At 36.8% G+C, this 144,179-nt stretch overlaps 2 long non-coding RNA genes across 2 annotated transcripts; one reads left to right on the forward strand and one right to left on the reverse strand.

The window, feature by feature from the left end:
- Positions 1-27,028: 27,028 nt before the first annotated feature.
- LOC125179904 (uncharacterized) lies at positions 27,029-66,223 on the forward strand. Its single transcript, XR_010830974.1, has 3 exons — positions 27,029-28,035; positions 63,851-63,946; positions 66,110-66,223. It is a non-coding gene; the product is annotated as an uncharacterized lncRNA (long non-coding RNA).
- Positions 66,224-69,771: 3,548 nt separating this feature from the next.
- LOC106035609 (uncharacterized) lies at positions 69,772-74,481 on the reverse strand. Its single transcript, XR_001206879.3, has 3 exons — positions 73,981-74,481; positions 73,292-73,361; positions 69,772-70,555 (listed from the first exon to the last, which is right to left on the reverse strand). It is a non-coding gene; the product is annotated as an uncharacterized lncRNA (long non-coding RNA).
- Positions 74,482-144,179: the final 69,698 nt, after the last annotated feature.

A 144,179-nucleotide genomic window follows, 5' to 3' on the forward strand; every position in this document is an offset into this window, starting at 1 on the left:
ATAGTTCCAGAAAGTCTCTTTACAGTAAAAGAGAGGAAGGCAGCATCTCATCTCTGCTGTGTTAAACTCAGCAAAAGGAGGGAGCTTGATGTGGCTCCAGCTAAAGCACTGCAGCTTCTTCTGAAGAAAGCAGTTGCTCTTGTTCCAACAGCTACATGCTTCCTACACAGGGAGGCTTTTAAAGCAGAGAGAAAGGAACAACACCTTCCCTTTTCTCCTTATTTCTCAGCCAATTATCTCACTTGCACCCATTTTAACAATTAGACCCAGGTGCCTTTTGGTGGTTTTTACAGGGCCCATACTCTTCATCACAAGGCAAAAAAGAATTTTTCTTAACAACAAGGACAGACTGTTTTTCCTCATTTCTTCTCTCAAGCAGAAGTCTTTACTAGCAGACTTTAAACATCACGATGGACTGTGCCTGGGCACTAGAACTGGAACCCACTGCAGTAACTGAATCTTCCCTGTCAAACTATTGGTCTGTAATAACTAGCATCCTTCTAAACATCTCTTGGGTTTGCTTTGGGAGTGATCGCTGGCAGAGGACCATTCCTAAAAGAAAGTTTTTTGTTGGATCCCTATTTGAAAATATGAACACAAACAGTTCTATACAACTCCAGTGCCAGAGAACAGTTGAAAGTCTGTTTAACTCAGATTGACATGGTATAGGCATTTTGTTGGTGTCTTAGTCCTCCTTTTCCAATTTATTAAAAGATTCAACTGTTTGCACACCTAATGCTTCCAGGAGTGTAACAGAAAATACATTAAAGATGATAAAACTCTTATGTATGAAGCTGTGCATTGTTACTTAAATATCCCAATTAGAGGTCACAACTGGATTTATATAACAAAACACTGTAGAGTAGTACTGGTGCAGAGCCTAGCACTGTTATAGAATGAGTAGATTATTTTCAGTGGCAATAATGAAGGCTATAAAAGCAGACCTGACAGAAAATAGTCATTTATATGGTATAAAATTAGCTGACGGAACCCATCATCACAAGTCTTTATTAAGACATTTTGCTCAGAACATTTCAAACAGGATTAGGATGAATAAATAACCAACGGGAACTAAACCAGACTTTGTAAAAATGTTTATAGGCTGCAAGCCACCATATAGTTAATAAACAAGACTATAAATAGTCCCTAAGGGCTTCTTACATCATGTGCTCCTGAAGGTTTACAATTGACAAGAGCATGAAGTGAACTAGAAAGAGACATGAACTCCTAAATTCTAAAAACTTCCAAGACATTCTTTTGAACTTTTGAAATTTGATTCTCCTACAATATTAGAAGGATAAAAAGACATTTTTGTAATATCTAGTGAGAAAACTTGTGGAAGGCGAGGAAATACCTAATTCAGTTTCGGTTGCAACGACTAAGTAGGTGAGAGGTAAACAACAAAGGGAAGAAGGTGATGTCCAAATGCAAATCCATAAAGAGATTGTAAACACATTTATTTTGGCCCATACCACTCATATCCTCTGAGACTTCAGTTCATCTGAAAATAATTTAGTGAAGCACTGTATGCTGTGATTAAATATTGATTACCAATAGTAAATACTGTATTCTAAAATTAAGGACTAATTTAAATATAAAACTCTTTGAATTTTTTTTACTAAGTAGAAAATTATTTAAATAATTTATTGAATATTTTCAAAGTATTGTGAAGAAAAATGATTACAGAATCATAGAATGCATTGGGCTGGAAGGACCTTAAAGATCTCCTACTTCCAACCCGTCTGCCGTGGGCAGGGACACCTCCCACCAGACCAGGTTGCTTGAAACCCCATCCAGCCTGGTCTTGAACACCTCCAGGGATGGGGCATCCACAGCTTCTCTGGGCAACCTGTTCTAGTGCCTCACCATGCTCATAGTAAAGAATTTGTTCGTTATATCTAAACTAAACCTACCCTCTTTTTGTTAAAATAGTTACCCCTTGTTCTACCACTACAAACCCTGATAGAGAGTCTCTTAGCATCTTTTCTGTAGGTCCCCTTTAAATGCTGGAAGGCTGCCCTAAGGTCTCCCCAGAGCCTTCTCTAATCCAAGCTGAACAACCCCAACTCTCTCATTCTGTCTTCATAGGAGAGGTGCTCCAGCCCTTTAATCCTTTTCATAGCCTCACTCTGGACTCGTTGTAATATGTCCATGTCCTTCTTGTGCTGGGGGCCCCAGAGCTGAACACAGCACCCCAGGTAGGCTCTCACAAGAGCTGAGCAGAGGGGGAGAATCACCTCTCTCGCCCTGCTGGTCACACTGCTTTTGATGCGGCCCTGGGTCCGGTTGGCTTTCTGGGCTGCAAGCACACATTGCCGGTTCCTGTTAAGGTTCTCATCAACCAACACCCCCAGGTCCTTCTCATTAGAGCTGCTCTCAATGCATTCTCTGCCCAGCCTGTACTTGTGCTTGGGATTGCCCCGACTCAGGTGCAGGACCTCCTTATAATCTGGAGGCAAATATTTAAAAGCAGAACATTTTTTTTTTTGACATGATTGCAGATGCATTTTTCTTTTTACTAATTTTCAATTTAAAGATGACAATTTAATCAATCAGGAAAAAAAAAAGAAAAAATCATAATTAACTGAATCTGGAAGGCTTTTATTTTTTATTTTTTATTCCCCAAAACTAAAAGACTAGCAAAATGTTCAACTCATAGAAAAAGGGAATATGAAACAGATGGAAGAGGACTCAAAATACATGTCTTCCTTTCTTTCTTGTTAATTTCACCTCTTTTCATGTAAATTTCCAATGATTTACATTGCCATTTCTTTTTGTATTTTTTTTTCATTTTTTTTTTCTGCTTTTCTGTTTATTGTCTTGTTCTGTCTGTTGCAGTCCGTTTTTGTTCTCACTGATCCTCACATAACTATTGCTCATCTTACTCCCATTCTGAATCTCTCTCTCTCTCTCTCTCTCTCTTTCTCTTTTCCCATTCCCAATTCTTCCCACTTTCCTTATGCAGAAAAAGTTTATTAGTGACTCCGAGATTTTCTTACTTGGAGAGGTAAGACAGCTGGACTGAGTCTTAGAGACTGATGTTTCTTCTGAGCAATTCTGGACAGACCAACTTGACACAGTGAGATACTCATGGGTTAAGAGAGAAGGCAGTATCTCAGTCTAATGAGAAGATTTCTACTTGCAGAACAGATGGCAGGTATAAGTGAGCTTTCTTACTCCCATTTATGAAGTCCTGAGTGGAAATATGCAACAATTTTTTCTCTTGCTGCTTAGAGAAACATTAAAAGCGATGCGGCAGTGTAGTAAAATGTTGTCCAATATATGTATTATTTCTCTTCTGTAATATATTCATCATACCAGTTCCTAAGAGCTGATGAAATTACAGTTCTAAGAGATAGAATTACAGAATAAATATTAATATTATAATTAAAATTATAATGGATTATAAATGTATTCAGAGAAGTGCTCTAGAAAGTTAATTTCCACCATAACAGCTGGATTTAAACTGTCAGTACTTGTGTGAGATTTTTACTAACTATGATGGAAAATGATGCTTATCAATATAAGCACCATGGCACCAAGCCTGTCAGAGTTTAAGAAGTGTTTTGGACTGTACTCTTAGTCATAGTCTGTGGTCTTAGTCTTATGGTCTGAATTTTTGTGTAGACCTGTGTGGAGCCAGGAGTTGGACTCAATGATCCTTATGGGTCCCTTCCAACTCGATATATTCTATGATTAATATACATTTGAAACTGTACTTTCACCACATAATCTCAGAAACAGCCCCAAATAAATGAAGACAGACAAATATTTTCAACACATTACCAATACAATCTTTGCATTATATCGTCACTTTATAGAAGTTACTCCCCTTTCCAAGGGGAGTTTCTTGCCACTGTATGACCTTGGTTCAAATTCAGTATTACTTTTCCCACTACAGAGCTTTTGTAATGTTGACTATGGGTGATCCTTTCATGTAGGAATTGGGAAACCTCAAAGAATACAAGGTGTTGTCAAAACCAGAAATGTCTACATGTATACAATTTCAGAATATTTAGAATAATAAACAAATGCCAAAAAAAGATATTATCTGATTAAATGTGTTTCCATATTGTGTCATTAAAACATATAAAATTAAAGCTTACACATTTATTGCCAAATTTCTTCCTGTTAAGAATAAGCACACCACCCTCATGTTGAAACAATGAAATGTGACACCTCCAAACTATACCTTTATTAAGTTAAAAAACAAGCAAACAAACAAAAAACAACCAAACACGAAAAAAGGAACAACAAATATGTGTTTGTTTCAACAAATTTGTTTCATAAGCATCTATGCTATCAGCATGTCAAGTCAGGGGCTTATGTCAACAACAAAACTTCTGTAAATTTTGTATGAAGTACCCCAGGTGTGCAAAATACTGTACAAAAAAGATCATAAACACAGTCTCTGCCCCAAATAGACTTTCTAGACATGACACTGTATGATTAAAAGTGAGAAAGATGATACCAAATGTAGCTATGAAACGGAAATTATTTTTCCTTGTCATATTTCTTAAAATACCTTTAGTATAAATAAAATAATTGCTGGGAAGCCATGAGAAGACCAGTGCAGTGGATGTAGACTGCACGGTGGACAGAGCCACCGGGCCACTTTGGCAGAAGCTGTAACATTCAGGCACTCCAGAGATGTCTGTGCTGCCATCCTCCTCCTACGCTGGGCTGTACTCTTTAATACATCTCCCTGAAACTGAAGTCACTAATATTCTGCACTACACTTTACTCTTCTGCTAGATCTTGTTGGCCAACAGAGTGAGAGAGGCTTGAAGGGAAATCTAGTAAGTTCCCCCCCTGCTGTAAACGGCAGCATAGAAATAGCTGCATCTGCCATGGAGCTGCCCCAATGGTGTTTCAGTGTCTTTTCTCTTCCACACTGTTCCCACACTAGTTCTGTTTTCAAGGTCACTATGACATTTTTTACAGCAGTCACTCAAAGAAATAACACAGAAACTGGCTGCGGTTACAATGGCCACAGTAGCAATTTCAGTTGTTTAAAAGAGCTAAAATAACCAGAAAGTTCAATTGGTCAACAGCCTATTTATCTTGTGCTTCAGACATCATTTGAAGATAACATTTCCTGGAATTGATGCATATCTGTATATGGGCTGAATGCAAGAGAGACCTCGTGATTTTTGTAATAGGGCAATCAGCTAAGCGCTACACTCGTATCTGATCTGCTATCTTAGACATCAAATTAAGAGTTAAGAAATTTTTAAGAGGCAGATTTAAAGTATTTTACAGAATAAAAGAAGTTGTTTTTCTCATTTATTTATTACTCTCCAAAATCTTATGAATTAAAAAGCTGATATTCTATTCCTTGCCATTCATGAAACTTTAGTTATTAAGGATTTTTCCCTATGGCTTTACACTGTGGAGGGTTTCTACATGAGTAGTATTTAGTCACATGTAGATTTGAATATCATTAATAAAGCTCTGTATTTTGTCCCCCAAAGCTGATTCAAGACTGCACAGAAGCTAGTTATTCTAGGGCAAAATGATGAAAAAGTGTGCACACTACAAATACTACTGTGGCACTATTTTAGATTCCCTTTATACTGTTGTGAATGACTTAATGAAGTGCAAAGAAAGAGGGCATCATTAACAAAATGGGAAATAGGTTTCCCCACCTGTAAAATGGAGATAATCATTCTCACTTTTCCTGAAGAGTATTAATAGCTACTAGAAAAATGTGCTCTGGTTTTATAATTATTACTGTTACAAGACTAGCAAAATGAAATGATTTATAATATGCTTTTAAATGGATATCCAGATGATGGAACAAATACGTTTTAGGGCTGTCTGAGCACAGTTTGAACACTAATTAACTGGATTAGAATCTGATTTAATTAAATTCTCTTTGTATGAAGAAAAAAAATCTTTTGGATGAAGAATGCTCTATTCTTTTATTTATTTATTTATTTAGTAATTTTTATTTACCAGTTAAGCAAAACTGAAAAAAAGGAATAATGAATTCAAACTTAGAATGCTTGTGGGAGGAATATATTAAAGTTAAATTAAATTGGTCTCTGGACCAATTCAAACCTTAAAAATAAGGTCATCTAGGTCTGTTACCTAGATATAATCTGAGCTGTGACTGGTTTTGTGGATATACCCACACAGAGACAAGAGAGGACTCTTTAGTCTAGATTGCTGTCAATCTATTTTATAAACATGTTTTTCATTCAGTTGCTAATTGGGAATAAAGAGGAAGATTTTTGAGCAGAATAAAGACTCCATTTCAGTAAAACAGATTATAGGATTTTTCCTGTACTGGGAAAGATTAAAGCATCTATTCATTAATTTTTACACAATAAAATCCTTGTAGATCTACCTTGATGGTGCAGGTAATAGAGATGTATTTACTTGGCCTGTGCTTCAATTCAGCCACCATTGAGAGCACTTTGGCCTTGGAAGCTGCATAACCATGGCATCATGATGATATGCCCAAATTAGTAACCCTGGGAGAGGCTCCAGAGTGGCTCTGATGTACTTACACATATATACACATATGCATATGCACACACGCACCCATGACCATGGCCTGATTTCTTAATTACTTTGGGATTTTGAACAATAATCTTTAAATGGGTTTTTATTTTGTACTTTCCTCATGCAGAACAAAAAATGAGATCGTGAAGCGTATGATATAAAGAATTACAAAGGCATTTGGAAGTTCTGTTTTTACCATATAAGACGTGTGATTTACAGTATTCTAATCATAAAGTGTGTTTTGAAATTACAGAAGACTTTAATGGGAGATGAGAGAAATTGAAGCAAAAATGAAACTGCAAAAATACACTTCTTTTCTTAGTTTAGTTAATTTCCCAGTGTGTTTGAATTATATTGTAGTGTTTGAATCTATGTTGCTTTTGTGAATGTTATGTATTAATTCACATCAGAGTTATTTGTGTAATTGCATTTACTGGCTTTGTAGCAAATTGCATTTGGAGCCAGCTAGTGATTAAAATATAGTTCCTCAAAAGTACTGTTCATTAAGCTTAGTAAATATTCTAGACCTGTGTTGACTTCAGCTGATTAACTAGTGACGTGTATCACAGAAGAAAGAACTTTTATTTGAAACCACTTATAGAATATTCAGCTTGTGGCATGCAGTTTACCACAGTGCATACTTCCCAAAGAATCACCCATTATAATATTAAAAAAAAAAAAAGCATGAATAATGATAAAAAAATCTTGTCTATCTGTAAAGCAGACATTTCGCTTGCTTATTCAAAAATATAGTATTCTGAACATGACCATTTGTGTTACGGTGCCCTTTCACAGTATGTTCTTGTTTATAGACAACCAAGCATTGCCGAGTTTACTATCTCATAGACATATTGAATTAAGTGGAAACTCTGGAATTAGAAACATTTCTGCAATAGAAGGAAGAGGGACAGGGTGACAGTGACCCTTCAAAAGGAAGAATATGACACTTAGCATTCTAAGGGCCCCAGCTGCAAAACTGATGGCCTGATTTTCAGATCATTCTCACAAATGAGTTTTCTTTTGTTAGAGTCCATGTGATTGTGGAGCTCTGATTTACCAACATGACCATGGCTGACAGCTGAAGGCGATTCTGTTGGACGTGGTCTTCTGAAGAGTTTCATCATACTCAAGACAAGAAAGAAGGGTCCTCCAGGAGAGCTGGTGTTACGCAGCGGTCAGGACAAGCAGGCTGGCTCAGTGCAACTACTGGCCATAGTGAACTTCTGCTTCTCAAAGTTTTCTTGAACTTCTCAAAGGCTACATCTGCATTAGTAAATGAAGAGTGCTTGAGAACAGCCCTGGATAAGAAGGCCAAGTGGAGTGGGATAGTCTGCACCCCTGCAGCTAAATGCCTCCAAGGTGCCTCCTGGGAACTGCTCTGGGAAAGCTCTGCCTCTTGAGCTGCACCCAGGATCTATTCAGGAAACTGTTAGTTGGCAAAAAAGAAGCATGCCAAAGACAACTCAACCAATTTATTAGTGCATGTAATTGTGTTCCTGTGCCTGGGAAAGGTTCTAGGCTTTAGCTGAACCCACTAGTGTAGGCACAGCCTACTTTCACAGTAAAAGTGCTGTTCCAAGAGCTAGCAAGTAGACAAAGGAGATGATTTTGCTCAATTTATGTACCTGTAACTCAAATACACAGTAGATCACAGGAATGTGTAATTAAGTTTTTGCAAACAGTGTTTTTCATGGGGTTGCTTTCTGCAAATGTGATTCACTTCTGATTCAAAAGAAATGTAACCATACTTACTGAGCCAGTGGATGCGAGCTAATAAATTCTGCTTATGAGGAGGAAAGTCTTTAAATCATACAGATTATGAGGTAAAGAGCATTACAGCAATGCATGTGTTGATACTCATGGCAAAGTTTTGGTCCCTCTAAAGCCATTTTAACTCCAGTAGAGGTAGGGTTTGGCCCTGCTGCAACTCGTAATTAAGCCTCTAATCTTCTAATGAAGGAGATTAAAGACAAAGGCTTTTATACAAAGATTTTTTTTTTTTTTGTGACTACAGTTTCCTGCTGTGAGGGTTTTGCAATTTAATTTAAGCATGAACTACTTCAACCCTTGCTGAAATAGCAGCTTGACTGCAGTTTAGCTCTAGGATCCCTGCAGACAAGGCTCCCAGGAGAAAAGGCCTGCCTGAAATATCTTGAGGAAAGATTAAAAGCTTCAGTAATGTTCCATTAAACCTTGCTGCTTTTAAAATAAATGGACACTTCATTGCTATAAGACATTTTACCTGTAGACATTCATTTGGTGTCTCATGTTTTTAAATGACTTTGCCCCTATTTTGCAGTCAAACCTTAAGATATTACAGGAAAGAAGGATTAAGGAGAAATACGTATAATGACTGGTAAGATCAGTAATGATAGGCAGAATGAGTCAAGCTCAAATTTTAATTTCATGTGAAGCTTGGTGTGGTTTCAGAATGTTGTTGTTGTTGCTTGGTAGTAGCAATTCATTAAAATAATTAAATGTGGCCTAGAAACTAAAAACATCCCACCTATGTCTCTTTGAGATGGTCAGATTAAAGTGTGTGGGTTTTTTAATAAGCACAAATGGATATGTGCTAAGTATTTTAATGGAAACCTGAAACCACACACCATTTCCCTGCCCATATGTTTTATAAACAAAATATTAAAACTTGGAACATATCTAAAACTCTCAGATCTTTATATCTAACCTGACTTCTCTATTAAGTGAATTTAGGTGAACGAACAATTTTAACTTCAGAACTAAATTTACTGCTGTAACCTTCAATTTCACCAATATTTGTGTTAATTATTAGTGTTGTGGTAGCAGATGTGGGCCCTGCTAAGTAATTAGTATATCATTGTTTCAGACAGTGTGCACCTGTATAAGAAGGGGTGCAGGCATTATTTCATAAAAAGTAAAAGTATGCTGCCTTCATGTTTTTAGTAATATGTTAAAGAAATTGGAAGTTCCACTTCATCTGTTGCTCTGAAGCTTTGGGCTCGGTAGAGCCTGATGCTCAGAAACAGGGATGATCAAAGTACAAACACAACTGGGGTTGTGTAGGAGGATACAATATCCACCTGTATCACTGACTGTGCAGCTCTCTTACAAGGCTTATTTCTGTATATTTGAGCCACTCCTTTAACATTCAGGAGTAATTTTTCCATTCTCTATTTTTGCTTTTCTAAAGGCAGCAGTCACCTATTTTTAAAATTTCAAGTAATGAATGTTGGGAAATGGGCAATATAATTCTGAAAGCACCGGGTTCCTGTGACCATTTTCAAAAAATCATCAGAAATTATTTCCAAAATCTTATCCAGCATTCCATAAGGTCTTGTCCTCATCGTGGCAGTCTTGTATCTATGAACCATTAGTTCCAGTGGAAAGGAGCTGCTACAGAAAGCAGTAGTCATGGACAGAGAGGTGATCTCACAGATGGTAAAGGTCAGTCCCATGATAAGAGCCCAATTAGCTGGGATGACAGCGTGCATTTGCCCATTTTTAATGGGGAGTCAGTGCAGAGATTGGAGCCATGCTGTGATATGCTCATGGTGGCCTCAGCTGGTGGGCAGCTGCATTTGTATCAGATGGAGATTTCTAAGGAATGCATGTTTTCTTTCCTGGTTATGTTGCAGTAGTCCAGCACAGGAATCAAGTACATGGGCATTCACATCAGCCAAACTGCTTCTAAGTCTGCCCTGGCAGAGAGCTCTGGTCAGATCACAAGCAGAAAAGCATGGTGTATTTGGATATCCAGGCACAAATTGACTTAAAAGGCTTTTAGGAGATGCCCCTAATATAAAGGGGCATTGTACAAAATATAGCAGGTGATTTCTGCTTTGTGGATATTCCCATTACAAGTCCAGATGCTGACTAGGCACTGAGAATCCTGAGATGGCTCTGCACCCGTGTGATAGGAAAGCTGCTGTCCTCAGTTGGGGACAGGCTGGTACTCGTTGTTAAGGCAGAGGAGTATTTTTGTTCTTAAGAAGAATCTGCCCCTCAGATATGTGATAAAAATTAAGAAATGATGACTGATCTGACAAAATCTTCATAGCCCTAGCTGATGGACTCACTGGGCTCTGTGGATAGATGCTGTGTTTGACAACGTAACATAAACTCTAATATATATATGACTTTTTTTTTTTTTGACCAGGGATATAGAGTGGACTCATATTGACCTTCTGAAAGTTAGCCTTTCATTCAGCCTTTCAGTTTGCTGTGTTTTTTTTTCTCCTAAAACTAAGACAAAATTTCAGAAGTGAAAATATTCATGAGAGCCGTTTAGAAATATAGAAGAATTCAGATCAAATGAGTTGTGATTGAATAGTCTTCACAATTGTTGTAGCAGGAAAACTTAATACAGAGTTGCCATGGTGACTGGTTCTTTGGCCACTGATTTACCACATTAAAGCCTTTTAGCTCAGCAATGTGCTATTTGCAGATGATGCCATACATGATATTAACAAGTGGGTTGCCTCCATTAAGAGGGAAATATCTCTAAAATTACAGCACTTCTCTTTAAAGCAGAGAGATGCAAAGCTCATTGAAGTTATTTAAATAATCAGTGATCTGCATGATATTATTTCATGGAAATATTGTGTTCGTATAGTATTGAAACATGCTTATTGCATCAAAACTTAGTCAGACATCACAGTCAGTGCTATGAAAATGTAAGCAAGTTTGAATGGAGGCTAGCAAGATGAAAATCTGGCAAACTGACCTTCTTCCAGGTGAACTTCTCTGCTCAGTTCTAGGGTGATTTGAACTTCATTCCAGGTGGCCTTATTCAAACTAATTCTTCATTAGAGCACTTGGCTAACACATAATAAGTCTTTTTACATTCCTCAGTGGGAGATATCATGGTGCCTTGTCCTGTATTTTTTCTCTATATCCTCTTTCAGGGGTGCTTTGAATACCAGGTTTAAAATAAACCAGAAAGAGACCAGTTTCTTTCCCTTCACAAAAGATTTATATTGATTACTGTTTAATGAAATATTGTTTTTATAAATTGCATGCTCTATTTTTACCATGTGACCATTGCACACTGTTCTGTAGCATAGTTTTAATGGAATAAAAGGAAGCACACTAAACAGGAATGCAGAAATTAAGTAGAGGTAAGCCACTTAATAGCAGTGCCTGTAATGAATTTCCTAACTAACTGGCCCACTTCATAACCTGATAACATGGACAAGGACTTAGCTAGAAAGACTCCTGATCAGGCAATGGGCTGAAACAAAACAAGAGGCAAAGTTGCAGCTATTAAAACCCTTCTGGCCAGACAAGGGCCTGGGGCACTCCCTGTGAAGGCTAATTTGCCAGCTAAGTCAATATATCATTCCTGTGAAGGCTAAAATATGGCCTTCCTCAGTCCACCAGTACTGTTTCAAATGCAGCCCAAATACCAAAAAGATTCTTAGATTTTTACAAGAATTTAGTGCGAGGCTTTCTGAAGAACAGCTATCAGTCATGAAGGTGACCCAGAGAGGCCAGAGCCCACAGTCCATGGTAGAAAGGTTGGTGAAGGTCCTGAAAGCACTGCTAGCTGGCTGGATCAGAATGTACTGTCATCGTAGTATGGCACTATTGCTTAGGTATCTTGTACTGGTCATTCCTGCTAGAGTGTAAAAAACATCACACTTGATTTTACTTTTTATGAAGAAATATTTATTCTCCATGCAGAAGTCAGGTCTCCAAATGCTACTCCACTATTGTGATATTCTTAGAAATGCTCTGTAGTTTCTGGCACAGATTTGGGTTCAAGCGTTTGGGGAGGCATCTCAGAATCCATAAGAGATTGATATATATACCAGAATCCATAGATTTTGAGAATTTGATGTTAAGAGGACAAAATTCACAATGCAGTAAATGCTCCAGCTATATGAGCTTGTTTGGGCAGTTATTTTTTTAAGGTTATGTTTGGCACAAGAGAGCTCTGGGTTAAGGATTTGTATCAATATGTTTGGAATTTCTCCACAGAAGGACATAATCTTCCCTTTCTGGGTGTGATATGCTTCAGCTCACCCCTCTTCCCACTATGCAGAGTACAAGGAGCTAATTTTAATTTTTATTTTCTGTTTTTATCTGCAATTCATTTTAAACCCAGTAAAATGTATAAATAAATCAAAATGTTCCTTTGGGTTTGTCCTACATTGCACCAATTTGTCAGAAAATGACATGTTGCTGAAGCAAAACAAGAATGGGAGTCTGAGACTCATTGCCATGCATGAAGACTAACAAATTAGTAATGTGAGACACCTATATTCAAATGCAGAAGTTAAGGATGATCTGGGGTATAAAATTTGGATACTAAATAATCATATTGCATCTATGTTATTCAAGGAATGTGAGAAATGTAATTTTTCCAAAAAAGGTTATTTGACTATGGTTTGTTTTTGAAAAAAGCTAGACTTTCAAAATTTTTAAACATGGCAAAAAACAGGAGTGTCACCTTATACTTCTGTCAATTGTATTGCTATACTGATTTTTATTTTCCTAGTTACATCAGGTTTCTCTGCAAATCCCTGAAATTTGCCTTTGCCTATTTAATATAAATGCAATTTGGATATGCAGGAATATATAATTTAGTTCTGCAGGAGTGTATTCCCAGTACACAAAATATGTTGGGCCTCAAAATATTGAGAAGTGATCATTTTTTCCATAGAGATCCTGCTCTTCTGCTCTTCTTCCAAAAAACAAACAAACAAAAAAACCAAACACAAAAAACACCACACAACCACACACACACAAAAAAAATGGCACTTTACTGATAATGTGGGAGAAAAAGAGCAACGAAGCAAAGAAATAGAATTTTGTCTTTAATATAGTGTTTGTTTCTTATCTGGTCTGCAATTTTCATAAGGAATACTCTCATACTCAATTAAATATTACTGCCTTAGACACAATTTCTTAAAAAGATACAACTTTCCTTATTTTTTAGTATCTTTGGAATATTTCCCAAAGCCTGCTGAATCAGTAGGAATACAAGGATTACAGTAACACATGGAGATAAATGAAGTCCCTGGTAGTAATTTGGCATGGATCTGCATGGGAAAAATGCCTGGGTAGTGTATGAACAAGGAAGGCTCAAAAGCAATGTATTGCTGCTGCTGTGGCCACTGCCAGGGGTCTGCCTCTGTGCAGGTGGTGGCTGCAACATCACCCTAGGCATCCTGATGGCCTTGGGCAAAGGGAGGTTTGTCCTACTGCTCAACATGTCCGTACTATTCAGCTGGGACCTCTGTAACCCAAGGGATCTCAGTAATCCCGGGAGGTGCTGAGCAGCTGGCAGGACAGGTACCTCCATCTTCAGGCCCAAGGAACTGTTGAACCCTTCAACAGGGAAGATCAAAACACTCAGACGGTATGAAAGAAATTATTCAGCTGCCTAAGAAAAAAGGCAACCTTGAATGATTAAGAACTGTGTGTGTGAGAGAGGGAGAGAGAGAGATATTAATAATCACATGACTGAGCATAGTATCCAATACAATACATAATTCATGAACTCGCAGAAAAGAATGATTCACCTCTCCTTAGAAAATAATTAAGAAAGATGCCTGGTGACGCTAAGAATACACTGAAGTCCATCATTCTGAAAGAGAGGTAAAAAATCTCTGCATTTGTATTCTACTAAAGCATTCCAAAATTCTTTGAAATGAAGGGCAATGAAACACATTTCAAGCAACTGTCAGTCTCCAATATCAGAAGATAAGTTCCCAAAAAATCTTAAATGACATAAGAAACAAAAGTAAGTCATGCAACAATCCACAAATCAGACAAGAAAAAAATACCCCCCCTCTTTTTTTTTTTTCCCAGGAAATAAAGCTTATAGTTTTTGTTTTTCAAAACAAGCTGAAGAGGTTCAGTCTCTTGTCAGGAACAGTTGGCCAGTGCTGTGTTCCTAGTAATGATTGTTTCTCCTCTTCCCAGAAGGACAGGAAACGTGTTTCCTTATCAGGTTATGAAACAATACTGGAAAATTTGCAATTGTAATTAACGATGGCTGAGGTCAGTAGTTCAGTAATGTGAAAAGCTAAATTTGAGAGGTGTTGGAAGCATTTTGCAATGCACTTGCCCCAAAATATTTTCATTTTCTTCTGTGCCAAAACAAATTCATTTGAGAAAAGTCTCTCCCAGTTTATATGCTGAATGAAATACACAATTTGGAAGTATTAGGGGTGAAACACAATGTTTTTGTTATTAGCCAAAACATTTATGTCCTGAATTTCAATGTAATCCATCAACTATTTCAGAAAGCAAAGCATAAAAATGTGATGCCCTGCTCTTTGCAAGAGCCAAGCAAAAGAGAATCACGAATGAGTCTGAACCACCCAGTGCTTGGAGAAGGGTCTTCACCTACCTTAACAGTAGACTACGTCTACCCATGGAAATTTTGTGACATTTTGCATCTACTCTGAATTGCAAAATCTCAAGGAGATGTGCAGCCATTCTCAGCCTGAGCATTTTAAGGGGAACCATGCTGGGAGTGCAGTAGTCACCCACTTAGACAAGGTTTTGAAATGTGCCTTTAAAGGCAACAGAGATAATTGATAAAAATACTAAAATAACACGGGGGGATGGGGGGGGCGGGCAGGGCTATCCTACCATGGGCATGTCTCCTTGCAGCTCTGGATACACACCAAATGGCTACAGAACTTGAGAACTTGCAGGTAATCATCTCTTTTCTCATGAAATAGCATCACAGGGAACAAAAGATTAAATGCAGTGAGTTCTTCGGGTAAGAGGGAGGAAAATTTACTTGCATGAAATTAAAATTTCCCTGGGATTTTTTTCCTAGTATATTTTTTTTCTAATAAGCTTGTTTGTGTGAGTTTGTATTTGCATTATTATTATTTCACAATAAAAGTTGAAATTTGGTTACAACACTCACCTAGTTTATTCTGTATGATAGTAGATTAAATAACTGCTTCATTATGAAAAAACAAATGAATGCTCCCTTACTGGTATTATGTAGGTAAGATAAATAGGTGCATATAGGTAATATCTGCAGAAGAATTGTATATGTGCTGTAGAGAAGGTGCTTTTCCTTCAAATATGTTGTTAATGAGAGGCATCAAACATATGATGTTTGCCTTGCTAAGCATTGCTTGTCAAGAAAGAAAAGGTTACTAAATATTCACACATGCTCTAGCCTAGCTGTGTGAATACCCAGAGGTCAAGACTGTTGCCTTAACAAAAGAGCACATCTCTTGTGAAGAGCAAAGACCAGCTCTAGTATTGCTGTATTTCCTCCTGATAATGGTAATTACTTTGCTTTGTCTGCTTTGCATTGCTTTTTCTGAATTTAACTAGATGAAAGCCTTCAGCCAGTAATGATAGCCAGCTCTCCTTTGGATCCCTGCCAGCAACCTATAATTAAAGTGTTTTCTTGTGAGAGGACCACTGTATAGTACCTATTGTGCATTATGTCCTTGGAACTTGACTGCAGTAATTGAAAAAAATCTCCAATTCGTACCTCTTTCTGTAGCCAGCCACCTCATGGGACTGTCACAAGTGAAATTTTATAACTGCATTTTATGAGAATGTGAAAATGGACATAATAAAATATCTTAAAGTGACTTAGGCTAACTAGAAGGAAGGGACTGGTTCCAGAAGAGAAGTGTTCGCACATGGGATTACCAGGAGTGCCTTCTGATCTTGGGCACACACACAACATTTAGCTTTTGAGTTTTCTGGCATAGACAAGATGGTAAAGTTCAAGTCTTTTTCATTATGTAAGTTAATATCGGTGAGCAGAAGGATTTCATAGTGGTTTCAGTCTTTTGAGAAGTTGCTGTATGTGCTCATCTCCTTCAAGCAGATGGGATTTTATTTTATTTTGTTTTGTTTTGTTTTGTTGTTTATTTGTTTAGTAAAAGCCAGAAGGAAATGGTAAAGCTGGAAAGATTTCTATGGCTGACAGTTGTGGTGTGTTGGGTTTAGATGATCTCTATGTTCTGTCAAATATGTCTGTGTGATAAGATATGTATGTGTGATAAGATGTACCCAAAATTCAAGAACCAACCAGCAGTTAAGAGGAACAATCATTATTTGTCTTTAGTTGGAAGAGAACCAGTACAGGTACACAGGCTATGATAAAAGGAAAGCATTAAGACTGCAAATAAGAAAGTTGCCTTTTACGTTAATTCCTAACAATCTTACTGTAGGTAAAATTTATTTTGGATGGATGAAATAATACCGTTTGTATTGTTTAAGGGTAAAAGGATTGGTTTACACTGCTTGTCTGAAAGGAATACCTGGATGAATGAACAGTCAGACCTTGCTGAAAATTTTCTAAGTAGGGATTGTAACTTCATTGTTGTTATTATTCTATATTTTATCATTTATTATTATTATTATATTACTTAGAAAGTTTTGGTAGGTCTGAGTGTTCACTAAATTGTTCAGGTCAGGGGCCAACAATATCCATAGAATATTGCTCCACACAGTATGGCTCAGTAGAGATGTAGCTGAAATTAATTGCTACTGAAGCAGAAAGTACTAAGTATTCATGTCTTAGTTCTTTTCCAAATGAAAGCAGGGAAATTTGATAGAGTCTCTGTTTAAAATCCTAAGGCTTTTTTTTTCTTTTTTTTCTTTTTCTTTTCCTTATTTAAAGAAAGAAACTAAAAGCAAATCTATCAAATTACAGGATGTTTGCTTCAGAGCTGTGTACTTTATTTTTGTGTTATCTCAGCCAGACATCTGTGGTAAGACAGGTTAAACACCTTGCTCTTGGTGGCTTTCTAATCATCAGTTTTGCATGAAAGACACTTCAGAGGTGCAAAGTCAGACCATGTTTCTAGAACTATAAGGAAACAGAAATTCCTTTTTCAATGAGAAGTATTCAGAAGCTTTCTACAGATTTTCTGAAGCGAGCAGAGAGTTTTGGAAGAGCAACATAAACTCTGAGGATCTCTTACTCACATGGAAGCTGCTTTGACAGAGAATTGATTATTCTCTTGAGTAAATCAGGATTCCAAGTGTCATTGTGCTGGCAAAGTTTATTTATATATAGGATCTGCCAACATCCCATTTCTTTCCAGAAACAATGCCAAATAATCATAAATGATGGCAGAACACTTCAGTTTGGAGAAAAAAAAAAAGAAAAAAGTATCAGTGAAATTAGTTTAAGAACTATTTAGTTAAAATCTGCTGTTTAATCCTCAGTAGGGTGTTGTGCATTCCAGATTACATGGTGATCTAAGGAATCATTAAAGCCAATAGTCTAGTTCCTTTGCCCAGAGGAAAAATGGGTTCAGAAAACAAGCAACTTGGAAGACAAGCTGGAACAGAAAGACATTATGGAGTAGGTTTAAAAAACAAAACAAAACACAAAACAGCAAAAACTTCAGTTGTTTATACAACTCAGAGTACATTATGAACTTATTCCTTCCATGTACCAAAACATATGGTAGATAACCTTCATGGGTGGCTAGAATTCTTGGACATATGAGGTCTCAAAGATCAGTAAATTTAGTTTTACAACAGAGATTTTTCCTAGAGATTCTCACTTTTTGCCCATTACTGATTCTGCAAGGTCAGCCTTCAAGATGCCACGAGGAGATGAGCTCACTGTCTTCACTTCCAATGCTCTGTCCAAATCACACATCAAGCTGCTGCCAAACATAAGCAGGTCTGTAATAACACTGCTGCACAGGCAGGACTGGGAGACAGGCTGACTCTCTAGGCTGCTTCAAGTATGGATATTCTTTTTCTTACCAAGGTAATTTCCTCTTCATTATTACTGGTACAGTGGGAAAGAAGACCAAGAGACATTCTCCCTCAGTTGTAGATGAGTGCAGTGGGAATAGAGGATCTCTCCCAGCTTTTAAAGACTAAAAGATGGTGTTTAGGTACCTTTCCCCTTGGCTAATGGAATACAAACCAGAGTGAAATATTTTGGAGTCCAACATGTGTTTCCTATGGATGTAGTGCCTGCTTGTAAAACTGGAGCTAGGCAGAGAGATTCAGTGAATAATTTATTCCTCTTTTTTTTTTTTTTCCCAAGCAAGTATTCACCTCTTCAGTCTCACCAGTTTTTTTTTTCTTTTTCCCTTGTACTAAGTCATTATACTTATTTAGTATTTTAACCAGCTGCTTATAAATTTCTGTTATAGTTACCAATTCTATGCTTCTATATTACAACTAATTATATTGTATATCACAGCATATAAATAGCTGGAGGATGTTTCAGACAACTTTTGTGTGATCTTTTTTTCTATTTACTAACTGTGCTTGGACACCTTTCTTATCCTATTTCTTTTTCTTTGTTTATTTTACAGTTCATTTAACTGACTATATTTCTTCCTATTTTCCACAATGAAATACACTTCTGAATATTTAAGTAGGTTTTGTCTTGAGTAAAAAAATCCATATAACTTCCTTTCTACTAGACATCAGCACAAAGATTTCTTTAACACAGAAATATTAATGATATATGAGTTAAAGTAAGTTTGGAAGTCCAAGATTTCCTCTGGAGATCACTATTTCAAAATTTTTTCAAAGTCCATATCACCGATCCAATGGAATTTGGAATTGAAGTTTGTAATTTCTTTGATTTTAACATTTAACTGAAAGTAGTACAGGAATGAAAGAACATTTGCAAAATGTAATTTTGATCCAATTCCAACGAGAACATCCTGCTTTGCTACAGATGTGCTTTAGTACCAATTGATTATTGCTTTAGCAGAAAAGCTATTTAGAAGTGTTCCAAGATACAAAACTGACACTACAACACAAATTGTATGGCATTGAGCTATATTGTGTTTTCTCTTCGTTTATCTTGCTGAAATTAAATATGTCCAGAAGGAGTGATACAGCTTCAGTGAATCTTATGCTAATGCTTTCCCAGAAAATGTTTTCTTTTTTTCCCTAAATTATTGATTGAGCTATTAGAGGTCTGAGATAAAAATTTAATTAGTTGTTAGAGGCTTCACAAAGTATGACCTGCTGAAACATACGAATGGAATTGAAAGAGAGCCATCTGACTACAGGAATTGCAGCCAACAGAACAGAACCCTTATGGGGCAGAAAGTTAACATCTGTTGCGGATTTCTAGTGTTTTGGGCAAAGTGATTTTTAGTTGAAATCTGACTGATGTTTTTTAGCTGTCTGTGTTATGAAGAATAATAAAATGTATAAGATGTTGTCTTGAATCATGTGCACTGTCATGTTGAACTGTTAATTTCATATTGGAGTGTCCTTGTCTCCACAATCTAAAACTCATCAGTCTAACAGCATGTATTATGTAAAACAGTACCCGTTGTTTTCTGTTACTGAGATTTTTATTTCTGGATGCTTTTTTTCTCTGTATTCTATAGCTTTTTGCTCGAGATAGGGAGAGGAAAGTGGGCTGGAGTTGTGAAAGCAACAGAAGATACTTATGTGCCTGTCTGTCACTAAAAACCATTCCTGTAATATACTTAAAATAGAAAAAAAAAATCATTTCCTGCTTTATGTGAATTCAAATGACAGTGAGGCTCAATAATTCACGATCTGTCTTCTTGCCTGCCTACTTAGACAGAAACATATCTTTGTCCTACCCTATTTAAGTTTCTCATAGTTGCACTATGTGCACCCATCTCAGACTGTAGCACTGTTCTGATGATTTCATTTCAGGATAAAACCTTGGACTTAATTGAATATATTATCAATATAATTGTTTCAGGAAAAGTGACTTTCAGCAGATGGGAAAATAACAGTATTAACAATTATCATGATTTTATTGTAGGATTTGCAAAGTTTAGGAAGGTTTATCAAGTCTGATATGATGTCATATCCAAAATATCCAGCACTTCTTAACATTGTCATTGGGATTTAAACTTTTCTCATGGAGCACAGGAATTCCAAAAAAACCCAGTGAAAATCCAAAAGCACAGAACTCCATGTAATAATAAGGTTTATGGTAAGCAAGTAAGTGTTTATGTGACACTTCAAGCAAGGGGGATTGGAGCTGCTCTTCTCCAGACAGATAAAGGTAGGTGTGGATAAAAATAAAGCAATCTTCACTAATGATGCTATAGTCTTCTGCTTTTGTCTTCAGTGAGGTTCAGGTTAGCTGACAAAACACAGGACACCAAAGAACAAGGGCAGCTGACATTGGTTAAGTAAACAGAAAGCTGGGGAAAAGTCTTGTTGAATGAAACAGAAAGACTCAAGAAGAAGAAAGAGTAAGGAATCAGACCAAGGTGGCACCAACGGTTCAGAAAAAAACAGCATGCCATAGCAATAGGGCTGGCTGAATTACAGGCTTTATAGTTCACAGATATATATAGATAGATATAGATATAGATATATTCTTTTTAATTTGGCTTAGTGTCAAATTGGAACAAATCCATTCTTTTTTTTTTTTTTCTTTTTTCTTTTTTAAGAAAAATTTCTTCAGAAAACAAAAATTCCAGGAAAATGTTTTGGAAACACTAACATACTGTGTTTCCAAAACCACACATTTCCCTCTGACCCTGCAGCTGCTCAATGGAACTGGCGTTCATGGAAGAGCTTTGTAAGAAGGCGAGGTCTGCAGCGTGGCTTCAGGCTTTGAAATTTTGGGTCAGCCACCATGGGCAGGCAACAAATAATAGGTTTAAAGTGAACTGTAAGAGGTTTTAGATGAGAATTTATGTTAAAGATACTTTTCTTATTTTTTATGTGTATTTTTATATGTTTTAAAATAGCTATCCATTATAGTATCCATTTACAAATACCTAAATATCCAAACAGTATCCATTTACATTAAATGGCGTACACATATATAGATATATATGTGTAAATTTATCTATTCATCAGTAATAGTTTGTCTAGAAGGTTGTGGATTTGCCTATAGAAATTTTGCGTGTGGCTTTTGACTTTTTCACATCTTTGCATAACAATTCTGAGCATAATAACAGCTGACTTGCTCTTGTTATTTTGCTTTTCAGAAACCACCCAATGTTTACAATATATAGACTGAAAAAAATTAAAGTAGATGACACTCTGCATTCTCTTCCATTCATATTTCTTGTGATTTTTTTTTTTTTATTTCCTGGGAGATGTCAACAAGACCTAGAATGGTAAAGGTTAATTTTTTGTAACATTCCCTAATCCCATTTTTTTTTTTTTTTGCTTCAGTCTTTCTCTGAATACTTCTTTTCCCCAAAAATTTGGCTTCTCAAATCCACTGTATGATTATGCTTTTAAGATCCAGGCACTGAAACAACAGGTTTTTTTTTTTTTTTTTTTTTTGGTGTGTGTGTGTGTCATAGCAACTAAGCAACACAGTTTAAATTAAGGAAATTTAAGTCTTCAATACTCACAGTTTTGTGATTTACTTGTACATTCAAAATAAAGAATAATAACATTAAAAAAGTTCTCCAACAACTTGCAAAGAGAGAGTTTAAAATAACAAAGAAATTGCAGTCTGCTGGTGGACAATAACATGCACCAAAACTATGAATAGCACAAATCAATTGCTTGCAATGAATCACTCACTCAGATTAACAGTGAAAGATATAGAGAGTGAAAGGTATGAAAGAAATGGGAAACATACAGAAATTAAAGAAAATATAGAAGGCCCAGATTTTTTTTGGCTAGGCATATACAGGACTCTTAGAAACATTGGCAGGTGTATTTTTGATTAAAAATTTTAGTGAGATTCTCTGTATGAAAAAAGTAACTGATTGTCTTTTACTTTAGCTAGCAAAAGTCTTGTTGCACGGGACATTTTCAGTTTTTAGCTGATCACTGTTTTGCAAACATCAGCAAATAAGTCTTCAATACTCACTCACTCAATAAGTTTGTGAGTCCTTCTCACAAACAGAGAAGGACTGGTGGGAGATGTGGTGGTTGGAAGCTGTCTTGGGCAGAGTGACCACGAAATGGTAGAGTTCTCTATTCTTGGCGAGGCCAGGAAGGGGACCAGTAAAACTGCTGTATTGGACTTCTGGAGGGCTGACTTTGAGCTGCTCAGGACGCTGGTTGGCCGAGTCCCTTGGGAGGCGGTTCTGAAGGGCAGAGGAGTCCAGGAAGGCTGGGCGCTCCTCAAGAAGGAAATCGTGATGGCACAGGAGCGGTCCGTCCCCACGTGCCCAAAGACGAGCTGGTGTGGAAGAAGACCGGCCTGGCTCAACAGAGAGTTGCGGCTTGTGCTTAGCAGAAAAAAGAGGGTTTATAATCTTTGGAAAAAAGGGCGGGCCACTGAGGAGGACTACAAGGATGTAGCGAGACTGTGCAGGGAGAAAATTAGAAAGGCCAAAGCTCATCTGGAGCTCAACCTGGCTACTGCCGTTAAAGACAACAAAAAATCCTTTTACAAATATATCAATGCGAAACGGAGGACTAAGGAGAATCTCCGTCCTTTACTGGATGTGAGGGGAAACCTAGTTACTAAGGATGAGGAAAAGGCTGAGGTGCTTAATGCCGCCTTTGCCTCAGTCTTTAGCGGCAATACCGGTTGTTCTCTGGATACCCAGTGCCCTGAGCTGGTGGAAGGGGATGGGGAGCAGGATGTGGCCTTCGCTATCCATGAGGAAATGGTTGGCGACCTGCTACGGAGCTTGGATGTGCGCAAGTCGATGGGGCCGGATGGGATGCACCCAAGGGTACTGAAAGGACTGGCGGAGGAGCTGGCCGAGCCGCTTTCCATCATTTATCGGCAGTCCTGGCTATCGGGGGAGGTCCCAGTTGACTGGCGGCTAGCCAATGTGACACCCATCTATAAGAAGGGCCGGAGGGCAGACCCGGGGAACTATAGGCCTGTCAGTTTGACCTCAGTGCCAGGAAAGCTCATGGAGCAGATTATCTTGAGGGTCATCACGCGGCACTTGCAGGGCAAGCAGGCGATCAGGCCCAGTCAGCATGGGTTTATGAAAGGCAGGTCCTGCTTGACGAACCTGATCTCCTTCTATGACAAAGTGACGCGCTTGGTGGATGAGGGAAAGGCTGTGGATGTGGTTTACCTTGACCTCAGTAAGGCTTTTGACACCGTTTTCCACAACATTCTCCTCAAGAAACTGGCTTCTCAGGCCTTGGACTGGCGTACGCTTCGCTGGGTTAGAAACTGGCTGGATGGCCGGGCCCAGAGAGTTGTGGTGAATGGAGTCAAATCTGGTTGGAGGCCGGTCACTAGTGGTGTCCCCCAGGGCTTGGTACTGGGGCCGGTCCTCTTTAATATCTTTATCGATGATCTGGATGAGGGCGTCCAGTGCACCCTCAGTAAGTTTGCAGATGACACCAAGCTAAGTGCGTGTGTCGATCTGCTCGAGGGCAGGAAGGCGCTGCAGGAGGATCTGGATAGGCTGGAGCGATGGGCTGAGGTCAACTGTATGAAGTTCAACAAGGCCAAGTGCCGGGTCCTGCACCTGGGGCGCAACAACCCCAAGCAGAGCTACAGGCTGGGAGATGAGTGGCTGGAAAGCTGCCTGGCCGAGAAGGACCTGGGAGTATTGGTTGATAGTCGGCTGAATATGAGCCAGCAGTGTGCCCAGGTGGCCAAGAAGGCCAACAGCATCCTGGCCTGTATAAGAAGCAGTGTGGCCAGCAGGTCTAGGGAAGTGATTGTGCCCCTGTACTCGGCTCTGGTGAGGCCGCACCTTGAGTACTGTGTTCAGTTTTGGGCCCCTTGCTACAGGAAGGACATGGACGTGCTCGAGCGAGTCCAGAGAAGGGCGACCAAGCTGGTGAGGGGTCTGGAGAACAAGTCTTATGAGGAGCGGCTGAGGGAGCTGGGCTTGTTCAGCCTGGAGAAGAGGAGGCTCAGGGGCGACCTTATCGCTCTCTACAGTTACCTTAAAGGAGGCTGTAGAGAGGTGGGGGTTGGTCTGTTCTCCTACGTGCCTGGTGACAGGACGAGGGGGAATGGGCGAAAGTTGCGACAGGGGAGTTTTAGGTTGGATGTTAGGAAGTACTTCTTTACCGAAAGGGTTATTAAGCATTGGAACGGGCTGCCCAGGGAGGTGGTGGAGTCACCATCCCTGGAGGTCTTTAAAAGACGTTTAGATGTAGAGCTTAGCGATATGGTTTAGTGGAGTACTTAGTGTTAGGTCGGAGGTTGGACTCGATGATCTTGAGGTCTCTTCCAATCTAGAAATCTGTGATACTGTGTGATACTGTGAAATACTTTCACCTTATGTACAGATCGTTCACTGTGATTTGAATTCTGAGCAGTTAAAATGATTGGGAATCCAAAGATGTTAAAATTCTGACATAAGTTGACATATTTAGGAAAGTTTTCCTAGTTTTGTTGATGTTTTCTGTAAATAATAGGGTTCTTTATTAGTATTTCATTGATTAGGTTAGGTAACTGAAATGTTACATATCAGCTTTTCCAATTACTTAGCTGTATAAGCTCCTGAAAATGACTGAACAATGATGTCTTTGCTGGTAATGGAGACCTAAATGCAAATGAAAGGTGCTTTTCTGCTTTCTCTGAGATTGGCTTGAGTATTTTTGTAATTAAGCTACTAAGACATGAATAAAAAGTTACTACATTTTGGTATTTTCAAAATATTTAAAGGCACAACTGCACTCACATTCAGTATGCTTTCATTTAGGTATTTGTGGATGATTTTGTATTAGAAGAACTCAGTTTAATAGAAACTTAATAGATTTTAAACATTCTCATAAATTTCTCAGTAGAGTAATTACACTAGTACACATACATGTTTCCTCTCCCATTTTGAAAAATTTGGAAACAGTATTTGTAAATGTGTCATTTTCAATTTTTTTATTATTATTATTTTTAACAATTCTTTCTCACAGCTTGAATAAGTTTGGTTTACTGTTTGAAATCTGTGCTTTTTTCCTAAGTTATGGGACTACTCAAGAGTCAGAGTCACAAGTTATTTCCTTAGATTCCTTAGATATACGTAGATTTTATAGCAACCTTGTGATGAATTTGGAGGAAGAAAAGAACACTTTTCTTACGTATGTTTTTGAATGCATCCAATAAGAATTTGCTTTTCTTGAGCATTCATACTGAGAATTCATGAACATTTTTTAAAGTAAAATCATAAGAAATTAAAATGTATTTGAGACAAATTAGGTACAATGCCAAGCAAAAGATTTCCTTGCCTTTTGCAGCAAGTCAGTAACATACTTAGGAGCAGAATTCTGGCATCTTAACATCTTTAACCCAAATTTAAATGGAGTTTAAATTAATAGCTAATGTTAACTACCAAATATAACAGTAATAAGAGAATTTAAATGAGCAGATGTGAATCATAAGCATTCTTGTATTTCTGTGCATATCTAAGAAAAGATAAATATATATCAGGAACTTGAATACAGATTAGCTTTCAGGATTTGATTCTACTTTAACTTGCCTTGATATTCACTTTTAAATAGGTGAGACCTCTCTATTATAGGAATTCACTACAGCCCTAAGATCTACGAACTCTTCCACAACTCACTTTGCTGTGTATTCTGAGATTTTGTACTTGTTCTGCAGTTGGCCCTTTGCAATTTTTGCTTATCTGTGAAAAATGAAATGTAAAACTGAACAGTTAATCTTGCATAAATATTTATAGATAATAAAAATGGCATGTAATTTGATACTTTTCTTAATTTAAAGAAAAACATTTGGTGAAATCTCAGTTATATTAATTGCAAAAACTTGGCAGAGTTCCCATTTTTAAAGGTGTCAGTTTGCAGTTGCATTGTAATATAATCTTATCCAAACTCTGTGTAATCTGTTCCAAGGTAAGGGAGATGAAGGAAGAGAAAAAAAGAAAGGGAAAAATGCGTATGCAATCATCAGCTAATACAGGCATGCAAGAGAGAATATTTTTAGTTTTAAATGCATTCTGTTATATTTGGAGATATTTAGTTTGAAATAAATTTTTGGAGTGCACAACATGTAAAGACATGATATGAAAGAGAAATCTTTTTCAAGACCTTCATTTTCAGTGGTTGCCCTTTCTACAGTTTCACCCTTATTGTTCTCACAAGTCTCTTGATAGTATTTACTGTAAAAAATGGATTTATGAGAATGCATTCAGGGAATTTTAGTTGGGCTATTTTACCCTCATATCCCCAAATATTTGTAGAGGAAAAACCTCATTAAAAAAGCTACAGCAGTGAAAAAAAAAAAAAAAGAGATTTTTTTTCCTGCGTGTAGGAAAAGAAATTTTGCAAAGACTTTAATACACTTTGTTATGGAGTGGAAGACTGAGACCTAAAACATGTTCAGGACACTCAAGTACTGTATTCAGGATATGCATTCTATCCAATCCCACATTTCTTCCTAACTAATCCTATTCAGCCAATTCCCACTTAGAATTTATCCTTCAGAAGATACAAATTGTTTCTTTTTTTTACTTGAAGGAGTTGTTTAAGTTGTTCTGTTTTGGCTGCACTAGCATTTGAGGAAAGAACCATGGTAAGTGTGACTATAGGATTCTTCAGGTCTCATGGGAAAGACTTCAACTTGCTTTGAATCCTTTGTAGCTGGGCTGAACAATAGTAGTGTTCAAGCATGTTATTTTTAAAATACCATGCACATAAAATAAACTGATCATACTGCAGTTATACACATTGTTACCATATGTGTGTTGTATAAGCACAATGAAAATCATCTAGTAGGGAGAAAAATATTGCTATATAATGCAATGGGAAAATAAAAATCAAAGGCAATGTAATTTACAACTTGGTTAATGGATGGTAAAAGTAATGAAGTTTTCTTCAGAAGAACTTGCAAGACAACACTGAATGGGGAAAACTAAATAAATCTGAAGAATATAATTCAGGAAAAAAAGTGAAACTCACAGAAGTCCTAGTTCTTGTGACATCATTCAACAAGATAAAGGCTATTCTATGCATACTATTGATGTGTTCTGTAAGCTGTTGCTACATCTCTCTCAGGTTATAACCCTTGTAGCACAGTGACCTGAACTGTTCCAGTCACAGTGTCTCTTTGTGATAATAATTTAGTAGTGATTTCAGGAATATAGTGATTTCATACACAGTCTGCAGTTAGACTAGCATCTTCTTCAGGACCCAGAGAAGTTATGGTTCTTCCTGTTGTTTTTGTAGGCTTGGTGAGATGCAGAAAACATCTAGGTCCCCTTCCCAAGCTGGAGTTCAGGATGAATGACTGTGACAGTGTATGTGAATGCAATCAGGTACGAAATCAGCAGTTTTAGGTTCTGATCGCCAGGAGAAAGAGGTAAAGAAAGAGAGAATGAAGTGGAACAAATTCAGAAAAGATTCAAATTTAAGTTAGAGATTATGAAAACAGGAGGTGCAAGAGAGGATGTAGGCTTGTTGAGTCTCAATTAAAACTTTCATCTCTGTCCCTCATCAATTTTTTGCTTCTCTGTCCTGGTGCTGGCAGTAGGGCATGTTCTTTCTCAACACAGTGTCAATGGTTCTTTCTGACTATCAGAATACTTGTGGTGTAACCAAGCAACCAGAAAATGTGTAATGGAAGACAGGCTCTGTTTGCAACATCCTGTTATGCTTCCTTCTCTGTCAGGTTTGCCGTTACTGGGCTGAGAAATACCTGATTCATTCCAGTGCTCATAACCTTAGGTATGGGACTGCAGCAGGATAACTTTGAGAGATGCAAGAAAGGTAGGAAGACAAAACAAGTAAGCAGGGTGAATAAAAACCAATGTGATTAGAAGATGAGTGTAGAGGTTGAGCTGTACTACACTTTGACATCAGTTTTATGTCTCTCCCACTCAACACAGATCCATGGCCTGGGACACAGTGATTAAAACCCAGGAGTCTTCAGCTGAACTAGAATCAGTCATCCTACTGAAAGAGCAATTTCTCATCACCACTAAAATTTGAAAAGGGATAGCATGGGCAGAATCATTATCTTAGTTTCCCTACTGTATTACAGAAATTGTTATTGTCATTCCTGGTTTACTTAGGCAACTTTTACATCCCCACATCCCAGACCTACTTGTGGGAGTAAGTTGGAGTCATATTCCTTTACCCGATAATGTACTCTTTTTTTTTTTTTTTTTTCTTTTCCCTTCTGGCTGTTGCCATGGAATCTGCCACTTTAGTTCTGTTATACTCAAACACCTGTTAATCCTCTGACCTTTTCTGCAGGCTTGATCCCTTGATCACCGTCAGTGTTGGCAGTGAAAGTACAGAAAGATCACAATATTCGTTGTTGCAAGGCCTGCAGGTTTCCACCCCCATACTTCTAATTATTTTGTGACTTTATATTGTTATAACATTGTCACTTAATTTTCCAGAGAGATGCTGCTGCCTTGTTAGATTAGGACAGATTTAAAGAAATCTCTTTAAACCTGATTCTCATTCCACAGAGAACCTTTTCTCTCTCTTTCTCAAATTTTTAAGGTTACCTTAATGAATGTCCTTTGTCCTTGAGTATTTAAATGTTTTTGGCTAGTGATTTTCAAAACTAAATTGACTTGGCACGCAGTAAGTCACTAAAGTAGCAATATGACTTTAGTCTCTGTTGTTGCTCATTCCTTTCTGATTCTTTTCCTCAAATATTGATGCCACTGATTGACCTGAATCAATTTCTCTTTGTTTTTTGTTGTGCTCCTAAGATAAATACAGCACAAGATTAAAACACTGACATACTGGAAAAACGACAAACAAACAAACAAACAAACAAAAAACCAGAACAGTTAAAAGTTAAAACATATTGTCTACAGGTTACCCTGCTTCTGTATCTTCCGTATGCTAAGTCAGTTTGAGACGTCATAATAGATTTTTTGCAGTCAATTGAGTAAATGAAGCTAAAGGTATTAATGTCTTTTTTTTTTTTTTTTTTTCTTACTACATCGTGTTAGGAAACCAATGCAGAGTGCCAGCTGTTGGGAGTAAGTTAATGTTGCACTGCAAGAGTAGCGTGTATCTTTAACTGCATTTGCTGGTAGTAAGAGCTGGTGGGAATTCTGGGATATTTAACAGATAAAAAGCCTCTTAGTTCTTTGGCTCAGTTTTCTTAGTTTTAGTTTTCAGGATGTCTTATCTGGGTGCTTGCACATTTTCAAATATTTGATTTTCTTTTAAGTGTAGTCTTAACTCAGAATTTCCTGGCATTGTCAAATAAACATGGGAAGCAACCTTCCATTTTCTGCAGAATGAGAAACAAAGCTGCATCTCAAATTTTATACTGCTTGGGCCAGTGGTCCTTCTTAAGATCAATAACGGCTCGGTAATCTTAATTAAAAATAATTCTATTTATGCTCTTTTGAATTTGTATTTCTCTGTACAGGTGTATAGCTTAGCAATACTAGCTCTAGTGCACCTGGAACGATACTATCTTAAAACAAATACTGAGCACTAACCTTCCTTTCCCTTCTCCACTCCTCCCAAACCTTCAGGTAGCTAGCAGCTGATGAATCTAGTTTCTAGGATACCAGTGAACCAGATGGTAACACACAAAAAAAGAAATAGAAAAACATGTTTTCCTCGCACTTTTAAAATAATGTTTTCATGTTGTTCGTCAGATAAGTTATGTATAACTTGTGCTAAAACCACATTTCATTCTAGGAAAAAGATGTTGTTTTTCAAAATGTCAGTAAAATACCTATGAGAGTTTTGAGATGTAAATTCCTAGCTGTTAAAATATGCTGTCATGCAATATAACAACATTTAATACATGCAACCATGTAATTATGCATAATAACTGGTGATCATCGTGTATGCTGATAGGAAGGATATGAGGGGGGTGGGGAGGCTGTTGTGTGTTCAGCTGGTCCTCTGCACCTGCAGAAAGCAGACAACTCTCCTCACTGTGGAGGAAACAAGATAATGACAGTATGATATTAAATGAAAACATTAATTCTTTGGAGTAAAATACAAGGAAGAAGTCTATCAATTAAGATGTGTTATTGTGAACATTGAAATTATGTTGCATGTCATCTTAAAGAAAGCTGAAAGATTAGTGGAATAAAATCCGTAATTCACTGTTTGCCACGTAGTTGCTAAATCTATTATTTCTACTTTGGAGAAGATTTACATCATCTATTTAAGCTTCTGTTTGTGATAAACTCTTTATATACATATTAAATTCTACTCGGGTACTGAAGTAAATAATGAAATCATCAGCCTGTGTGATCTAATATTTTAGCCTAAAAGAAAAACAAGGCACTATGAAAACATAATTGTACTAATACTGTGATTCACAGCAAGTGTTATTAGCTCAGGCATAGTCCTGCATTAATTTAGCTAAATGGTTTTTGGACGCGAGGTGGATTGCATCCAGCCAATTTGGAGTGTGGGTGGGGCTAGCCCACGGCTTTCTACATCCAACACACTAAGCTGTTCAGTTATTTATAAAAAGCAACTTAATGTGTTTGGGAAAGATTACATTCTGCCGAAATATTTGTGCTAACATTGGGATGTGGATACCTGCCATCTGGGGCTGATGAAAGAGGGCATAAACTACTCCCAGAGATAAAAAACATTTCTTTCAGAGAAGGAAGCACCCCATAATGCTGTAGCTCTCAAGAAACCAGTACATTACCAATATTTTCTCCATGACTTTCTGCAATAAATATCATTGGAAGGATCATTCTGCAATAAATATCATTGGGAACTATTCCTCTCACTAAACAAGATTTATCTATCTTTAAATTATTAATGATATTGTGTCACATCCTTTGTACTTTGAGTCTTGGACTAGGATCTTAAGCAAAGATGATTCAACAGTGCTAATGGGCAGGGTTCTTGTGGCATTTCAGAGGCCACTTCTGTTAGTTTCACAAGTAGAGCTGTCACGTACAGATATGAAGACGTAGAAGATACAAATAAGGGATGGAGCAAGCCAGCATTCCATCCTCATATTTAGGCTTCAGTCAGACGTGATGGTTAATCTCTTTTTAGTGGGAAACATCCTGGGGACATGGTGACAAATTAACTACTTTTCAGTTGTTAATTTGGCTTCCTTACGTACTGAAATTTTAAAAAGGGCAATGGACCCTACACTGTAGTACTGACAGCGGATAGTGCTAGCAAATTTTTCTATCTTTTTGTCATTGTTGGTATCAGCACTGTCACCTAATTGTCACAGTAGCTATCTGAACAGAGTCTTTGATTTCAGCATAGTATGATAAGAATGCAATGAACTTAAAAGCAAAGTTTAAATAAACACTTTGAAAGTAAGGTCAGAAGAAGTTGGCTTCAGACAAATACTGATATTGTAAGGTTAGATTGGTGTGGAGGGTCTTACTGCAGTTACTGTTTAACATTTAATCTGCTGAACATATATCAACAGGTGCATCAATAAGATAATTGCTTGTTTGCTGTTCAGCGCTTAGAACATTCCTGTAAATGCAGAATAGCCCAATGACAACCAATTAAATTGTGAGGATCTGAATCAGTAACTATGTGCAGAACCTCAGCAATGCAATCCTTACTCATTGTCATATTCTGGATTGTTGACATAGGTGCAGGAACACTGTACAAGAATGTTTTTTATTGAAGAGACAGCCCATCTGCTTCTAATAAAGAATATATTAATGATAATTAAATACAGTAGAATCAAGAGGGAGAACACAACTCATGTTCATATCATACTAGAAGAACATTACTATACAATTAACATTAATATGCAATAATCATTTTCACAAACTGACAATTCCAATCAGCACTGTAGAACTCTACAATTAAAGCATCAGTGTAATTAAGAGCAAAGCTTTCTGATAGCCCACATTACAAACAAATGACTATAAATTTGAATAATGTGCTCATCATGAAATTGGCCGTTAATCAGATCATAATCAGCGTTATAGTCAATCCCAAAAGAAGCGTGTTATCTGACTTAAGAACAAAACACCGCCTTTCAGCTAATCTACAGAGCAGATTATATGCAAGTATATATATTGTATCCTGGAGTCCTCATTTCCTGAGTCTCTGTTTTCCCCTGTCTATGATTCTGTGAGTTTTGTGTGCAGTTGAGGTAATGCGTGTCAAAACTGGGTAAATGGAAATGAGAAACTAGCCACTCAGGCACTCATCCATCCAAACAGAAAAAGAAAAAAAGAAAGTAAAGTACAAATAAAGGCTACTGATATTGTTAATTTCTTTCTCCTCAGTAAAGTAATTTTTGACTGTGCAGACTTTCATTAGAGTAAACAGAATTATTGGTAACATCAATTTCAAGCTCACTGTTAACAGAATATTTTCATAAATGCCTTGATAGTCTTAAGTGTAATGAATGAGTTCTCAGGCTGTATTATTTCTGAAAGGAGTGTGGACATGTTTGCCTACTTTTTCCTTGGCATTATCTTGAGCAGTTGTGTGATGAGTTGTATCAGTTTCTTGATCTCATTGCAAACTTCCCAGCAGAATGTTTTCATCTCAGAATCACTGCAGCTGAAACAAAGCAACAGGGTAGGGAAGCAATATGGGGTGAGGGTTTTAGAGCAGGTTCAGCAAACCTTGAAAGTCATTTGAGAGTTATTTTGATTTCTGCTAAATGCCTTTTTCTAAAGCATGAGCTTTTTGTAGAGACTGTATGTGATACATATCAAATGTACCGTATGTGAAGTTTAAAAATCATTATAAGTGAGAGGAATATACAGTATGACAAGACTTGGAGATAATTTATGGGAAAAGAGAAATATATTCTGATGATCTTTCTCTTTTATTATTATTTTTTTCCCTATTTAATTTAATTGTAGAAAATACTGATTTTTTTTTCTTTTTTTTTTTTTTTTCCCCTCCTTACTAGTTGTGTAATTTCAAGGCAATAAAAAGAAACATAATAAGAACATATGGAACATGGATTTTCAAAAAGAAACAGTTGGCAAAACCATGCCTCAGATTACTGTCAGAATATCAGCCTTTCGGCAAGCTTGGACTAGAACAGATGGGAAAAGTCAAAACTGGTAGTAGTTTTCCACGCTTAGCACAGGAGAGCAAGTTAACAGTCTAATTCATCTTTGGCATAAGATGATTTTTTCTTTAACGGTCTTTATGGCCAGGGTCTTTCTGTTCTCTGTAATACTGTACAAGGGCCAGAGAATTGCTATAGTGTATATATATATGCTAAGACCTATGGCCTCGACTATGAAGACTGAGGTAGGATATGAGTCTATCTGATGGTGGAGCACTGGGCTCCATTTCATTCACACTGCATGAAATGAAAGCAATATGATGAATAGGATGAATAGGAATAGGATGAATGACTGTGCCTTACTCCAGGACATGTTTCAACAGGGTGCCCAGCTTTGATGGGCTTCATTTTAATGACATGAATAATCCCTTTGATTTCAGTAGCTTTTCTTCTTAGGACCTCAGTGGGAATTTTCATACACTGAAATCTAAGCACATGTTTGAGTTACTTGGTGCTTGTGTCTTACTGGAATGGTGATGCACCTCTGTACTGAACTGACTTTATAGGCTCTCAGCACTTTGTAAATACAACTTAAATATATTTCACCTTAAAAAAGTGACACAAATATAGCTAATATCCTACCACAGTAGCTAGTGGACTAGGTTCTTGGCTCTTGGAACAGGAGAGAATCTGTTCACCACAAACATGAAAATGCTAAAAAAAAGGTGAGAGAAACAGTGCAGTTTTCTCATCTTTTCAGTGACTGTACCAAATTTTCAACAGAATGACAAGCTTTAGGCTGGTTTGCATGGCAGCTGTTCTATAAAACAAACTAACAAAAACCCCACAAACAACAACAAAAACAACACAAACAAACAAAAAGAAACTATGGAAATATTACTTCAGTGAATTGTGTATCTGTGTATCCTAGAGGATTGCAAGCCTCCAGTTACAAGCAGAGTATTACATATGAGACACAAACATCACTCGTTCTGTTTTCAAATTTAAAATATTGAAAGCATATCATCTCTCTGTTGCATGTCTTTAAGAGAGTAGCGTAAGAGAAGTGTGTGATGAGAGTTGTAGTTGATTGCCTTTGTAATGCCTTAGTATAGGATCAGTCCAAATGAGAAAATAACAGTAAATCTTGTAAAATATCACTTTGCAATTCAGTTTCTGATTGCTTGCATCCAAAACAACATTTAGGGAGGCAACTGGTAAGTTGCCATCTCAAAAGTAGATAGAACTTGTCTTTGAGGGACTACTGAAGATTTGACTGTCTTGCAAGGTTCCCGACATCCACTTCTGCAGTGATTTCAGTAGAAGTTTAGGATAGTGAATATATTGCCAAATTAGGTGTTGAACAAATGGAAGCCTTCCGGAATAGGGACAGATTTCAGAAAAGGGGATATTATGTTGTCAGTTGGCATGTTGATCTTAGAAGTTGCTCCCTTTTGAAGACAAGAAAGCTTTGGTTAACACAATTGCCTAGACTTTACCAGTTAGCCTTCTATGGTAGTCGGTTAGCAGTGATTGCTATTGTCACTAATACACATTGCAAACACCCTACTTATCCCAAATCAGCAAAAAGCAACAACATAAAATGCTTATAACATAATATGCTACAACACATATTTAATAGCATACATTTTTTCGAATAAAACTAATTGGTGTTATCCCTGTTTTCTGATATTCCCCAATTCCTTATATTTTAACCAAAAGTATATGCTTTTGAGATTAATATCTGTCTCCCACTGTCTGTCTATACGACACTTACTGCAAAAGAGTTTTTGTATCAGACCTTTGCTGGTGGTCGGCAGTAATCTGCCTGAAAATACCTCTGAGTGTTGCATGTCCTTGAGATGTAAGACTTGTCTGTGTTGTGGAAAGGTATTCAGTGCAAAGACTACTGAGCTAAATGAGAAAAATGATACATCCACACAGTTCATTGAAGTACCTCTCAGAACGGCCTATTAGCTTCAAAGAGTTGATCTAGTATCTGATTATAGCAATTAAAAGGCAGGAGATGAGTTGAGAAAGCTTGCCTTTTTCTTATTAGCTGGAGTGTGAGAAACCTGTGTTTCTCACCCTGAATCTAGATCCCTGGGCCAGGCAAAGATGGATCATTAAGAAATAAGCCTTTAGGGCTGTAACAAGTTATTAATAACAAGTTATTTTGAAGGCTAAAGACACAGCTGGTTGGACTATAAGGTTAGGGTTATAATATTACAAAAGCATTGATAAAGATACGTTTGACCAGTTGTGTTGGCACGGGAAGGCTGTCAGTGGATTCTTGCCTACCTGGAATCTCTGGAAATATATGTGATGTTACTAATGCTCCTATGAAATAATGATGGATACGTTGACATCATTCTTGTTATCACTTACATGATAGGAAGAGTGCCTGGAAACTGCTTTGCTAGAGTTTTTTTTTTTTTTTTTCCATTCATTTGAACTACTGTTTAAAAGATGTTTACAGTAAATTCTTTTAGAAAACTTTCTTTTTCTGTGCTCACAATGCTAATGAAAAAGAGAACTTACTTTCAAATGACCTCCACCACATATTTTCAAGATCATGCAAAGGAAACAAAATTAATCTACAAACAGATCTCTACTTTTCATTTCAGCTCATTGCAGTTTAATCAGCATGGACCATTTTGAAAGCAGCAGTATATTGCAACTAAACAAATGTTCTGTACTACAGCTTTGCATGCAGCTTTTCAAAATAGATTCACTTAAATGGAAACTATAAATAGGACACTCACAAATGAGAATGAAGATGAAACTACAGAAGCAAAACCTGTTATATGTTACTTTCCCATTTGACTCTTAAAGAATAGCTTTTCCAACGAATAGATCTTTTTCACAAATTTTGAAACATGAAGTCAAAAGCAATCAAGGTCATACACTAACTTTTTGAAAGATGTCCTTTACTTACTTTACAGTGTCCTGGAATTTATGTAGTTTGAAAGCCAGTCTTCCCTGGTACCTTTGCTTGATCTCTATCCTACTCTTCCTGAGATAGGCATTTTTCAAACTTTACAACATGCTTGGGTTTTATACCTACTTTTGTAAATTTTACACTTGGAAGGTAAGAATAACATTTACAATCCTTCAGTGATATACCATAATACAACATAATTATCTGAGTGAACATCTGAGGAAATAAAATCACTTTTATTGGAATAGCACTTCAATTGCATTAAATTTACATTTGAAAATTGAACTTTATGAATGCACATAGAAACTGAACAATTCAATTTGTTTTTATTTTGAATTATTTATCTATATATATTTGAATTTATTTCCCTTTTGAATTATTATTATTTTTTAAATATTGGAATCTTGTTAAATGTCTAAATATAGCTGCAAATAGATGCAGTAGATCTAAAGCTGTTGAGCTTTATTGGAACTTGGATCATGAAGCAAGAGTGTTTAGGATGAAAACCTGAAAATACTTAAGTAATATAGTTTAATTTTTATTACTACAGTACAGAAATGAGATTTCAACCAATGCATTGTTTCATATTTACACACAGGCCTTCTGGCTTGAGCCTTTTTACTATGGTTGTTGTTACAATGTTTTCAGACTTACATCAGGAGAAGGTATTTTTAGAAGAAAGAGGAACAATACTCTTGTACAAGAGGAGGTACAATACTCTTATTCGCTCTTCCCTTGGCAAAAGGAGTTGTTGTCTAATTAAATGATAATTTGTCTGAGCCAGAGATCTTTCATTTTATTTTCTATACCTGCATGAGAGTACTTAGAATGCCATATCAAAGGTGTAAGGTAGTTAATAAGAATTTCTTGACATGTTTCTATTTCTTCCCATGTTAACTGTGAGGACAGTTAGATTTGTTACAACTTCTAACCACTTCCCCCTTTAAGAACTTACGAAGCAATGCTAACTCTATACACCGTTTAGCTGCAACCACTGAATTTGAACTAGTAAAAAATATGGCAGTTCAATGAGTAACTTCTACATTCCCTCCATTTATGTTCTCTTCTCAAATGCGTGCAGAATCAGCAGGCATGCTGTGGTTGTTATGAATATTGTAGTGCAACGTGGAAAAATAAATAATATATTCTCTTCTTTCTCTGTCTTGCTCTGCTGCTTTGTCACACAGACCTCAAAATTTTCCTATCAGAATGATGCTGTATGGCCAATTATGATGCACTTCTTAGTAAATAAGAACAATTAGGGCTAGGTAAAAATTGCTTTATGTAGCCCTACACATCTTTCAGTGTAATTTCTACTAAGCAGATTGAATTTCAGGAATGCCATTTAGCAGGTAAATATTGAAAGATTTTACAAGGAATCTGTGATTTTGCAAACATGAATAGTCGTAATGTTATCCCAAAGAAATAAGGCCACTTGGCAATGTGTAAATTGAAGAAGGATCCTCAGAAGTTGATAGTTTTGTGAAACAACTAAGAATATTTTACATCATGCTCTTAGGAAGGATTCACACTTTATCTGAGCTTGACCTTGAAAACACAGTGTTTCAAACTGTTCCAGCATTTCTAAAAGACATACAAGGAAAACACAGATCAGTAAGAGACAAAATATGCTTCAATAACTAAGTTTCTAATGCCATGTTTATTTAATGTTTTACATTACATTTGGTTCTTTTGGGAACATTTTACTTAGTTTACTGTTCCACCACTATATAGACTTTTTTTTTTTTTTTTTAATTTATTTAACTAAGAAGCTCTCACAAAGTACCTGAGCAATGATTTGTTAAACGTTCCCAGAAAAATTAATTCTCAAACTATTTCAGTGCCTAATGTGTTGTTGCTGAAATGGAAGTATGAACTAATGGAATTATCTGATTTTATACCTCAAAGACAGAGTTGAGGTATGGAAAAAATCTAGTTTGCGTAGCTACTTAGACAATAGCAATGTTTTTTCCTTTTTTTTAAATTTATTTTTTTTATTTCCTTCAGAGTTTGAAGGTAAAAATAACCCTTTAAATTATGCTGGAAGCAACTGTTTGCACAAACTGTGGTTCATACCTTTATACTTTCAAATGACAGTTCAAACTCTTGCATTTTAACTCAGTTTCTTGTAGAACAAACTGAAATGAACAGATCTCAAAGGAAATGAAATATTAACAGAAAAAATAGATCTGTGCCAGATGATAACATATGCCACAGAACAGGTAAGTTAATAATTGACAAAAGAGTAATTTCTTTAACACACTGAATCATAGAGAGTGTACTGTTGTTAAAAGGGAAATGTTCTAGGTGTCAGGCAGTACTGTCAGATGACCTTGGTACTATTAATTTAAAAAATTAAATTAGATAGCTTTGTAACTAGAGTCCATTAGAGAGAATTTAATACTTGATGATGAACCCCAAGAATTTTTATTATTATTTTACTTTTTTTTTTTTTTATAGTGTTTTGCAAGTTGTAACAAGTTATTGTTATAATTTACTCTTTTGATGATCAATGAGGCAATGCTTGGAAAAAATGGGTTGAAAGCCAGTATCTATTTTTGGATATCTAAAAGATAAGGAATGAATTTTCTGTTCATAAAATGAGCTAACACAAGGTCTCAAAAACAGTACCATTAAACAGTTACAAAATGTATCTGGTCTTATGTTGATCCTACTAAAAGGTGTTACTTCCAGTTTTAATAAGAATCACCCATCTGGATGGATCCATTTCAAGTGTTATAGCATAATCATTTGCTAAAGAGCAGGCCTGAATTCTTTAGGCAATTTCTGTCATGTATATTTTTTCTTTTGCTCTACAGTAATCTAAAACATTAGATTTTCAGTATCAATGTTAGCTCAATAAAAGTCTTGAATGTCTAGTTTGTGTCTTAACAATGCTAGCTGTTGTTTGGTCATAACCTTTGCAATAAGAACTGCTAAAGGTATTATACTCTGTAGTGGTATGGGAAAAATTAATATACTAGTCAGTTAAAAAAAGAGAACTGTTTTTGCAACATCGCGTCCACCAACATCAACTGTTTGCCCCTTTCAATATCACAAGCAGTATTATCTATTTACCTTCACCAAGAAGGGCTCTTTTGTATGTAAATCCAATTTTGGATTGGCATTTAAGAATCTGTTTACTAATTTACTCTGAAAATCTCTGTATTTGTGCCTGGATTTAAGATCATGGCAGCCATACATGTAACCTAAAATGCAAACATTCTTGTAAGATCAATGAGACTCAAGTCTGTCCATGTAATTACAAAGGAAATAGGCAAAAAATGCTTTTTGTATGTGTATGTGAGAAATATCTTCGATGGGGACTGCAACAAGGATGACAACTGGCAATGAATAAATGGATTGGAACTCCTCATTATACCAGAGACAGAGCAGATTGTGGTCAAGCCAAATCTTAACTCTTTCTGTTTTAGTTCAGTTCGAACATTTTTCCTAAGTGGAAGAAATACTGAATGAATTTTGGGTTTATTGTCTTCTCCTGAATGCAGGGACTCAGTGGAATTATTAGATGTTTTTTTGGGCTGCGGCATCTGAGAAAAAGTTCTATACTTCACATTTTTATTATAGTGTTTACAAACAAACAAAACCAAGCGGGATTAGGAAAGATTTTAGCCCCTCTCTTTTAATATGTTGGTGACTGGAATAATGTAACTTTTGGTCTCTGACTTTTCTTTCAAATGACCTTTCTATCTATTAGATTTCTCTTAGCTGATTGAAGAATTACTGTAAGCAGTATGAATCCTTCATGACAAATGATTATTTTCCACGTTGGGATGAAATGAAAAATGCATTTTTTCATCTTATTTGACTGAGGAGCAAAGCAATTTATGTAATACAACATTCTTAGTAGCATTATGTCACCTGAAGTAATCCTAACAAATCAACGGTAGCCTTGATAGATCTATAGCACAAATAATAAAATTAATGATTTTTTTTTTGAGTTTTTGATTGATACTTAGTACCTGTGTGAAATGTTTGTTCTCTGAAATGTTATCTGCCCTTTGAGACTTGAGGAAAAGCATGTAATACAGGGCCATTCTCTAATGTCTGTAGAGATGATTGCCTAAAAGTAATTTTTACCTATCTTATTCTGTTGGTAACAAAAAAAAAAAAAAAAAAAAATCACCTTACAACCATTTCTATGCTATGGTTTTTAAGCATTTGTTAAAGCAGCACAAGATCTTTCAGTTGTATATAGTATTTCTTTAATTTGCTATTATAATATATAGCTATAGTATTGAAATATTTCTGCTTATTTAATTCCATCATATTCCTACAAATATATTAAGAATAGTTTTCATTAATGACTGAGAATGAGATAGCCATTAGACTGTGACTTACTGTCATGACTGGTACTGGTTCAAGAAAATGAGTAAAAGACTGGCTGGGTGCAGGAAATCTACATATGGGTTAATGAAACAGCTTCTACAAAGTAGAGTACAGGATAGTTAAAACAGTTTGACTGTCTACAATGGGGGAAAATCCTCAATGAGGTGAAATCAGAATTGTTTACATGGATCATATATTACCAGACAGCAAGAAAGGTAAATGATGGCTGATTAACTTTGCTTTAAACATGACTCCTGGATTATTCTATCCACTTTTGTTTGCAGCCACCTACCACTGCACCATGAGTTGGTGGGTACCTCTCTGTAAAAGGAAAGATACAGAGACTATAGCCTGTGATACTTTTAATGTCCATATTGTCAACTGACACCCAGCACAGATTGAGACTATCTGGCACTTATTTTCAATGATTTCAATATTTAAGATGATTCTGTGGTAGCCTGTTAGTTTGCCTGAAGATAAGAAAATGGGATCCAGTCAGCACTTTGAGGAAAAAATAGAGAAGAGCTGCAATGCAAATTCATTCTTTCAGGAGGAAGAGAGGGAAAAGAAAACAGGAGGTCACAAATCAGACCCGCCACCCAAAGCCAGGACTTTGACATTGTTCTGGCAGCAGGGACTGCTACATTTTGGGCTTTTTTCTTTTGTTTGTGTGCAGAGGATTCCTGTCTCCAGAGCTACATTTCAAAACTTTTCCATTGGCATGAAATTCATAGGATATTGGGGATTTTTACAACTAAAAAGTCACTCTGGTGTCAGGACACAGAGTACAACAACAGGATAAAATTGATCCGACCAGCTTCATGTGTACCCTGCCCATTTATCCAACATATGCCATTAAGCTCAAGCCTTTGCCCTTAGTCCTCACATGAGCTACATTTTTTGTCCAGTCCTGGACCTTTCTGATTCTGCTTTGACTTCCTGGATCAACCTTGGATTTGTCTTTATTGCTGTAAACTTTATTGGACTGTAGGTTGAATCTGGTTGTCATCAGTAGACATTCTCTGGTTTTGTTGTTTGTGTCCCGTGGGACTGTACACTCTGTCTCTGCCCTTGTCTGCCTTTCATGCGCTTGTAGCTCCTGCATCACCTTCAATCGTTGACCAGCTTGCTTTGTCACTGGAGGCATCTGAGCCCAAGCTGTGGTTCAGAACCACTTCTATTAAGACGAATTAATAGGTGATGATGACCAGACACATCCTTCCACAGGGGATTGAAGTGTCCAGGATTTGCTGCCTTGGAAGATCTGCTGCTTGCCTGGGCCCTAGATGTGGCATGTTGTAGAGAGAAAGCTGGGATGTTGTAGAGATACAGCATGGGAATCAAGCAGAAGGAATTAGATGCTGATGCGCAGAGCTGTGTCCTCAGTGGGATGACACAGATGGTGAGATAGCTCACTGGAACACAGCAGTGGAAGCACAGCCCTTTAGGAAGATGTGGTTCCTCACATCTCTCCCTTCAATCTCACCATTCACCCTTGTTTAATGGATGGAGGTTTACAAATTATGTAAAGAAGGTGTCTGAATGCATAGAACTTTTCTATGGAAAGGCCAGTCAAGAGTTTATGTGTCAGGATCACAGCAGAGATCATGATATTACAACAGATATCATTATCTCCAGATATCAAGTGAAGAGCAAGTGGATGAAACTTTGCTTAAATGACTGGAAAAAGCTATAGTTTTTGTAAGACCCTTCAGTAACCCTGATGCCTATTAGGAAAGTAAAACTGTCAGGTGTAAGCCATCCAGAAATTTCTTGGTGTGCATAGAGGACAATGGTTGATGGAGTTGCTTGACAAACTGAATAGGGGAGGCACTCTGCTAGACCCGCTAATCATCAGTCAGAAGAACCGATCAGGGATGTGATGACTGACAGCAGTCCAGCCAGCCACAGCCATGCGATGGTGGAATTTAAAGGAAGTGAGGAAGGTGGTCAGCTTAATAATGACCCTGGGCTGTAAGAAAGCAGACTTTGTCTTGTTCTGGAAACTAGAAGATATGTTCTCTTTGCCTAGGGGGGAGCAGGGGTCAGATAACTGCTGGGTTCCACGATGAATGGCTGATCTTCAAGGAAAACCTTCTGCAGTGTGCAGAAAGTGTCACCCCACCCTGGATGGGATGGAGTCTCCATCAGGAGACTCCTGATTAAACTCAAATTCAGAAAGGAGGATGGAAAAGGCAGTAGACGAAGGAAAAAAAAAAAAAAAAAGAAGGAATATATTTCTTGGACAGAGAGGGATGAAACTGTGAAAGTCAAACTCAGCTGGAGTTGAAATTGGTGAGGGATGTGGAGAGCAATAAGACAGGCTACTATAGGCACCACAGCAACAAATGGGAGACCAAGGAAAACAGGGACCCCTTGTGACAAAGGACATGGAAAAAAGCTGAAGTATTCTATGCTTTCTTGCATTGACTTTCAGGCCTCCCATATCCTTATGGTTAGTGACATACTACAGGAGAGTGAAGTACTACCCATGCTAGAGGAAAATCAAATTAGGGACCACTTCAGCAAATGGAAAAGAATGAGGCACAATACAAATTATTTACACCATGGAAAGTTCTAATTAGATATGAGGAAAAAAACTGTCATGTTGAGCTAGGTCAAACACTGGAGGAAGATACCTAGCATGGTTCTGAAATCTCCATCTTTTGGCACAACCAAAATTTGTCTGGACACTGCCCTGGGCAACCTGGTCAAACTGCAAAATTGGATCAATCTATGATACTGCATGGTCAGCTGAGGCCACATGCTGGATTTAGGAACTTTCTGTCTTATTCTGCTGTCATGCGGTTTGGAATAGCTGCTTGATTTTTCTCTGCTTGATACAAAAGAACTGATAGAAGAAAGAAACGAGGACAAGTGGTTTAGTGAGACTGGAAGCAGAGTCTATAATGAGAGTAAGTGAGAGAATCAATTAGCTGCCGGGGTGGGACCAGAGGCTGGAACAGTTTGGGGAAAAGACACAGTGGTGCACTCTTCTGATCTCCAGAGCATAATGTATTGGGTAAGGTGTCGGGAATAAGGAGGAACAATATGTGATCAAGTAATTAAAAATCTATTTTAATGCCTATCCAAAAGGGAGGTGAAATGATTTTTTCAGATGAATGTAATTCTGGAATGTCTAATTGTTTGCACAATGCTGTAGCTTTATTTTTCTTTTAACATACTTTGTGTGTGAGTCTCATTTGAAGTATTTTTCAGTATACAGAGAGGTTGGTTTAAATTATTTTTAATTTGAACTATGGCAGGGCTGGGTTAAGTGCCTGGTTTCATTTGATGGGAAGTAAAAGATAGTAAACAGCTCTAAATGAAATATACATTTTAGTGGAATTGCATTCCTGGTGGGGATTATTTCACGCTATACCATTCCCCTGAACTTTAAAAATAACATAAACAGAGAAACCACACAGTAAGGGAAATTTGCCCTTAAAAATAAGCAAAAAATCTTTCCTCAGCAGGCTTGCAAAAATGGTATTTAAAACCTCACTTCTTCCCCACTATTTTAAAGGCTAAAATACTGGGCACAGATCTGTTTCTGATCATTTATGAGCTAATTACTGCACTTTGTACTGAAATAGCTCTCTGGGATTAAAAATTCTGGTTGCAGCTGTGGAAAGAGAAAATCAGAATATTAATGAAGCAAAGATTTTTGTAATCTTGAGTATTTTTATTCATTTATTTTGTATTCTATCCTTTTTCAGTATAAACTGCAAGAGAAATATAGAACAACAAAAACAGAACTGTTATTTGATTTTTAAAAACCATTCATAGCAGAAAGAGGAGAAAGATATATAGTTTTTTGCACTTTAAATACAACTTCTACACCACCTTAATATCATTGGAATAACTGGGAGAAGATAATAAGTGGGGAACAGCATAATGGGACAAATGCACTGCAAAACTGAGACAAACTTTTCAAAAGGTATTTTGCCTTTTTAAGACTTAATGCAAATTAAGACAATTAATTGTAATGATATCCAATGAATTTAATCCATTTCTTTTTCTTGCAAAGTATTTATTGGGCCAGCACTTGTGCCTATAATCTCTGGACATCTTCTTTTTATATTGTTTTGTTATGTGTCCCAGAGCAGAGACAATATTGCTGAGGCTTTCTGCTTTTAGTACTAGACTTCTGTCTTGGTAATCATCCACACACAAAGTGGTGCACCTTCAGCTGAAGAGGCTGCTGCTGCTGAGACACCCTGATTAAAACTAGTGGAAGATGACTAAGCTACCCTGCGGGAAGCAGCACTGAAAACTAATATCTCCCCAAACTTTATTCCTGTGGCAGAGGAAGTTCTTCCTCTCAGCACTATAACTCGTCCCCGTGGCATCTGACTGACAGCTGATTTTTGAATCACCAGATCAATACATGTACAGCCTGACAAACTGCATTTCCTGGCATCCCCTGCCTGGTGTGCAGAGCACCTTGGAGAAGCGGCAGCCAGGAACAGGTTGTCCTGCCAGTGCAGCTCCTTTTGCCGGCAGAACATTTTCCCAGGCTTCCTGAGACCAGAGAAGGAGTGGGATCTGTGCTAGCTGAACCTTGGCATGCCACATCCAAACTGTGGCAGGAGTCTGAGCACTGTGCTGTAGACAACTCCCATAGCTCCCCAAAAATTCTTCTCTTAAAAGTGCAAGGAAACATCTACTAGACTGTTTTTTACTTCTGTCACTAGACTTAAAAGAAAGCTTTTTGGAAACATACTTTTCAATGAATAAGAAGGAAAAAGAACATTATTTTAACTTTGTGACTCACAGTGTTATTGATATAAGTCTAAACTCTCAGTAAACTCAGGCTGACAAAAATAGTTCTGCATTTGTTGATAATGGGGAGAGCTGTAAAATACTTCTTGAGGAAATAAACATATTTGAAAAGCCATTATTTTTCTCTGCAGTGTTTTCTCAGAAAGAAGAAGGAAAAAATATTTTTAGTGGCATTAACTATTATAGATTTGCTTGTGAATATCACCTTTTCCTCTAGGAAGAGACTCCCGTGATATGCCTGCTCAAATGCATAACATTTCTCTAGATCTCTTTGGGCTTTTAGCATTGATAGACAAATTGGGCTGAGCTATGGCTATATAATGGATTACAGCAGAATAGCACAACTAATTCAGGTAAAGTGTTTTGAGCAGCGGGACCACATGCTTGCAGAACACTTCCCAATCTTGCAGTAGAAGGGGATTACACAGCAAAATAGAGGACTTGTCCATGCGTGCAGTTATTAGGGAGGTCACAGAAACATTTTAACCACAGTGCTCTGATTAAACATGAATTAAGCAAAATGGTTTTAAAACTGTTTTGGAATGCCATTTTTCCAGAGTAAAGAACATTTTGCATGCATTTAACTTTTCTATGAATACTCCCATTGATTCCAGTGGGACTGCTCTCAGAAGTAAATTAAACACTTGTGAAAGTCTGCAAGATTAGCACTTTTCCCACCGGAATTATTTTGAAAGTATATTGGTGCACATAGGGATACAATGTTTGCCTAATTTGTCTAAGAAATACTTCTCAGACAAGGTGATACACAAAAATCTATTTCTAGACAGAGTTCTGAGACCCTAAATTTCAGTCTAGACTTGGGATAGGTACGCTCATCACTGTGCTTCAAAGACTCCCCAGGCCTGGTGTCCTGTATGTTAGATTCAGATCCTAAATGTAGGTTTAAGATCAGGCTGTAGTTCCATTATTTGGGATACAAGAGTTTTAGAAGAAATGCTACTTTAAGGAATACCTGCCTCTCTCCAACATATAATTGTGTGTATGCATGGATATTTATTTGGATATGTATTTTTGTATATATATATATATATAAATGTATATATTTATATATGCATAGATTAATGCAATTCTTGACTCACAGAAGTGATCTGCAAACACACCATAGGAGATACGCTATGTTGGGAACTCCATAAGCTCAAAATGCAGCCACAGATTCTCCACTATAGAATTGCGGTTACAATCTTACCATGGCTAACTCTAAGGGGCCTGAACCTAGGGGTGAAACCACAATGTTTAGTGAAGAGCCTCAAGTCTCCAAAAGATGAAGGAGTTAGATGGTTAGGATTGCAACGTGTAACACCCACTAACAGGATCATACCAAGGTCTGCCATTGTGAAATGGAAGAGAGAATGGTTTGTGCATTTTGCCAGAGGTAAGTCTTTTTGTGAAAGAATAATAGCAGAATATACAATGCCAAAAGAGAAAGTAAATTGTTTTAGGGTGAACTGCTTAATATCCCAGAGGTATAAAGAAGAGAAGATGAATGTGATTTAAAGTGTTTTATGGGAATACACTAAAAGGGTATTAAAAGAAAACAGATAGAAGAGAGAAAGTTCCTGCCTACTCTGAAATCAGCCTTGTAAAATAGAGCAAAATAAAGCAAAAATAGCATGCCAGTAATTAGAAATACATAGTATCATCTTTCTCTGTAAAGCGTTGTCATCACAGTCAGTGAAAGTCTATTACAGGTATCAGTAACAACTAGTGACTTTTGAGGAACAAAGAAAACCTTTAAATGTTCTGCAGCTGCTGATAAAAATCAGGTAAGGGGATACTTGGAAATTAGTACCTGTTCTCTCTCCCGGTAGACAGAGAGACAGAATTTCTCATACCTATCTGCTGTCAGTTTGATTGATATAACTGTGGAGAGGGAGTTCATGCTTAGTTTGCTTAGCAGTTGTTTATTAAGAATGGATAATGGTACCCCATGACAGATCTAGCTCTATTGTTGCAGATGCAGTCCTTCCCCAAAAGCTGGCATTTATGCAATAATAAATAACTATAAACAATGAGCAGCTATTGTATGGCAGGAACCTAAAGAACATTTATTTTTTGCTTCTTCCCTGGAGTCTCTTGTTAATTTGTGCTTGTGACTTTCCCAGGAACTGCATTTTACACTTGTTTCATAGAATCTGTTTCCAAACAGCAAATGCTTAAAAAGCATTGCGCTTTTAACTTAAGAAGTTACAACTTCAAAATATTAATAATCTGTTATTTACAGTGTCTGACCTATACTTGGTTCTGTCTTCTGTTAGAGACTGCTTGGAATCACAAGAGAAGATGTTAGGCAAAAAAATGCCAGCCTTGATACATTTCTGGATGATGGGTTTCTTTCTTTGTTTTTGGTTTGGTTTGATTTGGTTTTGTTTGTTTTTGTTAAACTAAAATTAAAAACTGTACCCTGTGATGTAAAATTAAAATAATTAATTCCTAGAATACATTTTAATGCAGAGAATACCCATCAAAATAAAGGATAACAAATAGCAAAGGTCTATTAATGACTGTATGTGCAGCAAATCTAGTACAGAGGAATGAATGCACACGTGCGCGCACACGCACACAGTCTTCCACTCCCACACACGCTTGTTTGCATTATAAATTAATGTGGAAGCCTTTCATTGCTGAAATGGGAGAGCCAGTTTTTTCCAATCACATGCACAAGTGAAAGCATTGGTGTAATTAATTATGCAGTCACTTGTGTCTCAAAAGAAAAAAGGATTAACTCCCTACGTGCCGTCTTTTTCTCCTCCAACAGCAGAATACAGTCAATTAACATTTTAAGTCTTCTATATACACAGTAAGAGTCTCTTAAACTGGAAATGTCAAAGAAAAGGCCTATGAAATGTTACTTTTTTGGGGGGTGGGGGTGTATATGGATACACAATGAATGGATTTCTTTGTTATAATTGAAACTATCCAGTGGGTTAGATTGATGTAAATATAAAGAGTAAAATTTTAGAGTGCTTTGTAAGTATCAAAATGTTTACATATATTTGTATAATCATAAACATACTCTTGGAAATGTAATTTTAGATTGTTTTATATGGTTTCCTTAGCAATGCATAAACATTACAATTGAAAATCTGAAGTCTTTTTTCTTCTTTCAGCCTGACCTCAGTTATGAAATTAGTGGAAACCATCCTTTCACTGTTTGCTTTTTTTTTTTTTATATCATATTTAGTAAGATTTTGTTTAATATATAGCTCTAATATAAATTTGCTTCACAGTGTCTTAATTGTTTTGTATTTTAAGTTATTGGTTTTGAAGAGGGAATTCTGCTCTATAGACCATTAAATACCATGTGAAGGTTTTCTCTGAAACAATTTTATTTAAATGAGACCATTTCTATTTACTTGTTTGAGTGGTTGTGGCTAACCAAAGCACACTTATACTACTACATGATGCATGCTTCTTCCTATTTAAATGAATAGACTGGAATCTCATTTTGTGTCAAATGCTGTATTTGCCAAAATATATTTTGTTAGAGAAAATTGCAAGAAGGAAAAAAAAAAAAAAGGAAAATTAAAGACCAGTTATCACACATATTGGTTATGCCCATTTAGCATCTCCAAGAGTTTGGGAAAACAGGTGTAAATTTTCTTTTCCACTTTCTGTGTTGCACTGTTTCCAAGCTGGAGCATCTGCATGCTGCTGTGTTGTGACACAGATTCACATGTTTAGGGCCCTACTGGCTCAGGCATCTCTTCTGTACTTTTTGCCTATGAACTGAGAAAAGAAATCCTTTCAGTCTTTGCTTAAAGCTGAAGCAGAAATTGAATTTGAATGTTCTTTCTCATCTAAGTATTATAGTCACTGGGCTAAAGGGTATCAAGAGTGAATCTCCTTGAGTCTCTCCTGTCTGGTGCTTTTCCATTTTGCATGGAGTACTTTCATGTTCATTAAAGCAGACAGTGTGAGATGAGTGTAACATTTTAGCCTGCAGGTTAAGACACCTGGGTTCCAGCCCCTAGTCTGGAAAATGTTTAATTATTTATGCAAAGGGAACAGCCTCAAAAGGAAATACTGAGGAGGCCTGCTGAAGTGGCTTTTTGGCTTCTAGTTCCAGAGTTATAAGACATCTATGTATGGACATTTTATATAGCAATTATAAGGGTTTCTTGCTCCTGAAATTCAGGTCTCTAGAGCCATAACATTTTTAGAAATTCAGGTCTCTAGAGCCATAACATTTCTAGAAATTCATTCACAATTACTGAAGCTTTATGCTGAAGAGTTTATTCTGGTTATGCTTATGTACTTAGCCTCAGTTAGAAAACCATACGCTATTATAGTGAATGTAAACAGACTAAGAGATACTTCTGTGCAGGGTGATCTGGAATGTGAATCTAAGCTAGATGTTCTGAGTTTTCCCTCTAGACCTGTCTGTCTTTATTCAAAATCAGTTTGGTTCTTGAGGGTCTATGCCTCAAGCTAGCCAATATGACTACCCCTGCTACCAGTAGTAACCAGTCTCTCTAAAGTGCAACCACAATACAGGAAGGAGTTGTGTGTTTAGGTACCTAAGAGAGAAGTAGAATAAATGCTCAGTGGACACATCGCATGTATGCGATGCTTCTATGCATATGAAAGGTCTTTCATATTAAACTGTTCTCTTCTAAGCCTAAAGAGATATTAACTAAATATTTATAAGTATTAACTTATACTTCAAAAATAAATAAGAAAAGACAGCACAAAAGAGAGAGATCACATTCCTACTTTCCTGTCCCATACTAGAAAGGCACATGGGATATTTACTGATGAATTTGACCTCTCAGTTATGATAGAAACTTTCTAGGAGACCATGAAAAGACTTCACTTAAGACTGAAAAAAAAAAGAAAAAGAAAAAAAAAAAAAAGAGAAAAGTATTTTTCATGATGAACATGCATCTGAAGTTACTTACTAAAAGGCTTTCTCTTTCAAACACTTCTCTCCTGTTATGAACTATGATAAACAGTTGAATATCTCCTGCTATGAGAGATACCAAAACAAATTCCGGGGAGGACAGGGAGTCAGGGGATGTATGACCGACATTACTTCCCACATCCATTCCCTTTCAAGTATCCAACAATTCTCAAATTGGTATTGCCTTGGCTTTGCGGAAGAGTGTTTCCAAACAGCAAGAATTGGAAAACACTGCTATCTTGTGGCAGAAGGGAGAATAGCAACTGGAAAAGAGTGGGAAAAGTGGTTTTTTTTTTTTTTTTTTTTTTTTTTTTTTTAACCTTGGCATCAGAACTACTACCGTTAACTTTACAACAGTATAAAACATAAAGTTATTTGTTTGGGAATACTCTCACTATAATGTTGGAGTTCCCAACATTTAATTTTTTTTTTTCTCTTTAGATACACTGGTAAAAATCTTGAACCAAAGACGATTTCTGATTCAGTCCTTACACTGATCATGCTTATCCACAAAAAATAGCATTAATGCGACATGAATTTGAGCTATCAAGGACTAAAACCTACAAACAGTGGAGCTTAGATTGAAGTTTAATTATCCAACAGTAAGCTTAAAATATTGTTATCAGGCTATTAGTAAAATCGTCACAAAAGAAGTAAGAATTGTATTGCCAGAAAGGAAGTAGTATGCCAGGGAGTAAGAACTGCCTGCTTTGCATTCAACCTTTCAGCATGAAGCCCATCCTGACAATGATGACTTGTCAGTATCGGTGTTAGCATGGTTAACTGCATGTGATTCTCAGTGCTGTATGGTCGAGGGATTCCTAGGATCCCTAAATAAAGAGGGAAGGAATATCAAATAGAAAACCAAACTCAAACGAAACCAAAACAGGAAAATATGCAACCACATATAACACTGTGATAGGAGATAGGATAGGAATTTTGACAACTAAATTTTGCTTGTAAATGGGTCAAGAGTGGTTTGGAAGGCTCTGATTGCAGGTTGAAGAACCCAGTCTATTCATGTACATTTATTTGCTTATATTTCCCACCCCCTTCTGCTCTACGCTTTGTCATCAAACGATGAATGTTGAGTCACCTCAGAATTTGAGACCTGTTATAATAACTGACTGAACAACCAAGAAACCTTGCCTTCCATTCTCAATTTATTTGATATCCCTTATTTTTTAACACCTCTTGAAAGCATTGGTCATTCTGGTCACTGGATGTTGCTTTACGAATGGGTCAATATTGGGACTTCAGCCAATCCTATTCAAAATGAGCAAAATGACTTAATAACAAGATTTGGCCAATGTTAATGCATTATGTTCTACACAATGTATTGTAACAGATAAAAAAAGTCCTTTCTTGATTGCGTTGAATTGCACTGGCAATTCTTTCTTATAAATTGTTCTTATACTGTATTAAAATGGAACACATATGAAATGATGCTTAATGGAGGTTGACTTTTCCCCTTTAACATAGTCTAACAGCTTCTCTTGGCCTGTTTAATCTCTGTAACAAATTAAAATATATGACTAATGTACTATTGTTTTTCCCTCTCAACTCATTAGTTACAATACTTTTATTTTAGGCCCTGGAAGAATAAATCTCTTCCTTATACAGCTTAGATGACTGAACGTACTGCACTCAGAATAAATCTTTACAAAACTTGTCTGTGTCCAAAGAAGCAAACATAAACTGTAAGGTTGCTGGTACAGTATTTTGTAAGAATTTAAAAGATCTGTAGGTAACATTTACTTTATGTGTACTGTTTCCATGGTAGCAGTCTTTCAGCTGTTTCAATGCTGCTTTCCAGACTGGATATGTATAAACCAGATGGCAAGTGGGTTGACATTTCAGTTTGAATCATGCCAATTGAAATCCACAACCTCATGTTAAAGTATGCTAATCCTTAATTGGAAAGTATATCCTGTTTGGACTACTGAATTTGCTGAGCTTTCACTGAAGAAGATTCCCTGCAAGCCTCTGTTGAAATCTACTAGCAAAAAGCAAACTGTACAAGCAGGACAAGAACCATCTTCTCTTAAAAAAGATTTATTGTGAGGAGCTGATACTGTGCTTATGATTAGACAGTGGTTTTTGTTGTTGTTGTGGGTGATGGTGTTTTTTATTTGTTTGCTTGTTTGTTTTCTTCTTGTTTTCTAAGGAGGAATGCCTTTTGTTTTTGACTTGGGGAGAGTGGTTAATGAAGCCCTAGAAGTTGAACTGGTTGAACTGCAAAATTCTGAAAATTTGGCTTACACCAATATCTTGGGTTTTTGAAACTGGGCTCAAAGCCATACATCTAGAAGGCTAAGAGATCCTATAGGAGCTTCCTATGCTGGTCACAGAAATGATCATTTCTAAGAATTTCCGTTATACTCATTAGATTTTCATGGAGTTGGGAAAGAAAGAAAGCAGCAGGGGATACCAGACGAAAAAAAAAAAAGGTACTCTTGGTCTGCTCAGCTGGTGATCTGAAAAACAGGCTGCATCATGTCCTCACATATCAGTAATATCAATTCTACAAAGGAAATATAATACTTACATTAAAGATAATGTGTTTTCTGTGGATGTATAGCTGGTTGATAAAAGAAAATTAAAATGTATATATATTTTCCTTTCTTTTTCTATAAAACACTTGAACAACAACTCATAAATTCACTTAAATGTATGGGGGAGGATGGAATCACACATTTTAATATATTTTCTATGTTTTTAATGAGAAATTTAAACAAAACTTGAGGTTTTAATTTTAAGGACTAACTTTGAAGGATCAGGTTATCTCCTGCAGTTTTATCATCTTAAGTTTTTTTTCCTTTGCTCCCATCATTAGCATCCTTTCCAAATGAGAAGTGGGAGAAGATGAGGGAATGCTTTCAAAATACTTCTCTTTTGCCTTTTGAAATGAAACATTTCCTTTAAAAGTTCAAGCAATTTGATAATTTGTAATGATGACATTTTCTTGGTTGAAAATGTGTTTTCTGACATAACATGGAGTTTCCACAGAGGTAATGGGTACAAATGTTTATAATTAGCCAATGTGCTAACTCTTTTCTCTATATTGTATTCTCATCACATATGCTGTAAGATTATTAATCTGTCTCATTTATTTTTGTTATTTTGGTCAGCATATTTTAACCAATCCAAATTGGAATAGGTCAGGATAGTCAATCAAAGCAGAGTTGTTCTCAAATTTATATGAAGACTTGGAATGAAAAATACATCAGTGTTAACTGAAGAATTTAGAAATCATGTAAATCCCTAAAATAAAATGTATTGCAATTCTTTTATATGTTTTTTCATTATAAAAAAAAGAAAAAAGATTTTATTTATTTACTTTTTTTTTTTTTTTAAAGGAGGAGTTAAGAAAATAATTCTGCATCCCTAGGAAATTAACTCTTAGGTTTCATAGCCATTAGATTTCAGCTGTTCACACTTCCCATTGGAGGATCTGACATTTGTGGGATTCCAGCGCTGAAGACTGAGTAAAAGCACCAAATTTTGTAAGTCATATGATATAACTGAGGAATCTCAATCTTGGAAGTAATTCATGGGGCAGGATAGGATGACTGGAAACAGCATGAGCCATGTTTTCGCTCATATGGGAGCCAAGACAGAATATGCCCTCTATTAGAAGAGTTTTGCATTATTCTAGGAGTTTTGCCTAATTGGCATGCTGTTTCTACAGTTCTTTGCTAACACATCTACAGAGGGATGGTAGCACCTCACTGAGATGGCTAGGGCAAAAGGCAAGAGCCCTTTGTTAAAATGTCATGGGAAAATTTGACTTGTTACTTGTGCAGACGTGGCAAAGTAATTAAAAGGTCTACAACTCCCCATGAACCTGTACTGCTGTAGAATGTGTATATTCTTTTTTTTTTTTTTTTTGTCAGGCTGTGATTATTGCATGGCTGGCAAATTCTTCTCATCCATACTTTGGCTGCATCCATCCATGCTGGCTCTGCATAGCTTGTTTCTCTTCCCTGTGGCTAGAATAAGCCATATGGATGAAAGTGTGTGGGTTGGCAGATAGAACCCGTGTCTGTGCTGCTAGTGTTTTGCCAAAGCATAATAATATGTCTACAAACTAGTGCTGGTGTTGGGTAAAAGAAGAACAAGGTAACACTTAGACTGTGTAATGAGGTTATGCTTCAAATTTTTGTCAGCCCCTGTAACTGCTGTATGGATGCATGGAGTCAGAGTAGTCATGGTGTCACACAGGGAACATGTGAATGCACACTCTTTAGGCCGTCCAATGGTTGATGTATCTATAGCTAAAGAGTAAGGACAGATTATTCTTAGTATTTTTCTTAGGGAATCTGAATCTGTAGGTAGCCTTGAAGAGTGTAACTAGAGCAAATAAGCATCTCAGCCTGCCATATTCTCTACCTAACAGACAAGAATTTTAGAGACATAGTTTAGTGGTTGATATCGGTGGAAAAGACCTTGAAGAGGCCTTTTGGTCTTTTCCAGCCTTAATCATTGTATGATTCTATGAATCCCAGAGTGAAGGCAGAGACAGCTGATAGGTATTCTGATGGGAAACAACAGAGATGCAAGTCCAAACACATATTTTTTTACTAGACAAAAGAAGCTTGTGCCTCTGTGACTACAAATTCTTCAGTTCAATCTTCAGTTCAAATTTAACAACCAACAAAAGAGAATTAAATTACATGTGTTTTACACTGTAACTGTAGCAATTTACAGCTGAGCAGAATGAGTCCTCCTTATACAAAAGTATTTACCATTGTAACTGCAGCTGTGCAATTGGGCATATTTTCAGCTTTCAGATGAGAACAAACATGGCTGGAAAAATAAATGAAACCTGGCTGAAGCCTCTTTGCAAAATTCTTTAGTCAGCCTTATTGTTTTATATTTTGTACAATTTTGTCAGACAATATTTGCTGGAGAAGAAATTAAGAATTTCATATTACCAGAGAGATTCTGTATTTCACTGCAGTTTGTTTTAATTGAGGACAATCTCATCCTACAGGTGCTGTCCTAACAAAAATAATAGATAAGCAGTAAGCAGTATTGTTAAAGTGCCTGAAAACTGCAAACTCTTTTACTTATCTTGTTCCATTATGTGGAATAAATTTCTTTAAATATTATAATTCATATACATTCATAGACTAGTTACTGCTTAAGCTTTCAGAGGATTTTATTTTTGATGAATCAGTATTTTATATCAAGCTAGTTTTGAATAGAAATTGTTCCATTCACTTACAAATGTAGTAGCTACATCATTTTGCAGCATGTAGAAGTGTTATGGATCCAAGGGAACCATAGCATTCAAAATATCATTATTTCTTTTGAATTTCAACCCCATTTATCATCACATTTGTCAACTTGTAGTTGCTGTTTGGTTTATAGCCTAGTATTTTCAAAAAATATTTTCTAGGTTAATTTTTCTATTCTCTATGCAGGTGCATAATATTGACATCCTAGAATAAGTTCTGCCACTGACTGATGACTTTTGTGGAGTCAAGATATCAAAGTAGACTCTGAAGTAATCAGTCACACCTACTAGCAAAATATAAAAGACTGGGATCTAAGCAGCACAAGTAAAATCAGTCAAAAAACACTGACAAATATGATCTGATTTACCCATTTTGTTCAGTGAGAATTTTTTTATTCTCTTAAGACTCTAAATTTTTTGTATATCCTAAGGCAAAATTTTGAAGGAAAAAAAAGATATATATCTTAATTCAAACGTGCAAATGCATAAAGGCTTTAAAATATGGAAACTGCAGCTAGAGCATTACATGTGATGTTAGCAGAGGTGATCCCAGTAAGAACTGCAAAAAAAACAACAAGAAATGATATTGTGGTCTAAGCCAACAGGCAACTAAGCACTTCACAGCTGTTTGCTCACTTCTCCCCACCACTGGGATGGCGAAAAGAATCGGAAAAAAGGTAAAACTCATGGGTTGAGATAAAGTCTGTTTAACAGGACAGAAAAGGAAGGGAAAAATATTAATACAAAATAAAAAGGAATATACAAAACAAATGATGCATAATGCAATTGCTCACCACCAGCTAACTGATGCCCATCCCACACCAGTATAGTGCTCACCACCCTGGCCAACTTCCACAATTTTATTTTTCAGCATGATGCCAAATGTTTTGGGATGTCCCTTTGGCCAGTTTGGGTCAGCTGTCCTGGTTCTGTCCCATCACAGCAACAGATGCACCCCCACTTGGAACTGAATTCAACTGTGCACTGGGAATTAAACCACTCAGCCAGTCATTACTTGCTATCAATTAAAGCTATCTTGTGACCCCATTGAAGGTATCTATGGCTCTCCAGAGTTTCTCTGCCAGCTTTACCAGTCCCTGCCACACCCCTGGAGCTCACCCAACCCTTCCCATGGCCCAGGACCCCATTTCAACCCCCAGCACCATCAGTGCTTCAGCAGTGCCGCAGCAGGGCTGGGCTCCAGCTTCTCACAGCCCCGCTGGGCCTACTCCTGCCTGAACCTTGGTCCTGTCATCAACACGGATTTCCCTGATCTTCTGGGCTCTTGGCTGGGCCTGGCCATGGACCCTACCCTGCCCTGCTCCCTCGTTCGGTGCTGTGGGACGGGCCCTGCTGGGGAGGACTCTGCCCAGGATCTGACTCCCAGCTCTTGTCCCACTAGGAGACGCCAGCCATTGCTGCTCACTCACCTCACAAAAGGGTAGGCTTTGAAGTTTCCTTGGGTTATATTTTAAGATTTGTTGGCTTAGGTGTAAAAAATTGGCTTATGTAGAATTTAGGCATGTGCTTGCTTCAGTTTCTTAATACCTGTGATCAGCTGGCAGATTTAGATTAGCTTTTAGGAGGAAACTGCTCAGTCAGAGGGTGGTGAGGCACTGGCACAGGTTACCCACAGAAGCTGTGGATGCCCCGTCCCTGAAAGTGTTCAAGGCCAGGCTGGATGGGACTTTGAGCAACCTGGACTAGCGGGAGGTGTCCCTGCCCATGGCAGAGAGGGTTGGAATTAGATGATCTTTGAGGTCCCTTCCCACTCAAACCATTCTATGATTTTATGGTTTTGTCTCTGTCTTCTACACAGAAAAGTCTTCCAGCTGCACATGAATGGACATGGTACATCCCTAATAAGAAGAGAAACACTTTCTTTCTTTGATCTTTTTAGTGTCTCTTACATAAAATATTAAAACTAAAGTGCCCTCTTAGACTTCTGTTTCAAAAAAATGCCATGTCTGCATTCAAGCTTTCGATTGTTTTGTAGATTTTGCATAAGATATTTAAATATACTTATTGACTAGGCTCAAATTCCATGACAAGAAGTGCACAAGTATTATTAATTTTTAATGATATCTTTAATATATTATACTATTTTGTGTGTGATTTTCTATGTACATGTATGGACATGTGTATAAAATCCACTAATTTTTTCGGAATTTTGGAATAGTCACTATATCTTTACCCTACTAATTTAGAACAACAGCAAAAAAATATTATTATTTTCAAGAAGGGCAAGAAAGAAGATGCTGGCAATTACAGGCCTGTCAGTCTTACTTCAGTGCCTGGTAAAATTATGGAGAAGATTATTCTGGGAGTTATTGAAAAACACCTGAAGGACAACACAGTCATTGGTTACAGACAATATGGGTTCACAAGGGGAAGGCCACGTTTAACAAACTTAATTTCCCTTTACAACAAGATCACCCATCTAGTTGACCAAAGGAAGCCAGTTGATTTAATCTTTCTGGATTTCAGCAAAACTTTTGATACTGTCTCACAGTATCATTCTGGACAGAATGAACAGAAAACAGTTAGATAAAAGCATAATAATTTGGGTGAACAATTGGCTGACGGGTCAGGCCCAAAGGGTTCTTGTAAGTGGGGTTACATTGGGATGGCGACCTGTCACTAGTGGGGTTCCCCAGGGCTTTGTTTTGGGACCAGTTCTCTTTAATGTTTTCATAAACAATCTGGCTGTAGGACTTGAATGTTTTTTGAGCAAGTTTGTGGATGATACCAAATTGGGTGGAGCTGTTGACTCCTTTGAGGGTGGTGAGGCCTTGCAGAGAGATACTGACATATTAGAGAGTTGGACAATCACCCACAATGTGAAGTTTAACAAGAGCAAGTGCCAGATTCTGCACCTGGGAATGGGCAACCCTGGCTATACGTACAAACTGGGGGATGAGATGCTGGGGATCAGCCCCACAGAAAGGGAGCTGGGGGTTTTGGTCGACAGCAGTCTGAACATGAGCAAGCAGTGTTCCTTGGTGGCCAGGAGGGCTGACCATACCCTGGGGTGCATCAAGCACGGCATGGTCGAGGGAAGGGATTGTCCTGTTCTGCTTTGCGCTGGTGCAGCCTCACCTTGCGTGCTCCATGCAGTTTTGGGTGCCAGAGTATAAGAAAGCTATAAAACTGTTGGAGAGTGTCCAAAGGAGGGCTACAAAGATGGTGAAGGGTCTGGAGGGGAAGACGTCTGAGGAGCGGCTGAAGTCACTTGGTTTGTTCAGCCTGGAGACGAGGAGACTGAGGGAAGATCTCATCGTGGTTTACAGCTTCCTCACAAGGGGAGCGGAGGGGCAGGCGCTGAGCTCTGCTCTCTGGTGACCATGGCTTGAAGCTGCAACAGGGGAGGCGTTAGGAAAAGGTTCGTCCCAGAGAGGGTGATTGGGTACTGGAATAGGCTCCCTAGGGAAGTGGTCATGGCATCGAGCCTGCCGAGTTCAAGAACACTCTCAGACACATGGTGTTATTTTTTGGGTGGTCTTTTGGGGACCCTGGAGTTGGACTCAATGATCCCTGTGGGTCCCTTCCAACTTGGGATATTCTATGATTCTACGATTTAGAGTATTAACAGATGTTATTTGACATGCAACTTAAATGTTGGGACATATTTTGATAGTTTGATTATTTCTTTGTGTCAGCACATGAAACAATACTACTGAGAATATTTATTGTCTCATCAAGAGATGCAGTTTCATCAACTGAAACAGAACAACATTTATAACAATTCATTCTGGTGGTGGAAGCATTTTGCACTGCAACTGTAGCATTTTTCAAATGATTCCTTAATACTTTGTCAATTGTTGCCATGTAGAATTTGAAGGACTCCACCAGGACTATAAAAGAATTGAAATCTGCGTGGAAGAAACAATACCTTGTATGGGAAAAAGAATTCTGTCAGAAAAAAAAAAAAAGTTATTTTGTTCCCAGTCAGGAAGTTTGTTTCATACTAAGGGAATCCTCTGTGTCCTAATTAGATTTAAAGAAATGCCTTAAGCCTCCCTGCTTCCTTATTGTCAGTTTTGGGTTTGATTAAACTTATGCAAATAAAGTCACCATGGATTAATATATTAGCTGCAAAACAATACACTAATGTCAAAGTTCTCTCTTCATTGTGGAAAGGATGAAAATCAAAGAGAGCATAAAACAAAGCATGAACTAAGGGAGAAAGACATAATAGAAATGTCAGAATATATATAAGGTACCTAGCTGATATAAAAACTTGTCACCAGGTTCAAACACTCACCATAGCAATCCTTTCTATTGTTGTTTATGCTTTCAAGGTTATTTCCTTAGTCCATTGTTCAAGTTTGCATCAGAAAACATTATTTACCTTTGTATCCATTTTTCTTTAACTTCTGAAGAAAGCTTTATTTAAATAACATCCCTACTATTGAAATTGTGTGGGTGTGTGCACTTCATATAGAAGGCACAGAAGATGACCCCTGATCTTTACGTGTTTTATTTCTATAAGCTTTTAGGGGGGAGCTGGGAAGGGGAAGATGCTTAGATTGAAAAATCGAGTCTTAGAATTGAGACTACAATTCAGGGTAAAATATATTACAGTACATTTGGCTTCATCATCAACCAAGATAATAAATCTAAGAAATTTCAGAGTAGAGATTTCAAATTTTAGATATCTTAAAGTCTGATAATTCAGTTTAAATTTCATGCTTTAATAAGTTGACTGATGATAAAGCCAAACACCCCTACAATATATTTAACATTTTAGATGAACTATTTCCTTAAACAAAATAAAGCCCTGACCATCCCCCCAAATCTGGCAGAGAACAATCTTAGTGGGAACACTCTAGCTATACTTTATCATAGTAAGGTTTTAACTCTGCTGCTAGTGAAATGATGACAAATCCATACAGGATTTATGGAGCACTTCCTTTTTGAACCCGTTTCTTATGTCTATTCAGGCAAAGTTAAGGTTGAAGGGATTGGGTGAGAACCTGGAACATGTGCAAGGGGGAGGACAGGGTAAGCATGGTAAGGGATGGGGGTTTGATTTATGAACTGGAGGGGCAGAGAATAAATACTAAAAGTGAACTGCATCAGGTTAACTATCTGAGCTACCCACACAAGAAATCCAGTGGTCTGTTGTATTTCAGGCCATGTTGACTAGCAAATGGTTACATGACAGATTGAGAGATGTCAGGCAATGCACTTCTTGGAGCAGCTACATTGTCTTGAGGGGATTACTGTTCATCTCATCTTCTATCATGATGAACAAAATGGGGGTATTATTGGCTTTGCTCTTGTGGTGTCTGCATTCAGTACAATGTCACCTCTATTGTTTGGAATATATTAGGATTGAATCTTCACCTAAAAGGAGATTTGGTACATAATAGAGCAGTTGGGCTCTGTATCAGTATAAAACATTGGTTTGAGGTTTCTCTTGTGCTAATGTTTCCAGGAGCTTAAATAGGAAAAAGCTGAACTTCATTCTGAACTAAGCATGTCCATACATGGAAATTATTTATTTATAAATATCTTTTTGACTCTGCTAGAATCATTAATGGTAGCAACTTCCATTGCAAGTAATAGCTATTCAGCATAAATCTTAAGAGGCGACCGAATTGTATTGGTGACCAAATACTATTGGAATGGCTTTTGTTCTCAGTTCAGTTGTATGTAGAAGGGCTACACATCTTCTCTTTGGTTTTAGAATGTCTGACAAATAGCTGGGAGTGTGAATAACCTTGGGTAGCAAATGCAGTCATTTGTTTCTTCTACCAAAACATCTTGATTCAGAGACGGATTTTGTGATGTCTGCAATATCTCTCACAAAAAAAGTTTTTTCTTTTTTTTGAGTACTAGGGAAATCTAACATCTGCAGTCTCTTTCACTTTTGAACAATTCCAAGGGGTGACAGTAGCAAGCTTAATTGGATAGATTGTCACAGGAAATCAGTAGATCCGTTTGAAGAGTAAGTTGACCTCCACAGAGATTTTGGAATTTGAAATGGTTCTCCAGATCCCACTGTGGTCCTTTCTTCACCTGGCAGCTGCCAAGACTCTGAAGATATCCATATAGAGTTCAGGATCTGTAGTGGCCCTCCTGCATCCCAGTTAGTCTTGCCCTTCAAAACATGACCCATTAGTGGCCAGTAGCCACAGCTGTGCCTCATGATGCCCTGGAGTTATAATAGCTCCAAGCTGCTCAGGACCCCTCTCCAATCTCCCCCATTCCCTCCTCCCCCACCCCCCCCCTTTATTTATTTATTTTTACCTGTCCACATCTAAGCCATCTGGTTGGGCTAAGCTGAAAGATCAGAAGGCCAGCATGAAAGTTCAAATTACCTCTATTGAGTCTTTGGAACCTCTCAGGTCGTAGCTGTCTGGGATCTTAGCCAGCACAGAACCCCTCTGGGGATTTTCTGCCCAGTGAGAAATCCAAAGGCATAAACATGTTACGTCCTGACTGATCTCCTGATAATTCAAAAGGTAGATGGAAAAAACAAATTACTTGTATATTTAGAAGAAAAAAAGCATTCGTTTCTAGGTTAGTCATAGCTCATGGGGAGGTCTGACTCATGAACTTTTAAGGTTTGGAGATGGCAATACTGCATGCTCTGTGCTTTCTATTTCATACATAAAACTTGCATTCATGCAAAGTGATGGCTGAAAAATTACCCAGCTTGACATTCAAATACAGAGCTACGGATGAAAACTCAGCTTGAATACTGGAAATTGTGTTATGTCTTAAAATGAAGTGATAGAGATTACAGGGTAACATAAACTGCTATTTCCCTCCTCAGAACGTGACAATTTGGTAAACTTCTGCAGTTCTCATCTAGGGGTTCTCAAAAGCGAGGGACAGACTGGTATGTCAGACTGCAAGACTGAGAAGCCTTCTCTGTCATGTGCAATGAGTACATCATAATGCAGAATATATACTAGCACCACCGCCGGTTGTTAAATAGAGCTGTTAACCTGCGCAGATTAGTGTGAGCCCACTTGTGTGGCTTTGAATTGACAAAGACTGCCTCTTTGTCACTGTGTGACCTTTGCAGCTCTTACCATAGCCGCACTGTGCTCCATTTTAAAGTACTGGTGTATGCTGACTCTTCCCAGCATAAAACTGCTATGAAAATGCTTCCTGGGTGAGGAAAGAACTGAGGAAACAGACACCAATTTCTCCCTCAAAGACAGAACTTCTTTTAACTTCTTTATTTTCAATTCCCTCTTGAGTCCTCTTAGTGTACTTATTTGAGGCTGTCTACACTAGCTATATCGGCTGAGGCCAACTGCTTAGGGACATGGTTTAGTGGTAGACTTGGCAATGCTAGGTTTACAGTTGGACTTGGTGATCGTGGAGGTCTTTTCCAACCTAAGTGATTCTATGATTTAATATGGTGTCTTCTAAAGAGACCTAAGCTTTCAAAGAATAACTTAAGTCTGGGACCGGAATTGGCTGACACTCTTTAGAAGAGCTCTCCACGGGAGCCTGTCAGTTGTTGCATGTATTTCTGTATTCAGATGTATTTCACTAATTCCAGGACCCACACTCCTCCTTACAGCTGGACATGAAAGCTAGGTATTTTGTAGTATCTATTGTTGCTCTTCACCACTTTGGCTCTAAGTGATAGAGCACTAGATGTTGAACAGCTTCTGCTTGAGACAACATAACTTTTAATTGTCAGACTGTTCAAAGGACAATTGCCTAGAAGCATGCCAGTTGTTGATAATTCCCCTCTTGTATTCTTCAGTATACTCAAATACATTTAGGCACAGTGTTTGTGAATTTACTGTCTTTCAAAAGTATTAATATTTTTATACACAAAAAGTGGTGTCTCTTAGCACCTTTCTTAGTATACGATAGACTGCCTTTTAGGGGTGCCCACTGCTCTTTATTAGTTACAGGGCTAAGAATATTAGCTGTGAGTAAATGCTCCAACTCTAAGGCAAGAGATGAATCCTGATCCGAACTGGGAGGTGAAAAGCAGTGAAAGCATGTGGTATTTCTAGGATACAGTAACACTTCTCATCTCTCTTTCTCTCTCTTTTTAGCACGCGATTTCCAATGATTCTTCACTAGTAGACCAAAGAGTGAAGAGCAGTGAATGGTGCCCAACACAGATTGTTTTCTGGCTATGTAGATTGCCAAAATGATATTGAGCTGCTAGAATATGCAGGCAAATAGCAGCTCTAATGTCCAGTAAGTCTAGTGGCATTTTGTTGTTCTTGTGTTCCTCCTGTGTCCCTCCTCACATCATGTGTAGAGATAGCAATTCTATGAATAATCTATAAGCTTGAATGCAAAAAAGAAAAATACTGGTGAAAGAGAACATGGACAATTGATCCATATAGTTTATTGGTCTTGACATGTCTGATCTCTTTTGTTGAGCAGATTCATGACAACTTGAAGAAGAAGTACTTATAAATACTCAGCAAGGTAGAAGCCTACCTGAACTACATCTGATGTCACACTACATCTACTTAATAGGTAATGAAGTTGTTCTCTCTCCTGTTTTTGTTTGTTTGTTTGTTTTGTTTTTAATTCTCTGGATATTAATAATCACTATATTATGAACATTATTAGCTTTATATCTGGTGGTGTGGTTTTTTTTTTTTTTTTTTTTTTCCTTCCCCACTCCCCTGGTACCCAATATTTCTGTTGATTTAGTGATACAAAAAGAATTCATGGTCTGTATTATCTCCTTATTATAACATTTGGGGTAAAGAAAAGACTGACTGATGTTAAACTTAAATTTTAATTCATTTTACCTCTAATTAATGGCATTGCTTTTTAATGCTTGTAAAGCTCATTCTGTGCTTGAAAAAAAATGAGTACTGACTTTGGATTGAATATATCATAAAAACTGAATTATACTTTAGTTGCTAAATAAAATCTCAATTCAGCTGTGTAGATCCAAGACGCTGCTAGTGTATGAAACTGCTAGTTAATGAAACAGTAGATGGCGCTCAATAATTTGCAGGACTTTTAATATCTTTTTAGAAACAGTAAAACTTATTCTCTTCAAATTAAAGTAAGGATAAATTTGGTGGCAGCAATATTGTAATTTACATAATTCAAACCTCTATTGAAAGGGTCTACTACACAAGCAGCAGGCTGATTAGGGATTAGAGGACCACTCAAACTGTGAAATTTTCCTTGTTTCTAAGTCCAACTGCTGTAGTGTGTTATATTTGTCAGGTTATTGCTAAATGTCCTCCATGATATTCTTGTCTGATAACCTGTTGAAGCATTTGATTACTTATTGTTCATTGGCCTTGTTATCAACAACCTTGTTATTCTCATCTACTGAATTTTTAGAAAGAGGTAAAACTGGCTTTATTACAGAATGGCCTCTAATTTTGATTTACTGCATTTTGATATAGAAAACACTAATTTTTAACATCTCTTTCTTTTTATTTTTTGTTTTTATTATTTTTCATGTTGAAAATATATTTCTGTTGGACAGTCTGTTCTGTTGGCTCACTCCACATGAAATGTGGGGAGATGAAATCCACCACCCACTGTGTTTTCCAGAGGCAAATCAATTCTCACATGCAATATACTCTGGTCTAGCAGAGTCCACTTTGTGATGCAGAGAATTAGATACTACTCTACTCTGTAGCACTTAACATAACTGCTAAAACTTCTGAACTATCACAGCCTAAAGTTGGGACTTAAAAGGGAAGATGAGTGAAGGGTAAAGATTCTAGCCTGGAATTTAGAAGATCAAGTTCAATCCCTTTTTGCTCTGAAATACTTCCCATGTGGCCTTGGATAACTCTTAAATCCTGAAAGAATGCAGTGCCAGCAGCCAGGCATCTCAGCCTGTGCTGAGGATCTGTACCTTAATTCCTCTGTTCCGGAGTTCTCCATATGTAAAATGGAAAGAGTAATACTGCTCTGTTTGGAAGGATAAATGGATTATCTGTTACTGCACTGTGGGGTAGTAGGTAGAGCAAAGAACTACCTAAAATAGGTATTTAAATCAATACACTTGGAAGAGTGGTGATGGAGGGCAGCTCTGTACCATAGAGCACAGTGATCTGTGTGCTTACTATAATCAGTCTTTCTAAAAAGACAAGCCATATAAACAAAAGAACTACAACAACAACAACAACAAAAAAGCTGAACTCTTCTGTGCTGGAGTGGGGATTTTTATTTTCTTTTGAAATAAACTTTGCAATGTCAGAGTTGACTGGAATTCAGTGGGAACTGAATTCTGTTAGTCTCCTTTGAATATTCTCTGAGCATATAAAGGACCAGTGAAAATCTAGGAAGCAGAACTTTTTGTTATGCCTTCCTATAAACTTCTCTTTCTCATGATGAATTAGAAACAATGTAATCTGTGAAATGAAATCTTGATAATATCTATGTTATGATACCAAAGACTACTTGCATAAATGTGTGTCCAGTCTAATGTGTCTAGATACAGCAAATTCTACTTAAGATTGCCCCATTTCCCTTTCTGTTTTATATTCTACCCCATTTTCAACTTCATTGCACAATTCTAGATGGCTACCAAATTCAGAATGGTTTAGTCTTCTGGATAGTTAGTGCCTACTCCTTCTCCTCTGAGATACCATGAATCAGTTTGTCCTGTAATGGTGTAATTTTCCGGTTTATATCTCATGTGAGGTGTTTGCTTTCCAGGCTCCCGTTTAATGTCCAAGATATATGTTTTCTTTCTTCAATCGATGCATTCATTGCAAAAACATCTGGACTGGCCCACTGGTTCAACTTCCAGCTAGAAGCACTGGAAGCATGACTGTCAGACCTGTCATAAACTGGAAATGCTCCTGTCTTTATGTTGACATTGGCACGGAATTTGCTGTGCTGAAACAATAAAAACTGGACCCAAAGGAAACAGGAAGTAAAACAGGGTATTAGAGCAAAATGAGAAAAGTTCATTTCTAAGAAACAGAGAATTTATTATAAAATGTCTGCAGTTGTATTTGGGGGGGGGGGGGGGGGGGGGCAGGGGGGGGCAGTCCTTAAACGAAACTCTGTTCTCTCAGTGCAAAGTCTTGCCAACCTTGGCAGAGAACAGAACGTCAAAATCTGTGCTGAGTTTCCCTTCTCCAAAAGACAAACCACTGTGTTACTAAACACCAAATTATCATGACACGTCCTATCACCTGCTTGGCTGCTCTATGCCTTATTTCTTACCTCGTTTGTCTTGTCCTTTTTGGATTAGGAAGTACCTTTTTATACCTTTCCGATACCTAACAACTACTGCAGAGTAGTGGAAACAAATACAGATTTGGGATATTGAGGGAAAAACAAAACATAACAACAAAGATCTGTTGTTGTAGCAGCAGTATCATTTGAGGAATGTTAACCAGTACTCCCTTAGTGCAACTCACTAAAATAAAATAAATAGTATTCTGACAAATACATAGAAGCAAGTTTGAACAGTTTTCCTTGTAGCTATTAGGGTATATTCTTTTGCAGAAGAAACAAGACAAGCATGGTTAAAATCTTTTCAAACCTATTCACAGGAGAACATTAATCTCCAGGAAGCATAATAAACACAGACTTTGATTTCCCTTTCCTTCTTTATATAGACAACCCAAGAAATGCTGTAGAAAATGGGGAAACCAGAAGCCAGACAGGAAGCAATATACAGAATCTAAAGTACTTTAGGTCTTGTTAGCATTAGATAACCATATGGTTCTACAGAAACCATAGAATAACAGCCACTCTAATTATAGATCAGTGATGAAAGCAAGCTTAACCTTAACCCCATTAAAACAGCAGCTGAGGAGATCTCATCACAATGGAAGAATGCAGTAGAATATAAAGGATGCCCTGAGAGTGATCTCTAAAGATCCATGGTAACAACCTGTATATGGTCTTACAACAGATGTGCGTACTGGGTTTGTTTTTAACATGCATTAGCTTGGTTGCTATTCTTGTCACAGTAATGAAGATCCTGAATCCTTGCCTTGGACAAGATTTTTTCACACAGTTGCAAGCTTTGTTACCTGCTGTTCATGACAATTTCTTAATTCTGCTGATGTGTGCTTTATGTCTTTTCCCCCATCAGCTAACTAATTGAAATGCCAGATATTCAAAGTTTAAGCTGTGCATAATTTTGCGCATGAGGCAATTCCTTTCCTTGTAGGCTATTCACTGGGACTACTCACCATTTCACTGTCTGCAGTAACTTAGCTCCTGGTGTCCCCTCTGCTGACAGTATTCCAGTACAGTAGCTGAATGTCATTTGACAGGGATAAAGATCATTTGTCTCAGAGGAACTGGGGAAACTTACTGATGGAATCTATCATGTGCTTTCAGTGCCTTCCGCTTCTTGACTTCAGCTCTTCACCACTTCAGTTCTTTGTTGACTTTATCTAAAGGAAAAGCCTCTAGCCCACAAAGCAGACTGAACTTTTATAAGAAGCTTCCAATATATATAGAAATACCCTTAATCTTTCCACTAGAAGAATATTAAAATTTTAGCCAAGAAATAGTAACCCATGTTAGGGATCTTATTTTTGTTCTTTTGTTGATAATTTTAAGTGTTTGTTTTATGGTAGAAATCTGGTCAATGAATGAATTTCTCTGGTGGTATAAGTCTGCTAGATGGAGGTCCGTATGATTACTCTAGTTTATGTACATTAAAAATGGAAACTAGCATGCCTTCAGAGAAAGTCCCATGGTTCAGACTGTTTACAAACATAACTTGTGCTTTGCTAACACTTCTGTCATATTTCCTACACTCGTATTTGGATTCTGTTATGAGTAAGCAGCAAAGAAATTACCAGCTATTGCGTGGCCTTATCACACTCTTAGTTAATCATCTTTCTAAAAAGCTTGAGCCTATCTGATTGTTTATGTTGATATGTAGCAGACTCTCCAGTAATATTATTGAAGTATACCAGTAAAAGCTGGAATTGTCCTGACAAGATGATGTTTGGATCCAGATCAGGTTCACACTAAATTGTTATTGATATTGTATGAGAGAATGAATTGGTACTTCGTATCTGACAGGATTAATTTTCCTGATATGTTTTAGATTTTGTCTGTAAAATACTTAGGAGAAAACATCTGAAAAGCTTTTGCATATAGTATCTAGCATAAGTGGTCATGAAATGTAAATTCACTCGTCATGAAGTTTAAAAAAGAAAATGAGACTTTTAAGCAATCCCCTTTTTCCTCTAATTAAATCCTGTTGTGAATGAGCTTCAAGTTTTGAAGTACAATTCAAGTTTGATGAGCTAATGACATTTTGACTTGGATTTCTGTAACAGGAAGTGGGACAGAGTATTTGACTGATGTAATAACATCTCTGATTACAGAGAGATACATTTGCCCTTGTAAACTAAGTTATCATGTTTATGTGAGCTAATACCTGAAGTCATACTAAATGGGTGTTTCAATACTTCAGAGAATTACTGGAGTGTTTAGACTTCTTCCAGGAATACAGCCTTCAACTCTGGTGCAAGAGTTATCTCAAAGAAGTGTTACAGTCCACATTTGTATGCCAAAATGTAAAATAGTGAGCCATTTCCCAGGAGCAAGGGAAATTACTGAAGGTAACAGAGTACGAGGTTGCTGTCTCCTAGAATCTAACAGAGGTTGAGTCTTGCACAGGGTTTTCCTCCAGGAATTTTCCGTCCAATATTCATTCTACCAAAGGAACCCTCATTTAGAGAGAAAAAATGAAGATTACTTTTTCTGTCCTCTCATGGCCCTTGCAGTCATACAAAAGAAGCTAAAATTAAAGGGTTAATATTCTGAGATCAGCACCACATGATGACACACGCATTTCAGCAGAATTGCACTTGACCTTTAAATAATTCTATAAACAGTGCCTGAAAAAATGTTAGCGGATGTTCAGTAAAAGAAAAAGCAATGTTCATTAAACGTTTGTACAGTTTGATGTAGAAAACAAATGAGCAACTGCTTGGTTGAAGAGGCCATCAGAGTCTAAATCTATCTGGGTTTCACAAACCTTGGATGCACTGTGAGTGAATTGTTGATTCTTTTCCTTCCTTCCTTCCTTCCTTCCTTCCTTCCTTCCTTCCTTCCTTCCTTCCTTCCTTCCTTCCTTCCTTCCTTCCTTCCTTCCTTCCTTCCTTCCTTCCTTCCTTCCTTCCTTCCTTCCTTCCTTCCTTCCTTCCTTCCTTCCTTCCTTCCTTCCTTCCTTCTCCTTCTCTCCTTCCCTCCTTCCTTCCTTCCCTCCCTCCCTCCCTCCCTCCCTCCCTCCCTCCTTCCTTCCTTCCTTCCTTCCTTCCTTCCTTCTCCTTCTCTCCTTCCCTCCTTCCTTCCCTCCCTCCCTCCCTCCCTCCCTCCCTCCCTCCCTCCTTCCTTCCTTCCTTCCTTTCTTCCTTCTTGATTCATTGAGCAGAGTTGGACACTGCTACAGTATGCCTTCTGTACTAATCAGATTAAAATTGGACTTCATGTGACTGTCCTCAAGTTCTTGAATAGCCATAAAGTTCTAAGCTATTTTAAAAGATTTCAACGCTCCTTTCTTACCAAAATGGGGGCTATCAGTTGAAATGTTGACATTTTATAAAAAATTGTTCAATAAACAATTCAAAAGTGCCACAATAAATCTGTAAGAAGTATGGAGGAGCAAAACTATTGTTTCAAGGAAATATTTATATACCCCTGGTTATACATCAGGTATAGTTTTTCTCTCTCCAGACTTTTTGCATAGTATCATTATTTTTTCCTACCATAGTAGGAACTATTTCCTTAAGTGTGTTCCACTGTACTTTTTGGCATATGGGTTTTGTTTTGTCATTTAAACTTTACTACGTTACTTCCATTACACTGCTAATATTATGAAACACATCATTATATTCATCCTGAGTATCACAGCTCCACAAGATCAAATCTCACCAGTCTTGTGTCTGAAAATCAGTTCTAAGTGAAACCAACATAAGCAGTATTTCTCCTACCTCCTTGCCTTTCCCTTGACTGCCACAAAAGATGCTAATATGGTTTTGCTCTTTTTTCCTTTTTTTTTTTTTTTCTTCATCTGTGGGAGGAATTTCACATTTGGTTTCTACATTTGCTTGCTGGATTCTTTTTTGTGGCACACAGCTCAGGAAATGTCACTTCCATGTGTCTCTGGATGCCTGTCTGAAAAACAAAACAAAACAAAACATCTTCTTAATATTCACCATTAATGACTTTTACCTCTATACAGGATTTTCCCTAACTGACACATAAATATTTACATACATAAATATTTACATACAGTTTTAACAAGTACTGAAGTGAACACTTCCTAGTATTGGTTTTAAGGCAAGTATTGCTATATTTTGTATTGAATATTCTTGAAGAATTTGTGATAATGCTTGTTTTTTAATTAATTAATGTTTCAATAGTGCCTTAAAAATTTGTTTTGTCTGTTCTTTATTTGCCTTTTCTTTCCTGAGTAAAATTATACTGCCAGTGAGTTACAAGAATTGTGATTGATAATACATACTTAGAATCCTGTTAATACCACAATAATGCCACCAACACGCTGTCTATTTCTACCTTAAAGAGAAGTTTGTGCTCTTATACTATCTATTCTTAACTTTTTGGAATGAGGAGTGTGGATTGTTTTAGCAACAATACAAATTTTATAAGGAATGTTAGTTTTTGCAATTATACCTATATTGCAGTGGCTGCAGCTCATGTTTCCTGCACTAATGTTGCAATATCTATTTGGAAAAACATGACAGTACAGAGTAGAGCAGCTGGATGCTCAGTGTGAGCCAGCCATCTAAATTTCTACTCAATATGTGAAGTGTTTCTTAAAGCCCAAGCTAAGCTTCATGTTCTTGCTGTCTCACTCCCATATGTCAGCAAAAATGATGCCTGGCCACTCATGAAGGTTGGTCTTCTGGCCTTCAGAGGGCCTTTGAGGACAATATGCCATGGGTTCTACAGCAGCATAAGATGAGCAATATCTGCAAGGAGTGAGTTGTGGGCCACCAGGAAAAAATCACAGGGTTTAAACTGAGAATCCTCTTATATACTGCAATTTTCACAGATATTTCTAACAAGAAGAGGAAGAACTGAGGAAAAGATTTCTCTGAATTGGCCTATGTATCTGAAAGAGGAGGGTGGCATTCACTAGTTTTTATCTAGCATCAATATATCGAGTCTGAAATTATTAAGCTGCTTGAAAAATCTTGAAATTTGAAAAATAAAACTTCTGAGAAGGGGTGTTTTGGTGGTGGAGTTCTCCCATTTCACTGAAGAATGATCCTCAGGATTCTTTCAGAGGAAATAGAAACTCACAGTCAAACTGAGTAATAACTGTGAGAAAAAGGAATAAGTAAATGAAGAAAGGGAATAAAAAGAACATAGTCCCTCCTTCAGCAGAGAGAAGGATCACAATCCTGTTGTAAATATTGAAATGAAGTATAGGAGAAGGTAGAAAGAGATGGAATAGTCAAAGAAGGAGAAAGTTAACTTGGCATTTGAACCTGTCAGTTCCTTCTACCAGAGACCGTCTCAGATTATAACATTCATCCTAGGAAATCTTTCCAGAGAGCTGGAAGGCTCATCCCTTTTCCCTGTGGTTAAACCTTGTGAAGCAGAATGAAAAGATCAAAATGCTGACAGCCCATGGCGGCTGCCCCCATTGGGTCAGCTCTTCCCTCTGCCTATGCAGCTGGATGGCCGCTGTTTGATTCACACTGTTAAGCTGGTGGAAAGAGTGCTAGTGTGGAAGGAGCTGCCCCTCCTTCCTTGGCTGTCAGCTGGACTGAGAAACATTAGAAGGCTTCGTTTGTAACTGCTTCCCAATTGCTTTGCTTAGTCTATAGGAAGAATGCAAGTGCTGGATTCGACAGGCAGGATGTAAACCTTCTGTGTGCAGTAGGGTGGGCCTTGTTTGACCTGCTGCTCTTGGCTTGGCCATACATCTTTTAGAGTTCTGAGAAATGAGATTTTTTACATGTAGCAATTGTTGTTAAATGTTTTTTCTTTTATTATATGTAAACATTGCTTTATGCTAACAATGTAAAGTATTTCAAGTGTTATTTTGTAGAAAGTGTTGCAATTGAGTTTATTTCAGTATTTCTGATATTCTTGGAAGCAACGCTGAACAGTACTTTGTACAAATAAGTCTATAGAAAAGATATTCTCTAACTGTATCAGACTTTCCCCTGCAAACTCCTGGACTCATGATTATTTGCTGTGTGCCAGCTCTCAATAAACTGAATGAGTTGAAGGTGTTCATCTCTATTCAAGGTTATGGCTGGTAACTGGAAAATAGTTATCTGAAGATGCACGTCACTAAATCCATCCCTGGTGGCCCATAATTAATAACATTCAGATGACCTCACTCACTTCCTTTAATGAGTGATTTAACATCCCAAGCACTTGCAACTATTTAGCATTTCAAATATGTTAATGTTCTGAACATTTTATGGGAGAAGAACATTTGAATAATTTACCATAAATATTTTTCAAAAATTTTATTGTTGTTACCAAATCTGGCGAGGCCCATTTGCTTCATCATATTGCCTAAAACTGCAGCTGCACACCACAAACAAAAGAGGATTAAAGCCAGAGTAGCTCATTTCTGGATTTGCATATAATCTGTTTCACTTGCTGTCAAATACCATGAAGTTGATGTGTCTTTTGGGAAAGGTGTACAGTTTCTTTTTAAGCTAACATGAAGACTAAAGCAGTAGAAGTTATTTATTTAGTAATTTATGTTGGCAACCAGACACTGCAGTACTATATATCTGAAAAACAAACAATCAACAAACTACTGGTGAAACCTGCAGACCCTCCTGTGTGTTAAATCTTAATTCCCATTTCCCATGAAGACAAGGGTAAATTCAAAGTTTTTCAAATTAGATAGGTCTTTACCTTCAACACGATGCTCTTGCATACTACCACAGAAGGCTTGGCTTGTCATAAAGAATGCTTTATTGAAGACCTGGAAAATTCAAGCCAAGTGTCATAAGGGTGACATGTTAGATCTACATCATATTATGAAAAGAAAGTGATCTCACTCATAACTGGATTTTTTTTTTTTAAACAAGTTAAAAAATATGAAAATACACATTCACACAAGGAGAAAGCAGTTACACTCTTTAGACACACAAACCAAAAAATAACTCTATAGCTTTTGACCTGCTGGTCATAATCTGATACTTATGCAATGTAGCATTCAAACTCATTGCAAAATGTCAACAAGAAAAAGATGAGGAATCAAAAAAAAAAAAAATCAGCTTTTATAATGTCACAGACATACACTGTCATTACAGTATGCTAAGGATCTTTTTTTCTTTTTTTTGGTAGGAATATTTTTGTTTTAAATGGTACCCAGATGTTCAAATTTGAGACTATATTGACAAATGATGATCTGTATAACTGGAATCAAGTGTTTTAATGTGCTCTTTTCATCTTCTAGCACTTCTGTATGTATGGTGTGGTCTTTAGCTCATAAATGGGTGTATGAGGGCGCATCGGACAAAAGAGGGTAGGCAGTGCAGAACTGTATAACTTCTGAATGTTTTAGGGCCTTTTTAGGTGGCCAGTAACTTGTTACATACCATTATAAAACTCCATCCACTGATTGCATCCAGCCCAACAATGTGCAGTGAACGGGAATACTTTTTCTTGTTCCCTAGTTCTTTAAAAAAAAAATACACCAAAAAAACAAACAAAAAACCACAATATCCAAATTTAGTTGAAAGTCCTCATTCACAGCAATTTGTTATGGTCAGTTAACAAGCTCAGAATCTGACTAGCTCAATTCCATTTTGAAATCTATTGGCTTTAACTACATGTTATTGAAATGCTTTTGGTGTTTGGCAGATTAGAGTGGCCTCACATATTAACATAGTCATCAGAATGCAGGGTCTGCTATGGTAAAGATGTTTTCCCTAAAGGCTTCCCCTGATGGAGTAGACCAATGCTAATGTGGATTCAGGCCTAGAACAATTTAGCAATGTTGGAAGAGGAAACAGAGGAAAGAATACTGAATTTTGCCTTTGTTACTTTCTCCCTCTCCAGATAGTGAAATGATAACAGAAAAGCAAGCAAGAATCTTACCTCTGTTTGCATGCAGGGACTAGATTTTAAGGGCTTTGCTGTCATAAAATGCAGGTTTGTTCCTCCTTACATTTCTGAAAACAGCACTGTGATTTATTCATTTTCACACAAGTTACATAAATCCCCAGAGAAAGTTACAGGTGAATATGTAGGCCTATCAAGAAACACAATTTCCACACAAAATTTTCTACACAAAATAAGCATTCTTTTGCATAGACACAAGTGCAAATAGGGTTGAAAATGAGTTTCAAAATCTAGCAGGGAGTTAAGACATTGTCGGCAGGAAAGAAAGGGATGTTTCGTGATTGTCTGCTGAGGTGTGTTGGGTTTAATTGCCGAAGGTTTAGTAGCAGGGGCCTGCAGGGGTGGCCTCTGTGAGCAGAGCCCAGTGTGTCAGATCAGAGCCAGCTCCAGCCAGCTCCAAAAGGGCCCTGCCGCTGGCCAGAACTGAGCCAGTGAGTGATGCTGGTTGGGCCTTGGGGAGAGCAGTTTGAAGAAAGGGAAAGAACCTGCCGTGCAACAGCAGCTGGGAGAGAGAGAGTGAGGAAATGTGAGAGAAGCAGCCCTGCAGCCCCCAAGGTCAGTGCAGCAGGAGGGCAGGAGGTGCCCCAGGCAGGCAGCAGCAGTTCCCCTGCGGCCTGTGGAGAGGCCCCAGGTGGAGCAGGCTGTCCCCCTGCAGCCCATGGGTCCCACACGGAGCAGATCTCCACGCTGCAGCCCGTGGAGGAGCCCCCGGTGGAGCAGGTGGATGTGGCCTGGAGGAGGCTGCGGCCCATGGAGAGCCCCCGCAGGAGCAGGCCCCTGGGCCGGAGCTGCAGCCCGTGGAGAGGAGCCCACGCAGGAGCAGGGGTCTGGGGGGAGCTGCCGCCCATGGGGGACCTGTGTGGAGCAGTTTGCTCCGGGGGGATGGACCCGGTGGTACAGAGCCATGTTGGAACAGTTGTTGAAGAGCTGCTGCCTGTGGGAAGCCCACGCAGGATCAGTTTGGGAAGGATGGCATCCTGTGGGAGGGACCCAATGTTGGAGCAGGGGCAGGGAATGACTGTGAAGGAGTGGAGAAGACGAAGTGTCAGGGACTGACCGCAGCCCCCATTCCTCCTTCCCCTGTGCCACTTGGGGGGAGGACATGGAGGGTGGATGGGGGAAGGATGTTTTTAGTTTGCTTTTAGTTTCTCACTGCTCGAGTGTGTTAGTAATAGGCAATAAATTATATTAATCTCTGTATGCTGATTCTGTTTTGCCCGTGATGGTGATTGGTGCATGACCTCCCTGTCCTTACTTCAGCCCTTGAGCCCTTCCCATTGTATTTTCCCATCGTATTCCCCTCCTCCTTTTCCTTTGAGGAAGGGAAATGAGAGTGGTTGTGGTGGAGTTCAGCTGCCCAGCAGGGTAAAACCACCACCTGAGGTGAGTCTGTGAAATGAAAGCTCTAATTTGGGAAAAAAAAATATATAAAAAAATTGTTCTTTCTCAAATAATAATTGCCTGACAGGATTTCCTCCCCAACAGGTGAAAAAAAGCAAACAATATAAACCGAATTTGAGCACTCTGTAACAGTAAGATAAGATGCCAGATCTGAAGGTAATATTAAAAATTTCAATTTCCAGATTTTGACTAATAAATTAGTCAGAAGAGCTTGTTTTCATTTCAAGACTTATTTTATTTTATTTTATTTTATTTTATTTTATTTTATTTTATTTTATTTTATTTTTATTTTTATTTTTATTTTTATTTTTTTTTTTCCCTTATATCATATCCAGGTGTACTGTAGAGATTCTTTCTTCCAAAAGAGAGTGAAAATCAATTAACATTCTATCACGAGATAGCTGTTACCTGAATACAAAACATTGCACAGAAGAGAAGTAAACTAGATGGGAAACTTTCTCTTCCTAATGTTTTAGTTGAAGCTGCTATTCGAATAAGAAGTGTAACTGCATCATTGTATTCAGATGCTAAAAAAGAGACTAAGTCCCTTTGAATTGTGTTTGGAAACTCCCTAAAGTTTCTCAGATCCCAAGGCAAAGTTGTATGGTAGATATTCTAGCAGTTTGTTTTTCTGGCAAGAAAACCATCATAAAGGCTAAGAAAAGCCACATGTTACACTAATTATGAAGTTCCTGCACACAGTGAATCCAAGATCACTGGAGGTACTTTTAGCATATTTTTCTGCGAGCTCAGAGAATGTAAAATAGAATACAGAAAAAATAATCCCTCTTTAATAACTGAATTGCAGCTATACCTATGAAAAGTGTCAAGTGCTGTCACCATAAGAGAAGTCTATGATATATCTACTGAATGGTTTAGCTCTACCAATGTTCAGCTCCCAGTACTGAACAGCAAACATACTTGCGTCTGACCATCTGGAACATCTCTTTGGAATATTTCTTTGGATTTTGCATTTCTGAGACACTTTTTACAAATCTAGAAACTATTGACAAACTATACATGTTCTATTCTAGAACAGATATTTCTTTACAATCTTAAGTAATATTAATCTGAAAAGTAAGAGAAACCCCTGCTTAAGGCTGTCATCTCTCCTTGTATTATCACAGTTAATAGAAATATTAGATTTCAGAAGAATGCATATGTGTGATGTTAAGTATATCCTGTGAGATACATAATCCAGAAATGTTCCTAAAAGCTCAGATCAGGAAACTTACTGGGCATTTGCTTGATGTTCTTTGAAGATTCCATGTATTGACTTATGACAATGTCTGAGGGGACAGATTCTGAAGTACTTGAATGTCAGATCAGTCAAATAGTCAGATGTGAGATTACTAGCCTCATCCCATCTGAAATGGAGGCTAGCCAATGGGTGATTTCCCCTTTTCTATTAGAAACCAATTTAAATAGTAATTCAGCATTAAAAAAAGTTGAAAAAATAGCTCAGTCTTCATCAAGTGATTACTCTTACTGACATGCATATGTCATACATATAAGAGCATGCTGTGATCTGATCCCCTGTACTGATTTCCCTGTGTCCAAGATGTCAGGGAAACATCTCCCCTGAATGTTTGCTTAATTTTGTCATTTTTGTGTGAATAAGAACATCTCTTGAGATACAAAATGAGTGTAAAACATTATCTAGAAGTACTTTAGATTGGACACAACTGGAGTTGTGTTAGCAATTTTTAGTTAAAGCAATTTTTTGTTGTCATCTGCATTTTCTTTGAAAAAAATGCTGCTTTTCACATTGAGAATTTCCATATTTGCTGTCTGGTTGAGAGAATTTTTTGGAAAGTCTGAGGTTTCATAAATGGACATGGTACTCTATCCACCATTATAGTTTGTGCTGGTAAATGTTTCCCACTACTTTTGTTGTTTAGACAGAAAGCTGCATTTCTTCATCCATCATGAGGGCAGAGTTGAGGTTAGGTCAAATGATGCGTGCATAGTGTTTCTCAGCTGTTGTTTAAGCAAGCTTTAGCTGTTTCTGCAGCTAATTTAGAGTTCTTTGATCTGTCTAATTCACTATAAATATAGCGAAGATGTAACCGTGATCAAGGCTGAAAGCAAAATATACTGACCTTCGTTACCTCTGTGCTAGAATAATGATGGGGGGCAGTAAAGGAAGGAAAACAGGAACAATGAATTAAAGTATAAAGAACCTGATTCTTCACTTATACCAGTTTGTTACAGTGAATTCCGTCTACTTCAGGAAATTTATATCTGATTTACAATGGTGTGTGAGATAGCAAAAACAAGCTTCATATAATTGTGGAGAAAACTAGAAGGAGCAATGATTCAGATTTTGCACTTCTCACGAACCGTGAATAAGTTAGATTAAATATATTACTGTAGGTTGGACCTGGGAAATGTTCAGATAAAGGCTTCTTTAGGAAAGAAAACTCTATAGGCTAATTTGTGATTTAGTAAAAAACAGTCTTGCATGAGCACAGAGCTCATTGTCCACCCCACAGCTCATGGCCTTTTGCTGTCAGGCAGAGAAGAAACAGTATAGCACTGTAGTAAATTTTTAACATGGCAATTTTACTTTCTACCATTTATCCGTTTAGATTTTCACTTTCAAATCTGCTTTTGCTAATGTTACTATGTGTCAACCAAAAGGCAGAATTTTCTTCTGTTGGAAAAGCACTTTTTATAATTTTTGTGGAGTCTGGCAATAAATAGTGTGGGAATAGGTTGTATAACACAGTTGTAACACAGTGGTCTTATGGAAAGAAATATACCCAAAAAACTCAGAAACCTGTTTGAAACTGGTCAGGCTCTATCATTATAGAAATCAGTGCTGCGAAATCAAGTGTCTTCTAATGTAGCTGAGTTTTTTATACCACTCATGAATTACACTGAGCTTATGAAGAGGAATAAGAGCTCCCGTTATGCTATTCTGTTCGTTTAGAGCTATCCAGCTACATCTATGTTTACTTCACTCTGTATCTCTTTCTAGATGGGTCATATTCCTCTTTTAATGTTAACGGTTTTAGAAAACTGTTTTCTGTTCTTGCTTGAGACTGTCTTGAGATGAAGGTTCTAGATGAAGATTCCTGTAATAACCATGTTTATACCATGCAGAAATCACTTTATAACACGTCAGAATTGTAGTAGGGTGATGGTTGAACCAGATGATCTTGAAGGTCTTTTCCAACCTTAATTTTCTATTCCCCTCCCCTCCCCTCCCCTCCCCTCCCCTCCCCTCCCCTCCCCTCCCCTCCCCTCCCCTCCCCTCCTCTCCTTTCCTCTCCTCTCCTCATTACAAGCCCCATACTTCAAAACACAGACTGAATTAATTTTTTATATTTTAAAAACAAAAAGTATTGCAAACAATTCTTTGTCAAGCCAAAACATCAAAAATAAAAATGGAGTTCAGATAATCTCATGAATTCAGAACCTTGTGTGTTCAAAACACCTGAACCTTTCTAAACATAATCTGTAGTGAATATTAAATTCAATCGGTCTTGAATTAGACTTTTTCTTTCCTATTCTGATAAAGATTTAAACAATTTATATTTAAAATATTTTGCATATCAGAGCTAGTTAAAATTATAGAAAAAATACAAGAGGAAAGTATGTTTTTCAAATGCCAGCTTCTTAAATGTAGAAGAGGCATAAGCAGTTTCAGATTAGCGCACAATAAAAGACAAATGTGGATCCTCAGTATACCTCTTCAGAAAAGGAATAAAGTATTCTCACTAATTCTATTTATTTTTCCACACTGATAATTAGAGATTTAACAGTAATGTAAGGGTTGAATTCATTTTCCACATGTTAAAGTTAGGCATCTACTTAAAAGTTAGGCATGTGGGCTGCCTGTGTAGTCAGTCAATACCACAAAGACTTGTGCAATAACCCTGCCTCAGTCTGGCATCACTCAGATGATAAAAACTCTCCCAGTGATCATCAAATCCAAGCTGTCTCTGTGAGATTGCTTATCGTTTGGAAAGACATTTAGTCTTGTGGAAAGGTTTTCAAGTGGGAAAGAGGTCATCACTTTCCTATATAAGCCATTACAAACGATAAATACTGTGGGGACATTCAAAAAACCCAATGAGTCTGTTTTGAATTTGATTAACATCAACTTCCAGGATACTTATTAATACAAGTTTACAAGAGCAAAGCTTGTTGCTGCCAGAGATCTTCTGCTATATATTCTTGGGAGTTTTTGCAAAACTTTGCAAGTGTGAGAGGAAATAATTATATTTGTTATTAGAAAGTGCTGATGTTGGCTCTATCTAGACTGTGGAGCAAGTACTTTCTGCATTTTGGCCATGTTCAAAATTCAAATGGAAAATAAAAGTTGGGTGCACAGCCGAAGAGAAACCTACAGCGTGCTTCAGTATGTTCCCTAGACTGGATCAATCAGAAGTAAGACTGCTGAGTGCATTGCAAAGCACAGTTGCCCTGTGGAATGGTTGCAGTCAGTAAATTCTAGCCCTCATATTTAGTATTCACAGGGGAAGAACAGATTAAGAATGCTGGTTTCTTCTTTCATGAAATATTAGAGTTGTATGACAGAAAAGGCTACTGGGATGTTTACTTCTGCAAATTATCGGCTTTGTTTCCGTCAAGATGCTGATGCCTTTGTTCTCATAACTGAAGTGTTCCAGCTCATATAAACTATGTACCTACCAAAACCTACTTTCCTAGAGTTGGTGCCTGCTTTTCAGATTGAGTATCTCTCATGTTGTCTAGACTACAGGCAGACATATCTTTAAAGCATCTGTAAACTCAGCTGTAAGTTCTCTTGCTATATCTGGGGAAGACCTTGATATATCATTGTAATTGTAAAGGATTTCATACTAATCTAATTTCAAGATACATTTAATCTGATTAATAGGATCTACAGTTTTCTATTCGTGATTGTTGTTGTTTAACCTGGCCGGCAGCTAAGCCCCACACAGCCATTCGCACACTCCCCTTACCCACACTGGGATGGGGGAAAGAATCAGCAAAAAGGTAAAACTCATGGGCTGAGATAAAGACAGTTTAATAGGACAGAATAAGAAGGAAAAATAACAAACCAGGGAAAAAAAATAAATAAAAAATTAACAAGTCTCCTGTGTCTTCCAGCATGGTTACCTTTAAACCAGGAATGTTATGTGGCTCTCTGTGAATTTCATTTGTTTCTGATTTTGCTCTCTAAAAGAGCACATGAATGGCCAGAAATTTAGTCTTTAAAAATCCTATTGACCAACATTATCTACTTTCCATGCCTGCACCATTACTGGGGGTCCAATCAGATTGGATAATAGGTGCTGGTGATTTACCTGCATGCATGTAACTTATTCAACAATTTTATCTGAGTAAAACTTAAGTATATATGTGACTTGATATAACAGTAAATCTACAGTTTAAAGCTGAAATGCATTAATCTTGGGCGAAATATAGCCATGGGCAACCACATAGTTGGTTGGAATTCAGTAGCTAAAAAGAGGAAATCATTCTATTTGAATGCAACTAGGATACAGGGACTATTGCGTTATTTTTGTGAGCAGAGCTATTTAGAAAATTAAATGCCTCTAAATATTCATAGCGTCAGTTTAATATTGCATCAAAGGACGGCAGACAGTGGCTGACTTACTTAGCCAGAAATGCTACAGACATTTCCAAGGTTAAAACAAATTTAGTTCTTTGTTGTGCATTTACTAAGTGAAAAGTATGTGACTTTGATGATAATGTGGTGCAATAAAAATGAAATCTGTGAAAGTTTCTTCCTGCCAAGCACACTACTCTGCAGACACTATGGAACCATCAACCAAGGTAAAATAAAAATAAAAATAAAAAAATCAAAATCAGTTTCTTAACTTTAAGAAAAATACATTGACTTTTTTGATTGTTTGTAACAATTAAATAATGTATGAGATGCTTATAGTGCACAGAGAGAAAACATACAATGCAACTCCTTGTTGTTCGCAGTACTATTGTCCTCAGATGTGTCTAGAAACTGTTACCAAGTATGGAAATGACAGCTAAAAGAAAGGAAGAACTGAATGTAGAAGGGAATTTTATTAGAAGTTTTATGCAACTTTTTTACTTTTTCTTTTTTTTTCTTTTTTACTTTTTACTCCCCTCCCTCCCCTCTCTGACTCCTCAGGTCCCTCAAACAGGCCAATGTAACAAGCTTTCAGGATCATTAAAAGGACTGTGAAAAGTCTTGATAAAATAAGAAGATAAACACTGTCTGAACTTCACTGAAGTCATTGTTAATGAAGTTATAGAAACCTTGCTTTTCAAAGAAAATATTGATAAATGTATTATTATTATTATTATTATTATTATTATTATTATTATTATTATTTTATGGGACGAGGAACAATCAGACAAGGTGAGGTCAGGAGGAAATAATTTGGGGGTTTCAGGAAAAGTGAGTTCCACACGGAAAATTGTATGGGACACATTGAAACAGGCTTATGGAATAAGGCAGAAGTAGATAGGAGTTACCTGCTAGGTGTGTATGTGGCCCCACACAGAGATGGACTTGGAAGACTGGAGTAATCATCTGGAAAGATGATTAACAAACAAGGAGTCTGGCAACGACAGGAAAAAATTGCATCCAGTGAGCACAGCAAATCAAGATGAGGGCCCTGATCCGGCAATATTATGTGCATGTTTAACTATACCTTTGGGACTTGTTGGATTTATAGGAAGTACTCACATAAATAAGGTGAACTGTCTGCAGAGTTGAGGCAAAGGGCCAAAGCATCTGTCCTCAATCTTATAATACAGTGATGCAAAATAAATTACCTGAAAAGTAATGGAACCTTTAATTCCAGTACTCTGAGCCTTTAATTCCTCAGTGTATTATATGTGGATTCATTACGATATATGCACTGAGTCTATTTAAACAGCTAATACAGCATGTAAAATAAACTTTTCTGATGTAGGAAATACATTCTCATCTAAGTGAAAACTGAACTCATTTTCTTTCATAATCTGGTTTATGTCTTCCACATGACCCAAATGATTAAGGCCAAGTGGTATATAATTTTTGTAGTACTTGCTGTAATAGTCATGGTTTTAGTTGGTATAAACCTTAAATGTCACTACAGATGAGGAAAATATATTTTGTTTTTAAGCAGAAATTGTCCTTTTAAGTTAAGGTTGAAGAAACTGCATAATAATTTTTGCATGATGTTAAAAACTAATCTTGATTTCTCTTGTTGCTCTGCAGTGTTTCATACAAAAAACATTGAAGATCGTATCTACAGCTGACAATGATGTAGTTTATTGTAGACTATTAGTGTAAAGATAATATATAGTGTCAAGTGCAAATCTACCTGAATGTCAAGCCTTGAACAAAATTTAAGGGTATTGGTAGATGAGACATCCATGGATTAACTTCTAATTAATTATTTAGGAAGGATTCAAAACATGCTTCCTGGAAAAAAAGCAAAAATTGAATGTGAAGCAGGTATTTCAGGTAGTTATATTAATGCTTATTGTGACTGACATTTTCAATGAAAACTGAGGGCTATAAAGGTCAGAAAAATGGTGAGAGAAATAACATTTCTTTTTCTGGAATAGCAGCTATAAAAAGATCTTTAGTCGCCTGGATATCTTAAAATGGGTTAAACTCCAAAGTTTAGCAGAAGCTGGAAAAATCAGCAGATACTTCCAACGTGTGTGCTCTTCCATTTTTGTTGAATGCAATAGAAAATTATGATCTAGAGAGAAAATGGGGTACAATATGCTAAGATTAATAGTATTTGTTTGTAATAAATCTTCCAGTTTTAACGGATTTTGAGTGCTGCTGAGAACATAGTCTTTGATGTACAAGTTTAAACCCCTCTGACAGTATCAGAGTTACAAAGCTGTATATTTCAGTTGTCTTCACGTTTTGCAGTTTCTGGACCTTTGAGGCTTCCATTTTCTGATGGCTTCTTTATTTTTACTACTTTCTTTTAGGGTGTGTTAGGCTAGAGTTATTGCAGGTTTACTCACCTCAGTGCTCACCTCAGGTCTTTGCAATTCTCGCAGGTTGTTTTTTTTTTTTTTTTTTTAATTTTAATTTTCTTCAGGTGCTGGCTGTTCTCCATCCTCTGGTACTTCAGATATTCAAGGATGCACACTGTGAGCCATCTTAATAGTTTGCTGCTACAGCCCTATATTCCGAGCTTGCAAAGACATGAACTGTTTACATTCATATTTAGCAAACACTGATGGTTAATATCTGCTCTTCTGTTAAATGGTGAGAAAATCGATGCTTTGCATTTCCCTTCTTAATTTTATCCCAAATCTCAAAGGCTCTGCTTTATGTCCTGGGTTAATAGCCCTTCAAAATTTTAATTTAAAAATCATCTGGGCATTTGGGCAGAAACCCCATATAATTCTTTCAGAACTGACATGTCTCTTGCAGTGGAATACCTGGCCTAGAAACATTCCACAGTCTGCTTGGTCCCACAACTGAGAAAGTGATATTGGTCAGCATAGAGGAAGGAGTAGAAGCTAGTCCTACACAAGGATACTCCCTGTGAATATATTTTTGAGATCTTGAGATATATCAGGTGAAACTTTAGCTTTGTGAAGATAATGGGAAAAACTGAAGATTTTGATATGTAAACAAATCCTAGGTTTTTGACCAATGTCATTCACTTTGCCTCTGACAAATAAAAACTTACATCTCGGTCCCATTAATCTTGTTCTCATTTATGACTGAAAAAAGCAACACTGAGCTTTTATTTGAATATTTCACAAATTAGGATTCTGGGCAGCCCTCATAAACCCTGAAAATTAACTTCTGAATTCCCTTAAACTTCAATACTACTGCTAAGCAGTTTAAAAACATTGTTGATACAGAGGCTTATTAATTACTAGTATAGTCTTTGTAATTGCCTAGTCTAGAAATTGATGAACAAAGTCATTTTAGAAAGCAATCAATTTGAAATCTAATTTGTTGGCGAAATGAACCATATAAACAAAATGCCACTTGCAGTTTGACTAAAATGAGATGTGCTTAACGAGCCTATCATCATCTGTGATATTCATCATGATGGGTCACAGTTACATAAAATGTTATAAATCTGAACCAATGCACATAATACTGTATTCTGGAAAGAATAAAACATAAAACAGATGGCTGCCCCATGGAAACATCCTAAAATCTCACATGTTCTATTCATTGACTTTTGGGCATATGTACTGAAACAGAGTAGGGAAAAAAAAAGGCAAAAAAAAAGCAGATGTCCTTTCTGCATTGCATTGTACCCTAGCATTCATATTGGATGTTGGGATCAAGGAGGCAGAGATGCTAGATTTGAGCAGCAAAACACAAAGCAAAATGATGCACAATTTATCATTTTTCTTGCATGGGTCTAGAGCCAAGTGTTTGAAGAGCAAATTTTAATACAGTGGCAAAGTCAATACTCGTATCCATGAGGTAAAAAACAGATACTTCCATGCAACATGGTGGAACTTGTGGAAGCCTGAGGACTTTGGAATTAGTAGTGATGAATAAGTGCTATAAATAAAGCTATAAGTAAAAATGAAGATATGGTTGGATACAAAAAAGACTCTGAAGGGGCTAAAGGGATGACCTGCCTGATAATATGAGGTCTAGTTTCTATTTTTTCAGTGCATAGCTAACCAGACAGCATGCCTCCTCCCTCCCGACTCATGACCCTGTCTTTCTTTGAAATGTCCAAAAGAAGAAATCTGTGCCTACAGCTTTCTCATTTAATATCAGATGATTGGATATTTTCCAGCAATCCCTTTTTAGAGAATTATTTATGCAAACATATCTGGTTTTCTAGGAAAAGGGACTTTCTTAAATATGAAAATACTTGTAAATAATGAAGGAGCAAAGTCTCAAGTACAAAAAATCTTTTAAACTTTGTATGGAGCTACAGTGCAAGGTCTTACTGTTAAAGAAGAAGAGGGAAAATAATTAAAAAAGATGGAAAAAAAAAAGAGGAGAGCAAATATATTTGCTATATATTCATTGTCTTCTATGACAGATGCTTACATGTATGTGATGTGTTCTTATATATATGTATGTGTAGACATGTCTGTATGTGTGTAGAAATGTCACGCATCATATATGTGTATATATGTACATATTTCATGATAGAAAGAGAGGTGAGATGCCCTGCTGAAGCTGTTTACTCTGTGCTGTGGAAAGAAATATTCTGCTAGTGTACTAACATATGCAATATTGATGAAATGCAATCTCTGGTAAAAGAAACTAAGTATTTAAAATTAATGTGTACAAATGAGAAAAACAGTAATTTTTGGAGAAATTTTTATTCTTCATTCCTCTCTCTCTCTTTCGTTATCCTGTTATAGGATTGGGAAGCAGAGGGAATCATCTTAAGTAGGAGACCTGATTGTGATCTCCCTTACAATAATATAAATTCATTGTTTTCTATTCATTTATTCCAGATTGACAGCACCACAACAGAGAGCAGAATCAATCCCCTAATCACTGAAGTGTTACCTGATGGTTTTTAAGATAAGAAGAGTCTATTGATCTCTGCTGTCAGAGAAGAGTATCTCAGAGTAGCATGTGCATATAAGTGAGAGAGATGGAATAGCAAATGAATGATCAGTATGGTAAAAATATCTTTCCTTTTATCCAGACAAATGTTTTTCAAGAAGTCTACAAATACCAAAAAAATAAGGGAAAAACTTATTTTGGCTGGGATTATTCTTTTCGCCTGTCTGCACTGACAACAAACAAATGAACAAACCCATGTTTGTCAGGTGCATACCAAATACTACAAACATGGATTAACATGACAAAGAAAAAACGACTTGAGTCATATTAGATCTGACAGAAATCTGCAGGAGTGATGCTGCTCTGCTTCTGATTCTTGAGCTAGCTAAGAGGCCTTGGAGCTGTCTTATACTAAATGTGGCCCCATGGAATGGAAGCTGCTCAAGTCTGTCCACAGATGGATTTGATACAGGTCCTGGTGAAATTCCCAAGCCCTGACAGTTGAGACAAATTAGGATAATTTCAACAGAGATAGTACTTATGGCTTTGGGCAACCTAGTGAAAGGTGTCCCTACTCATGGCAGGGGTATTGGGGCGAAATGATCTTTAAGGTCCCTCCCAACCCAAACCGTTCTGTGATTCTATGATAAGACAAAAACCACGTGGGGACCACAGCAGGCATTTATAGGTGACCCGTTAACACAGAATAACCTGTCTTGTCCTTTCTGGACAGACTTTCTGGAGGCTATTAGCTTTTTTAACATCCAAGCCCTACCTATATAGCTGGCATGTGTTTTCAAGAAGTGTCCTGATTAGCTTAGATCCCAGTTTAATGTGGAGGAGAGTTCCTGAGGAGACAGCTTTGCAAGTTTTGTAATCAATAAGGTTTTCACAGGAAAATTGATCTTAGTAAATTTGCTACCAATGGGCAGTTATAATGATTTTTTCAAATGTTTTCTGAGCAGAAGTAAAGAAATTTCTAAAAAGTCATTATACCTTGTTAATATTCTAATGAGAACTCCACTGGCATATTACATTGCTTGTAATCAACTTATGTGTCTTGTGGCTACTTTATCTTCTAGCGGAGTATTAAAATTAAGGTAATCATTAAATTTGCTTAGGGCTTTTTCCTCACATCTGTTGAAAGGGAGACAAAGTCTAGGGACAATTTTGTTTTCCAAAGGAAAAACAGTGAAAATGTAACACTCTGTACTCATACTTTTTTTTTTTTTTTTTTTAATCTGGAGCCAAAAAAAGATCCTGCCTGAAAAGCTAAGTTAACATTCCCATTTTGCACAGAGAAGTTTAAAAGTGAGGTAACAGAAATAACCTGTCTTTAAAGCTATGATCTCTTACTATTATATCCCTAAGATCTGTATTTTCTGCAGGTACAGCTGCAAATCCTCAAGGAAGCTGACAGGCAGCTGGAGGCTCAGCTGAAGCCCAACCATAAATAAGATAGCTTTAAATAGTCTCAGCAGCATTGTCTCTCCTGTTGTGTTTATTGCATGCTGTAAGCAGCATTGCTTAGCTATGTCTGCAAATAATAAATGGAAAAACTGAGAACTCAAGACTACTGCACTTCTGTATTTTATACTGAAATTAAGAAGGTTTTATAAAGGGGGTGCAGCAATAGAACAGTAAAGCAGAACTGACCATTTAATATTTCTCAAATGACCCTGGTAAGGGATGGCTAAATAAAGGAATTTCCTGTCTAAGAGCAGGAACTTAATTAGACTCACTGTTGCACCAAGCCTTCTTGAGCAAGTTCTATAATTTTCGAGTAATAAATATGCTGAAATGATTTCTTGCATGGGCTGGTTTGTAATTATAACAACTACGGGAATAAACAGTTCTATTTAATTTATGCCAAAGCAAGGGCATCAGTGGCAGATAGAAAGTTATCAGAAATACACTATCACCCTGCTATAGACAATTAATGCTTTTCCTAAAGTACATGAGAGCAATTTATGTGCATTAGTCCATCCTTTCCTAATTTAAGGTTTATGATCCTTGTAATATCAAGATATATGAATTTCAAGGATTATGCATGTCCTTGGATCAAATTTCTCAATAGTCAATGAAGTGTAACAATTAATTATAATAAATAATGCAAGTAGAACTCATGACGAAAGGCTGGGTCAGTAACTGAACAAAATGGACAAGGCTTCTACTCAACGTATTTAATATGCAGAAATATAAGATCAGGGAATTTACTACAAAAAATATATATATATATATAGGTCCATCTGGCATGAAAATGAGCAAAGGAAACATATTTTCACAGTGTCCTTCCTTAGATATTGACAAGGTCATTCAGCATGTCTGAGATAATTCTTTTCTCCAACTAGTCCCAGCTCTAACATTTCACGCATCAAATGATGGCATAACCCTTGCTTTTCTGCTTGGTAGTACTGGCAATGAAGTGAACTTTAGCATCCATTTGCACCATGTGATCCCTCTGTGCCATGAGGTTGTTACCACAGTCATTTAGCTTAGATTCAGTACATAATGACCAGGCTTCTCATATTAGAACCTGTGTCTTAATCATACAAGAGCAAGGTGGATTGCTCATAATGGCAAGAAGCTACCCATCCTCTTAAAATTTTTCTTTGCTTCTTGTATCCGTACAGAAGTCTTAAAAGGTCTTTAAAAGACTTCAGTGACCCATCTGTGCATGCTAAGAAGGCCCACAGGACTGCAGCATCACAATGGCAATAGTAACACGAACATAAAAGACAGTTCACTTCGGTATCAATACACTTAAATTAAAAAATTCTAGAAGATATATATCCAGAGTCCTAGTCATTCTCGTGTATTGCAACACATTTATGCTTCATATACCAGTGCAAACAGATGTGACGTCTGATAGCTAGTGCTGGGAGGAAGGGTCCCTGGATGAAATGTTTACTTCAAAAGACAGTTGGCGCCTAAATGAAATAATATTTGTTGTTATTTTTAGTTTTCTGGTTGATCTCAGAGTTCAGTCTAGATGCTGTCCCTCCATATGGTAACCAGTAAGTTTCAAGTAAGTGAAAATCTGGATAGGAATTGAGCACACATTTTCTAGAGATCAAAAGCTGTTTCTCTAGCTTGTTACTAATCCTTCCAACCCATTTAGCCTTATGCCCCTTCACTTTTAGAATGTAACTAGAATAGAGACACTGTCATAGCAATCAGCAACCTGAATATTTGAGATGCTAAAAATGCTTAAAACCACCTGGCAATTCATCTCAATCATGGCTGTTTTCTTAATGTTTTCTATACTTTCTAGTAGTTCTATACAGCCCCAAGAAAGATGATACTCTCTAAATTCTCAGTTTAATTGAGAGAGTCATGAAACACATCTTCTCACCAAGGGTAAGAAACTTAGAGGCAAAATCAACTAGTACTATGTGAAAAGTGTTTTGTAACTTCCCTCCTCCAGGGGCTGCACTCTGAAAAGTTCACAGCCAAAAACTCTGCAGTAAGACTAAATCTCAGGGAAGCCCTTGTGCTCCAGCAGTGTCAGAGGGATTCTGATGCCACAGTGACATTTCTCTCCTTTTTAATGGAGACGGTTTATTAGCCTGGGGTGTCCTGGAAAGAACACTTTTTATGGAGACAAGCTTCCTGTGGAAGTGCTGTGTGATGTGTGGACCTTGCATCTAGCACCTGGAGTTTGTGCATGCTAATTCTGGCTTAACTTCTGTTTTATCATCAGACACTAACACTGGCTAAATCATGGTTATTCTTTTGCTCCTTGCTGTATCATTTGCTTAATGGATCTTGTGCTATTCCCTGTTTTGATGCTGTCAGTCCTAATGACTTAGGAAATGATGATTGTATGGAATTTTGATCTCTAGGGATGTGAAACCTTCTGTATGACTGAAGAGCATCACCACCATGTCCCTAATCCCCACAGATAGACATTATACTTCATGCCTTTAAAGCTGGCAGTATCATGCGTATGCATAAATGTTTTAAATATAAAGAAAATAAAACTTGGGAGTTCTGTCCAAAGACATATATTGGCCTTCTGAGACTAATATTCCAGGCTTCCTCTACAAAATAGCAGTCTATTGATCTCAAGTTCTCTCTCAAAGTCTGATTTTTCACTTGCCAAAGCAGAGCCACTGTTCTGTTTTATTTATAGGCTCCGGGGAAGGTCACAAAAATATAACTGGGGGCAGGGCGAGGGAGGAGGGGGAAGAGATGACAAAAAAGAAAAACCTTTCTACTTGCTAGTCACATTTTGTTAACTTTTCTCCCTGTTCAAATCCACATCAGCGTCAGTATTTGTTTACTGAAAATATAAGCAACAAATTGCTGTGCTTTGAATTCTTGATTTCAAAGTAAGATTTCTGGGTATCTTATGTAAAAACACACACATAGATATGATACTTCCTAAAATGCAAAACATGAAACCAAATTTCCAGACTGTGTTTGTGTAGATGAAAGAGTAGCCGAAAATGACCTGAACTTAAAATTTTCAAATCTGTGACTTTGGTATGAACAAACCAAAAATGTGCTAGCTTGTATTTGTGAGGTATATGTCTAAGGAAATCTAGCTGTATAGCCTTTAGTTCATAGCCAACCTATTCTTTAGCTGCTGCTTAAGAGTATTCTGCACTCGTGGAATATTTGTGAATTGGATAAATTAATTCCTTTGAGGCCCTTTCAGAGTATTCATTATACTGTAGCACACAAATTTTGTAGTGACTTTTAAGTAGAAATGTGCTCCCTAAAATAGTATAGCAAGAGAAAAAAATGTTAGCTGGTTAAGTAGTGTACTGTATGCCTTGAAATTCTTTGTGCTTTGGGATCTGTTTTGAAAGGTTATAAAAAGAGCATTCAGCATTCTAAAGAGAAGTGTTCAAATTTTGCAAGCATTGTTTTCACATTTTGTGTATGCACACACAAACACACATCTGCATCTACATACATATATATACATACATGCACATATATAAAAATTTTCTCAATCCCAATGAGTGACTCAGTAGCAAAGCCAGGAAAAGAACTGAGGTCTCCTAGTTTTAATGCCACTTCTCTCCTCATTGAGCAACATAATAACTTGTGGCTTAGCTTCAATTTTTGATATTAAGCAGACAGCATTGAACAAGATTACTCGGTCTAAATTAGATCTGATTCCCTAACATGTCCTGTCATTAGATACTATTGCATAAATAGCCAGTTGCACTTTTACCCACAAAGATGATTCAAAGTGTACAGACATTAAATGCTCATGAACTTTTCATAATGGTGAGAAGAGAGGAGTCTTCTACTAAAAAATTTATCATAGTAAAGAGGTGATTCTTTTTACTGGTTTTCTTAATCATTTCTATTTCAAGATGTATTTCTGGCTTGATTTAATACAAAACAAAATACAGATTCAATGTTTTAGCTCATAGATTCTGTTAGCCATCTATTTTCTTTCAAAACACGTTGCAAGGTTTCTGAAGTGGCTTAGCTGATGTACCTATACTGTTATTGTGAAATCTGCTCTTCACCCCACTGCAGCATCTAAAGCATGTAAGTGAATACATTTACTCTAATAGGCACATTTAGCAGATAATAGGCTTGACATGGTGTCCCAAAGTAGAAGATGTTCAGAGTTAGTTATTCAACAACATGACCAAATAAGACACAACTGGAAAGCAGCATTTTATCCCAGTTGAGCATGCATTCATAATTTAGCTTGTTTTTGGTACAAACGCTAATGCTAGCCTTTAATTATCTGACATGGTAAGAATATTTAGTCTCTGATTTGCTTTGTGTATGTCTTACAGCTAACCCTGAAGTTAGGTTATTTGGAATTTTTAATAATATTTCTGTATAAATACTAGTAAATTGATTTCCCACAAAGTAAATATTTTATGACTTTGTTTCTTTATCAAACAGTTTTCACTAACACATAAACAAGTGTAATTTTTCTTTTCCCAGTTTATTTTGTATTTTGAGTTCAGGTTACATGTAGAAATTCCTGCCACTTTATTCAATGCCAGTATAGACTTTTACATTGAATGGTGTGTCTATCAACACATTGAACTGGGGAGAAGTTCATTACAATCTGTAGAAAACTATAGTGTTCTGTAATCAAAGCTTGTTATTTCAGTATTTGTCTTAATATCCAGTTGAAATAATAATTTGGCTAAATTCTTTGTCTTTCTTAAATAAGATTTTGTTTATAAATAAGTCTGGATGTTGTCCTTGTTCTAGGCACGTAGTAATTACAGCATGTGCAGAAGAACTAGATTTGCTTATTTGCAGCTAGCATGAATGATGATGCCAGAATAGCTACACAGATATTGAATAATTACCCAGGGGTTGTGGGCAGGATTGTGCAGGCTGTTTTGAAACCTATGCCACTTTGTTATCATGATGCTATTATCAGAGTTAAGCAGTCATAACATATGGCAGCAAAGATGTTTTCTCTATGTGTATATGAGTATGGGCATGCAGACCCAAATCTAGTAGATTATATCTATTTAGTGAGAAAAAAAAGTGTTGTTTTTTTAATGTTTGCAGCTTCTGTTCACAGATAAATATATAAGAAATGAAATTAAGTGTATCTAGGCTTTCTTTTCAGTTTTGTTTCCTGTCAGCTTAAAGCATAGGACAAATTCTCCCTTTAACAATTTTATTCAAGGTGATGGGAAAACAATGAGAATATAAAGATTTAAGACATCTTCTACCTAACAGAAAATTGATTATTTTGCTTGATATATATGAGGAGATAGGAACACCAAGGGATTGGCTGACTGAAGTGGGGTTTGAAGGGTTAAAATAGCAGTGCTGAACATGAAGTGACCGTTTTTCAGATGAATAGCTGGGATACAAGAATAACAAGAATCGACTTGGTCTCTGGTGTAGGGTTCATTTGGAGATAGATAGTGAAGCTAATGTGGAGGGGTATAAGAAGTTGAATTATGAGATGAGGACTGAAAGGATTTCTTTCATCACCTTCCTGAACCAAATTCCCATTCCTTTTCTGTTCCTTCTTTTAGTATATAAACTAAATTATGTTAAAGAAAGGAATGAACATACCATCCATCTTCTGGCTTCCTTTTTATCTTTTATTTATATAGTTTGTATTATGGTAGTATTTCCTAGCTCAAGCCCTTTGCTGTTATTTTTATTTGGGCTCTGTGGCTTTTCATGTTTTAAAGGCTTTTATTCCAGTTATTTTGAATTTTCTTCCCAAGTTTTCCATTAAAACCTTCCTGAGTAGGTTTGTTTCTTTGTCCTTTTTCCTCACAGTGCTCCTTAATTGTACTTTGGTTCTCTCCTTCAGCTTAGCTATGATTGTTCATTCCTCATCCACCCACTTACTTGCTTTAATTTTCTCCTCATGCTAACAATCGCCCACATACATGGTTTTCTTTCATTCACCATCCTGTCTCTTTCCTGCTTGACTCAGTCACCCACTAATTCATGCCTTATTCTGCCTCACACTTGCAGTTGCTCATTCAGTCCAATTTAGGAATCTGGGGGAAATGCAAAGAGAGGAAATGTAAAAAAAGAAAACATAAAGAGCAAGAAGAAAGACACGGGCTGTGAAAAGGTTGGAAGTGAACTCCTGAAAAAAAGGTGGTCAAAAGAGACAGAAGAGGAAATCTGCCAGAGTGAGAAATTCTTGGGGTGTCAGGGAAGCAGCTACCATTGCAGTGAGTGTGTTTGGGGGAGCAGATAGTAGAAAGGAGAGTTTGGAGAAGTAGATGGGATGGAAAACTGCTGTTCCAAAGGATTTCAGTCTTCTATGGGCTGAGCTTAATATGGGAGCTCTGTGTGGGTGAGCAAGTTCAAAAGACTTTCTTTTAAGGGTGATGACTGACTTCTAGCTTTTTGCCTCAGAACTGTAAGTGGTGATTTGTAAAAACTTTCACAAGACGATTGTGGTGAACACAAGAGTCACCAGGTGTTGCTGTTCATACAGACCATATTTATGATCATAAATTCTCTAGGAGCACTAGTGAAATGTATTGCGCTATACCACAAGAGTGATTGATAATTCCCAATTCTTACAGTAATTTTAATGCGTAGGCTATCACCATCATCTCTTATTGTTTCTCAAAATACTTGTGGAGAAATAGGGTTTGATATTCTGCATCTTGCATGCTAGCAAATTATATGTAATCGCCAAATATACATAAACTCAGGAATGTTTCTGAGGACACAGAATAGTGCAATGAAATACTTTCTAGTAGCAAACATTAAATACAGAAAACTTACATAAATTCTTTAAATGTGTAGAATTAATAGGAAAGAAGGATAAAGTTCCCTTTAAACTACAGGTAAACTGCTGTGCAAAACTTAGCTGAAGAGCATTAGTATGACTAGGTTATATTTCAAATTTATCAAATTATTCTACAGTTGCTAAAGTTTATTTTTAAGTGTCTGCAAAAACGATATGTATTTATATTCCACATTAATTTGCTGCAGGACAGTATTGTAGATAAAACTACAACCACGAGATGGCAGAATTCCCATTCAAACCTGAAAAGTTTTTAACGGTTCTGCAGATAGTAAAAAAGCTTACCCTGAACTTTGTTTATTTCCACAGCTATAATATGACTCCTCTGATCCAAATTTCCTTTTAATTTTACAAAACACAGGATTTTATGAGAAGGCTGTATTTGTGCTTCAACTGCATTGTGTATTTCTGAGCCATTCTACCCTCCATCACTGCTAATACTATCATTTATTTATTTATTTTCTGACACATGTATTAACCTTTTGGAAATGCTGTTTGAAAACATAAATGTATTTCTTCAAAATAATTGGCATGGGCGTTTATGGAGAAATATGGAGAAAACATATAATTTCTCTGAAATTTACACAAAATATTAATCAAAAGATTTCCCATGGATGCTGTCCTGCAGACAGTTTGATGAGTATTAATGAATTTCCATTCTCACATGCTACTGGCCTTTTCATTCTGTACAGTGAAGAATCCAAGATTTGACACTTTTCAAAACATCTTCTTTATTAGAGCATATTTCATCTAGATGGAATTTTTAAGAAAGCTTGGTGTCAGCTGACCTCTGTAAGGGGAAGCAAGGTTGGCAAGTCCAAAGATTTTGGGATGGGAAACAATATTGTGTGTTTTCATTATAGGTCATCTTATTGGTTTGTAGAAATATGCAGAAATCTCAGTTTTCACTTAAAATATTTTTTTCAGCCCTGAAGACTATGGGGGAAAACACTTGGAAAAAAGATTGCTAAGTGATCGAAAGCACAAAAAAGAAAGCTCCACATATTTATCATTTAAAAAAATAGTTACTTTAAAGACAGACTTTTTTTTTTTTTTTGTGGCTTGACTCATGAGCTTTAAATTTCTTTTTAATGTTACAGTTTAAAAGTGTTACTGACATCAATGAGAATTTTACCATTGACATCCAATGAACGTAAGCTAAAGCTGAGTTTTTCTGAAAAAATGCATGTACGTGTTAAGAACAAACATGATTCTTCTTGCCTTTTATTTGACTTAATAAATAACAAGTACTGATGTGTTGATTATAGGTGGAAAAAAATCTTTTCCTTTTGAATTCAGGGGGTATATTTCCTCTTGCAAGGAGAAAACACTCTCAGTTATACAACAGTCAATATTGATAAAATGACTTTGAAAATTCATTGTCTGGAGGGTTCTAAAACAGTTAACGTTAAGAATTTACACTAATTCTTTAACTTATAAAATGACTATGTTGGTGTCCAGGTGTTTTTAAATGATAGACACCATACAGTCCTAATTGTACAAATATAAAGATGAATATTAAGTTATCTAAGCAGTGTCTCACTTGTCTCTAGTATCATCTATACCGTGCAAAAACGTCTCATAATCCAAGAAAATTCCTTGGCTAATATCTTGATCTAACATGTTAATGTATCAGGAGTGCATGATTATTGCATAATCTCAATACATTTTAATGAATTGCAGTGAAAGAGAGCTACTTGCCAGGTTGATTAGCATAAATGACACACCAACACTTTTATAAAGACAAATTCCACAGTGCAAACTATTCAGAGTGAATATAATGTCCTTTGATGTACTATAGAATAACTCAATTGGGTTAATATTTTTAATAAAGTGGGTTAGATGTTAGGAAAGTGATATCCATATTTTGCCTTTGTCTTTTTCAGGTCATTTTATTTTATACTTCATATGTGCAAAATTCGATGCATTGAGGAAACTAGTAAAAGAGACCCAGTAACAACCTGTGCATTAATACCACCATCATCATTTTGACCAGTTACTGGACCCCAGCATATATACATGGAAAGTACCTGAACTGTACTAAAATCTTAGCTCAGATTATGAACTCAGACTGTAATGGACTGAAAACCTCACTAAACAAGTGTTATCATTTTGTCATATTAGATCTTCCTGTGTAAACTCATTATCATTAAAACTTGGCTGGCAAATCAGTGCCAAGGAACACAAAACAACAGCTGAGTTCTCTTGCAGCCACTTCTGAGTAATCTTTTGTTGTACTCACATTGTAATATCATCATTAGTTTCAGTTACTTGCCAGTGACAATGTTAGTTCCTCTATCACTCTGTCAGTGCCAGTGTTTATCACAGTAGTATCTAAGATACTATTTTTTTTTTTAATAGTACGAAGAATGCAAAATAAATTAGTTTTCCCAGACAGGTCTCTTAAAAGAACTCAATATTTTGCAATCAGAACAACAAACTCGTTGGGTTGTGACTGATGAATTCATCATCATAATTTTTCATGGTTTTTAAAAACTGTATGGCTGGAATATTTTAGTGTGGGAATTTCTGTAACTGATGTACGTTAAGAATCTTCAGTAAACTAGGAACTCATCTTCAACCTTCAAGGAAATATTTATGCATAATAGGGTTTAAAAATGTGTTCTTTTGTTTTCTATTTCTTTTGGTTACAGAAATAGGTAACTAGATTCAGTGAAACTCAGATATTCACATATACCTGTGTACATGTTTAGGTACATTACAGGCTACCTTTGAATCGTGCTTTTCCTCACAGTAATTCTCATGATTTCCAATCAGATCAGAATCAGAAAACAAGAAAATGACTGTTAAAGGTGCACAAACATCTCTATCATCATTTTATGTGGTGAGATTTTAAATTAGTGTCTGTTTTTTAAAATGTGCATTCAAAACTTCTGATCCAAAATACGGTTAGTTAGAAAAACCAGCTGATTTGAGATGTTCATCAAGGAACTATTTAATTCTTAAGAAAACTAATGGTATGGACAACTGCTTCAAAAGGATGCTAATTCTTGATTCAGGTATCAGCTGAAGATTAAGTTGCACTTTATTTAATTTGACATGTGGAAATCAGAAGTTTATGAGCCCATGTACATCATTCTTGTTAACCTATCAAGGTTAGGTTTGCTTCTGCTCTCTCAGTGGAAGAAATATTAATGTAGTGTCTTCTTTCTGGTAACACTAAAAATCTCAAGAATGCTTCGAAGATGAATCTTACTCCATTAAAATTCATGATTTAAAACTTTATAGTTTTATTTCCAAAAGTTTGCCTAGAAGAATAACTAGAGTATGAACATGATAGCTAATATGAATTGTGATTCTTTGTGACATCAGTTGCTGCATTTCTACCAAAGTAAGCAAGGATAAGAAAAAGATTTGACTAGCTAACTGACAATAGGTATGAAGACATCTGCATTGCTTCTTTGAAACTGCAGGCAGAAGAAGATACAGGAAGATCAAGGACAAAAACTTTAGTATACAAGTGGAGCCATTCCAGAACAGACTAACAGCTTTCTTATGCTATTATTTCATCTGACAATGGCCTTTACCAGATGCTTTAGAGGAAAGTGCAAGAAACCCTGCAGTGAGCACTTATGAAATATTCTGCCCGTAGAGGAAATTTCTTGTTAATCTCTGTCAGTGATGATTGGTTTATATCCTACAGCATGATAGCTTGAAGGTTAAGTGTAAAATAAGTTTAGGACTAGTACAACTCATACTGCTGTAAAAAAAGCTGTTTTTTCCTGATTTACTTTAGTTTTATAATGTGATAACAAGCACTGGCCAAATGATGTTAAGCAAATTCCTTAGAACGTTTTGGCATTTATTGTAGAGGCTGGATAGTGAAGGAGATCTGGGATAAAAACCAAAGATTAAGTCTGTGTGATTTACAAAGAATTTGTGAAAACAAATCTATTACTTTCCACTATTTTCCATACTTTGTAATGGTAATAGGGAAAATCTTATCTAATTTTGCTAGAACATTTTATAATGTGCCTTCAGATGATACTTAGGCAGGAGAAATTTTTGAAGCTTTAATAAATACATTTTTTATCAAAAATATTATAATTCTGAGTTTTGCATAGAAAATGCTCTCCTTTCATCACATCTTTTCACTATTCCTTCCAGTCATAGAATATTCTACAGGCAAGGACCAAATTTTCTTGCTTAAAAAGAAGAGAGAAAAGAAAGAAATGTCAGGCGTTCTTTCCAAGTCTGATGAGGTGCAAAAAAACATATATCCAAATGTCTTTCTCTTACTTTAAAATGGAGTTTAATAGCAAACAAATGATACCCTTTTATTTTTGAATCATTCATAGGCTTTTTTTTTTTTGTCTGACTTTGTGGTTAAAAAAAGTTGCTACTTGATAATTTGGGCTGGCTATTATAAAAGGATCATGATCAGATCTCTTCTAGATCTAGCTGTGCTGAATGAGGATGTCACTATGCTCAGCTCCCTAAACCTGTAATCTGCTAGCTGGAAGTTGCCATTCAAACAGCTGTGCTGGACAAAGAGCTGTGCCTTATCCATTTCAGGCAAAGTCAGTTCTCTTTTCAGACTGCTTCCATCAGCTAATTAATACTACCACGATCCCATATGGAGTTCTCATATGACCTGTTCTGCCAAGAAGCTGCAGAACAGGCAGCCCCTTGGGAAGAGACAGGAAGAAACTCTTGGGGTTGTTAATGCCTTCATTTGTCATTACTCTTTGCTAGATGAATATTTATCTATGAATATTGCCAATGAACTTTGCTGTTATTATGCTTGTGTTTTTGTGCACTGCTTGTGAACTTTTCATCTCCTTGCTAGCCTAGCTATCTTAACCTTGCTGGGTATCTTGAACTTAACCCACTGTTGTGTAGTTCAAGCTCTGTATATCCTCAGTGTAGGTTTCAGCCTAAAAACTGCTCTGCATATGAAAGGAGAATAACAGATAAGCAAAACAGCTAATGAATCAAAAAATTCAAAATTATTCATGAAATTATTTGTGCAGGATAAGCAGAATTACAGGCATTATTCTTTCTACTCACTTTAGATCTAGGCTTTCTCTGAAACGTCATAACAATATACAGGACATAGAACGGGTAGCAAAATGTCCTCAGTATTTTAAGTTATGTAGTTTTTTTTTTTTCTCTCTCCTTTCTAATACCTTATAAGTATATTATATCTCTGAAAGGATTGTAGAATAAAATTCAAGTTAGTTAAAGCAAAGTTTGTTGCCTTACACCATTAAAGTGTTTCTGCCTGGATATTCAATGTTCAGTAAGATTTCCCAGAAATTTTGCAATATGCAGCAATCATGCTGCAGGTTATCTGTAGATCTATCTGTTGTCAAACCACTTATCCTGGTACCCAAAAGCACTTCTTGAAAGACTGATGTACATGTGGCCTGTAAAACAGTTATATTTATTCCCATGTAGTGGGAGTGATTGGAAAGGATAAATGCTAAGTGAGAAATAGACATCAATGGGCAGTTGATGATCCCCCATGTCTGGTGTTCTAAGGCGAATTTTGTAGCTGAATATATGCTGACACTGGTACGGTCTGTATCTAGCATGAATCTGTTCCTGTTCCAAGGAAATTCTGACTTTATTTTGCAGATTGAAGAAAATCCTATATTGAATAAAGCTGATGACCACTTAACAGAAAGTAGGGAGTGCTCTCTAGAAAGATAACATCTCTTCAAGATTGAAGTGTTCTTCCTGGAATAACTGACCTGTTGTAAGACATAGTATTTATTACGACTTAAGCACGATAAAGTTGAAATGACATTCTAATATACTTTACCTTATTTTTTTTTAGAGTTTAGTAGTTCTGTATTCTATACTGAAAAAACCTTAGGATACATAGAATAATTTAGCATGAATTCATTGGAGGCATGCCAGCTACTATCTGCTAAAGTTCTGCTCCTGCTTTCATTATGATAACATAAGGCTAGATGAAATGAGATTTTTGCCTTTATCCTGCTAATGGCATTTAATATATCTTGACCAGACCATTTGTGGTATCTGCATCTGTCTTTAGAGTTTAGGGAAAGTCATCAGAAACAGCGACTGGAGAGAAATTCGTGACTAGATAGGCCTGGCTGCCAGCAGACCTTTCTTGTTGATCAGAAAAATCATTTACTGTCACTCAGGTGTAGATAAATTTCATTTCTAAGTGGATTTACAGTTTCAGCAGGGCAATGTTAGTGCCTTTAAGTAGAAGAAATTTGTCTATTGTATGGTATGACCTAGACTTTCTTCCTGGAGTTTATTGCCGTAGTAGAAGCTGCTCTGAATCAATTTCTAGCATACATACATTTTGTAAACTGATCTCTCTCTCCTTTGGATCCTTCCCAAAGGGTAATATCAATCAGTATAGGTTGCGGCTGTTCTGGTCAAGGGTTATAGGGTTTGTTTTAAATATGGAAAGCATAATTTTGTTAATTTTATTTTGTCTTTACAAATATAATTAGAAACTAATAACAAAGATGATAGGGGTCTTTACTCCTGTGTCATTTATACACATATATAATCATAAAATCATAGAATGTCTTGGGTTGGAAGAGACCTTAAAGATCATCTAACTCCAGTCCCCCTGCCATGGGCAGGGACACCTTCCATTAGACCAGGTCCTCAAAGCCCCATCCAGCCTGGCCTTGAACACCTGCAGGGACGGGGCATCCACAGCTTCTCTGGGCAACCTGTGCCAGTGCCTCACCGCCCTCTGACTGAGGAATTTCCTTCTAAGAGCTAATCTAAATCTCTCCTCTTATAACTCAAAACCATTCCTCCTTGTCTTATCACTATCTGGCCATGTAACAAAGTCATCCTCTGTCTTTCTTTTAAGTCCCCCTTAAGTACTGAGAGGCTGCAATGAGGTCTCTCTGGAGCCTTCTCTTCTCCAGGCTGAACGCCCCCAGCTCTCAGTCTTTCTTTATAGGAAAGGTACTCCAGCCCTCTGATTGTTTTTGTGACCTTCCTCTGGACCGTCTCTAACAGGTTCTTCTTGTGCTGGGGGCCGCAGATGTGGCTGCAGCACTCCAAGTGGGGCCTCACACGGGCAGAGCGGAGGGGGACAATCCCCTCCCTCCCCCGCTGGCCACTCTGTTGATGTAGCTCAGGATGCAGTCAGCTTTCTGTGCTGCAAGCACGCACTGCTGGCTCATGTCAAGCTTTTTGTCCACCAGAACTCCCAAGTCCTTCTCTGCAGAGCTGCTCTCAAAGAGTTCTTCTCCCAGTTTGTGCTCATGGCTGGGATTGTGCCGACCCAGGTGCAGCACCTTGCACTCAGACTCGTTGAACCTTATTAGCTTCACATGTGCCGCTTCTCAAGCTCGTCCAGGTCACTTTGGGTGGCATCCCTTCCTTCTGCTGCATTGACTGCTCCACTCAGCTTGGTGTCACCTGCAAACTCAATGAGGGTGCACTCAGTCCCACTGGTAATGATATTAAACAGTACCAGTCCCAAAATGGAACCCTGAGGGACACCACTCATCACCAGCCTCCAATACATTTTATTGCTTAAGATACAGCTGTTTTAGAGGGCACAGACTCTGCATTATTTGTTCTTATTCCCTCCATTTAGCAACACAGAATCTCTTAATTTAAGAGACCACCTATACGTCTCTTTGTCCCCCAGTGCCTGCATTCTGGGAAATCATGAACTGACATAGATAACATTTTATTTCTAGAATAGATATAATCAATTAAAGCAAGAAAAGGGAGTCAAGACTATAAATAAATTAAACCCAGCATTTTAGAAAGTCTTAGCAACTTAAAATTGTACCATAGATGGTTTTCAGATCAGCATAGATAACAGAGCAGAGAGAGCTGCAGTGTGCTCTTTGTCTGTGTTGCTAAATAAGCAGTCTGCAGAGTCACTCTGTGCAGTAGTATAGACGGGATTTCCTGAAATAATTTGCTCAAGAACAAACCAGATAAGCAATCAGAGTTCTATTTCTAGTCAGTGCCTCAGTGGTGTTTGGGATAGCAGCTTCTTTGTTGGGCTTGTATTGATTCAGGAGCTCTGGTGTGCTACTTCATCAAGATATTAAAATATAATATCCTTCTGAGAAGAAACAGCCTCAAAGCATCTGGGTAACAATACTTGTATTAATCATGTGATTGGATATGAAAGGATGAATTTTAACATGTATTGTAGGACTATTAACAGTGAGTTACATCTTCTCTATGTGCAAATGGTATAGATGTGTAATGTGAAATATGCCTGACATATCAACTGCCAATGTTATGTAATAGCACTCTGATATAAGATAGCTTTGGTCTAACATCTGAGAAAGCCTTAGGAGTCATATTCTTTCACAATGTTTGTTGCTAAACAAATACTAGTAAATTGTTTTGAAATTGATATTAAAAAGTTGCATATTTTGAAACATTCAAATTAACTGTAAATTTCATTAACTTAATACTTTCCTGGGAAATCTGTGGAAGCCTGACAATACCAAGTGTTATTAGCTGCTTTTTTAAATAGCAACCTTAGGGTTTTAGAGCTTTATTTATTTATTTTTATTTATTTTAATGCCAAAATGACCATTCATTGAGCTCAAGAAGCATTTTAAAAAGTCCTAGAAGATTCAACTCTTACTGAAAGTCCACTCAGAAAGCGTGTGAATACAGTATTCTCGAGAGTTCCTCATGAGCTGTGAGCTGCTCCCTTGGAGGAGATGTCTTTATTTAAAACTGAGTTTACTGACTGGAGTTCCCAAACTGATATAGCAGCTTCATTGTAAAACAAGGGGATGGTATATTGGGATGCACCTGTAAACTGATTGGAGAAAAATGCAGGTTACAGACTACCAGGACAATAATCTGTATTTAGTACTCATCATTAGATAAAGCTGTCTTGAGACTGCCAGAGATGATAATGGTGTTCCCTGAAAATTAAGATAGAAGTTTAATTTGGATAAAAGACAACTTCACAGAGCATCCATAGGGAAAAGTACATTTCCAGAATAATCATTGGTCTTATTTTAGTAGGTTAACTTCTTATCAATTTTTATCTCAAAAATCAAAGACAACCACTGAGTGAAATGAAGTGATGAGTAAATATAAGAATATATGCAAGGATTCAAGTAGATTGGTATTTTGGCAGTGGTCAGTGGCTGAGGCATTGGGATAGAATAGCGGAACAGGGCAAGTGTATAGCAAAACTTTTTCTGGTATTGCATCTAGCTTCTGTCAAACCCTAGCTCAGGGACATTGTGAGTGGGAAACAATATATATATATATATATATATATATGTATATATAACATATATATATAAATATTTTATATAAATGTATTTATTTTTTGGTTTGTGTGTCATAATAGCCTTTGAGGAATTTTTTTCTTCCATAAGATTTTCTAATTGCTTGTTAAGCCCACCTAAGCTTTTGAAATCTCCAACATCCTGTAGTTATGAGTTCTACAGTTTAATTATGTGCTTTGTGAAAAGTGTTTCCTTTTGTTTGCTTTAAGTGTGCCACTTGATAACCAAGTCTCCTAAGTTCATTTATGGTGAGTCAAGATTTTATAGGATTTCATCATATTAATTTCATGGTTGTTTCTTTTCTACCTACCTGGTCTTTTTCATCCTTCCCTATTAAACAACAATATTTTATCATCCAGTGTATACATTTCTGTAAATTCTCTAGTTCTCCAGAGTCTGTTTTCAGATCTGGGAAAGTAGAAATACATTCAATATACGATATGCTTTATTCTGTATACCTTTTCTTACAACATCTACCATTTTGCTGTTTTTATGACCTCATGTGAATGTGAACTGAAGCTTATATAGACATGTTCATAAAACTGTTTTGAGCGGACATAGCTAATTTAGAGTCATAGTAATAGTTGTTTTGTATTATGGTGGTTGATATTTGTTTGAAATTTTCTTGTCCAGACACTCATTATCATGATAACCTTCTGTAGCTTCTTGCAGCTAGCTTTTGTTTTCACAAAGCTAAATAATTTAGCAATGTCAGTAAAATTTGTAATCAGTGTTCATCAGCATCCCCAGATCATGTGTGTAATTTCTGAATAGCGGAGATATCCACATCCTCATTGGGCTTCACTGGAAAATTTCCTTCACTGAAGAAAAAGATTTTATTATCATTCATTGTTTCCTATGCCTTAACATATCCATAATCTTTCAGAATATTTTTTCTGTTATTCCAAGTAATTTACTGTCTTTAAGAGATTTCAGTGGTGAACTTCGTAAAAAGCATTTTGAAAATGCATGTATATTATATCAGCTCCTACGCTACTATGCTCTGGAATTTTTCAGAGAACTCTAATTTGTGGGGCACAACTATCCACTACAGAAGCTGAGTCAACTTTTCCTATTATATCATATTTATCTATATGTCTAACTTTTATTTATTTTTTTATTTTTTAGTTTAGTTTCCATCTTTTTCCTGATAAAGAAGTCAGATTTACTCATACATATTTTCTTCCATTCCAGGTATGAAGCATGTCAGAACTGGCCTACTTTGTTACTATCAATTCTCTCAGCACTGAGACCACTTTCAGTAGTATTAATCATTTGGAAATTTCATATTTGTCTTTTTTTGACTCATAGGTGAATATCATGTCATTGTGTTGATTTGTTACTATTCATTTTATTAATTCTAAGATTTGATTGTTCTAAGATTTTTTTTTTTGACTGAGAGACCAATTGCTGACAATTCCTACAATTCTCCCTCTATAAAAACAATTCCTCTGTGGAAACCAGTCTAATCTCATCTGTAGAGAACACCAATACGAAGAATTAATTTAACTGTTCAGCTTTGGCCTTATCTTCTGTTACGGTTCCTCAATCATCCATTGGTTCTAGAGAGTCTTGGCAGACTGCCTGCTTTTGATGCTGAAAAGATGTTATTATGATGTTTTAATGTCTTTATAAAATATTCCTTAAAATATATTTAGATGTTTTTAGGGCATTGTATTTCACTTTCTAGACTTACACATTTCTTCTATTTTGCATATTTGCAGAAAAAAAGATTTCTAAAAGCTAATAAACCAGCAACAAGTTAGTAAAAATATTATTTAAACTTTTTTTTGGTGTCTTCTGTTATTTGTATAAATAATGTTATTTGAATCATTTTATTTTTGCATGAGAAAAAGACAAGAAACATTCTTTTGTGTGGCAGTGAACTGTATTACAAGTACACTCATGGTATATATAATTGTACTGATAGCCCTTGACTTCAATACTAGTGTGTCTGAATTTATGTTTTGTTTTACTGCTGCTGGAAGTACATTGTGTTGTTTCTGCATATTCTCCAAATATTTGGAGGCACAAAACTGAAATCTGAGGTACGACAGAGGAACTGTTGATTTGGATATATGACCTAAGGGCACAGTTTTATTATAACCATTGTAATCAAACCAAAAGATAGGTTTAATTTTTTAAGGAATATGTTTCCAAGTAATTATACTTAACCAGATGCCAAATGAAAGTTCTTCATTTTAGGGTGCCATTTAACCCAATGATGTAAAATCAAGCACATTATTTTATTACTGTTTCAAAGAAGATTTGTTTGTATTCTCCCAATTTATGCGATTTAAATGGTTTGGAGACGTATTTCTGTTCTGTAATCTCTTTCCTTGTCCTGCAGGCCATCTGTAGGAAAGGTTATCATTAACATGAGCAAGCCAACTCATGTGTGTACATGTACAGCCTTTTCTCCTCATGATGCACTGGAAGCAAGGATGGATTTGGAGGACAATGGACTGGGTAATTTGCTGTGCAAATGGGAAGCAGAGGGCAAAGAGAAAAGGGAGGTGCAAGTCCCATTTGCTCTGAGGGTGTTAATGCACCTCAGGCCAGCCCTATCAGGGCTATTACTGTCAGCCTGAATAAAAAGTTCTCCACCTTCCGAGTGTCTATATTGGTAGCTACCCTGAGCAAAGTATCTGTTCTGTATATCCAAATTGTTGAAACTTTCTTGCGTGGGGCATTTATTCCTTTTCTATTCCATCTTATCTGCATATGTAAAATGAATTTCAAATTCTTGCCTTCCTGTTCATAAATATATCTTCAGAGTCTGACATTTTCCAGCAGAATACCTTCTATTCAGTTAAGGGAATACCAATTTTTTATTGGTTCAAAATATTAAGTGGGATTTCTGGTGCTTTCATCGTAGCCATGCGACATTCAACTGCACAGAGAATGCAGAAACCTGAAATAACGTCAGAAGCCCACTATGGTAAAGTCAATACAGCTTTTGAAACTGCAGCATTTGTAACATGTTTTTCAAAAATCAGAAGTTTAATTTTTAAGATGGGAATAGGGTACCTTCTTCTTCTTTCTAGTTCTTTCTCCACCCACTGTTAAAAATGAGAGGACATTTTCAATCTTCTAACCTAAATATCTTGGAGGACTTCAAAAGGAAATGGATTTTGAGCTTAAATTCAAGTGATAAAGAAACCAAAAACATTTCTAATGGTAAGCTACTTTGGACACATTTCAGGTCCCTCCCATTTTATTTCCAATCTGCTGAACCTACTTGTATTACTTCATTCCCGAAGAGGAAGATATACAGTGATGGTGATGCTTAAATCAAACAACTGATGCAGCAACATTAATATTTTTAATTATACCACTAATTGCTAAGAAGAGTTGGAAGCATTTGTATCAGTCATTGTATTGTCATATCTGTCCATTGTGGTTATGGAATCTAGAGTCATTTAATTCAGTTAGGAGAAAGAAGTGAGAAGTTTTTGGAGAGCCAGAAATATTTTCTGTGCTTACAAATCAATAAAAATACATAAACATGGCACAGAGCAGATCTGTGTTGTTATTGACCTAATAGTAATGCAGTTCTATGCAAGTCCTTTGATCCAGACTCTTACCCTCGCAGAAGCGTGACCTGGATTTGTTTTTCTAGGCCTTAAAACTCTAGCTTTAAAGCTGACCCTACAATTCTTCTTTATGTAGAAGACAGTTTTCCCCTATTCGGAGGAAGATACAGGGCTAAACATGAAAGAACAGAGGAGTTAATACTTTGGTATCTCCTGGTAGAGAGCTGCAAGGCATTTCTTACCAGCATATCAAATTTATCCCATATCTTTACAAGTTAAAACACATACTGTTAAAGAGGATGTATTTCAGGGAGGATTCACCTGAAAGTCTGAACTGGTTAGCAAAAGAGATAGTTGTTTTTATTTAATTTTGTGCTTTCCTTCAACTTTCCAAAAAGGTTTCACTGAAGAGCTTTTTTACAATTAGAATACTTCACTGTTATATTCAATATTTTTTTTCCCCTCTGTGGCCCCTCCAGAGTGACCTTTCCTCCAGATTGCCAAGAGCTTATCATATTCCAATGCATCCTGCTGATATTCTTTCTTATGGTGCTTCCTTGGGAATCTGGGAGAACCTCCTTCATATACTATTTATCCTTCACTCGTCTCATTAGCAAGCATTCTGCTGTTGAGAATAATCAGTAGCAGAGATGCTGGAGTAGGACTAATGCTGGTGGTATGTTTAAAACATCAACACAGAGGTTTCTAATCTGCCTAGAAAGCTGAGCTTTTTACATAGAATTTCACAGTCAGTGGAAAAATTGAGAAGTTCTAATTAGAACACTGATAATACATATATGTTCTTTACTGTAATACCAGTCTTAGTGATACCTTCTTTTGGTATTTATTTCAGTATGATATCCAAGTTCTCAGATATCACTGAAAACAGTATACAAGATACTGTTTTGCCCAGACAAAGAACCATGTAAACATACTCTCTTCCAATATTATTTGGAGATTATGTACATAGGCTTGGAGTTGACTCTTTCTTTGTGGGAAGACAAATTGAAATGGATATGTTATAAATCACTCCTTTAGCCAGATAGAATTAGCAAACATGCCTCATACACCACAGATAGAGTGTGAGCATTATTTTATCCATTTCTAATCCCTTGCCAGCCTTCTCTTCAGACTCCTGCAAGTTTTCTGGCTACCATGAATCTTGTCTCACTGTTAGAATTTGACTTTACATTTTCTCTTATAGTATGTTAAAAGTTGATTCTCCAGGAAGCTGAGGTTTTTAAAAATATTTTTATGCCACTTTCGACAGTGAGGTGACTGAGAAGAAAAGATCCATGGCTATTTATGATATGCGTAAAAGGTCTTGAGGGCAGTCACTTGATCTTTCATATTTTCTGTAGTTTTTAGATCTTCAGAAATGAAAGCAGGAGAGCTGGAGCACAAACAAGTAGGAGCTCTATACATAATTCTGAACTATGCAATGACCAGTAATGCCAGAGGATCTGGCATGTATGGTAACAAATATTTCTCCAAGGTGTTGGGTTTTGGTACATGGAAGTCATAAATAAGCATTCATAATATGACTGTAGTAAATTAATTTTTTACCTAATGAATTGAGAATAAGATCTGGTGGATTGCTGTAAAGATTGCTGCCGTCAATATTTCAATTTACAAAAAGCCTTTATTACTGCTGAAATCTTTGCAGTATATGAACTTCTGTAAATGATTTTTCCAAATACAGTGTTTGCTTGTTCACATTTTTAGAGAATCATTTAATAAGAGCTATGATTCAATTCTGTAGAACATGCTTGTAGTTTTGCCAAAAATGCCATGAGACATTTTTCTTTAGAATACTAAGTATTTATTATAGGCTGGAAGTGTAACATTTCCGCTTCTTTCATGTACAGTTAAAGGAATAATCCTCTATGGAAAATGAAGCCATTCTAAGTTTTGGAAAAATCCACTTCTGTCTGTAGTTATTCTAATACATTTACTTATTTACTATATCTAAATATGCAGTAGCATCTCAAAAACACGATTATTGCATTTATGTATTGAGTTTATGAGTATAGCTATTAACATTCAATGGCTGATAGCCTCTTAACGAAAATCTTTCCTTCCAGATTTTCTTGTTTGAAACTTTTAATGTCTGTAACATGATGATATCTTAATATTTGTTTAATTTTGCTGGTGTTGGTGGATTTACTATACTGAGAAGCAAATATGACATAAACGTATTATATAATACATATACATTATATACTAATATAATACATTTACTAATATTGCTGTCTATTGATATTTTCCATGATTGTTGGATTAGATTTGGGAAATAAAGAAGCTCTTTGCAAGCAGGACAACAGCTAACCAGCTGTGGTTGTGTTAAGTATTTCCAAAAATAATCATGGTGCATGGTGCATTGGTATTTCTTTTGTGTTTAAAATTGTATTAGGCCTATAAAACTCACTATGTCAGATTTGTCATGAAACAATTTGGAACTTAAGGGACTGTGCAGCTCAGGGTTAGGTGTTACAGAAATAAGAATTCTATTAACATTGGAAAGTGGCCATGCTGATTAAAGAAAGCTGTATTGTCTTTCTCAATTTGAAATGACATGAAATATTTTGCTGGGATATCACTTCAAAGTATTCAGAATGTACAGTGTCAGACTGGCATGCAATCACTGCAAGTGTGAGAAACAAAGAAAAGTTTGTGTATCTGGCTCCAAAGATTGCAGCCTTGCTCTTAATATCAGTGCCTTTTCTTGGTGTTCTGTGACTTATGAAAATATTGATTACAGTGAAGATATTATTGCAAAGCAATAAAGGTCATCTAATATTTATCCAATATTTTATGTGTATAAACATTTACATAAATGATTTTTGAAACTAGTATGGATACATCCTGTGGTATTTTATTTTTCTGTGTGTACCAAGAAGATACTGAGATCTCAAGAGTGCTAAAATGAATTTAACCTAATAAAGCATTATTATTATTATTATCATGCTAACAAAATTTAAATGAATACTTACAAGATAATTTCTTACATGGTAAGAAATGCACCTCTCTGACCTGAAAATACACAGTGACATGACATTGGAAAGTCCATGACAGTGGAGTGAATATATAATTCCATCAGTGCAGTTTTCATTGAGAAATATGTGTGAATACAAATGGAATTCTTGATTTGAAAATGCCTTTTCATCCATTCTTTTTTGTCTCTAAGCAAATGATTAAATATTTTTCTGATCTACGGCTACTGAGAGATTTTATTTAGGGTGGTTTTCTACAGCCATATGCAGAGAGCTATATGTGCTCCTATGATTGCACGACTGTCCAGCCTGGGAGACCTGTTCAGCTGTGCTCCTTTTTCTGGCTTTCTTGCTGAGGTCTCATCCTAAGATAGAGCTAGGATGTTCACCTCAGTTTATTTAGGAGTGATCTTGGATCCCATAGACCCTGACTTGCTATATTTTAAACTTTGATTTTAAAATGCATTCTAAACAGCAGCTTTAAATTATGTTTTTATTCAAGCATTCAAGCTCAAATTGTCTTCAGGCTAAAGTAGTTTAATTTTCCAGTAAGATACAGGCAAGTAATGTTGACACAGTTAAAAATTGTTTTAAACCTAAGTTGGAGCTTTCTTCTGGGCTTAAAATCAAACACAGCTCAAGTGTAGTTTGCTCTCATTCATAATGGCTAGTTAAACATTGTTATACTCATTTTATTCTGAAGACACCTCTTGCAACATGTTTTAATATAAGTATATCTGGCCTACAGCATTGGTCAGAAAGCAACTGCTGTTGGCAGTTATTTCATTTCTAACGTGCAATAACACAGCAGAAGCAATTCAGTGAATCACAGAAGCAGCTTCAGGGAGCCCACAGGCCATAGAACTAATTTCAACCTGCAAGTAAATAAAAAATGTGAAAATACAGTTCCCACTTTCTCAGTGGAATCGGAATGACAAGGTCAATAGACATGGATTACTGAACTGTATACATTTACAATATTGGTACTTGTACCACATAGAGTATAAATATACAAATCCTTCCCATCCTGTCAGCCTAATGAGAATTATGTTGTTTACAAAACAGTGATACAATACTTCAGAGAAAAACAACATCATTTGCTTTTGGTTTAATATGCAAATAATTTTCATGATTTAAATGAACTAATTTTGCAATATGTTGTAGTAATGGCCATAGAGACTACTTTTCATTTTCTGATTCAGCTTGGGAAAAATACCAGGATTTGTGGTAAAGCCACTAGCATGAAAGTAAGAAATAAAATATTCCACCCATTTTCCCATTTTTACTGTGTTTCAGTGCTAGTGTATTTTTAAAAGTGTTTCACAAAACTAGGAACAAAGTAAAAATAAACCCTGAGAAATTCAATGAACAGACTCAGTTTTGCGGAGTTTTGATGTCACTTGCTGAATTATGAGAGTTAGCTGGAATATGTAGCAATATTTTCTTTGGTGGCCATTTTCCAGGTATGAGATTAGAATATCTGTCTTTTTTTCTTACAACCCAAGAATATGAATATTCTGAAGATGTAGTTCTTAACAGTGCATCTAATGTAATGCAGTTGGAGGCATCAGATTTACAATTAGCATGAATTTTATCCCGGTTATCATTTTATTCTTTTACTACATCAATGAATCTTTTATCCTTGATGGGAAAGCAGTCCTTCTCTCCTCTTTGCTGCTCCCAAACAAAAAGAAAATGTTACTGCTCAGCAAAAAGAAAAAGCCATTCAGACCACTTAACTGATACAAGCCCCTATATTTACTAACAGTGATTTCTGTTTCTCATTCATCCAGGCAATTAATAGACACAACCCTTCTATTTCCTCCCTTGCCATCTGTTTAAGCACTGAAACCTGTGCAAAGTCAGACAATGAAATCAAGAGATTGTAATAATTTACAACTTTTACACTTGACCTTTCTTACCTAAGTGCTTGATAACATCATTTATCTGCATTTCTGTCATGAAATCTTGTGACAGGACTACTTATTAACATTGATTATCTTTTAAATCCAACTTCAGTCCTTATGAGAAACCTTTTGATGGATTTGAAATTAAAATCTATGCCATTACATTATATATCTCCTAGAGAGCCCCTCTTAACTGTTCAAACATATATAGTCATATACTTTCTATCATTATCAATTAACTTATTAATTATTGTTTTACCTTTGCTGCAGTGGATGAACATCCTGTGCAGCTTAGTAAAGCTCATGAAGTGAGAGGAGCTGTTGTCCGTATAATGTTTGCCTGATTTACAGCAGAATTGGAAAGATTTGACATGACTGAAAGAGAAATTCAGTGGAACAGAAAGGATGTCTTCACAGGTGCAGAAAATGAATATACTGCCATGAAAAAATAAATTCTAAAGGTCTCTGACATTATTGCAATGGCAAGTGAGTCTATTAAACCAAAGTTCTCAAATATTAATTTTGTTCCTCATTTTCTGGAACATATAGTGTTTAATTTGCAAAAGAGCTATCGTACTTTTGCAAGATGCAGTTATAGCTGAATCCAAGGAGCTTATCCAATGGATGCCCTAAACACGTATAGTGTTATATAAGGTTCAGTACTTTGAGTAGATCAGATTTAGGTATATTAGAATAGGCATTTGATGTAATGGATGCTTTTACCATACATTTTCTCACTTCTCTAGCTGTTAACTGGAGGGTATAATACTATTTTCTCACAGGATCGAGAGACAATACATTAATTAAGGCTTGGAATGTGTTCAGATTTCAGAATATTGAGACTTTGACTGAAAAGCCCCTGAGTAAATGAGTGATTCGGTTCACAGGGAGAGTTTGAATACTGTGCAATAAATAAGGCCTACAGATACTGTCATGGTTTTGGCTGGGGTAGAGTTCATTTTCTTTGTAGACATTCATGCAATACTGTGTTTTGGTTTTTCGATGAAAATAGTGGTGATGACACACAAAAGTTTTTAGTTGTTGCAGAGCAGTGCTTACGCAAAGCCAAGGACTTTTCTACCTCTTGTGCTGTCCCGCCAGAGAGGAGGCTGAGGGTGCACACGGAGCTGGGAGGGGACACAGCCAGGACAGCTGACCCAGAGTGGCTAAAGGGATGTCCCATACCGTGTGGTTTTGTGCTGAACAATAAAAGCTGGGCTAAAGAAGAAGGAAGGGAGGTGATGTTCGGAGTGATGGCATTTGTCTTCCCAAGAAACCATTATGCATGATGAGCCCTGCTTTACTGGAATTGGCTGAACACTGGTCTGCTGACGGGAAGCAGCAAATGATTTCCTTGTTTAGCTTTGCTTGTACATGCATCTTTTGCTTTACCTAGTGAACTGTCTTTACCTCAGCCCATGAATTCTTGTACTTTTACCTTTCTGATTCTCTCCCCTATCCCACCCGGGGCGAGTGAGTGAGAGGTTGTGTGGTGCTGAGCTGCCTGCTGGGACTAAACCACAGCAGACATATTGAAAAACAGAAAGTACTGAAGAACTGTGTGTCAAGTAAACATGGTCTGTTGTTTGCTTAGCTATTTTGTGTGAAGGTGCAGTATGTGATTCAAATCTATACATAATACAACAGATTTGCAACTTGCAACTTGCAAATAGGGATGTGCATAGGTGGGTTTGAGAAAATCAGATAAACAGTTTAAAGAATTTTTTGAAAATAAGGAAACAGAGAAGCAGAAACTTTGTTAGAGCTAGAAGTGCAGAAACCAACTGGAATATTGCCAGTATCAAACTATGAATTTTAAAATAAAAGCTCCTATGAATCTATCTTGCCAGATATTTGTTGTTATAATTGTTACTTTTTTTTCTTTTTTTTTTTTTTTCTTCTATATCTGTATAAAGACTGTCAGAAATAATCAAGGAAATGTATTCTTTTGGCTTTGGTTTCCTTTTATGAAGCTGTTAGGCCGTCACTTGAGTTTAAGCATGTGAATGGTCTCAAAGGCTTCAGCAGAACCGTGTACATGCTTCAAGATAAACATGTTTTGGTGTTTTAGTCTTGCCTTGTAGATGACATTGAGGAAAAACTAAATGCTCAGATGAAGAATGATTTAAGCTAATAATATATTCTGCAAAGTTGTGTGAGTTTCATGGTATGTCATTATGAAAGAAAAGAGCCTATAGTTGTGTTTTACTAGCTTTTTCACACAGGCAGCCAAAGGTAGTTCCCAAACAGAAACAATTTGTTCAGGCAATGCTGTAATCTTCCTCTCAGTTTCCATTGCAGCCCAGGAAGAAGTTACCTGAATTCCACATAAATGTAGAATTGTTTTACATATACATTATAGAGAAGACTTTGGAGTTATTCTTTTATTCATTATTATTCATTAAGTTAAATGCATGATCTCCAAATTATCAGGTGTGCATTGTGAGCTGATACCTATCATCTGTCTTTTACCATGGAAAGGGCATTAAATACACTGAACTTGATTCCTTGATTCTGTTGTCATCAACTTTGATCAAAAATTCCAAATATTATAAAGATTACAAAGAGGCTTGAGTTTTCTGTAACATTTCGCTCACAGATAGGATAGCATCAAACCCAGTTATGGTGTACATGGTTCAGCAACATTTAATTCAATCATTGATGATCTACTCTGGGCAATGAAAGGAACTTTAGTATTACTATTAACAATTTACAATTATTTGAGAAATGATAGGATACTGGGTTTGTAGGGAAGAGGCACCAGAAGACAGTGTGAAAACCTGTGAAATCAAGGCTGGTAGGATGATCATGAGCCTTATAATGTTATTTACCTAGTGTGCACACTATTCAGAAAAGGCGCACTCCATTATTATCACTCAAAGTCAAAATTAATAGTACTTTTTAACCTTTTGTTGAACTCTAAGAGGGAATGATGATGGAAATACAGTCAGTCACTGGAGTTACAGAATGGATTTTCAATGCACCATATTTAAAAATAAAAATAAAAAAAATGTAAATTTATAGGTGGAGATACATCCAAAGTTTTGCAGAGCTACCTCAAGATAATGGAGTCAAAAAAGCATCACTATTTGAAGAGGTTGTCCTCTGCCCTTAAGCGTGAATGAAGTGAAGATGTCAGCTCACATTTTGCCTTCTCTGTGACTCCAGATATTGAACAACAGTGCTGTGGCTAGGCTTTCAATCTCTGTTTTTATAAAAGTGTCAACTTTTGTTTCAGATGCACCAGTTCTTATTTTTGCTTTCCCATTCACCCATGATAGTTCACCGGTCAGTTTAAGAAAACACAGTTTTAAGAACTCATGCCTTGGTGATGTGAACACCTGAGCTCCCTTGTATGCTTCAATGCAGGAGCTAACGAGTGAAGACGGGTGATTTGTACTGTAGATAATACACAGTTGGGTACTCCAGACGTGTGTCTATTCCTTTGTCAATGATGTTAACAAAAAGCAGGCATGCTGAGTAGTCAACCACTGATATAAAATATTTGTCAAATGGATAGATTTATTGGAAAGAAAATATTATTTTTACTCTTCTAATATATTAGCAAATGAACAGATAAGTAAAAATCACTGCTGACTGGAACCTTTCTTATGAAACTTAATAATCAGTTGTTGTTTTAGTTGAAAATGGAAGGCCTAATCTTTCACTCATATTATTATGTTTGTCTCTTTTTGGAAATGTCTCTGAATCTAAATTGGCCAAAGATATATTTATGGTTTTAATGTAAGTGAGACTTAAGTCTTGAATTTTGGAGATTAGTGGACTTACATGGGGCAACACAAAATGTTTTTTTCCTTAGTACGTGGAGAGTATATTGACAGAGGATACTTTGATGTGATGACCATTCGACAGTTAGAGCACAAGAAGAAGGTTAATATAATAACACAATTGACTTGTACACATTTGCATCAGAAGTATACTGTGTTAAAAATGATAAAGATGTAATTTAAAATCACTTCTATTTCAAAATTTAAAAAATAATACATAGCACAAAGCCTGTGGTTTTTTTTTTAACTGTTGCAGAGAAAATGAGAAAAGGGGTATTCCAGAATGACTGTAAAAACACTACTGTAAGAAGAGCAAGAACACGTGAATGCCCAGAACACTGGCACCAGTATGTATAACCCAGGTGCAGCAGTGCTCAAAGAGCAATTCAAAAGGTATAAACTCTTTCCTGGTCCAAATCTTGATATTCAGAAGGGAAACTTAGAAAATAGGCTCTCAGATTAAGTATGTCTTTGGCATTTTTTCCGTCTCTTTATCATTCAGTCATAATTTGTTTCCTTGTGTTTTCAATAAAACACAAGTCCAGGGAAAACAGAAACATCACTGTGTCAGATTAAAAATTGAATGAAAGAGACAGTGCTTTTTGCAAGATAAGAATTGAGAGTGAATTAGCTAACTGTGGGAAGGATCTAAACTGCTAGCAATTAGTCCACCAAGATTTTGCTTATATTTGATATTTGGGATAGCAGTTATCTTCTAGTTTTAAATAGAAAATTTGTTTAACACAGGATACGATGCATTACTCATACCACATTTACAGTCTTATAGACTAATTGTAATCACCATGTGATGAGGGTGGATGGTTTGTTAGGCTCTCATGAGTGTAGAGGAAAGAAAACAAGCTGTGCTACAATAAACAATTTAGAAGGCTGATAGGCCTAGCTCTCTAGGTAGGAATAATTTTCCGCTCAATACACAGTTGGGACCCATATGCAAAGAAAGGACACTGGGAAAACAGGGTTGATAATTCTGTAGCAAGTTTTAGTGCATCTATCACCACTGTTTCATTTACACTGCTTGTTTGTGGTTCAAGAAAAAACACACTACAGAAAGTGGAAAAGGAAGGACTTTATTAAGAATGTTCCAAAAGACAGACTCTGCATTGCTTTGAAGTGTTAATTACCTTTAGCTAAAACAACAGTAGACCACATAGGAAAACATTCATGATATTTACATATGCCTTTAATAGATGAATGTGTTATCCATGAATATAGCTATGCTAGTGAATTGTTAATGACAGATTGTTTAAGGCACATTAAAAATGGTTCCAGTCTGAAGAATGATGATATACATAAGGCAAAGAGGCACTGGACATGGAGCATTTTCACTAGGTGAAGCTCTTTCCCTTCTGTTGGTGAGGCTATAGAACTCTGTGCTAGCCCAGCTGCTGTGATGACAGAAATATGCTATAAACTATTTCTAAAATATAGCAAGTTGTGAAAGGTGTCAAGCATGCAGTATCTGAGTACTGGACCTTTCTTGACCAATCTTTTTACCTTCTAACTACATACCTACAAGACCTTGTATTTGCTGATAGTTTGAGGCCTCTTCTAGTCCTCAGGATTCTGGGCAGTCTGTGGGAAAAGTGTAAAAGAAATGAATAGATAAAGTTTTCCCATCTGAGCTGCTGTCTGTAGCTTCAGCCACTATAGGTGGTCATGTAAGAATTCTGAAGAACATGGGGAAAAAATGAGGATCAGTTTCTTACTTCAATTAGTATAGAAATATTGAGGGGGTCTAGTTGTTGACTCAGGAGGTCACGAGCATTTTGTAGTGATGAACTTTCTTGCACACCACTAGACTTGTTTGTGCTTTCAAGCTATTGTCCACAATGTTCATTCTCCAAAGGCTGTTACAACTGACTTTGTGAAACTATTGTGTAGAAAGTTGACTGGTCACAAACCTTTTCAGAATGTACATTTTTTAAAGTATTTTACTCCTAACAAGACAGACTTCATTCACTTCAAAAATAAAATAAAATAAAATAATTATTACCACAAGAAGAGGCTAATGTACTAGACAAACAGTATAAATAAAACAAACACATATAGGATTGATTCTAAAAAACAAAACAAAACAAAACAAAAAAACACATCTAAAAATAGCTTGAATAGAAACATAGTGATCCTGCTACAGAATAACTATTCATACCAACACATCATTACATTTAAGGAAACTCACTTTTTTTGTAAAATCCCTGTTTGGGCATATTTGCCTTCAGACTTGCACATTAGGTATGGAGTTCTGTCAGACAGACATGAATCACTACCCTAATCTGGAAAAGAACATATTTCCTTCTCTGTTTCCATTTATAGCTAGTTCCTTCTGACGGCCCCCAGATTTTTAAAGATATACCATTTGCATGAAGGGTGATTTTGACTGACTTTGAATTTAAAACACAGGATACTCAACAGTACCCCTAGCACCACCTTGGTCTGCTGAATCTTCAGCTCAGCACTGACTCAGAGGGAAGCATGTCAATTTACAGTCACCAGCACCACCTCCTGCAACATCTGGTTTTGCTTGGAGGTCTCCTCTTCAATGCCTGGTATTGCTCACCTTATGAAATATGACAGGATCACATCCTAAGATAGTAAACCTATGGGCCTGCTTTGCATTACTTAAACCTTGCAACGGACGTGGGTTTCCTGACACAGTGGAAGATTTTCAAAGGCAATTTGAACTCAACTCTTATGGAAAATCAAACAAAAGAAAAGACTGATCAACATGTTTTGTAATTTGATTTACTTACACAATGCCAAATAAGTGCTATTTCTGTGAGTAGGTGTGGTCTTAAAATACTAACAGAGATTTTTCTTCTGGGAAACCTCAGTCATACCAATGCTGCCCCATTAGCAAGAGAGACAAATCTCTTGAGCCATTGCCTTGTTATGACTCTATTGGATTTATTCTGTTCCTTGCATTCCAAATTTCTCTTGAGATAACATCTAATTGCAAAGTTGATTGTCTAAGATAATAAAGCTTCCCAAATTCATCTTCTTCTGTGTGGCAGCACTGTGGCGCAAATGATATTGTCAAAGTGTTCATATCTCATCAGAGAGTACAGTCCTTTAAACAACAGTGTTATGTTGTTTAGTAAAAATGTGAAGTAATGTTTATGGATTATTAAAGGCAATTTGATCCACAAAGATGTAAAGAAGAAACATTTAAAAACATTAAATTCCAAAATACCACAGAGTGTACTGTTGATTCAGTATCAGTATACAAATTTACAGCGTAAGTATAGCACACTGCTGATTATTGAAATAACTCTTTTGGATTGCTAAATTTAGATTTTGAAAGTTGTAACACTTAGGTTAAATTCCTAAGGTACATGTTCATAAGATGTATTCGCATTTCTCCTTTATTGGCAGACTTGCAGAGCCATGATTCTTCTGGTCACATCACTATAGGTTCAGCGCATGTCATCAGAAACTTGTGAAACATACACAGATAGAAAGCAGAATAGTACATTTGTGTTACAGCTGCATGTCTAAGGTGCACAAATGCACATGTGATACGTGTACATTTTTGAAAGGATGTGTGAGGACATGTTTAAAAAAGAAAAAATGTAACTTTGAAATCTCTGTTCTCACTGATGTTGAAGTTGCTCTGGTGCTTATTCAAGCCTAGGGCTTCTAGGCATGCCTAGAGTAGCACTTACAAGAGTAGCACTTCAGTGTGAGAAGTCTGCTGCAAAGGATTATATGTTTTTACCAGTTTCCTGAATACTGGTGGGTTGACATTAAAAACATCTTATACAAGTACATGGATGTTGACAAGGGACATCTGTAGGTCAATACTGAGGGAAGGGGAAAGGTCCTTTACAGCAGTTACCGTGCTATTGAAACAAATAGCAGAGAGAGCACCTTTGGAAATGGTACTTCTGTATTACATTTATTTGTCCATTGTTATAGGATGTTATAGAAGAAGTGCCATGAAGTTTCACCTCTGATATAATTTTAGGTTCTTTATTCTCCAGCCTGCATTCAACTGATTCTTTTTATGCTCTGTTTGGCAATGGATTTCTTTACTTCACCTTTCACATCTAGATAGCCATCCATTCATTGCAGATGTTCAGTAATGTGCTTTCTGGGTACTGTCACTTTTCTTGAGTGAAACAAAAAGTCTAATGAGAGAAATCATCACCACCTTCTTTATTCAATTGTGTTTTTAATTTGCTGTTCTAGAAAGCCATAGATTTTTGTAAAAGAGTAGGAGTAAAATGTGAAATTTGAATTTTCTAGACCTCTTCTCAAAAAGATGACTGCTTCACCAGCAGTAAGGCAGAGTTCTTAAACTAGACCCTCTGCAGTGGTTACTTTATTCTATGCTTCCTCTTTACCTGTGATTTGAGAAGAGTCTATTTTGTCTGGTGTCCAGTGCCAGGACAAGAAGCAATGGGCATGAACTGGAATGCAGAAGGATCTGTCTGAACATCAGGAATCACTTTACTGTGTAGGTGATGGAGCAGTGACACAGGTTTCCCAGAGAGGTTGTACAATCTCCCTCCTTAGACGTGTTCAAAAGCTGCCTGGGCATGGTCCTGGGCACCCTGCTCTGGGTGTCCCTGCTTGAGCAGTGGGGTTGGACCGAATGGCCTACAGAGGTTCCTTCCAACATTAACCATTCTGTGATTCTGTCATTCTGTCTTTTATGCCATTCCATCCTCTGTAGATCTATGGCACACAAGAAATACGAGTTCTTTCAACATCTTCAGTACATCTTCATGTCCGTTACTGAGTGATCATGTAACTACATGGCTGACTGCTCACTACTCAGAGTCCAAAATGTGCAGAATTTGATAAAGTCATATAGTTTTGTGAAATACTGATCTGAGCAAAATATCTGTCTTTATTGTCTGTCTGTATCAAAATAACTGGACAAAATAACAAAAAACTGGAGAAATTTAATTCCCAGAAAACTCTAGTAACTTCAGACAAGTTAGCACCAGTGTAATTTGACTAATACTATTGTGGCGGTTTCATATTGAGGGACAGCTAAGCTCTACCATGCTGATCTCTCATGCCATGTCTTCAAGTGAAGAGGGGGAGAAAATATGATGAAAGGCTTATGACTTATGACTACAGTAGTAAGAAATTAAAAGCAAACTAAAAACACCTTTAAATATTTCTTCTGTAGTTCAAGTTTACACTTTCTCAGTGATTTCTTAATGTCCAGTTAGCAGTTTGATTTTCCTTCTGTATTTTCAGGAACCATTCTAGAATGCTACTCTTTTGCCAGTCTTGCTATGTTGCCTTCAAAAACCCTGTTATGAAACTTCTGCTCATCAGCCTGACCTCTGTTCCTCATGGATTTTGCAGTGGTGTTTTCCGCAGCCTTCTTCAAATGCAAATCACAAAACTCAACATACAAGTAGTTTAGTTTTCTTTGATAAATTGTATCAGAGGTAAAACTTTGCCTATTTGTATTTGAGGTTCTTCAGGTTATGCTTGTGTTACATTGGCTTTCCTTGCTGCAGATTGCTCTGACAACTATGCTGATGCAATTATCTACAGTGACCCCTATGTCTTCCTTTGAAACACTGCTTTCCAAAACAATTTTAACCATTCTTGAGTTATAGTTTGTATTCTTAGTTTCCAGATGGAGAACCTTGATTTTGGCTGCTTTAGTATTTCTTTAAACAAGTAATTCAGCTCATTATTTATGACCCACCGCTCATTCAAATTTCTGCCATATGTCCAGCTTCCTTTGGGCTTCTCTTACTTTAAGCTGGAAAGTGATGAACATTTTATTCAATTTGCACTAACTACCATTTCATTTTTGACAGAAAGTTTTAATATTTCCATTCAGTTAGAATCTCAGTTAGTATTTGTTCAGGGTAAAATATCATTGCTCACTAGCTAGCTTCAGCTGTGGAGCCTGAATTGTGTTAAGATTGTACAATACAGTGCTAGTAATAGTTTTTCAATGGCCATGTTCCTGTACCAAATACACAATTTGTGTACAAATAACTATCTGGAAAATAGGCATTGATTTCAGTAAAGTTTCATCAAGGTTACAAAACAAAGCATAAAATGTGAGCAATATGACACATTAAATTAATAGATAGAAGGAATTCAATAGGTACATTATGCTTAATGTCTATATGCATGTTATCACTGGAGCAACTATTCCAAATTTGTTTGGATAGGAATGCTTACATATGGAGAGGAATATGAAGAGGAAACAAAAATTATCCTGTCCTTAGCAGCTTTGCAGAGCAAGAGACTATCACACAGGAGAAGAGAAGAGAAGAGAAGAGAAGAGAAGAGAAAGAGAAGAGAAGAGAAGAGAAGAGAAGAGAAGAGAAGAGAAGAGAAGAGAAAGAGAAGAGAAGAGAAGAGAAGAGAAGAGAAGAGAAGAGAAGAGAAGAGAAGAAGAGAAGAGAAGAGAAGAGAAAGAAGAGAAGAGAAGAGAAGAGAAGAGAAGAGAAGAGAAGAGAAGAGAAGAGAAGAGAAGAGAAGAGAAGAGAAGAGAAGAGAAGAGAAGAGAAGAGAAGAGAAGAGAAAGAAAAAAAGAAAAGGAAAAGAGGAAACGAAGCGAAGCGAAACGAAAAGAAAAAGAAAAGAAAAAAAGAAAAGAAAAGAAAAGAAAAGAAAAGAAAAGAAAAGAAAAGAAAAAAAAAAAGAAAAGAAAAGAAAAGAAAAGAAAAGAAAAGAAAAGAAAAGAAAAGAAAAGAAAAGAAAAGAAAAGAAAAGAAAAGAAAAGAAAAGAAAAGAAAAAGAAAAGAAAAGAAAAGAAAAGAAAAGAAAAGAAAAGAAAAGAAAAGAAAAGAAAAGAAAAGAAAAGAAAAGAAAAGAAAAGAAAAGAAAAGAAAAGAAAAGAAAAGAAAAAAAGAAAAGAAAAAAAGAAAAGAAAAGAAAAGAAAAGAAAAAAAAGAAAAGAAAAGAAAAGAAAAGAAAAGAAAAGAAAAAAAAAAAGAAAAGAAAAGAAAAGAAAAGAAAAGAAAAGAAAAGAAAAGAAAAGAAAAGAAAAGAAAAGAAAAGAAAAGAAAAGAAAAGAAAAGAAAAGAAAAGAAAAGAAAAGAAAAGAAAAGAAAAGAAAAGAAAAGAAAAAAAGAAAAGAAAAGAAAAGAAAAGAAAAGAAAAGAAAAGAAAAGAAAAGAAAAGAAAAGAAAAGAAAAGAAAAGAAAAGAAAAGAAAAGAAAAGAAAAGAAAAGAAAAGAAAAGAAAAGAAAAAAGAAAAAAGAAAAAAAAAGAAAAAAAAGAGAAGAAAAGAAAAAGAAAGCTTTGCACATGAATCAGAGAGCAGTCAGAGCAGAAATAAGATCAAGGAAAGAAAAAAAGTATAAAATGTAAAAGACAATCAAAAATGCATCGTCAGAGAGTAAAATCAAAGATAGGGTTATTTGAAAAACACAAAGGGCTCAAAAATGTTACCTCTCTAAACTAGTTTCTTAGTTTTTTAAAATGGGTAGTTTTGTGATAAACTTTATGAGCTGTGTAATTTGGACTAGCATATTTTCTATAATTCCAGTCTGCACACGTTGTCAGGTAGGAAGCTCAGAGTCCTAAATAAGTGTAGTTGGCCCTTCTTTTAAAAAGATGCCTGAAACTACATGTGATGTTGTTGACCACTATATATGTATGTATATGTCTACATACACATATATGTTACTAATTTTTAGGTCATTCACCCAGAAGTAGAAATCTTGGAAGGATTTTCTGACTCAGCATGAGAACTTTGCTGTCAGAGTTTCTCTTCACAAAAGCAACAAAATACAAAATAGTTGAAAGGAAAACAGGCTCCAATATGAGTTGTTAACACAGTATCTGACTCAATATCCTGTCTCCTCTACACCAAAAATGGTTAGAAATATGGAGTGCCCCTCCAGTAGTATACTTCCAGCAGTCTGGAAGATTGCATTTCAAAGTTATATTTAATAAGCACCAGTAAATGTAAAATAATCTAGTTTGCTCTTTTGGCCTCTAAAATATCTTGTGACAATGAGTTCCGCAACTGAACTATATGATTTACAATTTGATTTATATATGTGCAATATTCTCACTGAAGTGTTCCTTAGTTGTTTTAATGCAAGAAATACAGAGTCAGTATTATTACTTATTCTCTGTACTACATCATTCAGATAGTTAATCTCTGTCTAATCTCTGTCAATGTACTTTGCCTTTCATTCATGTTAACTTTTTCAGACCACTCAGTCCTCCTTTGTACATAAGGAAAATAAATAAATAAAAAAAAATATGTTCACAACCAGGTATCTTGTTAGATTTTTAGGGAGTTTTCAGATAGGTGCCTATTGACTGATTTTTCCTAAAATTGGTGGTCATGAAGAGAGATCCTGGGTAATTTTCTTCAACTTAGTTAAATAACATCCAGTTAAGTTTAGAGTTGACACAGACCTCCCATGTGTAAAGACACAAAACAAACAAAAGGAGCAAATATTTTATATCTGATGTTAGTTCTAGTAACTTGTGCTTGTTATTTTCTGTAAGGGAAAAGAAGCTCCATCTTTTCTTGAGCTTTGCCAGCTTATCTTTTAATTTTTTTATTTTTTGATTTTGCTAAAAAGTGTTTCAGATGAAAGCTAAAATGATTGTTTACTATTCTAGGGGACAGTTAGGGTTACTGCCTTACAGTTCTGTATGTAATGTCTCAAGATCTTTTTCCTTTTTTTTTTTTCTTTTTTTTTTTTATGCAACTATTTTTATCCTTTGCTAATGTTAGAAATCTCGTTATGTTCTTACAACCTTTTTTCCTTCTACAGTGCTTCTTTTGTTATATATTATGGGTCAAAATGATCTGTGGCACAAAGCCACAGTATTAAACCATGAATTAATATGGAGCAATATTCTTAGAAAAATGCTTACAGTCATTTTAACACCAAAGATAAGGGATAGAGGCATATTTCTAAAATCTTTGCAAATGAAGGAGACAGGACTGCTGTTTAAGGGAGTTTCAGCTGAGCACAGAGACAGACTGAATGCAATCAATCAAAAAAGATTTATTCAAGGGTCATAAATTAGGCACTACCTTAGATTCCTTCAGTCTCCTTTTCTTATATATCATCCCTTGTCCTGACATTCAGCCTGAAGTATTTCCTCCATCCAGTAAAGAAAGATTTTCCAAACTCAAGAGTCCAATTAGGAAAAATGTTCCCCCGCCTTTCAGCATTGTATTATCTGAACCAGTTCCCTCCAGAGCACCGTCCACAATGGAGGCATTTATAACAGCAAGTATCTCAGTAGGAAAGGGTACTCAGTTATTGTATGAAAAATTGAAAACTACAGACTGAAAACAGGCACAGCTTGAGTGCTGCAGTATACCTGCTTTGTGTCTGTTTTATGACTGAGGCAGTATTCAACAATATGAGGTAAGAACAGGGTAAAGACGGTCTGAAAAGTTTTATAAAAAAGTAAGACAAGTGGTTCCAGACCAGCTGCTATGAGAGGGGTCCATAGTTACAAGTGCATATTGCAATTTTCAGTAAGGAAATACTTCAGCAACTTTTGTTTTAAGGATTCTTTTGGGTTTTGAAACTGCCTCTTTCCCTGGCACTTCCATTTCCTTCAACAGCTCCTGTGCTGTGAATTAGCTACAGAACAGGCACTTCCTGTTCTTTAATGGGAAGATTTTTAAAATAACAAACTTTATCCTCTTCCCTCCATTGTGGAGGCTTTGTCAAATATCACAAGAGGTAGAAACGTTCTCAATTGCTTGTTCATCATATGGTGTTGAATAGGTCTCTTAGCTGTGCTGGCCCAAATGTCTGGGCACCATCACTGTCAGCATGCAGCACTGATTCCGCTTTGAAAACCCTTCTCTCTTCCTTTCAGTTTCGCCCTCTTCATCCCACCCTCCCTAATATTCCCCCAGGTAAAGTCTAAGCCAGAGCAATTGCTCAGTTTTGCTCTCACTGGAGGCGTAGCAGTAGTTCTCCTGGCAGGAATGAGAAGTTAATGTGCTGCACAGATGGAAGTGGGCAACATCAGAGAAGCCTGTACTGCTGCTGAAACCACAGCCTGAGACACTGAGAATTGGTGCTTTGTAAATGACAGCAAAGGTTGGAAACCCAGACCCCATATATTTTAATTACATTATATATAATCTGTTTGACAGAGGTTGTGAGCATATGCTGGAGAAATATCATGTATGTTTACCCTGTTTTCAGAGGCAGGTTTCTAGGCTATATGCAGTAGGCGTTGAGGAGTGCCTTATATACCCTTCTTTAAAACTGGTATTTCTGTCTAATCATCAATTAAAGTAATGAAGCAAGATCTGACTGTTATTTTGTTTCAGTTTATCTCTGTGTTATTGGTATTCTCTACCTAACCGAACATTGTAAGTTCATTTGTTTTCCTTGTGACAGCTGATGTCAAGCTGATCTGTATTTATCATCTCACCTTCAATATTTGCTGGGATGTGCCACAATTAGAACAGCTGACATTTTGCTGTAGGCAGAATCAGAATTACATTGTGTGCATTCTCTGTGGGTTACTCGTCTTGCTACCCTTTACAAACACAGTCATTTGGATTCATTTCTAGGCAATCCTGTATTCTGTGTTGACACAGCGCACCACTCAGTTTAGGTGCTGGGTTTGGTTCCTGCTCCTCTGTATTACAAAGAGGTAATGTGGCTGGGACAGTAGAGAGGTAGCAATGATGGAAATTAGAAGGGGCATGATTAGAAATCTAAATAAGAAGCTGAGCAATGACTAAGACAATTTTTGATTGGACAAAATGTAGAGTTGGTGAGAAGTTGATGGTTGCAGTGATGTTTCAGAAGTGCATCTCTGATACAGGCAGACCCTAAAGATGTGAGTATGGTAAATGGGCTGTCCTAGTTTCAGCTTGGATAGAGTTAGTTTTCTTCATAGTGGCTGGTATGGTCCCATGTTTTGGGTTTAGGAGGAAAGTAACGTTGATAACACACCAATTTAGTTGTTGCTGAGCAGAGCTTACACTATGTCAAGGACTTTTCAGCTGCTTGTGCTGCCTTGCCAGTGTGGAGGCTGGGGGTGCACAAGGAGCTGGGAGGGGAAAGAGCCAGGACAGAGGGATGTCCCATACCATGTGGTGTTGTGCTGAACAATACATCTGGTGTACTTGGCAGGGGGAGGAGAGAGGAGAGGCAGCTGCTGCTCGGGGATGGGATAGGTATCAGTCGGACTGGCTGGTGGTGGGCAATTGCATTGTCTACTTATTTTGCAGTTTAACTATTTATTTATTTATTTATTTTCCCTCCCTTTGCTTTCCTATTAAGCTGTCTTTATCTGAACTGATGTGTTTTACTTTTTTTTTTTTTTAATCATTCTCCCCATCCCACTCTGGGGGAGTGAGTGAACGGCTCTGTCGTGCTTAGCTGCCTGCTGAGTTAAACCACAACAGGGCAGAGCGCAAAATACTATATATGTTGAGGATGCATAGCTGAGAAAGGAGTATTTCAGGAAACTTCAATTCAAGAAAGTAAGAACATTGTTTGGAAGAAGATAAAATAGATCAAGGTGCAAATCTATTTTCTTTTCACAGAAGTCATTTGCAAATGACCCTATAGCATCAGCAAGGCAAGAATTGACTATTTTGGAGATTAATTTAAAAGAAATATGGCTGAACTGGGATCTGAAGACAGAGCATGAAAACAAAATTTTCATTTTTATTTTTATTTTTTTTATACCTTGCAGGTAGATTATTATAAGCATCTGAACTTAACATTCACTTGAAAATTCAGTGCTGACCCTTCACTGGTTTAAACACATCATCACTGTATTTGTGACATTGCTGTGTCCACTGTCCAGTCCCATTGTGTCACATGAAGTTTCATGCCATCAGGCCTGATAGGTAGAGCTATGCCATGTCACAGCCTGATGGAAGGTGACAGAATGCAGTACAGTAATAAGAAAAAATGCTCAGCATGTTAGCATGTTCATGAACAAATGGATATTCAGGATACAAGTACCTAAATTTCTTACACAAAATATCTCTGATCTAGGAAGTAAATGTCTTTTCATGTCTCATTTCTCTAAAATATATTTGGAAACATCTTAGCTTTGCTTGAACTGCTACTCTCATTGTCTAATAATGATTTAATGATGTGGTAGTGGATCAGTTGGCCTAGTGGTTGCTAAGAAAGTGGCTCTCAGCAACGTCTCCTGCTCAGCAGGTTAGAGAATGGAGTCCACAACTTCAGGTATTAAAAACTTGCTGTCATAATAAACGAGTGGTCTCTCCAGCCTTCAGGGTGCAGTGCTGTCTTAACCTCTGGCCATCCTGCTATACTTTGCAGTTGTTGTTTGTATTCATTTAGCTTGGCTAAGCATTTAGTCACAATTTCTTCCTCAGTAGTTTCTCCAGAGCATCTGCAAGAGCTCATCCTTCTTGAAAACATACAAAGCCTCTAAATTTTGCTTCAGGCTGTTTTCAGGAAAAGTTGTGTTGCCTGCATGAAATGAGTCACTTCAAGTACTTTACGTGTGTACTGTGAAGGGAAGATAAAAGCCACACATAAAGACCTATTTATGTACACAGGCAGCATCTTTCAGAAAGCAGGCCAGCATCTTGAACTCTGAGTTAAACACCAAAATTTACTTTCCAAAATTATATTTATATCTTCAGTTTACTTTGAAAAAGGGAAGTTCAGGTGTAAAGAAAAATCATTGTATGCTATTACTAGCCACAGCAGGGGTAAGTCGGGGACAGATAATTAGGTCAATGGACATAGCAATGCTTATTTTCATTAGTTTCCTAACATTTAGAACCCTGTGTATATTTGGGAGTTGATTAATTAATTATTTTTTTAACCAAACAGAAGTTTATAATAAAAAAAGCCTTCTATTAGAATAGCTGTTAGTTATGCACACAAATATTTCATGTCTGAAGCAGATTTCAGCCCATACAGGTTGAGAACAGTTGCTCCAAATTTAACTTAGTTATAATAATTTGCTCTTTTGTTTGTTTTTAGTGCTTTGGATGACATGCAAAAGCTTGTTAAGTGGCAAACAAGCTCAGGTGAACTTGAATGTGTGTTGCGTTGTTGGGAAGCAAAAAAAATTAAGAATAATGTATCCTTCAAGTACCCCACAAAGAGTTTAGATAAACTAGAGTAGCTGGGGCTATTTTTTTTTTAATGTATTCTCACTGCACATATACTCAGTCGTGATCCTGGCATCTCACTTTATTAACTCTAGAAGGACAGGAAGATTTCAGTGGGTTCAAGGTTTTAAGGAATGTAACAGCAAAGAGTTTCACACTTAAACCCTTAACATTAAGGGTAGACATCATACGTTAAATCTCCCCAGGTTGTTTAACCTAACCTAATAATTAAATTCCTAGTTTACCTTTCCCAGTGCACATTATTTATATACTTCTAATGAATCATCTTTGTCACGTAACTCCTTGTAGCTTTTAGCCTGTCTAAAAAGACAGGTGGGCTCTGGTGGTTGTCTTGTTAATTGTCTGCCTCAATGACCAACAAAAATCAGGTTTGTTTTGCTGATCGGATCTTTTGGTATAGGTTAAAAAATTATAATTTTATTCCTCAGACAAACAATGCTTTCAACACTTGGTTCATCATTATTTAGACAAAAACTACATTTCTTGAGAAAAACAAACAAACAAAAATCCAAAAAATAAAAACTGAAACCATTCTATAATAGCCAAGGTATTAGTGCCTATGGATATTCTGAAAGGTTTCAGGAGACTCAGAGTGGTAATAGTGTTACTGTCATTTAAAGATATATATGGGGCAAGGTTTATCAGGAGAACTAACATCATGCTTTGTCAGCAGATATAATTACAGCAGCAGACACCTATCACAATCACCCACATTGGCCCACCCTCTAATCCTAAGCCATAAACTCTCAGCTGGCTCATCACCTGACCGTAGGTTTGGCTCCATATATCCATGCTGTTCTGTCACATAAAGGGCAACTTCCCATCCTTGCTGTTCTGGTCTGTTTTTCAACTGCCTGTATCTAGCTATAGCTATGTGAGTTATCCCACCATGTCTCTGTGATCACAATGAGGTTGTAGCCTGGCTTCTTCATACAGACCTGTAATTCCTCTTGTTCATTCCCCATCCTGCATTTGTGTACAGCTACTTCAGGTGGACTCCGCTTGTGCTGGTTTCCCAGAAATAACACGAGCACATTCCCTATCATGTTATCCTGTTTGCATATCCTTATTTGTGTGCATAATCTTGAAGTGTCACCTTTCAGCTCTGTTTTCGTGACTACTTCTTTTGTCATAGAATCATAGAATCATCTGGGTTGGAAAAGACTTCTAAGATCAAGTACAACCGTTAACCCAGCACTGCCAAGTCTACCACTAAACCATGTCCCTAAGTAACACATCTACATGTCTTGTGAATACCTCCAGGGATGGTGATTCAACTTCTTCCCTGGGCAGTCTTTTCCAATGCCTCACAACCCTTTCAGTGAAGAAATGTTTCCTAATATTTGACCTAAACCTCCCCTGGTGCAACTTGAGGCCATTTCCTCTTGTCTCACTGCTCGTTGCTTGGGAGAGGAGACTGACCCCCAGCCTGCTACAAACTCCTTTGAGGTAGTTGTAGAGAGCAATAAGGTCTCCCCTGAGCCTCCTTTTCTCTTGGCTAAATAACCCCAATTCCCTCAACTGCTCCTCATAGGACTTGTTCTCTAGATCCTTCATCAGCTTTGTCACCCTTCTCTGGACATGCTCTGGCACCTTGATGTCCTTCTTGTACTGAGGGGGCCAAAACTGAACAGATAGTCCACAACTTCTTCACTGGATTGGGCATCGTCATCTCCCTTTCTCATTGTTCATAACTTAAAATTCTCCACACCAAGTTGTTGGCAAAGATGCTTTCATCCCACTTGATCATCTTTCCCTAGCAGGCCTCAATCCTTAGACAGACTCTTGTGGTCATAACAGCCAAGTTAATGCCATGGAAACCAGCTACAAAACCATATATTCACCCACAGGATCTCTCCACTCCTCAATCCCTTCCCCTTCACTGTCGGGACTGAGGGGAAGGAAGGAAGGAAGGAAGGAAGGAGGAAGGAGGGAAGGAGGGAAGGAAGGAAGGAGGGAAGGAGGGAAGGAGGGAAGGAGGGAAGGAGGGAAGGAGGGAAGGAAGGAAGGAAGGAAGGAAGGAAGGAAGGAAGGAAGGAAGGAAGGAAGGAAGGAAGGAAGGAAGGAAGGAAGGAAGGAAGGAAGGAAGGAAGGAAGGAAGGAAGGAAGGAAGGAAGGAAGGAAGGAAGAGCATACAGTATTTTCTCCATATCTTTTGCCTGGACCTAATTTTTTTGGCTAAGTATGTAAACTCATTTTAAGCACTGTTGGAACAATTAAATAGCATTGGGTTAATGAGAAAAAGCCTGTTTCTTTAGCACAAGGTATAAAGGCTAATTTAAGACTGGAAAATGTTGGCTTGAGCTCTCATTGTGAAACATACTCTTTATGATGCTATTTGGGAGCTGTAAACAGTGGGTGATCCACTTTTCTATAGTGATTCTTAGGCAACAAAACCAATTTCCTCCTTGACTCGGGTTTTAACTCAGAAGACAATCATTTTGTTGAAATAAATGTTTCCAAGTAATATTTTGATTTAGATGTGTCTGCATTTTTTAACAACAAAATAGCAGCACAAAGTCCTCTGCAGAAAATTCTTATGCATACGTATCTTAATTTCTGTAATATCAGATTAAGAAAGATGTGTAAGGCTGCAAACTTTGGTCTTCAAGAAGTGTTGAAGAGCAGCAATGGGGCTCTGTTCATGTAAAGCTAGCTATGCATTTTCTTGTGCAGTGTTTAATGAAGGTTGTTATCAATCCTGGTCATTCTGGGTGCAAACTAATTAAGGGCTAAAATTGACATCCATTTATGCAGTGTATAACTTGCAGCATTGGCAAAATAAATGTGCTTACTTCATTAGACAAAGAATACAGGATCTTTACAGAACTAATTATGGTAATCTTTCAAGGATATCTTGGATATTATCTGGATGCACTGTGTTGCTTTCCCACTGCTTTATCCAAAAGCATGTAATAAACAGGAACAATATTTCTAAATAGGAAGATATAATAGATTATTCTGTATGAATTTATATATAAAAAAGTTACTATTTGTTCATTCTAAACAATCATTTAATTTTCATTTAACAGTCCTAGTTCAGTGTGTAGCACTCTGCCTGTCTCATGCTTTCACTACCTCAGACTTCATTAACTTTTAATTCATTACCTAAGCAGTTTAAGATGTTAGACAACAATATTCTAAATTTTTGGGCCACACTTAGATTACACCTTCTTACCTACAGTCCAGGCATAGGGTGGTCTGTAACAACAGTAATTAAGAGATGCCTGCAAGATAGACATTATGGCTAGATATGTTATGTGATTCATCAAGGTTGAATATTAGATATAAAACTCTGTGCACTCAAATGAGTTATCTTAGTCCCAAATAATATACCAGTCAAAGATAGTGATGGAACAGATGAGGATCTCTTTATGTGTTTTCTGTTTTTCTTATTTTTTTTTTTTAAGAGTCAAACTCTTCGCAGCAGCAGACATGCAAGAGCTGCAGACTGCACTTTGAGACATTTAAGCTGGGGTAAATTGCCCAAAGGAGCAAAGTCTCATTCCCTGTACATTCTCCAGACTCAAAGCCCTTGCAGACTTGATGTCATCTTTTTGATAGCCTTGTTCTAGCAAGAAAGCCTCCATGAGTCCCTTCCAACAAACATTTCTATGCTTCTAAGAAGAGAAAATGCACTATATCAAATTTATTATTACATGTTTTGATTTAATACAAATAGCTCTATTTAATGGCTGAGTTTTAACCTACTAATGACAAGTTTCCTGTCTTTTCAATATTCCACATAATAATCTCATGACATAAAACCTAAATGTTTCATTCATTTTCAAGTACAGCTGTAAAACAGCTTTAGTGATCCAAAGATCTGATGCTGCAAAGAACAACTGTCATCACCTAATTTAACCTCCTGATTGCAGGGAGTTTTCAAATTGTTAGACACAGCATTTAGGAAAAAATAAAATAAAATAAAATATCATATGGCATTTCCAGTGAATATGTAAGACTGGTAAAAGTGACAATGAACACCTCTTCCGTCTATGTATTTTCCCACTCCTTAAATTTTTGCAGACATTATTACTAGTGATGTTATATTTCTTTTTACCATTCATTGACAAAAATATCACTTAAGTCTGAGACCCTATCCCATAGGTTCCTCATTAGAAACATAATCCTTTGATAATGATTCCCTGTTCACAGCTCTATGTAGACCTATCCATTAATCTTTCCAAGTCTTCTTAATGTTTGCTTTCTTGATTTTTTAAATCTAGCTAAGTGCTTCCTTGGAAAGTCACATCACATTTTTAAAAATGTATCTTCCTACAATCAGTTTTTCTCTCTTTCTCTCCCCCTCTTTTTTTTTTTTTTCTTTTTCTTATGAGGTTTCCCACAAATTTTATCTGCAATGATTTCATTTTGATCTGCTCAAAAAAGTCAGGATATTAGCTCAGGGTCAGCCATTAACTCATCCTCCCTAAACTAATGAATGTAGTTAAATTTGATGTTCTTTGAACACACATCAAGTCTCAGATTGATTTTGTCTGAAGCTTTTCTTAATGTATCTTGCTTTATCTAAAATAGTGCATTCAAATTTTGTTTCTAGTAATAAAAAAGACTCTGAAAATATTCAGAATATAGCTATAAAAGCTATGCAGAAATTTGAAGGGAACTTAAGGAAATTGATGTTTTAGTTTCATCAGGACCAATGAAGCTACAGTCAGCTATGAACAAAATTAGTGAAGAACCAGTTTAACAAGCCATTATAAGATAATTGTGCAAATTAGATTCTCCTGCCTTCTTCTAATTAATATTTAATTTTCTCCTAAAGCACTGCTGCTAGTTTCCATTTGTAATATAAAATCTGTGTGTCTCCACCTCTCTTTTCTTAACTGTAGTGGAAAGTTTTCAATTATCTATTATGTCACTTTCTGAAGTGTGACCAAATGATGCATCACGAATTTTCAAAAAATGCTCCTGGTGTCTGGACCACAGTGTCCTTGAATAACAGAGCTTCTTCTAAAAGAAGTCTTTAGATATATGCTTGTAGAGATTTAGTATTTAAATAAATAGGAACTAAGAAAAAAATATTTTCATCTCTTCCAAATAATATTTGCATACTCTTCCACTGTATTTCTCCTGGGAATATGATTAAAAAGTCCAGCTACTGATCTCAACTGTACTGTGTAAAGCAAGTAAATTAATGTAATAAGTGGAATAATTCTGCATTTGTATTACTCAGCGAAGAACAGAGGTTACTGTTCTTACTGGCTAGTAACTCTTAAAATCATGCCCAAATGTTTATTTTATTTTTTTTTTCTTGAAATTTGAGACTTTTAAGACTTTTAATGCAGTGATTAAAAAAAAAAAAAAAACTTCACGAGGAAAGCATCACATGCTTGTTCCTTTTTGCTGTGTCGTATAATACCAGGTCATTAATCATTAGTAGAAAGAGTAAAGGTCCCAGTTTAGTGCCCTGGGGAGACATCTCCATTAATCGCTTGCCAATTGGAGGGGACACAATTGACTTTAACCTGCTGGCTATGGTCCATAGGAAAAGCTCTGACCCATTTAATCAGCCTGGAATGCGTTCCATAACCTTTCAAGTTGGATCACGGAATGTCAAGTTTTGTTGAAGGCTTTATTTAGTCAGCCACGACTGGTAGCCTCCTTATCTTCTGCTTTTGGTGTCAGGGGTACAATAGTTTTATCAACTGTGTGTGGTTATTAATTAATTTATTTTAAATCTGCCAAACTGTGTTCTGTCCAATAGGGTTTGAAAGATTTACTGTAACTGTGCTGTTATCATATTTTATGCACAAGTTCAATGAAAAAGTGAAAATTGTAACTGCTCTTTTTCATCTTTCCTTGAAGCTGCACTGTGAATAGTAAGCATATTTAATGTGTTCCAGTCCATTGTAACTTCTTCAGAGACATAAGAAATATTAATAGGAGGCCCCCCCAGTTTCTGATATATAGAGTGTGCTTTTTTTTCCTCTATTGCCCATAACATATGTTAGCATCACGCCATTATTACTGCACTTTGTGTCACTGTTAACAAGGAAAAAATTAATTCAGGACTTCTCATGATGGTGAATGACCCCGTGAGTCAAGATGGTACAGTTGTTGGGTGGGTTTATTTCTTTTATGTCTGTGCACCTGCTTCATCTGCCAGATCAGATTACCCAAACCATTTTGTGATGGATTATAAAAATATCCAGTGGTATCTGCAGTTCTACAAAGCGTAAATTAGAGTCCCTTCTGAGGGAAGTACTGACTCTGTGTATTGGCTTGTTCAGAAGTAGCAGACCAAAAGCAACTGCAAAATAACAGCAGCCCCAACAATAAAACTTCTGTGTTTATTCTCTGTCTCATGAAACAGCTATCTGACATCTACAGCTACCTCATAAAATGGAAGCAGATTGATGAGCTTAAGGTATTGACTGTTTCTTGGTTCTGCAAGCGTTTTGTTGCTTGCAGCAATGTAGGCAGTTTTCTTTCTCTCTTTTGCTATTTCTCTCATTCTCATTCTCCATTTTTGCTGAGAAGGAATGCTTTCTGTTTTCAACCTTTTCATTTTACAAATTGGTATTTTAAATGCTTCACTGTCTGATAATAACAGCGAAATAATTTCTGGCTAGATATAGGTGCATTTGTGGTCCTAACAGAGTCACTGCAAGGAGTAAACTGTACATTTAATCATAGACATTTCATTATCTAAGTCCTATCTTGGATCAGCATCAGTCTGTCATTCGTTCTGAAAGAATGTATTTAAAAAACTGCATTGTATTTCCTTTAAAAGATCTTTACTAGATTTGAATAATAACAGCCTACAAACATATTAATGATAATGAGTATGTAAAGTCTTGTGTACAAAGAAAGATCTAACAAGCATGAATGGTGACAGATGATGACCAGAATTTTCAAAATTTATGATCATTACAATGTGAAAAAGTAATTATGAATAATAAAAATCTGTTACAATAATTAGCTGTAATAAATGCTCATAGCAAGGTAGATGAACTGGAACAATTTAAGGCAATAACACACAAATCACATTTTATACTATGTCAGAACATTTTATCATTAGACAAAGTCAGCAATATACTCTTATAGTACCACAATTCTCAACTTTTTAACCATGTACATTGTGTTCAAGTCTGTTCTTCAGTTGTGATTTATCCGTAAAGGAAAAGTGCTATAAAGAATGAATTACTTCAGTAAGTCAAGCATCACCACATTTAAAATAAATGTTTTCATGTGAACGTTGGTTTTACACATATGCTAATCAATCTGTTTAAAACATAGGATTTCTCTACATAATAAACGATTTATGGTGTGGAGAAGAGTCTGTCTAAGATGCTAGTGTACATTTTGTACAAACTAGGACACACTTGTGATAGTCTTTAGGAATTTTCCATGTATATTCATTCATTCATACTGTTAATTCTGAAAACGCCACTTATTTGAAGTGCTTAGGTTCCACTTCTCTGAAACTGTGTTTTAGCATGTGAGAATAAAGTGCTCAGGGAGCCCAGCAAGCCATGGGTTGGATTTGGAACTACTTTAAAGTTTGTAGCGCTGTCTATTTCAAATTCTTTCCAGCAGTGAACCATGAGTTTCAGGATGATAAGGTTACAACAGACTGGCTCTCACTGCTGGATCGGAGTAGTCGCTCCGGGGTGGACTGTCATCAGTAGCATTCAAGGTCACTTTTTTCATTACAGTGGACCTTTCTAAAGGGCTGTAATTCATCATTCCTTAGACATGTGATGTATCAGATCTAGGAGCATCTCTATGATTTACTTGTCTTAAGTCTTATTCACTTGCCCCATCATTCTTCCGGAACACAAAATAGGAAAGCTAGAAGTTCACCAGGCAAGAAGGCTCTCCTTTTTCTGTTCTGCTAATTTAAGAAAATGTTTCTGGGATTACTGCACTGGTAGTACTTCTTAACGTTGGTGCCCAGTTGGCTTACTAGAAATGCTTTTCAGTCTTGCATGGCAAACTGTGTTTTGAAAAGTTTGTTTCTAATTCTCTACTGTGAATCTAGGTGCCATTGGTTTTATACTTGTCATTGAGTTTTGCTACACCTTGTTCTAACACCAGTGTTCTCGTTCTTTTAGATGTTTATGGCAGAATAAGTATTCAACAAGTGACATTTCCAAATAAAGTTGTGACCTGATTGGTGTTAAAAGTCTGTGGAAGTCTGTCTACTAACTATAAACAACAGAAAACAGAAACAGAAACTATCAGGTCGTCCAGAAACGTGTGGCAAATAATTCCTCTCCTCACTCAATGTTAGGACACAGAAGGTGTCCTGATAGATGCACTGAATTTTTACTGTTGAGCTGCCTGCTTTTCAGCAAATTCTCTGAAGCTGAGGGAACAATTTCTGAGCTCACCTTTTATAAAGCAACTTTCAACTGATAAAGGTTTAAGAGTAATTTTAAATCAGATTATTAATATTTTTAAAGTAACAATCATAATTTTTATTCAATATCAGAGTAATAATAAATAATATCAGATAATCTCAGGAAGGTTGCTATCACATTTGGTGACTTTTTTTTTTTTTAATTTGGTCTGAATCAAGCATTAATGGCTATATTTTAATGTAGAAGAAATATAGTCTGATTCTGCCCTTAGACCACATTTTCACAGGTCATTGAAAAACAGCTAAAGTTTTCTAGGTATATTGTCACCTAAGAAGCTTGTACCATATGAATGAACCCCCAGATAGAGACCTGAAGCCCATTCAAGACTTCTGGGAATTAGATTCCTTTTAATTTTTAATTTTTATTTCTTTTATTTTAATTACAGAAGTGTTTGGATAGTAATATGAGACCAATAGGACACATTTTAATTACTTGTTGCTGTTTCTTCTTAATCTACCAGAGAGTGCAGTGTAATCACAGTCCCAGTCATTGTTCTGTGATTTTCCTTTTTTTTTCTTTTTTTTTTTCCCCACTGTTAACTCTGAACAATTTTTGTTTTTTTTTTTTTTTTTTTTTTTTCTGGGTCAAATGAGTTTCTAGATAGACCAAATACTTTCATGTATGACAAGGACAGTAGGACATCAAAACATATATACCCCAGGGAATGGCTTTAAACTTCTCCTTTTGATAATACTCTTCCTGACATGTTCAATGCATCCATCACATCAAAGCTTTATAATTTCTTTTTTAAAGAAACAGCTTAAGTCTGTTTTTCTTACTAAATGCATGGAGGTTGTTTAAATAAGAAAAAATGAATTATATACTTTCAGAACAGGAACTGCAATGTGCTTGAGCAGAGACATCTGCTATTTTTATTTCCAGTTCCCCAGAAATAGAAATAGGCTGTAGAAGATGGTAATTTAATGCAAAAGTCTACAGAATATTGAACGTTAAAACAAGTGAGCACAGAGTTAGGAAAAACTATAGGTTGGCATGGGTCTGCAGCTGTATTCTGGGTTAGAGCATGCAAGAATCTGGAACAAGTTTACTCAGAACTAAGCTTTGAACTGGTGCTTACCCAGGTGTCGTGTCTGATCTAAACAAGGCAGTAGACACACTTCCTTCTTCTTACTGTTCTATTTTGAACTGGGTAGAATCACAGAATCATTTAGGTTGGTGAAGACTTTCAAGATATCCAAGTCCAACCATCAACATGACTTACTAAGTCTCATCACTAAATGATGTCTCTTAGTGCCACGTCCATATGTTTTTAAATAACTGTAGGTATGGCAACTTACTGCTTCCCTCGGCAACTCGTTCCTATGCTTGACTGCCATCTCTGTGAAGTAATTCTTCCTAATACCCAATCTATACCTCCTTTGCTGCAACTTGAGACAATTTATTCGTGTCTTCTCATGTGTAATCTGAGAAAAGCCTGACACCCTCCTCGTTGCAACCTACTTTCAGGTAGTTGTAGAAGGTGATGACATTTCTTCTCAGCCTCCTTTCCCCAGACTAAACAACCCCAATTCCCTCAGTCACTCCTCATAATTCTTGTTTTCTAGTTTGTTCACCAGCTTCATTGCTCTTCTCTGCACATATTCAAGCAACTCATATCTTTCTTGTAGTGAGGGGCCCAAAACTGAACACAGTACTCATGGTGTGGTCTCACCAGTGCGGTGTACAAGGGGACAATGACTTCCCTAGTCCTGCTGGCCACACAATTTCTGCTGCAGGCCAAGATTCCATCATCCTACTTGGCCACCTGGGCACACGGCTGGCTCATGTTCAGCCAGCTGGCGACCAGCACCTCCAGGTCCTTTTCTGTCAGGCAGCTTTCCAGCCACACATCCCCAAGCCTATAGTGCTGCATGGGGTTGTTATGAGCCAAATGCAGGACCCAGCACTTAGCCCTGTTGAATGTCATGAGATTGGAAGTGGTGCGTTGTTTTTGATTTCGATTGTGGATTGATCTAGCCTATCCAGATCCTTTTGCAGAGTCTTTCTGCCCTCAAGCAGATCAAATCCTCATTTTTGATTGAACAGAGTTTATACATAAACACTGCTCAAAGACGAAAGAATGACTGCAGAGGAAGGGGTTGTTATTTTGAAAAAAAATAAAAAAATAAAAAAAAGGTTATAACTTCTGAATTGTCCTTTTTACACTCCCTCAGAGTATCCACATGCCTACTTTTGCAAACTAGGGTACAAACAAGGAAATCTCCGCTAAGGGCTACTGTACAGGTGCAGTAATTCTGTAATGTCATTAAGCACTTGTAAAAGGAAATGTCTAGGTGAAAGTTATATGTAATAACTTTTTTTTTTCTCCCCCTGTTCTTCAATGTTTAAAAACTAAATGTTTTCCTCTTGTTCACTTTGTCTTTACAATGAATAATCTTTACTGTTTCTTTCTCTCATGTCTCTGTTGCGTTATGCTGCTACTGCAGGTTACTCTTAAGACAGAACAACACACAGAAAGATTTAGTGAGATAAAGCTCTAGTGGGGACTGATCCCTCTGTTCCCAGTGTGAGAATTATCCGTATCTACAAGAAAATCATTAAGAGCCATTTGTTTAACTGAGTCACCCCATCATTTCCAATAGGAGAAACTGGCACTGGCCCCTGTATGGTGGTGCACAGCTGGTCTGTGGCGCTGCCTAATCAGAGGAGCAGTGGGACCTGCATCCAGCTCCAAGTGAGCTTGAGAGGGCAGAGACCTACCCAGCCAGGGACTTGAGACTTTCTTTCTGTACATGCTAGCATCTTTTGGGTTCTGCTGCAGCGACAACCCAGTGGGAGTGAAGCAGCATCTTGCTTTGCCACTCACAGGAGGGTCTGAATGACCTGCCTGAGAAGCAGCTGCTGCTGGGTCCTGATCCCTGTCAAGTTCAGCAGGAACTCCTGAGCTCAGTGCTGAGTTGTACACCCATGCTTTCCTGTGCTCCATGGTGAAGTTGGTCTAGAGCACAAGGCTCAGTAAGCCAAGCAACACTGCAAGTAATAGTTTTCTCTGCAGGTTTTACACTGTATTGATTACATATGATCAGAGACTGTGGGAAAATTAGGAAAACTAAGTTATTCAGTATTACAAATAAATGATCTCTCCCTTATAAATTCCTTCACACAATGCATGCTGCTGTATTTGCAAATGTTATTTGAATAATTGAAGACAAAAAGATTTTAATAGTTTTATACAGAGTTGAAAATGCAAACTATGTAGTCCACTTCACTCTGAGATATTTAAGTGGCTGTCTGCAGAACAGCAGTGTTTTGACTATCCTCTCTCTTTACACCATAGCCTTATCTTATGTTCCTCACATTGTGTTATATTCTGCACAGTTGGAAGTTTTATTATTGCATAAAGCCAATGTTATTTAGAAAAATTAGATGAATGAGAGTTCTGAATGTAAACAAATTTCATATTTTTTAGAGCAGAAATGCAGCTCAAATAGACAAAATAACCATTTGAGTAAAGTAGCCTGGTTTCCATTTGTACTATTATCTGAGCTGCTTGTTGTTATGAAAAGCAGGAAGACATGAATGACGACTGACTCAGCATCAGCAATTTGTATTGGGCAGTATGTAGAACAGCATCTTAATAACACTGTTTAAAATGAACAAGATTCTGAGTCCCTGTGGGACTGTGTGAGATCTATAGCTTCCTGCAGAGGAGAAGAAAATTATCTTCATGCAAGGTCATGATTCCTACTGAGCGTTTGTAGCTTTGGTGGGAACAGCTGAAAGGCAGTACTTCACCTCTGTGGATGGCAAGAGTGTTCAACACCCTCTTCTTGAACTCTATTTCAAGAAGTGTTTATCATTTCTATAAATTAAGACATTTTTGGATGCCTAACCATTGCTCCTACCGGTCACTTACATGACTAAACTCTTCTTCTTGATGCAGATAATGAGCTCACAGGTCTCAGACTTCATAAAATGTATTTTGTTTTCTAACTAGTCCAAATCATGTGTTCACAGTGAGAAGGAGAAGTATATCAATGGTTTGGCCACCATCTAGTATCTCTTAGCAATAATGGTGATACCCCAAAAGTGTAGGAAAATAGCGTGTCATTCCTTTTTGATCAATGAAATTCATCATTATATTTAAATATAAAGCAGTAGGAATCTTCCTACTGAAGTTTAACACATTTCATAATGTGCTTTTTGCAAGATATATGATTGAGGAAACCAGGCCATCATAAATTTGTCCTGCAAGACTTTAGGTATTGACTCATCTCTTCAAAATGTCTAACAGTAATTTTTCTCTGCCCTTTTTTTCTCCATATATGGATATTTTAGATGGCTATGACTGCACCTTTCCATGCACAACAGATACAAATACCTGAGAGAAGAAAAAGAAAAAAAAAAAAAAAGAGGCTTATGCAGTTATTATTGTACTTGATGAAACACTGGAGATGTGACACAGAACCTTTCTCGGTGGGCTTGAAAGTTGAGTCTCTGTTCCTGCAGGCCTGGAGCCCACAAGCCTGTGGGTCTGATTGCATACAACAGGGGTCTGACTGCACACAACAGCTTTGTAAGGGATTTTCTGCTCCCTTTATGCTCTTCACTGCTAAGTCTATGGAAAGCCAAAGAGATCCAGAATCCCATTGGCACAGAAGTATTGTATTTCCTACTTTAACCTGTGCCTTTAATCCACCTAACGCCTCGTTACTCAAGCTTTATGGGTGTAATCCAGATCCCACTGATCTGAATGGAAATCTGCCCACTGAGTCCACTGGGCTTTTGATCATGGCACATACATGTGGTGTTAATTTCACCTTTAAATCTTGTGCAAACCAACCAGGTTTGTGAGTGGCCTAATTTTTCAAGGTTGTGCATAACTGTAGGCCGAGTGAAAAACAGGCTTCCTCCTGTGTACGCGACGTACAATCCTGCCAAGTACAGCACAAAGGAGGAAGAAAAGCACAAATTTCTGGATGTGAATCTTTCCCTTATCCCACCCCAGTTCTGAGTTTGGAGAACCCCTGTGCCATGGAGATTCACAGACTTGGCTTCAACACCTGGCTACACTGTCTAGCTCCAAACTTGGCCTGGCCTCAGAAGTGTTTTTCCTCAGAACCATGGGTGCCTCCCACAGAGAGCTGAAGGGGATGGAAAACATAAGCAGTCCCACAGGGAACTTAAATCCTAACTCAGGAGTACCAAAAATTGATTCTTTTCAGCTGTGGAACAATTTTTTCTTTCCTGAATTGAGGGAAGAAAAGCTCAAGGAGCTCCAATATATTTCTAGGAGCCAAATTTTTATTGTACTTGGAAATTTTTATTTGATCAGCAGCCTTGAGATTTGAAGAGGATTATTCACCTCCCTTCCTGGTTTCAAGAACTAGCATAAATAATCCATTTAGCGATAATGCTGTGCCTCCCAGCGTGCTTGTTTATCATTAGAGTTCTACAGCTTTCAGTGGGCTAGTGCACTCTGATTGCTGGCTGGATTTATGATACAAATGTCAGGCAGAAACTCTGTCCCTCTGTTTCCAAGCCAAAGCTCTTTATTTTTACATTGGATTTAAGTTATACATTTATGGAATCATTGAAACAAAATGAAATTATTAAAATTTTCTCCATGTTTAAAACCACGTTGGACATTAGCTCTACCCAGAGTCCGGAGGGCCATGTATGTTCATTTTCACTGGTTTTCTCTGAGGGTCATCATCTGTTCTTCAGCATGCATATCAACCACATGACCACCCTTTACTCACTCTGTAATGTCTTTTCTCTAATTTTATCTGTATATCATATATATCCCTAGAAGAATCTGAGAGTTTTATAGGTTCTTTGTAGGTTACCAAGCTCTGTTGCAAAAGTACATTTGCCAAAATTAGGATCAATCATTAAAACTCTTCAGGAAACAGAAGAAAAACAAATTTTCTTCATTAGTAAGATGTATGGGAATAACTCTAAGAAGGAAGAACATGTCCCTAAAATCCTCTATAAAGTGCTCAGTGTAGTCCAACAGGCACAATTAAAATCAGCATGGCAGGCGTTAAATGGATTACAAACAAACTGGTAAGACTTCACATGCAAATGTTGCTGGGAATTCAAAAGTGACTGTGAAATTTCAGGACTTAGTGAAATGTGGATTTATAGTATAGAATGATAACTAAATGGGAGATAGATATCCTTGAAAATAATTTAATAATTTAATATTAAACTAAACTACTTAGTTTATTTACTGTTATTTAAAACTATTATTTAAATTAACAGTTTAGTTCAATAGAAAAACAAGAAGTAGGGTTATATTGCCCCTACATTGTCAATGAAGTATGACCCCTACCAAAATTATTATCCAGTCTCATGACATACCAATAAATACCTTGTGAAATTAGAGACCCTTCAGATAAGATCCACAAGAATGACACATGATTTGAAACATCTACTTGGCAATGAGAACTGTGAAAAGCTAGATTTGTTTAGCTAAGACACACACAGTTAAGGAGGACTTTGGGGTAGAAGTAGCTGTGATAGAAACACGGTGGGTGCACAAATTGTGAGATGTGCACCCTATCTGCAGTGCTAATGTAGGAGATAAAGTCTGCTTAGCTTCCTCGGAAAAGGAGAAAACAATCTTGATAGAAAGTGACTTTATGGT

This window comes from Anser cygnoides, chromosome 4, assembly GCF_040182565.1.
Source record: "Anser cygnoides isolate HZ-2024a breed goose chromosome 4, Taihu_goose_T2T_genome, whole genome shotgun sequence".
Classification (NCBI taxonomy): Eukaryota; Metazoa; Chordata; class Aves; order Anseriformes; family Anatidae; genus Anser; species Anser cygnoides.